This window comes from Brassica rapa, chromosome A08, assembly GCF_000309985.2.
Source record: "Brassica rapa cultivar Chiifu-401-42 chromosome A08, CAAS_Brap_v3.01, whole genome shotgun sequence".
In the NCBI taxonomy this organism is placed as follows: domain Eukaryota; kingdom Viridiplantae; phylum Streptophyta; class Magnoliopsida; order Brassicales; family Brassicaceae; genus Brassica; species Brassica rapa.
This window is the reverse complement of record NC_024802.2, coordinates 17429566-17564324: the sequence shown is the minus strand read 5'-3', so window position 1 is coordinate 17564324 and position 134759 is coordinate 17429566. Positions and strand designations below refer to the sequence as shown.

The following is a 134759-nucleotide window of genomic DNA, read 5'->3' as shown; positions in this document are numbered from 1 at the left end:
TTTCACTATATATAAGAAAAATACAATACATAACTTAATTAAAAACACCAACTTAAATTATGGTTTTTATATTTCATATTAAGTTTATAAATATAATATATGTGATTATTTATATGATGGTATGTATAAAATAATATTAATTATATGATTACTTATATTATGGTACATATAAAATATGATTAATTATATGATGACATATATATGATATATAATAGTGACATGAAAAACAAAACTTATTTGTTTTCAATTTTTTTTATTTTATCTTTTACATTCATTTTCTTACTTTTTAACTATCTCATTAATTATATTTACTATAATATTTTGCCAGGATTATTTACATATTAACTATAATAATTCGACATATTTGAATGAAACCACTCTATTTGTGATAAGAATTCAAAATGGTTAACAATTTTTTTTATTTACTTATGAATCGGTTAGACATGGACATTCGGATAACTGTTCAGCTACGAGTTATTTCTGTGGGTTATCATGCTTTTTGAGTTTTGAAACTAGACTTCATTTCGGTATTATAAATTTTCATGTGTGTTTCGAATCGGGTCCAGATGAATTCAGTCTTGATATATACAAACCTACAAATATCCAAAAACTAATGTATTTGACGCCGGTACGGATATTTGTATGAAAAGTAAGAATATTAACCGATTCAATTCAGGTATGTTGAATTCAAATTAAACTAAAAATAACCAAATAACCAAAAGTAATCATATTACTCTATTTGATTCAGGTTCGATTATGATGTATAGAAATCTAAAAGTACTTATGCAATTAATTATATTATGACACATATAAAATATATAATACTAATCATAAAAATAAAATATCGATTTATAAGAAAGTAAAAATTAACACCCGCACGGGCGTGCGGGTCAATCTCTAGTTTTAGTATTAAAGGTTATATGCAGTTTCTTTTTTTTTCCTAGTTTTGTACTCCTTCTATTTCAATTTAATTGTCGTTATAAAATAAAATTTTCGTTTCAAACTAAATGTTATTTTAAAATTTTAATGGAAAATTTATTAACAAGATTTTCTAATTTATTTTTCTATTGATTTTTTTTTATTTTAGAAATATAAAAAATTATATGTTTTATTATTTTGTGTGCATAAATCTAAAACGATAATTAAAATAAAATGTAGGTAATATTATATATTGATCACATCCGTGGTATTGTAATGCACCTTCAAAATATTGACTTGACTCCACCGTCACATGCATGTTTTCATACTTTCAATAATTAGACTAGGAAAAACATAAGATCGATTCAGAAAAGGTTTGGTCTTTCTAGATAGCTTTTAAAACGGGTTAGAAAGTAAGAAACTTCTCTTCAAACTTCTCTCCACCGTCACATGCATGTTTTCTTACTTTCTAACCCGTTTTAAAAGCTATCTAGAAAGACCAAACTTTTTTTTTAACATTTTCCACAAATTTAAAGGTAAAAGATGAACAGCAAGGTGTAGTCAAGCTTCAAACTCATGTTATCCCCAAAGCTAGAATATGCTTAAAAAAACCTTTAAACACTTGGGACAAGAAAAAAAAAAAGAAGAGGCAGATTAAGAAAATGTTTATTTTTTCTTATAAGTTGCGTCGATGAAATCAGAATTGCTTGTTACCTAAGTTAACAGAGTAGACAAAAAGATCATGCTTATTTAACATACATTCGGAACATGTTCATGATTCGCCACATAAACTTCTCTATAACCGAAAGAAGCTGAAAAAGACATTTAGTAAGAGTTTTGCCAGAGTTGATGGGTTTGATCTGAGGGCTGACCAACCTGAGCCCCCGCACCATCTCTAGGGTTTTGCTGCTGGCGCTCGAGCGACATTTCTGATTGGGACTGAGAGAAATTAGGGTAGCCATGTAACGCTATTGTTGTTGCTGAGCTTGACGATACCATCCTGCTGCTGCTTGCTGAGTCTGTTGTTGTTGTGCTTGGAGGTTGTAGTATGTGACTTAGCCGGGACACCTGACATGGTCTGAGAGCCATGACCGTGATGACACATTGCCGAGTTTTCATTCTGAATGGATAAAGCAGGAGAAAAACAATGTCATCAAGCTGTTCAGCCTGTTCTTGTCTGAAACCAAGAGAAAGTGGTAAGAAAGTGACCATAAAGAGACAATTATTACCTTGTGGCCTAAGTAATGGTGGAACAGAACTACTTCCTCCACAAGTGCCAATCCCTCTCTGAGAATTCGGTAAGAACTGCTTGAGTTCTAATAGCAAGCCCGAGGGAGGTCAATCTTGCTCCCATTATATGTTTCTGCTTAGTCTATGTTTCTTGTCAAGCACGTAACTTCTGTTTTCGGATTGCAAATGAAGCCAACTGTTAATCCTTGACAACTTTGTTCTACCCTCTTTCTGTTTAACGTTTTTCTCCAAGACACCGATCTTGGAAAGAGCTTTGGTCACAGATCCGGGGCCCGTCTTTGTCTTATCCTCAGACACGACCCAACTTTAATATCACATTCAGATATGTCCTGACTATAAACTGTTGCTGCATCATCTGCTCTATTCTGACTTATATCACAAGTCGACTTCGAAACACTCCTCTCCGAAGAGCCACAGCCGTGTGTTTCGGTCCAAGTTTGTTAGTTGGTTTAGTTGCTTCATTTTAGGATCTATCGTTTCCTGTGAGGCTATATATAGCCATCTCCTTATTTCAATGAAATCAGAGTATTATTCAGAGAATTACAGAGCATTTGACTTTACTAAGAGATGTTGATTGAATTTGAACTCTGAATACGATGACATTTACATCAAATATGATTATTGCTATTACTAATGTTAAGTTTATTCACTGCCGAGCTTAGAGTTACTATATATCCTTTCTAGAGACTTTCTTGTTGTAAAGGCTGCAGCTGACGTTTTGGAAGGATTCGGATGCTACCTTTTTCTTGAAACCAGAAACTTATATGTTGAATTATATGTCAAAGGTAAAAGATAAACGCCAAGCTTCAAAATCATGTTTAAGAACTAGTAAATAAGAAGCAGATTATGAAACGTTCAAACACTTGGGACAAGAAATAAAAGAAAGAAAAGGTTCACCAATTCTTTTTTATAAGTTTGCATCGATGAAATCAGAATTGCCTGTTACCTAAGTTAACAGAGTAGACAAAAAGATGATGATTATATAACATACATTCAGAACATATCCATGTCTCAGCCACACAAAACCACTCAATAACCGAAAGAAGAACACACTCTTTCTTCATTTAGTAAGAGTTTTGCCAGAGCTGCTGCTGGGTTTGATCTGAGGGCTGCTGACCAACCTGAGCCCCCGCACCATCTCTAGGGTTTTGCTGCTGGCGCTCGAGCGACATTTCTGTTTGGGACTGATAGAAATTAGGGTAGCCATGAGACCCATAACGCTGTTGTTGCTGCTGCTGAGCTTGACGATACCCTCCTGCCGCTGCTTGCTGAGTCTGTTGGAGTTGCTGTTGTTGTGCTTGGAGGTTGTAGTATGTGTTAGCCGGGACACCTGACATGGTCCGAGAGCCATGACCGTGATGCCACATCGCCGAGTTTTCGTTCTGAATATTTAAAGCAGGAGAAAACAAAATGTCATCAAGTGGTTCTTGTCTGAAACCAAGAGAGAGTGGCCATAAAGAGACAATTATTACCTGCTGCTGCTGCTGATGTTGAAGTGCCAACAGATGATTACTCTCTTTGTACTGAGAACTCAGAACATCTTCATACCCGGTAGGAGCAGACTGTTGTTGGTTAAGAGGGAAGTTTCCAGCGGATCCAACATTAGTGGAGTTGTTTCCAAAGCCATAAGCGGAAGCAGGCGCTGTTGCAGACTGAGGCAAATTACTGGAAGAGAGATTGGTTTTGTACTGTGGAAGCAACGCAGCTAGTTGCTGGTGATATGAGGTGTTACCAGCATATGTTTGCTGGAAAGCAGATGGCATGTATGGATAGTTCTGAGGTATTAGAGGGTAACTAATCATGTTTGCAAAGTGTGCTAGCGGCATTGTGGGTTGAGAGTAAGGATGCATTTGAGGAAGCTGTTGAGGAAGTGCTGGTCCAGTGGCGATATTAGCACCTTGTAAGTTTTGCTGCATTGGCTGTGTCCCTGGGATTCCACTGCCTCGGAGCGCCTACAAAAATGTAAGAACATATATAATCAAAACATTTTTCTGAACATAAAAAAACTACTGGCTTAGGTCATGCAAACATAACATTATTCATTTGACAATCAACAAGACATCTTGTGATTCTTATAAAAAGACAAAAGTGGTTATTTACCTCTGGCATGGAAATGCTTTGGGCACCAAGTGAAGAAGCATTATTGCTATTTCTTGACTGCATAGACTGTGCAAAATTGGAATACTGGAACTCAAGCTCCCTAGCGTTTTGTGCCAATAAACTGTTGGGATCTGAGTGTGGATACGCCTGCTGAGTCAAAAACACACAAACAAAATACCAATGTTAGCAATGCCATTGGAGAATTTCATTGGTTCATCACTTCAAATATGGATAATGCACATGTAGCTTACCATCACATTTGACAAAGAAGCAAGATTCTGCATCTGGTTCTGAGCATTTGTCTGTGACGCATCATATGCAGTATTCAGCTGCTGCTGCTGCTGCTGCTGCTTAGCATACTCTGTCTCGGACTGAGCAAATGTGTACTGGTTCTCTTGAACAGTCTCAGGGTTTTCTTGCTTCAGAACCTCTCGCCTAGATTCCAAAGAATCATCATAACTTCCAGCGGCAGGTGCGTGCCCCATACTTCCATTAACTGTACTTCCAAGGCGTTCATCTCCATAGAACTCAGTATTTCTGCAAAACAAGCATTGATCAGTTAGCAAGTAAGACATATAAGCAAAACCCATATGGAAAACGAAATCATTAGTAATAGGAATACCTAGCATCTGGATGTTCGTTCTGTGGAGCTACGTCAGGTGTCTCTTCTGCATTGTTGCTCAAAGGCCTTGATCCAAAACCTCCAAAACTTCCAAAACTCAATTGCGAGCACTCTTCTGTATGGATTAGCAAATGTTTTGGAATAACAACAGCGGGTCTATCCTCTTCATGCGAGGCTTCTTGATCATGACCATCTATGGTTAGTTCTTGAGAGTCGGCTGAACCAGATGAAACCTCATCTTCATCTGAAAAGTAATAATGACACAATACGATACACTCAAGAAAACCAAAAAAAAAATCCTCTCGTACTGATCATGACTATATGTATTTACATGATCAATAATCATAATACAATAAGATATTACCTTTGTGGTGCTCCACAGGATGGCTCTGCGTCTCATAAGTGTACTGATTATCATTAGATTCAGACGAAACTCCTGAGTCATCTTCTTGGACATTTCCAACCGAGCCAGGTTGCACATGATCGACTCCAAGATCTTCAGAAGGGCCACTTTCGTCCAACTGTATATTTTCTAACCGGTCCCTCAGATGTTGTTGAACTCCTCTCTCAGATTGGAAATCAGCTGCGCCACCGCATGCCTCTGACTCTACTGGTGCTACTGATACAGAAGATGTAATAGGAGCCAGTGGCTTCTCAATCGACGGCCATTCATCTTTCACAGGGACCAGATGATTTGCATTAACTTCATGTCCGTGATTAATCTCAGATCGTTGTGAGTTTGTCGTCTTGTTCTGTGGTATACCCCTCTTCACAATGTCAGCCATAGACATCTGGCCTTGAGCTCCAAACCATGGAGTTTGATGTCCAGAAGCGGGCTGTGATGATAGTATTCCATCGCTCGAGGCAGCAGGTGGCAATTTATTTTCCGTAACAACAGAATCACTGCAGAACATATGCAACATAGATCAGAAAGCTGAACTGTGAATTATTACTAAAGGGTATTCTACCAATAGAATCATTAACTTTCTCAGCTACAAGAGAAAGAGACCAGTCAAGGGAAAACCTGTGTGGTGTCTGATGGTGGTTTGCCACTCCAGAGGCAGAAGACCAAGAGCTTGTGTAACCCTGGGTTCCACTTTCTCTTTTGTTTGTAGATTTACCCCGGAAGTTTCCAGAATCTGAACAACAGAAGCACATAAGCATGGATCCTATAGTTATAACTATATAAAATCTTATGCGTCCAAGAGATCATGTCTATACCAGTAGAGCTGAGATGAGTAGATCCACTTCGACCACCATAGCGATCAGAACCACCTCTACCACCACGGTTGTATGTGTTATGACCACCACGCAGCCTGTAATCCGGTACATCCCTAGTCTGAACATAAGAAATAACAGACTTAAGAACAAGCAAAAACTTCCAATAAACCAAAACGATAACTTTAGCTAAAAACTAGAATTCAACTGATTCCAGCAGAAAACAACAGCTAGTAACAAAAACATTTGAAGTAAGTAAGTAGACCTCAAGGCATGAAAACATAATTAGTTAACACTGGACAAGTAAATCAAAATAGACATTCCCTAGTCTATTTGACATAAGAAGAAGAGTCTCAGGGTTGACTCACCTCTTTCTTCTTTTCCTTTTTGCTCTTTACCTCGTGAAAAGGATCTGCGTAGGACAATAAAAAAAACAAGAATCAGTATCATTAATAGACGCAAACTGCAACCTTCGAAGCTGAGAAAGTTCTCAACTTGCAATAAGACAAAGACCACTACTTTAGCTTTTTGCACAAAGGCAGAAACTTTCGTGCACAAGGATGAAAACCCTAATAGAAAACCCTAATTAATCAGTCAGTTTTTCGAAAAAAAAATCTCATTTCAGCGAACCTTGAGAGAGGAGGCGATGAACGGCTTCGTTAGGATCCATATTACACTCTTTAAGCATAGCGTAGATCTCAGCCTCGGGAGAGTTCACGATTTCCTTCAAGCTCTGTACTATTTTCCTAGACCCTGTCGGAATATCGTTATTGCCCTTTCTCGCTCCGATGACCTTGCCGCTGCTCATCTTATCCGCCGTAGTAAAGCTGCCTCTCTCTCGGATCTGGATGTATCGACGCTCTCTCTGTGTGTGTGGTCAGTCGCGAGAATACGAACAAAGAGAGAAGAAAAAAGAAAGAGGAAGAAGAAAGGAGCAGAAGATATATATCTTTGTACAAGGAAGAAAACCCTCTCTCGATTTTCGGTTTTTTGTTTTCAAAATTGTAAAATTACGGTTCTCTTGTTTGAACCGGTGTGTCTTAACCGGGCTTAAGATTACTGAAACATTAGAGCATCCACATCGGTTTTTGATGGGTTCATGGGCTCCAGTTCTTAGGCCCGAAAGGATTAAAGAAAAAGTAAAATGGGTTTATTTCGATGAACCGGGCCTTACGAGTGAATCTGTAGGAGTTGAGTTCAAACTACGCGTCGATCACTGAGTGGCTGTTCCTTTCCGCGTTGACGACGACGAAAGTAGGGTTTCCGCGTAACTCGATTCATTTCTCTCCTTTCTGAAAAAGCTAGGATTTACCTTCTCCGAGGCGATATTTCGTACAACTGCAAATTCCAGAAATTTTTTCCATCAAATTGACGATGAACTCTCTTCTCCACGAGTTTAGATCAGTATCGAGTAGAGTCACGGTCTCTTAGAGTCGATTTTGGGCTCTTAGATGAACACAACCTCTTGAATTTGTAAAAAAAATTATTGAATTGTTTATAGTTCCCAAAATTTTATACTGTCTTTGTTTGGAGGTACCAGTTTTTCAAATTTTTGTTAATAGATACGAAAATATATTCAAAATTTATATTACATAAATCGAACGAAACAAAATAAAAAAAAGAGTTACAATGCCGATTGATTTGGATTCAATGGTTTCCTACGAAATACTACTAGTGTGTGGATTAAAACTTGGGGGAAAAAGGTTAGACACATGACCTTTCTCAATAAAGAAAACTCATCTGAAAAATTGTATTGCAACAAAGGTTAGAAAGAAACAAAACGAAAAGAAACACTTGTTTACAAGAGAAGATACATATAAAGATAGAGAATTGCAACTGGGCTTACTAAGCAGATATTCCTTATGTTTCATGGGAGCACTTTAGCTTTTCGTTATTTTAACTTACAGTACAGGTTCTCTCTGTTGATATTCGACTACAACATCAGTTAAAACGACCTCTCCTACCAACTCTTGTTAGCTCAAATAAAAAGCACCATAGGTAAATGTTTAAAGGCCACAGAGTGACGCAATAGACAAAATTAATATTGATGATGTGGTTTCGGATCTTGGAGATTTTACGGATTTCGATCCAAAATCTTTTAGTAATGAAAAAATGCCATGCTTGTTTTAGAACAAAACATTATCCAAGAATGCTCTAAATATTAGAGTTGAAAGTTAGCATATAAACATTGGTTATGCTCACTTCTATTGATAACTTGTGACATAATACCATCTTCATTTGTCATTGAAATCATATGTTGAGACTTAAGACAACTAATGATATGACTTAACAAGTTCGGCAAAAATGTAACATATGTACTATAAGAAGTTCATAGGAGGTGTTCCAAAAAAAAGGTAGGTTCTAGGTTGAAACCCCCAATTTCTGAAACTAAATCATGTAATTAGTTTTGTTTTATACATCACCCAATCATGTGATCTTTCGCATTTGCTTTGAATATTTTTTCCACTTGAGCTAACAATACTTTGTTTGAATAATTTTTCACCACATATGCATCTTATATATCTCTTTTACTAAAGGAGAGTAAATAGTTAGGAAGATGTTTGAACTTTCCCACCAAAAAGGGAGCTTCTTATATTTGTCCATGTACTATAAGTTTAATCTGTAAATACCTTTTCTTCTTTATGGTGTTTTTCTCTTTGCTTGCCGATTCTAGCTTCCTCCTAGTTTCTCCTTTCTCAAGTTTTCTTATATTCTTCTCATACATGTCTTCGCGTCCCCTCTCTCTCCCATCCCAAGAAATCTTTGATTCTATGATTCTCCTTTTGTCTTCTTCATCTTTGTATAAATATTATATATCTACACCTGAGAGGGAACTTCTTCGCAACCATTCTATCTTTCTTCTACCATATCCCAAGAATACCCGACAAGTCTCTCTCTCTTTTCAAGATCTTCAACTACACAAGGACAAATAAAGAAATGGCTCACATTGTTGCTCGTCGATATTTTCAGATCATGCTTCTATGTCTTCTAATCAGTTCACGTAATCTATCTGCGTCTCATACAACATTAGAATCATGAAAGGATGAAGGAGAATTAGTGTTTTGTTTTTTTTGCTTAGAAACTGACTTGTATTTTTTTTCCCTTTTTGATGATTGGTTTGGTTTCAGCTCTAGATGTTATAGCTCAGGGAGGACAAGGTGATATACCAGTTGTTAATCCTACATCTCCCGGTGGTGATACCACCACACCAACCATTACCCAACCATCACCGCCTTCCTCAACGTTTCCAGGTCCAGTCACAAACCCAAATCCACCAACTGGTGGCTATCCACCATTAGATGGTACAACACCAACCGGTGGTGGCTATCCACCACTTGATGGTACCACACCGACCGGTGGCGGCGGCTATCCACCACTTGATGGTACTACACCGACAGGTGGTGGTGCACCTGGTGGTGGAGGTGGCGACACTGGTACAGGTGCTGGTGGTGGTGGTGGTGGTGCGCCTGGTGGAGGCGGAGGTGGTGGTGACACCGGTGGAGGTGGTGGTGGTGGTGGCGGTAGTGGCCAGTGGTGTATAGCTAAAGCAAATGCTTCGCCAACATCATTACAGGTGGCTTTGGATTACGCTTGTGGGTATGGAGGAGCTGATTGCGGCCAGATCCAGCAAGGTGCAAGCTGTTACGAGCCTAACACTATTCGTGATCATGCTTCGTTTGCTTTCAATAGTTATTACCAGAAGCATCCTGGTTCAGACAGTTGCAATTTTGGAGGGGCTGCACAACTTACCAGCACAGATCCAAGTAAGACACTTTTAACTTTCTTGATCTACAAGTCTACGTATATAAATCCATTATACCGTTGGTAGTATCTCAAAAGGGGTTTTACCCAAAAATATGAAAAGTATATATTGGTAATTTTCAACTAAGTTTCTCATGAATAAAAATAACCAGAAACATAAAATATAAAAAAGAGTAAGAATCTTTTGTTCGATAAATTTTTCTATTTTCTAGAAAATCATTTAACATTTATCAAAATCTCAGTGGTTAATTTTATTATAATATATTTTTAATGACAAATTTTATGGGTATCTCACCAATGCTTGCTCTAATGGTGCTCTAAGAATATTATACCACCATCACCATGTGTTATAGAGCTTGATAATGACTAGAGTTTTCACCTTTCTATGCTAAATATAAATTCGAGTCTGGTACTCAAAATCTGCTCTTGTACTGCTCCAGGTAAAGGAAGCTGTCGCTTCTCAGCATCATCAGGAACAGTCAGGTACGTCTCTCTTCCCGCTAAAATAACGTCTTAATTAACCTGCCAAAAGAAATAGAGAATAATACTGCTTTCTCTATGCCAAATGCAGCACAAGCCCGCCAAGTCAACCGAGTCCACCAGATTTCAACTCCCCACCTTCTACTTCTACCTTCCCACCGCCAATAACAACTCCAACTACAGGCATGCCTGGTTCAGGACCACCCTTCGGCGTGGCGGAGCCAACGGGGCTTCCGAGTTCAGCAACTCATGCGTCACATAGCTTTTTCATTTCATTATTTACAGCAGTTGGGATACTAATGCCACTACTCAGGCAATATTATCTTTAAACAGACAGAGGGTCTCAGGGTTTCAATCATTCCCTGCAAAACGAAGCCGTGATCAGCAAGAAGATTTATAATCCAAGACCTTTACTCTCATCATCTGTTCTCTTGATATAGTTCATAAATATATTTATTTAGTAGGAGTTATTACAAGATCAAAGGGCTTAGATTATTATAAACATTCTTGTAGACACGTTAAGCGTAATGTATCTCTCCACAGTTTTAGAGAATAAAAATACTTAGGAGCTGATAAAAATGACAAAAATGGGAATGATATATAAGTATATAACTAATGACCTGATCAAACATAAATGAAGATTCAAGACCTGATCATCATTATTAACCTAAAAGTCAAGGAGATCCAGATCCTTATAGTTTCCTCAACGATAATCTATAAAGAACAAAAAAAAAAAACAACATAGCTTCTCAATCCCACGAACAAGTCCAAGAGATCATCTCTAGCTGTTAGGCAGTATTAACTTCACTCGAGGATTAACCACAGCTAAAAGTTTAATTGGGCCTATTTTAAACCCATAATTTAGAAGGACAGGCCCATATGTAAAGCGGCGACGAATAATGAGTGGGAGACACAAACCCTAAGAAACTAAGCAGTCTTCTGCTTCTATATAAAGTTCAAAAACCTTCATAATCTCTCCAAATTACTGACGGCTTGAAAACTTTAATTTTATTGTGTCTATCTTCTATGTAGGAAACTTAGCTCTAGTTCTGTAGCTAGATGTCTTTTGTGGATCTTTTTAGTTTATTTTATTTGTTCGGTATTGAAGAAAGTGATGATAAGGAATTGTCGCCCCAGTCTTACTTAAAACATGGTGATTGACTACTTCTGTCTGATTCTCAAAGATTTTCATCTTTTAATGTTAGCTAGTTCTGTCTTTGATCATTGTATATGGATATGATGAAATGGCATAAATGTTTTGTGACACCCAGTCTGATCTGCTTCGGCAGAGTGAGTGATTTGCCATATTCTCTGATCTATAATCATTGATAGATTTATGTTTTGTGAAGTTCTGTTCTAGTTTAAATTTGTGTTTTCTAGTCGAGAGGAATGAGGATTATTATTACCATACGTCTGCAAATCTGAATTACAGTGTTGATTCATAGACATGCACTACCATCTGACCTCTCTTAAAAGATTTCTTGTTTTTGGTTTTCAATCCTTTTTTTTTTAATGCAATCAATGATGAATAAAATCGTCCATATTTAATGATAATCCCGTGATTATTAAACACAAGATCACCATCTTTCGGCTGAGATTGCAGTTTTAATTAAATCTTTGAATTTAGTTTTTGTGTTCTTGTTAGTAAAATGCCTAATGGTATCTGATGTCCAAACTTCAAAAAAGTAGTTGGACATTTCGTTTTTCATAGGCAGAAACTGAATGAACAGGCCTTTGCGACACTGCTAGCTTATCACATAAGCTTGTTGTTACTTTTTAACCTGTTTATATTCTATTCACCTCTGTTTTCTTGGTTTCATATTTTCTTTTTTTCCAGTGTGTAGTAATTGCATAATTGTTGTTATGTAAATGTTCTGTCCCAGACGACATAAATTTTGTTTCTAGTCTTTTCTGTTTTGTAATTCGCCAGTGATGTAAAAATTGTTCAGGTCTGTTTTGTAAACGTATACAACAAACTGAAAAGAGCCATTTTTGGAAGTTACCAGAAGTCAATGTTTAAGTTATGGACCAACAATATACAGAGACCTTAGATATACTAATATAAACGTTTGATCAAAAAAAGATATACTAATATAAATTGATCATATGCTTATTAACCAATGTGAAATCATAAAAATGTTATAATGAAAGAAACAATTTTGAAGTTTCAAGTTTACTTAAGATCAAAGTCTCACCTAATGGTTCTATCTAATCCTTTTTTGACCAACTGGAGCTAGTTAGTCCTTTTTCAAACTTTATATGCTTACTCTCTGTTCCATGGTAAATTGGAACTTAAGAATTTGATTTTACAATGAAATTTAGCAGTATTGGAAATAATTTATTTATTCAAAATTCAAAGAATTAAGGAAACTCCAAAAGAAACTGTCTAGATTAGTAAAATTTAATTAATGTATTTGTTCTATGCTAAAAGACGATTTTGACGCTTTAATAATTGTCTCTCCTCTCTACCTTATCACTTGTGCAGCTAGAGCTGGAAATTTTAATCATTGCCCGCGGGTCCCGCCCCGTTTGATCCGCCGCGGGGCGGGTGCGGGTCGAACCATTTGAAAATTTTAAATCGCGGGTGCGGGTGCGGGTCGAGAGTATTTTGAGCGGGGCGGGTGCGGATCAACCGAATTTGAGTCGCGGGTACCCGCCAACCCGCAAATTAAATAAAAAAGTTTTTTTTCAAAAAAAAAAACATTTTTCGTAAAATATATAAAAATACAATAAATATTTATATAATTTTAACTATAAATATATTATTTTAATAGTATTTTTTAAAAATAACTATTATATAAATAAAAAAGTAATTATTTTTAATTAAAATAATTATTATATAATTAGAAAATAATCATTTTTAATATAATTAATATTACCCGCGGGTTTGGCGGGTTACCCGCGGGTTTTGGCGGGGCGGGTGCGGATATGAAATTTTTTGGTTGCGGGTTATGCGGGTCGAGTTTTTGAATCGAAAAAATGATTCAACCCGCAGCGGGGCGGGTCGGGGCGGGTTGACCCGCGAACCCAGCACTATGTGCAGCTTCTATGCTTGCCTTTCCTCTGATCATTGCTCTCTCAGTGGATCCCAACCCACACTAATCCTTTCATTATAAAAGATCACAGGACTGGAGAATAAGGGTTCTTAGAACTAAATCAAAGAAAATTAAGTGTAACATGGCATAGATAAGAATTAAGATTCATGAGTTGGACCAAATAAAAAACTTATTATAAGTTTACACTTTTGTGACAATTGTCTAGTATACAATTTTCTTCAATGCAAAGAGGGAGGAGGATACAAATATTGGACTAATACAAGTGTAAACAATCAATGTGATCATAAAAGAAACAACATAATCATACAACTAAATTAACCCATACTCTTCATTGTTTCCTTGATATTAAGCTATTGCCGATGTTATTGTCTCGACCTCTGTAGGACGCCACCATGACTTCTGAACAGAGAGCAACCCTTCACCACCTTTGGAATGTGTCATTGTCACATTCCATTTCATCGATTTCACCATCTTCTCAATTTCTCCTACCGTTTCACTGTCATCTCTTACTATAAAAGTCCCTTGTGGTCTAAGAATCCTGTCCACTTCAGCCATTACCGACACCAAGTTGCACCTAAATGGTTTTTGTTTATCCATAGTAATCAGAACTTTTCAATCAAGAAAGGCAAAGAATGATGCGTTTAACGTGAGTGTATACCTCTTCTTTAGTGCAGAGAAAAGATGATCAGCATGAAGAAGGTCGTAAGTTCGAGGGTAAGTGCTGAATGATTCACACCAATCATGGTAGATTCCAAACAAACCACGCTCGTATATAATAGGCAGCGTATCAGCTGAGTCTATAGGAACTACATTCATCACCCACAGCTTCAGATCCTTTAACGCAGCAGCAAAACTGAAAGAGAGATATCATTAGAAACAAATAAATAGAGCCAATGTTGTGTTAATGAACGAATCTTTGCTTTACTTACCCTCCATAGACAGCTCTCATGTCCATCACATTTCTCACATAAGACCAATCAATTCCCATACCGTTGAGATACGACTTCGAAACAGTATTCTTCCAACGTTCATGATCAGTCGTGAAATCCTCTTGTGCAGGCTTTCCATATACACCTTCCTGAGATTCGAGCCACTGAGGAGCAGTCTCCACTCTCTCCGGCCACTTCTCAGGCCAAACTGCTCCTCGTTTTGACGAATCTTCTGTTACTTTGTGCATACACGCCTCAAGTGGAACATTCCTGCACATCAAACACACACGCATACTTTAGCAACAGAGTGTTCCAATAACTGATGTGAGAAAGGGCAATAGATAAAACAAACTAACCAAGCGGCATTTTGATCATCGGAGTCTTTGCATAGAGGTGGCTCTTCTTGAGATCTTTCGTTGTAGCATTCATTAGTCATTGGCTTTTGGTAAATGGCAGCACCAACTTCATTCAGTTCATCTGTTTTAATCGTCATCAGCTTCCAGCACATCGCCTTTGTTAGCTTCGACATAGCTACAAAATCAGAAGAAAAAAACATCTCACAAGCTAGTTAAGAACCAACTGCAAATAGTATTATTCAGTGTTCTAAAAATCGGTCTAAACGAAACTATTTTTTCAAAATGATTTTTCCTGAAATTTGTCTAATCATTAATATTAAGGCACCTGCCTAACCATTAATCCTCTATAACACGCCTAACCATTTTTTGAACACTGGTCTTATTCAATATCCAAAAACAAAAGGGAACAAAACTTCCAAACCTTTCCATATGCCAACGTCTTCTTCGGTCTTCCTGTAAACCGGAGTCGCCGACCAGACAAAGAAACCACCAGGCCTCAACGCACGGTTCAGTTCCAAAAGTAGCTTACCACCTTCAGTTCAGACAACATACACAAAAGATTATTACAAAAAAAAAACTAAATTGCAATGGGAAACTTTGTTACCTTCGATATGCCAAGGGACTCTACAACGAGCACAATGGATAAGATCAAAAACAGATCCTGGGAAAGGCAATCTCTTGGTCCCCATGACATTCGACATTGCAGGTATACCACGTTCCAAAGCAAACTGCACCTGTGCCTCATGTTCATCTTTGGGTGCAAATGATAAAGCAAGCACATCTCTGTCAAAAAGATATCCTCCGAAGCTGGCAACACCACACCCAACGTCCAATATAACACGTGTTCTGTTTCCCCAAGCAATATCAGGATATGACTGCAATTACACATATCAATAGTAACGTTAATAATCAAATGAGAAATGTTATGTAGATAATGAATAATAAGTTGTAGTACCTCTTGGAGGAAATCGATGTAGTGAAGAGCACCGTTCTTGAACTGAGTCCCACCACCAGGGAATGTTAAGTACTCACCACTCATCTTCACCCAGTTCTGATGTCCTTTCACTTGTGCAAGCTTAGTGTGAGGGATGTTGTTGTACCATATCTAAAAACAAAAAGAGTTAATAGACACATCATTGACAAAATGATATTTTACGTTTTTTTTAGAAAAAAAACCTTTTCTCTGCTCTTAGGCCACTTGATGGATCGTTTATACCCTTCGGGAAGAGGCACAAGGCAGCGTGGAGCTTCCTCGGGACAATGCCTCTCACGGTGTTCGTAATGCTTTGTGGAATGAAGCTTTCTGATAGCTAGCAGATTGTCAAGGCAAGGGATGTAGTCTGGTCCAGCTGTGACGTTGCAGAGTTTCCATTTGATGGAGGAGGAGGAGGACACTTGTGCTTTCTTCTCGTTCTGCGATTCAACCAGTTGAGTAGACCAAGATCCAGTTCTAGTGGTGGACTCCTTTGTTATCTCGGCCTGGTCACCAGCTGGGAACACATCCTCTCCATCTTTTCTATCCCCTTCACCATTTTTGTCTTCAAACTCTTTTCTTTCCTCAACCTTCTCTTGGTTTCTCTCTGTCACAACCTCAGTTTCTTCATTCTTTTCGTTTGTGAAATCACTCTTACTAGTGGTTTCCACATCTTTTGTAGTAGTCTGGCTTGAAGAGAAGTCAATAGACTCGGTTGGTGCAGACCAAGAGGACATGAACATCCAAGCTCCAACCAAAGAGAGAGAAACGATCAAAACAATGGTAATGGTTAAGCCAAAGCTCGATGATGACTTCTTCCCGTCTACACGAGAATATCTCCCCATAGCCATGTTCCTCTAAACCCCACAGCACAATCTCTCTCTACTCACATGCACCTGCAAAAATCAAACCGTTAGTTTATAGTAACTAGAAAAAAACTATCTGCAGAGGATAAGTCGAATTATTGAGCTTAGATGACTTTATGACGACTATACAAATAACATAGAGCAGAGACTACATCATTGCAGATCTAAAAGTCAAACTAAAGTCCATCCAATATATAACAAATGAAAGCAAACATCAGCTAAGAAGAAGTAAAAGGAACAAAGAAAAGATTCAGAATCTTGCATTTAAGGAAAGGTAGAAAGAGACAGGAGCTGCTGCTGTTTTTTCAAGTAAAGATTACCAGAGAGAAAGGGCTTTGCCGCCTCAGATCACTCCCAAGATTGAAACTCCAGTTTATAAGCAGAGACAAGAGGGAGTAGAGAAATATCCAGATCGGGATCTAGTAATGGTACAGTGATCTACTAGATTTGCTGACTTTTTTTGTATCCAGGAGCAAGTGGTGAAGCAAATGGTAATCATAGTACTTATGGATCTGGTCGTTTCCACCGAATTTTAATAAATTATAAAAAAAAATGAAGTTAATAATTACTCTGTTTAGTTTTCAAAGTCAGTGAGTAATCTTCTTCTCAGCTATAGCTCTTATTCGATCCATTGGGCCTATTTTTGATAGTTTACGTTTTAGCCCATATTTTCATGCGAGTTTGAGGGATTGAGAATTACTTATTCCCTTATCAAAAACTATAACTATGCTTTTTAAGGCTATTTGAATTTTTCAACTAATCATTGAGATTTTTGATTTCATCATCATCCTAGTTAGAGTGCACTGGATTAATTAGTGTTGGATTTTACATGTTCTACAATTGATGGTTTTAACTTTTCATATTTATTCAAATCGCTATTGTTCATTTGGTTCCATTAAATGTTTTTTTTTTCTGTTATAACATTTTTTTGGTAAACATATTAAGACAATTTGATTATTCATGTTGGATTTGCAGCTGCCGAAAACGTTTTTCTTCACTGAATATTGTAAAAACAATCTTGTGTAAGTATGTTAATGATATTATAAATGATTATTTACTTTGTTTTATTAAAAATAGATGTTTGATATAGTGATAAAAATATAATTATTTCAGTTGTAAAATGCATTTTATAATGTACACATTAAACATATTTGTTGTGTTGTTTTTAGATAAATTTTTCTTATGAATCACTATGTAATTATCCCAGCTACATTACTAAACATACATATGCAACCAATTTTTATTAATCATTTTATGCAACTAATTTTTATTAAATAACTAAATTTAGAGTTATTCAATATTTCGAATCATTATCCATAAAACAATTTTGGATTTTTTTTGTAATTAGGATTGTGTTTATGCTTATGCATGAATGGAAACTTGATCTATTTTTGGGCAAACAAAATTTGAAAGTTCATAATAGATTTTTTATGGGCGTGTGAAGGGAGACTTTTACATCATAAAATATGCTTTGATAAAGACTTTTGCATATAACCATTAGCAAATAAACAACAAAATCAAACGAAATAAAAATATTGTTTTTTTTTATGAAATGTGGAGACGTCATGAGAACCGTTCTCCTTGCAACGTGATGGTTATGAGTGGCGACAAGATTTTTCTTAACACACTCAAGAGACTCAATATATAAGGCTACAAGACCTTAGCTGCCTTCAGGCCAAACACTTCCAACGAGAACAAGATCAATACCCAAGTTGAATACTCTTGGGTTTTGAGACAACTTTTGTGCCTTCCATGGCAGGTTGGGAAGAAGCCCAATGACGATCAGACCAAGAAAAGGAAGAGAGAGAGAGTAGCATCCCGTGATTGAGCAATGTTTCTATGAAGTGTCAATTTTGGACAAACTTCCTGTTTTAGTTACCTTCTTGAAGAAGCACCCAAGCGAAAAAATCATCATATTTTTCACCACTTGCAACTCTATGAAAAAAATATACCATCACAATTTGATGCAGCAACATCGTTACCTTTGGCGCCAACATAACCGAAGTTACAACATTCAAATAGTTTTGGTTTTAGTTATTTCCTTTTCATTATGTTGGTGTTTCTTGTTTCTTTTCCTTATGATATTAGGTTTATACGATCCTTTTCCTAATGGTATTGTCATGACGAAGGGGTTATATAAACATATAATGAGCTTTCTTTGGAAGATACACATTTGATAATAAACTTAGAGCTTTAGCTTTTAAATTACCTTGTGCGACTCGATTAAATTCGTCTCTCACGAAGTTGGTCTCAAGAAATTATCGAAAGAAACTCTTGATCGATCCAACAACAGATCTCGAAGAACCCTAGAGTTCATAGATCGACCGTTCACCCATTCGTACACTGCGCCATAATTTCAACTAAATCTCGATAAAAAGACATCAGTTAGTATCTGATTGTTTTTACTAGTTTATAAGCAGTTCTGAAACAGTTCTTATAGGAGAACACAAAAATCAATGAAGGGAGTTTATTGTTCCAAATACATTACAAATAATTCAAAAGAAAAATAGATTACTAATAAAAATAGGTAAAAAAAAATTCCATACGAAAATTTCATCCGAAGTTTAATAATTGATCCATTTTTAGCATAGGTAAAATTCATCTAGTTCAATAGAAATGAATAAGAATAAATGTTGTTCCAAAAATTTGATCATTTCTCCTGAATAGAATCAGTTCTTGGTTTCTTGTAAGAAGTAACTCTGTCATCATATTTTCATAAACAATTAAGAAAAAAAAAACACTCAATACATGTTTGAATCTTGAGAAAGAGATTGAGTTCACTACAGTGTATAAGCTAAATAGAAAACTCAGAGAAGGCCCAATAACCTCATTTGCTAACTTTCGTATTGGCCCAATAAGCCCATTTGAATCCGAGTCCGGGTTGTTGGATCTATTTAGATGCGGAAGAAGATCCGATGTGTTTTGACTTTTTTTTGCTTGGTTTCCGACAGAAACAGATCAGAGATGGATTAGAGGAAAAAGGAAAAAAAAAAACCAAACAAAAAGGAAAGGTTGAGATCTGAAGGAAGAAAGAAGAAGAAAAAGAAGGTGGAAGCAGATAACATGTCTGCGATTGTTTGCGGTAGCAAGAGATCTCTGTTCGAGGATTTGTCCGCCGCTTCTTCCCCTCCCGTCTCCAAGAAACTCCGTTACTTTTCATCCTCTTCTCCGCCTCGTTTCCCCCCTCCTCCTCCTGCCTCCTCCTCGCTTCTCCTCGATCACCTCGCCGCGATTTTCCCCGATATGGATCATCAGGTAAGCTTAAAGTCTTAAACTTGCAAGATTCTGACTTTTTTTTTGTTTTAGCAAAAAAAAACAAAAGATTGTGACTTTTTGTTGTTTTTTTTTGTGTGTAATGAGTTTAGATTCTTGAGAGGGCAATCGAGGAATGTGGAGATGATATTGATTCTGCGATTAGATGTTTGAATCAGCTTCGTTTAGAATCAACAACCAATAAGAACTCAGAATCATCTCTAATCCAAGAAGAAGCAAAAGTTGAAGCTCCTCAGCAGCAAGGGAAGGAGGAAGAAGTCTTGAACTTGGATGGCACCGAGTGGGTTAACCTCTTTGTCAGTGAGATGATGAATGCTTCAGACATGAAAGACGCGAAAGACCGTGCTGGGAGAGCCTTAGAAGCTTTGGAGAAGTCGATCAACGCACGTGCTGGTGCCGACGCGGCGATGCAGAGCAGTCTCCAGCAGGAGAACTCGATGCTGAGGCAGCAGTTGGAAGCCATTGTTCAGGAGAACGGTTTGCTTAAAAGAGCGGTGGTGATGCAGCAGAAGCGGCAGAAAGAGAGTGATGATCAAAGCCAGGAGTTGCAGCATCTGAGGCAGATGGTTACTCAGTATCAGGAGCAGCTGAGGACTCTTGAGGTGAATAACTATGCTCTCACGCTTCATCTGAAACAAGCGCAGCAGAACAATAGTTCTATCCCGGGAAGGTTTCATCCTGACGTGTTCTAATGCGTTTGTCATGTCAGTGAGAGGAATGCTTATCTAATTTCAGTTTCCAATGTTTGTTGTATGTTGTTCTTCGTTGGTTTGTGACTATTTATAAATACATGAATTATGGAATGATTTATAGTTGGGGAATAACAGTTTGTCCGAAGCAGTTTTATTTTTGGACAAGACTTTGAGACATGCCTGTTTTGTAAAGTTACAAGTGTATTCCTTATGATACAAAAAATAAAACTTATGTACATTATATATAAATCTTAATCTACTAGTATCAGTTCAAGTTGAGTATATATATAAAAGTTGAGTTGTGTTACATGAAGGATTCATCTCCACACAAGTGACTTACCCATTCTTAGGTGTGAGCATTCTTGGATACATACAAGGATCATCTCCACACAAGTGATTTACACATCTCTAAGTGAGAGATGATCTTTGCAATGCTTGTGAAAATACGAACATAGTGGTCTAGCAATTATTTGTAGTTTAGACTCGTTTAAGACAGTCAATGAAAAAGTTTCAGATTAATAACAAAGAGTTCATGAACCTTTTACCTCATATACAAACCTCTGACAGGGCTACACCATCGATTTGCAGCTTATATGCTAATTGGCGTTTTAATTCTTCTGAGTTCTGACAGATGTAACATTAGAGGACCCTACGAAGTATAACCACTGAAAATTTTCAGGTTCATGGTATTAACTTCCCCAAGAAGAACAAAGGGCCTACAAGCTCTAAAATTTTGATTAAGATTCATACCCTCAACCACATGGTCATGTCTTTTCAGCAGATGTTTTAATCCACAAGTTGATGAGCAGTTGAGCATACATGACTGATTTACTAATTTGGGACCCTTTATGATCACATATAACAAAGACATAAGCATGTGTCATGTTTGGTTTGGTTGCTCTAAGTTTTATCTTAAACTCTTATGCCTTCTCTTTATATATATGTAATAAGCCTATGGGATTTCTCATCAGCTACAACTTGCATTCTAAGAGTTATACAACACAACTTCCAAATTGTTTTCTTTTTTTTTTATCTAAGAAAATCTTTTCCCTAAAGAGAATGGTGAACACAAAGAAGCTACTCAAGATGGCCAAGAAATGGCAACAGAGAGCAGCCCTCCACAGGAAAAGAATCTCATTTCAGAGATCAAGTATCACTACTAGCTCACCTGCTACAGAGAAGGGTTGTTTTGTGGTTTACACAGTGGATAAAACACGCTTTTCTTTTCCAATAAGTTTCCTAAGCAACTCAGTTTTCCAAGAGCTCTTGAAGATATCTGAGGAAGAGTTCGGCCTCCAAGCTGGTGGACCAATTACATTACCATTTGATTCGGTTTTCTTGGAGTATCTCATTAAACTGATCGAAAGACAAATGGATGGAGATACAGAGAAGGCTTTGTTAATATCAGTCTCCAGTGCTAGATGCTCTTTACATTGTTCTTTGCAACAACAAGAACAACAGAGTAGTACTAATCAACAGTTGCTTGTATTCTAGAGTTTAGACATTTCTATGTGTTTGTAGAGTGTATAGTGGATTAAATAGACAGATAACTTCAGAAATACAAACTATTATTTAGTTTCTCTTATAAAACTATCGCATAAAAAATCAAAATAATTTCCATTTTGAACGAAATATTATATACCTTCAAAAATCTCTTCTTGTGATAATCTCTGTAAAATGTTCAAGCTATATTACTGAAAAAAATGGTGTAGCTGCTAGAAGGAGCATTCACTGCAGTTCATGGAATATCCATACGAATCTATGTACAGTAACAAAGAGATGTGAAATGCTTGTTAGAACAAGAAAAGAGTACTCAACAAAGCATTTTTCCTGCAAGTGTAAATCTTTCCAAGATAAGATTGTGTAGCTTTTGAGAGATTCTCATGGAAAAAGGTTAAAAACCTTAAGAGTTCTAGGGGAATTAACTTTAAACTTCTCTGAGAACGTCAAAGGGCCTACAAGTTGTACATATTTCATTCACTTGAACATGTCTTTGATCTATATATTATTATATAAGATTCATACCCACATCCACATGGTCAATGTCTTTTCAGGAGAGGTTTTAATCCACAAGTTGATGAGCAGTCAGGATCACATACAACAAAGACAAGAGCATGTGCTCTGTCTAGTTCAGTTGATCCAAATTTACCTAACGCAAATAGCTTCTAACCCACATTCACAACAAGAACATAATAATACACCTCAACATATTACATGTATTTCAGATGATTAGATTTAATGTATTAAATATACAGTTTTTTTCCAAAAATACTAAGTACTAATTTTGTCTCTCTTTTAGACTGTCTCATCTAAATTAACTTCAATATCACTTGTTGTCACAATTTCATCCTAAGGTCTAGAGAACAATATTCTTATGAGTTAATTTACTGAAACTATTTTGCAAGTCTTACATAACTACTCTGATACTTTAAAGACATGTCACTGAAACAAGAGCATGCCGTTAAGTTTGTACGATCTGAAGTTCTGAACTTGATCTTTCTTATAAAAAAATGCTCTTCATCTTTACTTCATCAGCACATGTGTGTTTCTATATATCTGATCATTAAATTGTACCCAGATTTTGTTGTCTCTGATTCACGAAAAGATTTGTTATCTAATCAATTTTGGTATAATACTATTGTATAAGATTCATACCACATGGTCATGTCGTCTCAGCAGATGTTAAAATCCACAAGTTGTTGAGCAATCAGGATTGGTCAGTTTATGATCACACATAACAAAGACACCAGCATGTGGTCTGTCTGGTTTAGTTGCTCTAATATACAATAGTTTCTCCTTATATATAATCCAACAAGCTTGTAGGATCTTTCATCAACTAAAACTTGCACTCAGAGAGTTATACAAACACAACTTACAAATCTCTTTTGCTTTCCAAACTAAAATATATCCTCTTAAGATAATGATGAACCCAAAGAAGCTTATGAAGATGGCCAAGAAATGGCAACAGAGAGCAGCCTTAAGCAGGAAAAGAATCTCATTCCAAAGATCAAGTACTACTACTACTACCTCAACGGCTGTAGAGAAGGGTTGTTTTGTGGTTTACACAGCGGATAATGCACGCTTTGCTTTTCCATTAAGTTATCTGAGCAACCCTGTTTTCCAAGAGATCTTAAAGATATCTGAAGAAGAATTTGGCCTCCCATCAAGTGGACCAATCACCTTGCCCTTTGATTCGGTGTTCTTGGAGTATCTAATCAAACTGATCGAAAGAAGAATAGATGGAGATACAGAAAGGGCTTTGTTGATGTCAATATCTAGTGCTAGATGTTCATTACCATGCTCTTTACAACAACAACAAGAGCATTTGCTTGTATGCTAGAAAATTAGTGTGTAGTATTTTCTGTATTTCTAAAAGATTCATTTATATTACATTAGACTACAGATTGTTTCAGAAATACAAACAATTATTCTTTGTCTCTTTATTAGACTCTCTCATGAAATCAACTTTCATTGCAAACAAAGAACACTGAACTTGTTTTGGTTTACTCAAACTGAGGTACCCTGAAACATTCTGACATCAAATTTCCCTATGAATCTCTCAGACGCTATACAAGAATGGGAAGAGGTCTAATATAGACACAAGATGTTTGTAATGATCTAAACTTAACCTTTCTCAAGAAAATATGAAATTTTAGCGGGAATAGTTGATTAGCTGGCTAGAAAATCAAAGGACCTACATGCTCTTCGTCTTCAATTCACTAGCACATGTCTTTCTTTGTCTTCTCTATGGTCATTGATCATAACACCACATCTTTCGTGTCCTTGATCTCACCAGAATATTTGTTGTCCCCTAATAATTGCTTGACCTGTTATTTTTGTGACTCACATTTGATTTAGGTGATGGATCTACTAACCCTTATGCTAACTAACAAACATGTCCAGAAGCATTTGATTTGACTGTTTATATAGCTTTCATACCCACATGATCATGTTTCTCTCATAGGAAGTTGTATATTCCACAAGTTGATTTGCAGATAGAATTTATTACCAACCTGGGACCCTAATGATCACATAGTGTAGAAACATTGAAACAGAAGCATGTGTTGTGTCTGGTTAGGCTGCCACAAAGCCTGTCTAAAACTAATAGCTTCTCCTATATAATGAAACAAGCCTTTGGTATACTTCATCAATCACAACTTTCATTTAGAGAGCTTTGCAAACAGAACTTACAAATCTTTTATTTCTCCTTCTAACTAAAATACATTTGTCCTGAAAAACCATGATGAACACTAAGAAACTCATCAAGATGGCAAAGAAATGGCAACAAAGAGCAGCTCTCCACAGGAGAAGAATCTCATTCCACAGATCAAGTACTAGCGGCTCAAGGGCTGTAGAGAAGGGTTGTTTCGTGGTTTACACGGCAGATCAAAAGCGTTTTGCTTTTCCACTGAGGTACCTTAGCAACTCTGTTTTCCAAGAGCTCTTGAAGATCTCTGAAGAAGAGTTTGGCCTCTCTGCTGGTGGACCAATCACGTTGCCATTCGATTCTGTTTTCGTGGAGTATCTCATTAAGTTGGTGGAGCGAAGAATGGATGGAGATACAGAAAAGGCTTTGTTAGTGTCAATATCCAGTGCTAGATGCTCTTCTTTACATTGTTCTTTAGAACTACAAGAACAACAATTGCTTGTATTTTAGAGTCTCTATGCATCTCAGAGTGTAAATGCATTTATAGTTAGATTTTAATCGAAAACAAAACAGAATTTGACTACTCAACTCGCTTGCACGAGTTAATTAACATCCATTGCTCTAAAGCTTAAAGCAACTCATATGTAGAACCCTTTCTTAAGCAATAGGAAAAACACAAATCTGATTACAAGAGAGTTGTACTGACCCTGGACGCTTTATTAACTTGGTCCAAGTTTGGCAGAGTTAGATACAAGCCAACATATTTTCTCCAATCTTTAATCTTTTTAAAACCATTCAAAGCTTGTTACAATCTCATTAACTTTTCTAATTATAAACTGAAAGATTTGAATGGTTACAATCAACATAAATTACAAAGAATATTTAACAGAAAAGTAAATATATTTCAATTTACAAGATCACTGTCACTGCCAATCCTATGTTCTTTAACCAATTGTGAGCAAGTCCAAAGGAAAAGCCACTTCCTGTCCAAGAGACCACCTCATCAGAACAATCCAAAGACCCTGCACATGAACAATAAAAAGCCATAGATTGATATGACCAGGGAGTGAAGTAACAGGGGGCTTATGAAAGAAGACACAATATGGCAAAGGAAATCAGATAATTAAGAGTAATCTGCAATCTCAGTCGAAAGATGGTGATCTATTGATTTAATAATCATGGGATTATCATTGGATATGGACAAATTTTTCATCATTGATTGCAGAGAACAAAAACACAACAGATTGAAAACAGAATAAAAACAAGAAAACCGCTAGGAAGAGGACAGATGGTAAAGCATGTCGATGAATCAACACTGTAATTCAGATTTGCAGACGTATGAAATATAATCCTCATTCCTCTGATTTCAACAAAAAGAAAAGATCATTTCAAAGAGAAAAAACAAAATTTTATCATTAAATTTGGATCAGAGAACAAGGCAAGTCAATCACTCTGCATATGCAGATCAGACTGGGTGTCACAAAACATTATGCCATTTCATCATATCCATACACAACACCACAAGAAGCCACTTGGGTAAAACAAAACTCATGACACTGTAAAAGAACCATACACAAAACAAAAAAAAAACAGAGGTGAATAGGATATAAACAGGATAAAAAGTAACAGCTAGCTTATGTTGATAAGCTAGCAGTGTCGCAAAGGCCTGTTCATTAACTTTCTGCCTATGAAAAACGAAATGTCCAACTACTTTTTTTAAGTTTGGACATCAGATACCATTAGGCAATCTATTACCAACAACATAGCTAAATTAAAAGATTTAATTAAAAACTGCAATCTCAGCCGAAAGATGGTGATCTAGTGTTTAATAATCACTGAATTATCATTAAATATGGACGATTTTATTCATCATTGATTGCATTAGAGAGAAAAAAAAAAGATTGAAAACCACAAAAACAAGAAATCTTTGGAAAGAGGTCAGATGGTAGTGCATGTCTATGAATCAACACTTTGGTTCAGATTTGCAGACGTATGGTAATAATAATCCTCATTCCTCATAGTCCCCACACAAAAAAAAAACAGATCTTTACGAGATAAAACCACAATTATATCAGTGAATATATCGATCAGACAAGGAACATTAAAAGAAAACATCTTTTGAAATTTGAGAATCAGACAACAATAGTCAATCACCATATTACATCCATCGCGATGGATGCAAATAAGACTGGGGCGACAATTCTCTATCATCACTTTCTTCAAAAACCAAACGAATCAAAACACAGAAGATCCCACAAAATACATCTAGCTACAGAACTAACTAGCTAACAATAAAAGATGAAACCTTTGAGAATCAGACAGAAGTAGTCAATCACCATGTTTTAAGTAAGACTGGGGCGACAATTCCTTATCATCACTTTCGTTGAAAGCATTAGATAATCAATCAATCAATCAATCGAGACAGAGATCAATTCGGTTTGTTTTGATTTAATCGGTTTTCTAAAATTCACATGGTTATGCTATCTTTCTCTTTTTGTATCATTTTTTTTTACATCCAAGGACTTTTTTTGGTCAAATGGGACTTAACCATTTCTAAATGTTTTTTTTCATTTGCACATGTGTTTGTATCTTAATGTTTCTTATAATTATTTTGTGGAAATATGCATTACCCACAAGGTCATGTATTCTCAGTTTCTCACCATAAATTTTCTATAAAGGTTTTTAGTTCATCAGAGAGCATTTAAAGGACCTACAAGTTCTACATCTTTCATTTAGTTGCACATGTCTTTGTATCTTAATATTGTTACATATATATCTTCATACAAGATTCATGCCCACATGGTGTCTTCTCACCAGATGTTTAAACCACAAGTTGATTAACAGATATGGTTGATTACTAACTTGGATCCCCTTCAGACAAAGAAAAAACAGAAGCATGTGTTTATGTCTGGTTTGGATGCCTTATGTTAGTTTCATCTAAACTCTAGCAGTTTCTCCTTATATATAATGCAACAAGCTTATTTCATTCTTAATTAATTTATAACTTGCATTCAGAGAGTTCCACAAGAAGTTACAAATCTATTTTTTATTTCCTTTCAAAACAAAAGTATTTTTTCCTGAAAATAATGATTAACACAAAGAAGCTCATGAAGATGGCCAAGAAATGGCAACAGAGAGCAGCCCTTCACAGGAAAAGGATCTCGTTTCAAAGATCAAACGCTGCTACTAGCTCGACCGCTACAGAGAAGGGATGTTTTGTTGTTTACACAGCAGATAAAACACGCTTTGCTTTTCCATTAAGTTACCTTAGCAACTCTGTTTTTCAAGAGCTCTTGAAGATATCTGAAGAAGAGTTCGGCCTCCCGGCCGGTGGACCAATCACTTTGCCATTCGATTCGGTTTTCATGGACTATTTAATCAAACTGGTCGAAAGAAGAATGGATGGAGACACAGAAAAAGCCCTGCTAATGTCAATCTCTAGTGCTAGGTGTTCTTTACAATGTTCTTTGAAACAACAAGAACAGAGTAATAATCAACAATTGTTTGTATTTTAGAGTTTTCAAAGAGAAACATAGATTTTTGTAAAGATTCAGATTTTTTTTTTGTGCTAACTAAGATGTTATTTGGATATTTTACATTAACGTACCAACGCAAAGATTCAGTAATTTCATTGAGAAATGTTTAAGAATAAGTACCATGTCCCAACTGGATAAAAAGCAAATAATAAGGAGACATTAAACTGCCAAAGTATCTAGCTTTTCTCATCTGTAAGAACATCTTAAAAAAAAACTCTTGAAAATTGGACAATACTTTCTACAAGTACAAAGAGCAAAGCCAAGAATCTTGGGTTTTATAAAACCTGCCTTAACCTTCAAGCTATCAACTTTACAACTCTCTAATGAACCTTCTTTCATACCAACAGCCTTAACAAATAAAGAACAATGCGAGTTAGTATATAAAGTATGTCTCGTTCCCAAACATAACAACAAACTTAAGTTTCCTCATTTGTCTTTCTTCTCTCTTCACCCGGTTTTATAGTTTTACAAAAGGCGAAATGGCGGGTGAGCAAATGAAACCTGTTGCTTCTCTACTTCTGGTGCTCAACTTCTGCATGTATGTGATTGTTCTTGGGATTGGAGGATGGGCCATGAACCGAGCCATCGACCACGGGTTCGAAATTGGTAAGAACACCATCAAAATTGAGACTCATCTCCAGTTAGGATTGGGTTGTTATAACATTTCGGTTCTTTTGAAATCAAATTTGAGCAGGCCCTGATCTGAAGCTACCAGCACATTTCTCCCCAATTTATTTTCCCATGGGAAACGCAGCCACAGGATTCTTTGTGGTGTTCGCGTTGCTGGCGGGTGTTGTTGGTGCGGCTTCCACAATCTCAGGCCTTAGCCATATTCGTTCTTGGACCGCGGGAAGCTTACCGGCTGCTGCAGCAGCTGCAACTATTGCCTGGACCCTCACAGTTCTTGCCATGGGGTAAGTATAACTATAATAGCCTCTTTCATTTCAAAGCAAAAACATCATGTTTTGGGACATTGATTGTAAGACTAATCATTCTTTCATCAACAGTTTCGCCTGGAAAGAAATCGAGCTTCACGTGCGAAATGCAAGACTGGTGAGAATTCTCTATTCCCAAATCTTATTATAATATTCAATTTTGAAAACCCACAATTATTGACTTCATGTTCCTCTCCTTTCCTGTAGAGAACCATGGAGGCGTTCTTGATCATACTCTCAGTCACACAGCTTCTTTACATCGCCGCTGTTCACGGCGTGAGGAGACCTGCTTAAGGAATCATGGGGTGTTTCTACTTTTCAAGTCAATCATCCCGAAACCAGGGATTGGGTGTGTTGAGTGTTTGTTTGTGTGTGATTTATATTTTATAGGAAGCTTAAGTTAATTCATGTATTCTTTGTGTACAAAAGGATCAGATCTTGTTTTGTGTTTGTGTCACTTTGTGTTCATGGAATAAAATCAAACTTTGAGAAGATAAATGATAACTATGGTAATTGATAAGAAAAAACTAGAGCTATATGTAGTCTCACGAATCTAAAATCTTTTAATGAACAAATGAAGAATGTATTTCAAAGAAAGAAAATGAAAATTTAACCATGTTGGTCTTGTTTGTATATTGCTAAAAGCCGCACACATTATTATCTATCAAAGATGATGTACAGAGAAGAGTGTACCGACCGTGAATCCTGTTTTTTCTCTTGTTTTTGAGCTTTGACTGCCATGTGCGTCCACCTTCATCTCACTCCTGCTGGTCTGCAGCACACTGCACAGAAGACATGTTAATGAGACGGGTTTAACATGTTAACGATTCACACAAGAACAACAAGAAAGATTTAATCTGCGAAGGAGAGTAACTACAAGAATCTGATCCAAGTTGCTAATAGCTACCAAAAAGATGCAAACAAGAAAATGCAGAAACTAAACTTGAGGTTTCGTATTTTATCATATAGACGCAATCCAAGTTTCTGAAAACAAAATGATGGGAAAGACAAGGACACAATACGAAATTCAGATTTCTGCTGAGACTATAATCTAGTTATAGCTCAACCGAAGTCTCTCGGTGTTAACAATCTACTTAAGCGCCGCTAACAATCCATAGATTATAACTCCATGAACCCTCTTACTAGACCATTGAGATGGTTAGAAGACTAAGTGAAGTAGTTTCCGTTAAATATTAAAGAATCCAAGGACATCATTACGGTAAGAGTACACATCTTAGGCCACAGAATATCATCTAACCTGTGCTTATCTGTCAGATCCTGTCATCGCATCAAACAAACCGCAGCAACTCAACCACGAAGTACGGACGGCTGGTGGACCAGGCAACAAAAGACGCTGCATAGAGACAGGAGATTCAGCCAACTGAAAGGAGAAGAGTTGAAATGTACATGATGCAAAGAAAGAAAAAAGATGCTACCTTTTCCTCAGGGGATGATGGAACTTCAGATTCTCTTACACTCTCTACCATTTTGCTAGTTCCAGAAGCAGACCCTGGAAGAGTAGCCACCTTACCATTTTCACCAGCACCAGACTTGTGTTTGACCAAATTCGAGGTCTCAGCATGCTCACTCTCTTCAGAAATCACCACTTTGGAGACAGAATCGACAACGGGAGCTGTCTCCTTAACACAAGAGGAAATGGGTGATTTCTCCACTTCATCCGTTCCTCTTTCAACTGCAATAACATTTCCACTCTTCTCCACAATAGTTTTCTTGTCAAGTGCAATACCATTTCCATTGTTTGGTTCTAGTCCCTGAGTAGCCTCTGTTATCTCTTTAGCAGTGTCCTTCACCATAGCAGCAGACGGATCTTTCATCCCACCAAATTCTTCATTTCCTTGAGAGCCAGGGGAGCTCAAGTTGCCATCACTCTCCCTATCATCTTGTTGGCTTCCATGTTCCTCATTTCCTCCTGAGATGTTTATTCAAATGAACAAACAAAAGCGATTCTTGCTTAATTCTTCAGCATCAGTCCAACAAAGCATTCTTCTACCAATCTTAGCTCGAAACAACCAGTTAATACGAGATCGAACAAATCTCTATATACTAGAATCCATTTCTATCGACCTAGCAACGATGAATCCCTAAACGAGCGGGAGAGGGAGAAAAAGTACCGTGGAGATTATCGCCGTTCGTACTTGTTCCAATCGCTTGCTGCTGCTGCTGCTGCTGCTTCTTCTTCAACGCCTTCCTCTTCTTAGCACCAGGCGGCATGATGGATCGGAAACAGTGGGAGGATTTTGAATTTTGAAATCAAAATTGTTCGATGAGTTTGTTTCTCTCTCTCTCTCTCTCTGGATTCACTGTGGTGTGTGTGTGGACTGCGTTCTCCTTTTTGTCTCTACGTTGGGAAAAGCAGAATCTCCCGTTGAAGAAAGAGATAAGGAGATACACCCATTTTTATTTATTTGTTTTATTTATTCAACATTCCTTAATTAACTCTTTTATTATTCAATCATCATGACACCGTTTCCATTTTTTTTTTTTTTTTTTCACTGGAAATTTTATTAATGGAACTGAGTCCAAAGGGGCAAAGCCCAACATGAAACAAAAACAAAAGGGCAAAACATGCCCAACTACGAGAGAGATGAAGGCCCAACACAAGGCCCAAAACACGAAGGGTAAACCATCGAGGAAGCAAGCCACGGCACGTCATCTTCCACGTGTCCGATCGCCCGGCGATCAATGAACACGGATCAAGACGAGGAACCACTTCCTTCCACCGGAACCAGAGGAGGCGACGGAACTCCGCCGACGGCGAAGACGAACCACGGAAGAACCAATCTTCACAAGGGCTCGAACCGAAGAGCCAAAACTGGGAGATCTACGATTCGGAAAAGAACATCGACGTCTACAATCGATCCTTCAATCCGACTATCTTGCATGAGAAGATCCGGCATCTTTAAAGATAAATATAAGCTTGAAGATGAAAAACCAAATCAATTGGGGAGAAGAGTCGTCGGAAGAATAGAGCGAGAGGCAGTCGGACAACGAAGAACTGAATCGCAGATCGATCGGTGCCGGCGAGAACGATTCTAAGTAAGACATCGTCTCCCGGAGACAGAAGCCGGCGAAGTCGGCGCTTTGAAAGCCGTCGCTTCCCGGAAACAAAAGCCGGACGGTCATCGGAGGAACTGATCAACCGCCGGAGACGAAAACCGGTCGGAAGTACCGAAACCGGTAAACAAAAACGACAACCTCTCACTCTCAAATCAACTCTGAACCTTCTGAAAGATAAAGGATTGATAAGAAGGCCAGAGGAATAGAGAGAAATTCTCTCACTAGGAGAGGAGAGAGAGTCTCTTTTTCGTTTCCATTTTTATTCATTTCTATACACAAAAAACTAAATATTCATGGATTTTTTTTATTTTTTTATCATGAATATAACTAATCAGTCTCCGTAATTTAACAACACGAACGGCGATAATCTCCACGGTACTTTAACGTTTTTAACGTTTTTAACTGCAGTACATAAATATTTAGCTAAGAATATTTACTGCGATAATCTCCACGGTACTTTAACGTTTTTAACGTTTTTTAACTGCAGTACATAATTAAAAACGTTAAACACCGAGCATGTAGTGCTAAATAGGCCAAACTGGAATGATATTAACCGAGCAGTAAATATTAACTGCAGTACATAAATATTAACGTTTTTAATTATGTACTGCAGTTAATATTTACTACCTTAGAATCTACTCATAGGCCAAACTGGAATGATAAAAAAGTTTTGAGTAGGCAGAGCTAAATAGTGCACGGTTTATTTGAAATTCATCTTTCCGTGGGATCCAATAAGACATTTATTAGTTACAACATTTCTTTTAAACAATCTCACATATTTTATTTTTGGAACGAAACAAAAAAACAAATCCTTTATAAACTATTTTATTTTTGTTCCACATTTGTTTTTTTTTTTTGTCAACGTTCCACATTTGTTAGTGGTTTTTAGATTTGAAATGATTGTAAAAATTCTTAAATTTTGTTGTTCTTAGTTTATCGTTTCAAACATTTTACCTAAATTTTAGCGCTGTTTGTTTGATGCTTGTTTAGTTATATACAAATATGTTGCTATTCAAAAAAATTAGTTCAGATGATTTTAGAATTTTATTAAAATATGGCGATACTAAAATTTAAATAGTAAACAGTTTAACTTATAAAACAAAACTTTTATTACCTATAATATTGGTGATATTTAAGAATTTTGTTTTAAAAAATCAAAATTGAAAACATATTTTCAATTTTGTTTTTTTGTATTAGAAAACTGTGTACATGTGTACATTTTTATCGACTACAGATATTAATATGCCGGTCTACAGAAACCTTCTCACCAAGCATTTCTGTACATCTTTAACAGTTAATTACATTTGGAACTTGCTTGGTTCACTGGTACTGAGTAAAATATTTCTTGATCAAGTACGGCCTATATATCTTCAAAACTCTAGATAGCTGTTGATACTGCCGATGTTCTTCACCTGACGTCTGAAAGACTTTGCATCTCTTGAGCCAGAAAGAAAATTTAAGCATCTGACAATATCATCAATGTCTCTGACCCAAACAGAGGCGTCTCCAAGCACTCCTGAGTATAACTCAACAGATGTGGATGTTCCTTAGAGACGGAAAATAAATGAATCCACGGTTTACAGCTTGATAAAAAACTAGAAGAACCAAATTTTAGTTCTCATAAGTCGTAGCACAAGCTCTGATCTCTCTAAGTGTCTATAGAGTGAGAGTGCTTGTGCTAGCAAAGTTGCAGAGTCTGTTGGAATATTTTTGTCAGCTATATCATCTTTCAGATATTCAGGGTCTGGTTCTCGTGCTAGCAGACTGCATGTACCTCTCTAAGATATCCACAAATAATTGTGCGTTTAAAGGGTGAACATTTTGTTCTCTCAACGTTTTACTTTGTCTTCAATAATTTCTGGTGATTGATGCAATAATCTCAAAAGAGATTTATCTTATAAACTGGACTTCAGCAAATTTGGTAATAAATAAAGCAGTGCAACAAAGTCAAGGCGCTTGTGAGCTAGTTTTTGTACTTTAACCACCTCTTTTGTTTTTTGGCCAACAAGTTAACCACCTCTTTTGGAAAAAAATGTGATAGATTTTATCAGAAACAAAGGCTTTTGTTGCCGAAACAACACTTATCGGTCGCGCATTATATTGCTGTTGTATTGTATCCCAATATCCCATAGCTTTTCACTGTGGATTATTCTTGTCCATAGACTGTTTACACAAGTTGGCGAACACAACTTTCAACAGAAAAGCATTTCCATAACTGAAAGTTGCATAGGCCCAAAAGCAATAGTCTGCAATAAATGTAAGAGAATGTAAACTTGAGGCCAAACCATAAAACCTTTCAGTAGAGTTATTGAGAAAAAGACAAGCTAAATCGGGGGAAGATTTGTGGCTAGAAAGGTATGCACGTGAATGCAATGAAACATATCAATCTGTATGAGTTCAATCAGATTCTGACGCTTTTGATCATCCCACTCGAAGTTTCTGCTGTTCCCACCACACACGTGGTCCAGTTGTACTTCCACGTCATCTCACTTATATTTTCTGTCATTTCTATGGTAAACTGTTAAGACTTTGGATCCATAATTTTTATACCCTTTCATTTTTAACATGTTTAACTTAATGATTTATAATGACTGGTTTCCACTTTCAAGATTACAAATTTACATGCTCAACATAACTTCCCAAAATCCATGTAACTTATTGATCAAACCATGTTGAAGTAGTCATTTCGTTGTTGGTCGACTTAAGCATAAACAATTTTTTTGGATGAATGACAAATATGAATATATATGATCTTGGTTTGATATGCAAATTACATTGTGGTTAAATCTTCAAATACAAAGCAAACAAATATATATTGGGAGTCAAATTAAAAAAAAAATTCGGATCAATATATGATTGCATAAAACCTTCTAGGTCGTTTATACATTGAACGTTAAAGTATGACAGCCACATATAATAATATTATCGCATTTCGAATGTGAAAAACAAGTTTGACTGTTAAAAATACTAGTATTGTCTGTACATTAAACAATCCAGTTAGTAAAAAGTTAATGGATAAGAACATTGTTAGATGCATGTGCCGTCGGCTTATAATCATGTTAAAGTATATCCATGAGACGCTCATATTCCAAAGGGATGGCTGCTAAGAGTTTGACTACGCCGGATTTTAATTATAAATATCCCATATGCTTTTTAAATAGATATGATAGGTTTGACTAATTGATTTCCATTCCACTTTTTTAACTGGGTTAAAAGAACAGAAGATAGAACTAGGTAATTTATTTGACCATGTCATTTTTTGGTTAATCTTTGACCACGTTGCTCTTAACACGTGTTTTTTGAATTTTAGTTGGTCGTTTATTTTCTTTCACAAATATATTATAAATTTGTAATAGAGTTGAAAAAATAGTAATGCATTAAGTATTTACGTTTAGGAAATATGATGCATAACATATGCATATGTCTCGCGTTGATGTCACCGGCAAGAAATGTGACATCTCTCGCTCACAATCATTCAGAACCAAACAGCTGGTTCTGTTCGTCTTTTGTCCTCACTTTCATTGGTGGAAATATTCCGATTTTGCATAGATCTTCATAATACATTCGTAAATTTAATTTATTATATTTACACAACAAATCAATTTCATCAGCGTAAAATCTTTCTTTGTTTTCAATAAAAAGAATTTAGATTACTTTATTTGTGCATGTCATTTTACATATGGATCATGCTAATTTTTTTTGTATTCTTCCAGTTTTATCGATTCTTTTAAATGACTAAAATCAACTGTTGATGAACAATGGTTTCAAATATTTTTGCAACATTATAATCATAAGTAATCCGAAATTGATAAAAAAAAAAAGTAACTTCAATTATTTTCCGGTTACATTTGAGAGAAATCAAAACTAACAATTCAAATAAATAAACAGAGAAATAAATGTTCTTTTTGACATTTTCCTTTTGACATTCGTTCAAGTGACTAAACTAACAACAATATCAGACAACTGAATTTCTTCCGCTAAAAAAAAAAAATTGGAAGACGAATCTTTTAATCAATCAAAAACCGGTCCGTATTCAAGCCTCCAAAAAACCGGTTAACCTGAGAACCGAATTACGAACCCGGCTCAGATCTCGGCCTTTAAGAGTCCTTCCCTGACCTGTACAAACGGAAAACGCCATTTGACCGCTTTCGATCCTCCGTCCAACGATCAGATGCGGCGGAACCATTCTCCTTCCTCCGTCTTCCGAATATTCCTCATCCTCAGAAGAATACTTCCTTCCCGGAATATTCACCGGAAGCGACGATGATGAGAAAGCCGCTGGTGAAGAAGGCAACGGCGTCGTTTTACTCAGCCTCGATGTGTTTCTCATTTTGGTTTCGGAGTTTTCTCGGAAATTAACCGGACGGTTCTCTTTCTCGATCACGTCCTCACGGCGGCGAATCGGGAAGAAGCTGTCGGAGAAAATGATCTCAGATTCGTCGAACTCTTCCGACATTATCAGAAACTTAGGGACTTTTAGGTTGTGTAATAAGAAAAATGTTTTAGGTTTTGTAATTGTAGGAAAGGTGAAATTAGATTTAGATTAGAGAACAGTAAGAAGAGGAGACGAGAAGAAAAGGGTTTATATAGAGGAAGAAGAGAGGAAACGTAGAGAGTACTCAAGTCTTCTCTTTGTGTCTTATCTGATGATGTCATCATAATGGCATTGAGTGCGGACCCCGCTTTACTTTCTATATCTATACACTGTTTGTATATGTGTTTGACATTTCTTTATAAATTATTATTTTAAAATCATTTTATGACTTCGAAATAGAATTTTATCTTATCTGTAAGTAATGTATGTGTATAAATGTAGATCGAGAACTCTTATTGGATTGAATCCTTCTTTATTTTTCCCTGATTATTTCACTTGACAAAATCTTTTCCCTAGGATTTTAATTTAGCTCATAGTCATTGGATACTCTTTTTGTTGATAATACGATCATATTCTTTTATTTGATTCTATTTAGTAGTCTTTTGCTGGAAATAACAATATAATCTAAATTTTCATAGGGATCCCCCCGGAAGTCTTTCCAGAACCTGTTGAATAATTTTGATGGATTCTGTCATTTCGCTAAGTCGTACTAAATAACGAGTTAATGAATCTCCTTGTTTTTGCCTCTGAATTTCACATTCAAATTCATCGTAAGACTCATAACGATCAACTTTACGAAGATCCCATGGTATTCCGGATGCGCGTAACATTGGTCCGGATAAACCCATATATAGTATACATACCTTTTGTAAAAAAATCGTATATGAAAATTTAGGTAAATAATTATAACATTTCTCTTTTTAGATAGTCATTTGTTAAAAAAATGGATTAATGCAAAACCGTGAAAATTAACTAGGGGTTATTTGTGAAATAACCACAACAAAAATCAAATTTAGTTTTTTAGAGAGAAGGTAGAGAGATATAGGAAAAGAAAAGAAGAAAGAGAAGGTGATTTGGTTAGTTTGTTAATTTTGGTTTTTTGTTGAGTTATTGGGTGCAATTTCTCAATTAACTATATATAATTAAATAAACTTAATTGCTGACAAAAAGAACTTAGAAAATCATTTTTTGGCAACATAATGTGCACATTTTTATTTTTCTATACAGGTTCATTGATTTAAGAGGTCTGAATAAATTTAACTAATTTGAGATTTACCAAGGGTCCAATATAATTCACTTCTGTGATAGATTTATTAGAAATAAAGTTAATTTGCAATACGTTTCAAATAAAAAGAGGATGATTTTCCCATGATTTTAAGATCTGAAAATAATTTGGTAAAGAATTTTCATTTCCTAAAAATAGTCTACAAGACTACAACTCATGTAAGACTGAGATTTTCGCAAGTCCATAGCCCGAACGTTCGAGTCAAATTGAAACATTTCTTTTACATTTCCAATATATTTCATTAATCAATAGTCACTCATTTTCCTCGATGTTTCTTGTTGAATGAATCAAAACTTATTTAAAATTTCATGTAGTTCAAGAAATCGACGACACAAAAAATGGTTTATACTTGTACTTAAAAATTAAAACACTACTTCTATTTTTAAATAAGGCCAAATTAAAAAACCATCCTATTAACAAAATACAATAACAAGACTGATTCAATTTTTGAAATGTTGACAAAAAGAAGACTGATTTAATTTCGGTACAAATATACATGAATAGTTAAGTAGTAGGTACACAGGCCAATCATAAATAAATTAAGAAAAACTAATCAATAACAATCAGGAATAGAAAATATTAGTATAGATGGAAACTTGGAATTATACTTTTGCAGTGTTTTACTGAAAAAGGAAGCTAGGTGTCTGCGTGTTCTGACAAACCAGTCTCCGTTTCTTGTGGCCCACGTATTGTTTCATATTTTTGTATTTCGTTTTTTTTTCCAATTTAGTACTAATATTTTACACTACAAAATAATAAATTAGTTTTATAAAAAATAATAAATACCATAGCGTCAATCCTTTGAAATGTTTTTAGTTTCTTCCAAGCCTTCAGATTATATTTTTAGAATATACATAATGCACAACTGTCTACACTACATGGCCAATTAATAATTTAGAAATACTCCCAATGGCCAATACTATCTATCATTCAAGTTAACAACACCTGATTCGAAGGATTAGTAAGTTAAGAACACCTTATTACCTTATTGCCATGGAAGTACGTTCTAGAGGTCTTACCGTTTGCTTATCAAATCTTGTGAACCTTAACAGTTCATTTTTGAAACAATATTTACAATTTAGCAAACAAAAAAAATCTTAGTGATGTCTCCACAAAAGTTTAACAACGACTCCGGTCGTTCTTTTCATGTTTTGAAATAGAATCCTTGGTTTAGAAAGAATCTATCTATCTATACTATTATTTCAAAATTTATTTTGCTGATTTGTAAATTTCTCCATAATTTTAGGATGAATAATCAATTTTAATAATATCATTATATCTTAATATTTATGATTTGTCAACTTCTCCACTATTTTAGAATTAATCATTAATTTTAATAATATAATACTGATTTGACATCTTCTCTCTAATTTTACGATGAATAATTAATTTTAATAATATAATAATATCTTAATATTTATATTTTTCATGATTTTTGAGAGAATATATAATAAATAGATATTAACAAATTTAGCAATAATATCATACTAAAATTTACTCTCTTTTTTTGAAACAAAAATTTACCTTGTTTACTTTATGATATTAATGGTTTATATTATAGCCAACTTCTCCTTGTGATTTTGGTGGTTCATATCATAGCCAGTTTCTTTGGTTCTTATTAAAAATATTGAACCGATTAAAGATTATTACAAAAATAATGTTAAGCTGTTGAAATTTGAAAATACATGGAAATATACAAAATTTGTTTCAATGAAATTGGTGTTCTTAGTACTGTATAATATTTTTTATTTGTTTGTATTAATTATATGATTTGGTGTTGATCAATTATATTTTTCAAGATTATGCTTATGTTGATGAACATTCACTTGGTAACTTACGATCGAAATTATTTTAATAGAATTTTATTGTTCCGATTAGTTTTGCCACCATTGACTGTCTATACCACATAATATAGAACTAATATTTCACGTCTTAAAATAAACTCCAATAAAATAATTAAAATCACTCTTTGTGATGATTTTCGGCTCTCAAAGATCTCATCACAAAAGAAGCTTTGTAACCGGAGTCGGATTTTCAGGTGAAAGGTTTGGTGGATCTAGGTTTTCTCCTTCTCGGTCCTTTCAAAGATTTCCGTGTTGATGGCAGGTGGGTTTGTCGACATCTCTCTTCTGTCCTCCAGTTCGGTAAGTTATCTAGCGAAGTGTTATTCGTCATGGAGAGGAGTCCCGACTTTCCTCTTTCCCTTTCTTGGTGTCTTACACTGAATGGAGGCTCGTTCTTGTCTCAAGGGAGGTGGTAGTTTATTCTATCGCTTCGTGCATGGAGGACCGATGACTGGGTGGTTGTCGAGCTTTTGTGACTCCACTTCTGCAATTTCTTGCAATTTTCATGGATTGTCATCTAAGTCTCTCTCACTCTTCGGGTATGGCGGTTGCTCTCTCTTTGTTGTCGTGTCCCATCCCATTGTGTCCATCCTGCTCTGCCTCTTGTTATGGGGTCTTGAATTTCTTCAGTCCACTGGCCGTTTCATCTTTGACGAGTACTCCGATGCTTTCCCGATGAAACGCAACAGAGACCGGCGGCAGGTTCTCTGTCACTGGGGCAAGGCGCCGATTTGAAGTGTCAGTGTGTCATCTGCCTCTTCTTTTCGGCGATGGAGACTTGTTTGGACTTTGTTCATCCCTGTACCAGATTTGTCGGTGGTGTGATCCGGTAGAACATTGTTCTTCTCTCTTGCAGGTTCTGGAGCTGGATTGGATGGTGCCTCTTCGCAGCCTGTCTTTTTCTAATAAGGTGTAGGGGTGGTCTTCGGGTTGTGCAGGTCCACAACTTGTGTCATTCTTGGATACTTGTCTATCAGTTGCTTGACCTTGGCTTTTTCAGGTGCTTGGTCGCAGGTTTTACTGTCTGACCATCTCGGCTGCAGCTTAGAAAGTCGTCCACGAGCTGTTTTTAGTGAAACCTTATCATAAAGAGCGGATTATCGGGCAAGCCAATTTCTACCGGGTTCTGTCTCTCGGTTTCACTGTGGTTTCTCCTTCTGCGGCAAGTGGCCTGCTCCGACTTGGTGAGGCCGGTGGTTAGTTGTTCTGCTTGTTGTGTCGGCCCAATCTAGTCTAGGGAGAGTCTTTGTTTAGTTGTTTTTCCTTTGATCTGTTTCTTGTTTCCTTTGTACTTCTGTCAAAAATTAAAAATTGGTAATAATATCTTAACATTTTACCAAAAAAAAGATTTGTAACTAAGTTATAATTACTTATTTATGACATAAATGGATTTTATGAACGTTAAATTTTATATTCCGATTAATGTGATAAGTGATATACTTTTTGAAATTAAAAGATCATTGAAATATATATTTTGTAAAATATCAAATTTATACTTATGCTGAATATTTTATAATCTGAATATTAAATAATTGTATTCCTATCTAAATTAAACTAACTTTCATTTATACTTGGCGAATATTAAATTATTTTTTGATCTTGCAAATCACAACAGTATATTAAAACCAAAAAATAAATAATATACAAACGAACAAAATAAAAAAGGGGAAATTTCAATTCAACCACAAGTTTGATACCACTTTTCAAATTTACCATTGATGAATGACTATTTTCATAAACACCTAAATTTTTGATAAAATAACATTAAGCTAATTTTTTTTAAACATTTATAGAAGACTTATAAACCCAACCCCAACCCCTTAATACTAAATTCTAAACAATAATCACTAAAATTTAAATCCAAATGTTAGTATATTTATTTATTGGTGGTATTTTTGATAAGTGGTACTTAAATTGTGGTATTTCTAACAATTTCTCAATAAAAACACATTAATTTTTTAAAAAACATAAAGAAACAAGAAAAACTAAGATTAAAATATTAAATAATATAAAATGATAACGTGTTTCACAATTATGTTTAATTTAATTTTGAGGGTTTCTTTCGATAAACATTTTGTTGGTATATTATCATCAAAGTTATTTCAAGTATATTCATTTATTCTAAGTAACTTTACCATCATTCACTATACCACATAATATATAATGAATCAGTTACCTCTTAAGATACTAACTTTAAATCTATATCAAATTAATAATTTATATTTAAATAAAAAATTAACACTTAAATTAAAATACATTAATCCGCACAAGGTGCATGTAATCTAGTTGTATATATATATATATATATATATAGTGCAAATATACGAGTAAGCATAGTTAGATAGATACATGCAGGGGCGAAGCCAGGTTACCCACTATGGGGGCCTGTGCACCCGCAATATTAATTGATAATGTAATTTTCGTGTAAAGAAACATAAAATTTCAGCTAGAACAGATGGTAAAATGTTGGTGTGCACCCGTAACAACCAAGGTTCGATTCTACCTTTTGACATGTTTCTATTTTATTATAAAGAGTGCACCCAGTCATTATACATCCTGGATTCGCCCCTGGATACATGTAACTGAAGAAGATAAGACTATGAGGAAGTCCTTCAAAACAAAACATCTAATAAGCAATAACGACCTAATTACCAAAGCAAAAGAAAGTGGATATACTTTTGGAAGTATCCATAAGTCAAAGCAGAGCTATAGATTGATAAGAAAGAAAGTTTGTTACGGGATGAAAAGCTAAGAACACCTCCAATAATTAGAAACCATGAATATTTCTAAACAAAAAAAATTAATATTAAAATTATTTATTTATGTTTTATTTTTTTAAACTAGTTAATCATCTATTTGAATGACATGCATCTTTTTAGTATCCTATAATTTTCTAAAACCTCATAACTAAATATTTTTGTTCATTCTTTCTCTTAATTTAATTTTTTTTTGTTTTTCTTTAAATGCTAAAAACTCTTCTTAATACTACCATTGGAATGCTCTAATGACATGCATCTTTTTAGTATCTTATAATTTTCTAAAACTCATAACTAAATTTTTTTGTTCATTCTTTTTCTTAATTTAATTTTTTTTTTGTTTTTCTTTAAATGCTAAAAACTCTTCTTAATACTACCATTAGAGGTAGGGATGGGCACAATTACTCGTTACTTGGCTCGTATTCGCTACTTGATCGATACTTGACTCGTAAAGTTGAATATTCGGTTTGACCAAGTCGAGTATCAAGTAATCTATTTAAATTACTCGCAAGTACAAGACAAGTATCAAATATTCAAATCAAAGTAACTACTTGGCGTTGTTTGGCTTGTTACTCGTTTTTGTTGATGAACAAATTTACATTTTTAAATCATAGTAAAATAACTTGTTTATATTTCTATTTTCATAAGTTAATCAAACATATGTGATATATCTTGACGTTTTTTTATTTTTTAGATATAATATTTCTTGAATTGACTAAAATATAGGAAAAAATGAAATATTCTGTATGCATAATATACTTACTTAGTTTTGAATTTCGGCGAATTAGCAAAAAAAAATTACAAATAATTATTAAAAATTTACAAATTATTTACAAGTAACAAGTAATAAAACAAGTTAATCAACTTGCAAGTCCATCAATTTTTAGCAAATACTTGAAATTGTAAGTATTCGTTTTTAGCAAACCAAGTACAATTAATTTTTTTTACTACTCGTATAAACCAAATCGAGTACCAAGTACATCAAAAATACCAAGTACCCGGCTTGTGCCCATCCCTAATTGGAGGTTCTCTAAGGGCATCTCCAACCCTACTCCATTTTCAACTCCAAACATCATTATGGAGTAAAATTTTCTCCAACTCCACTCCATTTTCAACTCCAAAATGGAGTAATGGTTAGAGTTACTTCATTTATGGAGTAATCTTAGAGCATTTCCAATGTAAAACTCCATTTTTCCTTCAAAATGGAGTAAAAGTGAAAATGGAGTAAAATTACTCCAATCCTACTCCATTTTCTACTCCATTATGGAGTGATGAACAAACAAAAAATAAACTACTCCATTTATGGAGTAAATTTTATTATAGAGTGAGATATGGAGTTGGGTTGGAGCATTCCTTACTTCATATCCACTTTTACTCCATTTTAGAGAAAAAAAATGGAGTTGGGATGGAGATGCCCTTACCCATTACTCCATTTTGGAGTTGAACTTTTTTTATTTATAAAATGGTCATTTGAATCTTTAATGTTTTTATTTTTTTACTTAAATAATATTTAAAATGATATAATAACATGAAAATAGTATATTCCACAAATGATTATTTAATAATTTTAAATAAATGCATAAAATAACAGAAAACATAAATAATAAAAATAAAAATAAAAATAACATAAAATAAGTAATTTAATAATCTGGAAAATCCGTTCCGGATCTGCTTTTTGGAAAAAAAATGTGTTACATGACATTATGACTACATGTATAATTTTACATAATATGATAATTGAAGATGTGCGTGAACTCGATGCACCAATTGAACTTGGAAGAGAAGCTCCACCTCCGAATATCGAAATTGCAGAAGATGAAAATGTCTGATTTCAAAATTTTCTTGCTCGATTTAGGAATATCAAAGATAAAGAAGCTCATTTTTCATTATGAAATACATTAGTTGATCATTTGTGGGAAAAATATTCTAATGTTCATTGTTGAACCCACATATATGTTGTCTTTTTTAATGATTTCTTGTACTTTTTAATAATAAATATTTTATTCAAATAATTTATATTTTAATTATTTATCGTAAACATTAAATAGTTGGGGTTAATTGGTAAATTTTTATAAGTATAAGATTTTATTTGCAATTATCAATAAAATAAAAATGAAATCATTTAAGAAATATTTTTTTGGAGTAGAAAATGAAGTAATACATTGGAATAAAACCTTACTCCATTTTGGTGTTGCACCATTTTGCAGTAAAAAATGGGATAATACATTAGAGATGCTCTAAGGCTTACTTGTTCTTTTCCAGTGAAGCAAGAGACACACAACCATAATCAGTTACCTACCAATATCAGTTGGTCAACTTATTTCAGTTTCTTGGGTTCATGAATCATGAATATTCTTCTTTTTGGATAACCATATATATTTAAGGGGAATAGAATTATTCTGTTTAACTTTAACCGTAGTGAAAGCCTTTTCACAAAAAAAAATATTCTTGAACTCTGACAAAATATTAAGGAAAAATGAAAATTGATTAAAATTATCTTGGTCCTAGTCAAACACTGCATTTCAATGATAGTCACCATAATACTGAGATGATAGTATGTAAATTAGAAAAATGGAAGTGCATACTAAACTTATTTGTTTAAGGAGTATTTGTATTAAATTTAAATAACGAATTTTTTTTAGAGAAAAAAAGTAGATTATTTGATATGATTCAGTTTGTATGCACAATAACAAATAAAATTTGATGGATATGAAAGACATAAGAGGAAAATTTTGATATGTTACAAAAAAAATGGCTACAAAAATTATCATATATGGTTCTTCAAAAAAAAAAAAAATTATCATATATGATACGTAAATGGTTAGAGCACCCGCAATTGGAATCATTAAGAGAGAGTCCTTAGGAAAAAAATAATTAAATAATCGGTGGACCCCACCAAAATCTAAGAATTCAATCCTTAAAATTCCTAAATAAGTATTCTTTCTTAGTGAATCCTTGCACTATTTGCGGGTCCTGATAACATGTGGCGACCCGCGATTGGTTGATATTTATTTATTTTTATCTAAAAAATAAAAAAAAATAATAATATTTAAAAAATCAAAATACACTTTTTCTAAAGATTCTTTTTGAATAATACTATTGCGGGTGCTCTGCGTGCCGTACACAGTCACCATTCCAACTCTCTTTTCTATATTTTTACATTATGAATGGAATACGAATAAGACAAAATATATCCTAAAATGACAAGAGAGTTTTGGGCATAGGAAGTGTGCGACTGTTGTGTGCAATTACGGCAATCTAGGCCGCGTCAATGAAAACCTTCAAGGGCCCACTTTTCAGATCTATCTTGAAGTGTGATGAGTTTGTGAACCAAACACGTGTTATGATTACCTCATCTCGAACAGAGACGGATCTCGGAGTTGTATGCTTCGATTGACGGGACTCTCGATGACTGTAATTGTCTTCTTGTTACGTGGCATTGTTTTTGGGGGTCAAATGGCAACTTTTGTCTTCTCAAAAAATACTTTCTAGAGTAACGGTATGTCATAGATCTCCTTTTTGTGAATCCGGCGATGGTGATGGTGATGGTGATCGTGATAGTGATGGGGATGGTGATTATTGACTATTTTGAACTAAGCATATGTGTTTAAAATATATTTTGCTGATAATCTCAACGGATCTCAACCAACACTCGTTCTTTTCTTTTTTTAGATGAAGTTTAAGTTTAATGCACAAAGATTAAGAATGTGTAAATTTTAAACAATTTATTTTGATTATATAAATATATCCTTAGACAAAACTAATTCAACCAATAAAAAGGTAATATTATATAACTGGTAACAAATTTCATATAATATTAATTTGATCTAAAATAATGGAAACTTTATCTGCAATAAAAATAATATAAAACTGAAACATAGAAAGTATATAATTTTAAATTGTATAACCAGATTTTGTAACACGCGCGTAGACGTGTGGATTTGTCTCTATCGAGCTTGAAGCTAAAGAATAATAACCAGAATACGTATTATAAACGAATATTCTATAAAGTTTGTAGCCATTACATTTTCTCTTTTGTTAAATGCGAGGTTTTTATATACGCCTCACAGATGGTGAAAACGACTTCAATGTCATCTATAAAGTTCCGAGAAAGAGAGGATTCCAGATGATCAATCAGTCAGGAATCGATTTTGCCATATTTTTATTTTCCTTTGAAAGGTATACACTATGGAGACCTTTTAGGCTATCACATAAATTTATATATAGTCAGATAAGCTCATAAGCATGCATTTATATACTTTTTTTAGATGGGCTTTAATTATGTAGAGAATAAACAATAAAATAGTTGGGTTCAATAAGTCTTCAATTCACAAATTAGATAAGATGAATTGAAGTTTTCTATTAGTATGCTCACATACGTGTGCGTATTTCCAAAGGCATATATGTATGCCAATATGTACAGTATAGATAAATGTAGAGTCAATGTTGTGCTGGCCGCAAACCGCGAGACGTACGTGAAAGTAAATGGCAATGTAAACACGAAATTGTTAAATTTAATAAGTTCTTAAGTTTGTGGCCAACAAAAATTACGTAAGTTTAAGGAACTATCCAATGATTGATGTTTATTCTTATAGGGTTTTGGAATCTTATATTTAAGCAACATATGCATTAAATAATAGGAAAAAAGTTTTCAGCTACCCAAAGTTTACTATAATATGGTGAAAACGAAGTTTACTAGAATGCGTCAACAACTACACGAAGTTTATGTTAATATATGTCACATGTATGAAGTAAATAATAACACGGTGGCAACATCACAATCGGATTTAATTGATTTTAAGCTATGTTAATGGGATCAATCCGTAATTTACTAAACTTAATATTTTATTAAGTTTAATAAACTTAATTGATTTATTAATAAATTTAGTAATTTAATAAACTTTAACTTAATAAAATTAATAATTTATTAAACTTAATAAACTTAAACTTAATAATTTATTAAACTTAATAAATTATTAAGTTTAGTAAATGATTAAGTTTATTAATAAATGATTAAGTTTATTAAGTTTAATAAATTTATTAATTTAAATAAGCTTAATAAAGTTATTAAGTTTATTAAGTAAGTTTAATAAATTATTAAGTAAGTTTAATAAATTATTAAGTTTATTAACAAAATCAATTAAGTTTATTAAACATAATAAATCATTAAATTTATTAAGTTTAATAAATTACGGATTGACCCAATTAACTTAGCTTAAAATCAATTAAACTCGATTATGATGTTGCCACCATATTATTATTTACTTTGTACATGTGATATGTATTAACATAAACTTCGTGTAGTTGTTGACACATTCTCATACATTGATAGTTTCCACCATATTATAGTAAACTTCATATAGCTAGGAAATATTTTTCCTAAATAATACTCCCTCCGTCTTTTAATATAAGTTGTTTTAGGGAAATTTTTATGTTCTAAATTACATGACGTTTTTGGTTTTTTATGTAATATTTATTAACAGTTAATGTTATATGACCAATGATAATATACCTTCTATTTTATTATTGGTTGATTTGTGGTTTGGTAAATAATTAATGATGTTTTTGTTTAGAAAATGTAAAAAATTAATGACTTTCTTAATTTGTGTGCACAATTCTAAAATGACTTATATTAAAAAACGGAGGGAGTACAATAACAGATGATCTGGAAAACATATGCTAACATAAGTACTTATTGTTTGGTTCTTTTTATGATGACAATATATTTAAATCTACACTTTCTTGATTTCTTTTTTATTTATTTTTATTTTCTAAAAATGTAAAAATCACTAAAAAGAAAATGCTAAATGTTTATAAAATAGCACAGTCTAATAGTATTCAGATATCTTGGCAAAAAGAAATAAAAGGTAGTGTCTTCTATATTTCCTTGATGAGATTATGTTGCGTAATTCTCTGTTCGATGCAGTTTAAAATGATCGGCGGACGGATGATTGTTGACTGTGAAGAACATTGTTCATTTGTTTCCTGACCTTCCGGATATTAAACACACTTCATTGAGCCACTAACTTTCGGAGAATGTTGGTGCTCTGGCTGCATGCAGCCTCTCAATTAGCAAGTTAGGATGAAGTATTCCCTTAATTCTTTATGCTTGAAACACAAACAATAATCAGTGGTCATCTGAATTTAAGCCTTGATCTTGTTGGCAGCCTCTCTAGGTGAAAAATCCACATGATCAGAGTATATTTTGGGACTGTTTCTTTTAAACCAGACGTCCTCGCCCAATCCCTACTTTGCTCGGCTAAAGCTTATTTCACAAATCCAGAAGTATTAGTTATTTTCGTTGTTGTTAAAAATAATACAGACTGTTAAGTTCATGGTGTATATATATATATATATATGTATTTTTACCAAACAAAGTTAATAGTATACCATTCTTGTATTATTCTAAATTTCATCCTATCAGTAGAAAGGGAAATAAATATAAAATTTAAGTCATTATTTTTAAAGATATAATATGAGTTGTGTTAGAAAAGGAATATTATATAACTTTTGTGGTGTTTTTTTGTTAACCAGAAAGTATCTACGTCTTCGGCCCAAATAATTTCTATGAACCTGAGACTAACCGGCGCTAATACTAATTATATAGCGTAAAGCATCCTTCCTAGCAAAAATCGGACTAGGTGTCAATAAAACATACTCCAAGCACTAAACCACCAATGCGTAAGTGTAAAACTTTTTTATATTTTTTTCAACAATAAGAACACAAGAAACATATTGTTAACATGTGTGCTCGTTAATGATTTTGAGTCCAACGTTTGACGAAAGAGTGTTCTCATTGTAAGTTTCGAGCCCATGAGATTTCCCGTATAAACGGAGAAAATGTTTCATAGTCGTGAAAATCTTCTACAATTGTATTTATCAAAAAAAAAAAATAATCTACAATTGTAAATTTGTAACTGTATTCATTGTTTGACAAATAAATACATGAATTTAAAAAGAATTGGCCCATTAAAGGAAGCCTAACCTAAACTGACCCAACTGCATCGTAGAACTTAGTATGCCAGGTCGGTCAGGATGGTTCAAGCTTTACAGTTAAATCAACCAATTTCCAATATGCCAAACAAATCATAACTCGAGTTCAAGCTCAAGGATATATGAGTTGAGTGAACCAATAGTGTATGAATAGAATAATTTATTAGATTGGATACCCTTGTTAACATTTGATGTGTAACAAGTAATAACTAATAAGCAAGGTTATCACTCTAGATAGAATTATGAACTTGCCTTCAGCCATGCTTACATTACTAACTACTGCAGAGAGTTATGCACATATATGTTGGTTTTATTATTTAAGTGGGAGGCCAACACTCTCGCTAAGCAAGCCTTGTTTTTTCTTCTTCTGAATTCATAAGCAAACCCTATTGGCTGGATCCATTGTAATTTTTGTCCAGACATTAGAGATTTAATTTGAATGAAAATTTGTGTTACAAAAAAAACATAAACAAATATATGTAAAGATGGATTGTTGACAACCAAATGAAACATTGGTTTTAGATTTTTAACATTTAAAAGCAGTATTCCTAAATTGTATAGCCTCAAATTTTCTTTTAAATGTTTTTTATAAAATTCTCAAAATCTCGAAAGTAGCCATTTAGTATTAATGATCGAAAGAGAGATTTCAGCTTTGACTGCTAAAATTAGTAGCTGAAAATTAAGTTAGATAAAAGGTGTCATCGACGAGGATCATATCTGTATTAATTTCATACTTTTCAATCTCTTTGCAATCTAGTTGTGGTTGATTAGGACGTACGATTTTTCTATAAACTTCGTTGCCATATACTGAAACGTTACTAGTAGTTTCTTGCACTTGTAATATTCATATTGTCAAGTCAAGTCTATAAATGTACATGTTTTTGTTTAAAACAAAATAAATACAACAATGTCCCGACAGAGCACTACGGCCTCTAATTTTATCAGAAAATCAATTTTGAAATGATATATGATGACTGCCAACGATTTATTACAAAACCAACATTTTGGGATCAAAAATGTCATCCCAATCATTTTTTCGATATTTCTTTAAAGTGAGGGTAAAGCAAGCAAATTTGTATAGTTTGCTTCATTTCGTCTCAAAATTTGATGTTATCGATCATATACCATTAATATAACACGAGCTATTTTTTTTTTTTTGGGTCAACGAGTTATATATTACTCTCTCTGTTCATTAATATTACATATTCTACGAAAAATAATTATTTTAAAAAGATCCATTTTTTATATTTTCAAGACATATTTTATTAACTAATTGCAAATTTCAAAAAATTTAATTGTACTTACTGAATTTTTATTGGCTTAAAATTATGGAAGAAAAATAAACACAGAAAATTATGCAAATTTAATGTGTTTTATTAAAATGTGTAAAAAAACTAGAATATGTAACATTAAGAAACAGAGAGTATTTACTTATATGTAGCAGTCCTATGATGTCAATTAACCCAAATAATTTGTCAATTATTTAATGATCTCTGTCGTATAGCTGTCATACAATGGACAATTTTTTTTAAAGACAAAAGAGATAAATTGAAATAAATTCATCAAACATCACAAACTATAAAATTAGCGAATTAAAACAAATATATTTTCAGATAATCATGGAGACCGTCAACGTCTTGATAGATTTTCAAGCAAGAGCACGTTCCTCAGTAACCCAATTATTTGACTTTTTTGGTCTGGTTGCCCTACAACTAAACTCCCCCCAACTAACTTTCATTTATTGCAGTTTCAACAAACTAAACAAAAATGGCATTAAGAACCAATTAATCTTGTTGCCCAAAAAAAAAGAACCAATTAATCTTAATCAATTTGGGCGCTAGTACATCGTGACATAGATCATGAACGCCACTTGTAAGTAAACATAGTTATTCGTAGCGTTAATTAAAAGCTAATGTACTATATATGGTTTTGCTGGTTAACACAGATATTTGAGTTGTAGATTTGATTAATCAAAATTTAATCTTCGGAGCTTCTTGCGTCTCAATAATTGCTTGGTCTTGGTGATGCGGGAGTTCTAGGCCTCTTGAGAGGCTGCTGTTTGTGTTGGTCAACGCTTAGGAAGTTTACCTCGAACTGTTCTTAGTCGAGTCAATCATAAAGAGCGGATCATCGGAGAGGGAAAAATTACCGGATTCTGACTCTCGGATTAACTGTGATTCTTCCTTTTGCGGCAAGCGGTTGTGCGGATTAGTTGAAACCTCCAGTAGCAGTTTTTTCTTGTTGTGTCTGTCTCTTGTTTTGTCAAATTCGAGTTGGTGTTTAGGTTTTTATTTTTTATTTTTATTTTTTTTCTTCTGTTTCTTTGTTATCTTTGTAATTCTGTCAAAAACTGAAAATTGGTAATAATATCTTTACATTTTTACCAAAAAAAAAAAATTTAATCTGTGGCGAAAAAGTTTTCATATATGATTATATTTTGTGTATGAAATGTAGAATTAAAAACCCTTACAAGATGGTTTCGGCATATATCATGCATGCACACCTTTCAGTTTTGACTAAATTATTATTTTATTAATATTATGATTTATTGGTTAACAGAAAAAAAATAAGTACAATGTGTTTCTGTGAATCTTCATCTATTTGGTTTACTTTCATGCATGAACACTTGGCCATAAAAGCTGTTGTAGTTTTTGTTTTAACAGTATTTAGCTTGGTTCAAAACTCCGCAACGAATCACTTGCAGGAGTTTCAATTTCGTATCCCCGTGAACTAGCTATTCCATCACTGCAAACTAAAAAATGAACATTTTATATACGTGGGGGCGAAACGATCGTGATCAAGCCCCGTACATTTGCTCACATGTACATTTGCTCTTGTTATCTATCCTAAATTCTTTTTAAAAAAAATTAGTGGGGTTGCTTAACTTTTTGTGTGGATATACTTAGCTCTCAGTCAGCTTGCAGAAGAGGAAAAAAATTATTGGACTCTTTGTTGCACTATAAATACTGTAGGAATGACGTTAACGTGTAATATAGTATGATCACGTTAATAAATCTTAATACAATGCGACCGACGTTAACGTATGACGTTACTGATAACTAAAAAGAGTTTAAAATGAAGTTTGATTTTTCTGATAACTAACAAAAGTGTTCAATTCAAGTCCATATTTTGATTTTCCTTTTACCAAAAAAAAAATATTTTGATTTTCCTTTTGGATTCTATATAAATATATATATATATATATCTTTCGACTGTTGATGGGTTCACCACTCTTTACTGTTATGTCGGCTTGTTTCCGCAGTCTGCATACTCCAAGTTATTTATGTATATACATAGTTTTGATATCGTTTACCATATATAGCACCTTAGTATATGTCCATTGGCGGAGCTACGTTAGTGGAGAGGGGGGCAACTGCCCCAGATAAAACAAAATATTTATTCAAATCGTTAAGTAATTAACTAAAGTTTTACTAGATCAGCTTGTCTTACCCCCACCAAACCTTTCCTCAAGCCTCACATCTCACCATTTCCGTTTTTTTTTAATCTCATATTTATCTGTTGTAATAAATTATTGATACTTTCATATTTTGCATATACACTAATATGCATGACAAAATATTCAATGCATTTTTGTATTTTATTTAAAGAGGTTTGTTCAGTAACTTTTGTTCAATAACTCTTTTATATACTTTTCATTGGTTAACTATTTTGATGAGATAATTAGGTTTTTATTATTTCTCCATGAACCATGATTAGGTTATTTTCTTTACAAATACCATATATATTTTTTTTATTAAAAATATTTAAGTTATATGTTAAATCATATAAATAAGAAAAATATTTATTTAAAAAAAACCAGTTGCTTAACATTTTATTTAATAATAAATATTTATTTAATTATATAAATAATTGATTTAATATTAAATATTATTTGAAAAAAATTGTGCCCCCGGTAAAAAAAGTTTCTGGCTCCGCTAATATGTCACTGGTCCTATATACTGACTGAAAATTAAATATGAATATATAAGAATAGCGATTTAATATAATACCATGATTTTTACCAGCAAAAAATAAACATAATACCAATGTAAAAGGAATCGATTTTTTTTTTTTTGCTGTCTTTTTGTCATCGAATTGAAATTTGTTATTTCAAGCCTCATAAGGTTACATAGCAAACCGAAACATGATTTTCTTTTTAATCTTTACCATGTTTAAGGAAAAAATGTTTTCATATATACACAGCTTCTTTAACAAAAAAAAATTTTAAATGGCCATTAACTCATATCTACGTATATGTTGACATTTTACATTTTACCTTTTTAATTTACTGGTTGGCTTGATTTGTAACAAAGATTCGTACACTATAAGTTTTATGTTCCTTGTCAGTTTTGTACTTATTTTGATTGATAGTAAAATTTCCCCAAATATATCACATGAAACTACATATTATTTTCGTACCCTGGAAAATGTTCCAAAACATTAGATATTTTGTCTATTAATAGACAATATAAAGTAATAAACACATACTCCTCCTGTTTCACAAAGATTAAACTTTATAACGTTTTCACACATATTATGAAAACACATTAAATTACTATAATAAATGTATTATTTTTTGCAATTTTAAATTTTTAATATCTTTTAACCAATAGTAATTCAATAAAATCAATTAATTGTCTTGAAGTTTATATTTTTTCATATAAAACACAAAATATCTATCTAGGCCCGGTCAATTAATTGAAAATCTCATGAAGAGTCCTAAGCCAATATAAAAAAAAAATACAAATTAGGGGTGGGCATTTCGGTTTACTTTCGGGTTCGGTTTGGGTTCGGTTTGGTTTGGGTAATTTAGGTTTTATAAAACTCAAACCAATTAAAACCAAAGTAGCTTCGGTTTGGGTTTAATTCAGTTCGGTTCAGTTTGGTTTAGTTTAGATTTAGTTCGGTTTACATTATTATGGTCTAGTTTGGTTCGGTGTAGTTTGGGTTGGTTATAAAATATGAAGGCATCAGTTTTATACTTTTATTATAAAATAATTAACTCATAAACGATAGAGTGAGAATATAAAAACTTATGCTACATGATTTTATATATAATAGTATTATTTGAATCGTATTTATAATTTTTTTTAAAGATATGAAAGTTATGAAAAAATGAAAAACGAAACTTTAACTAAAATTTGTAATATATTAATACATATATATATATCATATATATTTTTACTATATATATATTGGATTATTGGTTTGGTTCGGTTTGGTTCGGTTTAAACCCAAACCAAACCAAACCGTTCGGGTTGAGTAAAACATGAACAAATTGGGTTACATAAAGAGCACGGTTTGGTTTGGTTCGGTTTAACTTCGGTTTGGTTGGTTCGGTTCGGTTCGGTTTGGGTTTTTTGCCCACCCCTAATACAAATAATGAAAAATTGCATGTAAAATTTTGAAATATGCTCCATGGGTCCCAAGCAATTGCTTATATGGCATATCCTATGGGTCAGTCCTGTCTATCTTTGTGAAATAAATTTTTTCTTAAAACATCTATTTTTTTAAAAAACGGATGGAGTATATTTTTTTATATATACTTCATTTTCACACACATACGTTCAAAAGTCTACGTAGCTCTGCATTGTGAGATACTGATTATTCAAGTAACTTATGCGTGCGAAAGTCCTTGGAAACTCCAGACTCGCCCTGGTTCCGCTACTTCGAAACAACTCAGCGTCTCAGACTCTCAGCCACAACGATCAAAATATATTACTGACGTACTATTTTCTGAACTATAGTTTGAACCACCGAGTTCAAAAATGCATCATATGCCCAGTTTATAATTTCATTTTATATGTCAAAAATGCATCACATGATCGGTTAATCAATTAATCTATATTTAACAAAATAACAATTATGCATGTATGTACAAAAAACTATAAAATCCTTTAACAAAAAAAAAGTATAAAAAACTATATATACATAAGGCGTACGAGCCCACCGCTCTATTCTGATTATTGCATGTCGAAAAAGATTTTTCACAAAGAGTCCGCGTGAAATTAATGCCCAACCAAACTCTACTTAATTTCCACTCTTTCATTTTTTAAAATCGAATTTTCGAAATGAATGTAGGTTTTTGTACAGCGATAGACTCCGCCACTTTATGCAATTATTAGTTCAATTTTCTTACAACCGAGTATTTGAAGTTTTTAACCGAAACCTTCATATTCTTCAATATATAATCTGCAACATTTATTTGAATTCTAGCATAAGCAATGGTACCCCACGGCCCACGTCGTATACTGGTGTAATTTTTTTCTAATTTAGAGAAAATAATCTACATGACCTCATTATTACATGGTGTAATTTTTACAAAAAAAATGGTGTAATTAATAACAAAACATGAAAAACATGGCCTCATGACTTCATGAGTGAGATAATTAACTACATACGTACTATTTCTTACAACAATCAACCTAAAACTGTAGGAACTTGATTAATATTCGTAAAAATTTACGATTAAAAAATGGATATATCCGTATTAAATTTCGTTTGTCTTTAAGCTTTCAGAATGATTTCGTTAGACAATTTGTAAGTTAACTAAAGAGATACATTTTGATTTATTTGTCACAGTAAAATGTGATAGTTGTTTCAAGAACGATGCCGTTAGTATAGCCAATATAGACAAAAGTTTTCTTGCTAAATTTTGAAAATTCTATTTATTTTCGTGAAAACCAAGTCCACGACTAATTCTTACATAAAGTAAGACTAATTTCAAAAGCACAGGTTTCAAAATTACAAGAACCATTAGACAATACTATATATACAATTTAAACTAATTACTTATAAAGTTCCTACCAACCAGACGATAGGATCGATCGTGTTTGAATATTATATCCAAAACTATCGTTATCAATTTCTCAAAACGAAGTTATTAGTGAGACGACAAGTCCATTACCACGAAAATACATTTCACACAGTTTGCTCTTTCTTTAACCCCATAAGATATCTTTAACTATAGTATTTACTTTGGACCCACCGATCTTAAAATAAAGTGTGCCCAAACTTAACAACAGCTAAGAAAAGAAAATATTATAACAGTACGTTTTCCGACTCCCTCCCTATATAGACTCAGAACTTCTTTGGGTTCTTCACATTTCACAACCACCACGACTCCTACATTTCCCATTATAAAGAAAAAACTCACTTCACGGAAACATTGTGTTATACCATACATAAAAATCAGTTCTTAAGTGTTTTTTTTTGGTTGTGGTCAATGGAGAGTTACTTGAGGAAATGTTGTTTGGTTTCTGTGTTGGTTTTATATCTAGGTTTAGGGTTTAATGTAAAAGCAGAGCCTCAAGTTCCATGCTACTTTATCTTTGGTGATTCTTTGGTTGATAATGGAAACAACAATGGTCTTTCCTCTCTTGCAAGAGCCGATTATTACCCTTACGGCATTGATTTGGGCGGGCCAACCGGTCGCTTTTCCAATGGAAAAACTACCGTGGATGAAATCGGTAAACCCTAAACTATATCTTTCTTGTTTACAAAACATGTTTCCACTGCTCCTCAGAGATGTAATCTCATTTTGGTTAACTAAACTAGAGTGAGACTTGAAATGTTATAATCATAATCTAACATGGGGTTTTGACATTTCTTGTGATATAATGAAGCTGAGCTACTTGGATTTGATAACTACATTCCTGCATATAGTGATGTGAGTGGAGAGCAGATACTTCAAGGAGTCAACTACGCATCTGCAGCTGCTGGAATTAGAGAAGAAACCGGTCAACAATTGGTAACCAGAAACAATTTTTGATAAATATATATATGTTTCCATATAAGACAAAACAAAACAATAGCTTTTCTTCGTTTTTTTTTGGGAATGAAGGGACAAAGGATACCATTTAGTGGACAAGTTCAGAATTACCAGAATACAGTGGCACAGGTGGTGGAACTCCTTGGAGATGAGAATACTGCAGCTGATTACCTTAGGAAATGTATTTACTCCGTTGGTTTGGGAAGCAATGACTATCTTAATAATTACTTCATGCCTCAGTACTATTCCACTAGCAGACAGTACACTCCCGAACAGTACGCTGATGATCTTATCAATCGTTACCGCGACCAACTCAATGTAAGTTCTCTCAAGTTAATTGATTTTAAATTTGATGAGACTATGCCGCTGTAATAACTCTGTTTTGTGTGTGTCCTAGATTCTAATCATCGGATAATCTTTTGATTTACTTAGGAGTAATTTGGAAAATTTCGCATAATAGATATGAACATGATTTGGTACGAATCAATATTAATTTCAAACTATGATGGCTTGGTTTGCATCACGAGAGTAGAGAGATAAATACTTTTGTTTCCCGCTATTTTTAAACCATGTTAGTTGCAAACTAGATCAATGAGCACATCATCAGTAAAAAAAAAATTATTAGAATAATTTAACATTAATTTATAATTTTCAAAAAAAAAAAAAATTAATTTCAAGCTTCAGCCCTTAAAAAAAAATCAAATTCTGAAAAATACTTTAGCTATAGGAACCCATTTTGGTTATAAAGTTTCGTGTGTTCAAAAAAAAAAAAAAAAAAAAAGGTTATAAAGTTTCATATTTAGTTCTGTTAGAGAGATCTATCTAGTTCATTTCTGAGTACATTCCTTGTTCCACAATATCTCTCTTTGCGTGTTTATGAAGGCACTATACAACTACGGAGCTAGAAAGTTTGCATTGGTAGGAGTGGGAGCCATAGGGTGTAGTCCTAACGCACTCGCACAAGGCAGCCCCGATGGAACAACTTGTGTGGAGCGTCTCAACTCGGCCAACCGAATCTTCAACAACAGGCTTAAGTCTATGGTCCAACAGCTCAACAACGAGCACTCTGATGCTAAGTTCAGCTACATTAATGCTTATGGCGTTTTCCAGGACATAATCGCCAACCCCTCTGCTTACGGTACACATAATTCTTCATGTATCTTAAGTCTTAACTCTATCACAAAATAAAACATTACAAAATCGATATTTTATTGAGAATTCGACCAAAAAAAACCTAAACTTTGCACGAATTGCCAAAAAAAACATGAACTTTTGGGCTGACCAAAAAAACACCAAACTTTCATTGACTTTAGAATTAATTAACAATGTTTTCGTTGAATTGCCAATTTAGCACGCCGTCAACAAATTTAACAGAAATATTTAACGTCGTTTATTGTTGGCGTTAAGTAAAACGACGTCGTTTGCAAATGAGATGAAACGACGTCGTTTTACATGATTTGAAATTAAAAATATGTAAACCCCTAGAATCGAACCCAGGTTGGTTGGTCAAATGACAAGGTATTTTACCACTGGGCTACTGGCACTTTCAATGTACTTACTAACATGTTTATTTTTATTTGATACATGTTAAATATAAAAAATTCTCTAAAAACTTAATAAGATCTTTAAAATTCCAAAAAAATTAAAAAATAAAGAAGATTTTTATAAAATTAATTTAGAAATTAAAATTAAAAATAAAACTTTCTTTTTCTTTTTAAAAAATAAAAACTCTTCCAAAATTTTCTAAAAACTTAAAAGATCTTTAAAATTCCAAAAAAAATAAAAAAAATAAAGAAGATTTTTATAAAATTAATTTAGAAATTAAAATTAAAAATAAAATTTTCTTTTTCTTTTTCTTTTTAAAAAATAAAAACTCTTCCAAAATTTTCTAAAAACTTAAAAAGATCTTTAAAATTCCAAAAAATTGAAAAAATAAAGAATTTTTTTATAAAATTAATTTTGAAATTAAAATAGAAAATAAAAATTTATTTTTTCTTTTCAAAAAATAAAAAATCTTCCAAACTTTTCAATTTTTTTTAATACATTTGCTAAAAGTTGAAATTAATTATACACACATAAAAAGTTGATAATTGTAACTTTAATTTTTTGCATTTTATTATAATTTTTAAAAAAATTGGATTTTTTTTTAAAATGAAAAATTTGGAAATTTTTTGATTTTTTAATTTCAATTTTAATTTCAAAATTAAAGATAAAGTTTTTATTTTAATAAAATTTTTTTTTTGTTAATTTCAATAAAATTTTAAAGATCTTTTTAAGTTTTTAGAAAATTTTGGAAGAGTTTTTATTTTTTAAAAAGAAAAATAAAATTTTATTTTTAATTTTAATTTCTAAATTAATTTTATAAAAATCTTCTTTATTTTTTTAATTTTTTTGGAATTTTAAAGATCTTATTAAGTTTTTAGAGAATTTTTTACATTTGATATGTACCAAATAAAAGTAAACATGTTAGTAAGTACATTGAAAGTGTGAGTAGCCCAGTGGTAAAAGACCTTGCCATTTGACCATCCAACCTGGGTTCGAATCCAGGGGTCTACTTATTTTTAATTTCAAATCCTGTAAAACGACGTCGTTTTCAAATGAGATGAAACGACGTCGTTTCACTTAACGTCAACATTTAACGTCTAGTTAACACTGTGTTAACTGAGAGTTCACGGCGTGCTAAATTGGCAAGTCAATCCTAAGTTTATTAATAAACTAAAAAAGTCAACAAAAGTAAATGATTTTTTTGGCCAGGCTCGAGTACAGGTTTTCTTTGGCAATTCGTGAAAAGTTTGTGTTTTTTTTGGTCGAATTCTCATATTTTATTTGTAATTTATACTAAAAAGGGTTTTCTTGAATCTTGATATATATATTTGGGCCTGTGGGTGAATGTTTTCAGGGTTTACGGTTACTAACGCTGCATGTTGCGGAGTTGGAAGGAACGGAGGTCAGCTAACATGTTTACCGGGACAAGGCCCGTGCCCGAACCGTAATGAGTATGTGTTTTGGGATGCGTTTCATCCAACGGATGCTGCGAACACGATCATTGCTCAGAGATCTTACAAAGCTCAATCGTCTTCTGACGTTTATCCAATTGATATCTCATCATTGGCACGGCTTTGAAAGGACAGAGAATAGATGAGCTTTCAACCAAATGTACTTATGATTTTCAAGTTCTAAATTCAGTTAATGGGAAAAGATTCTGATGTTATGTGTGTACCCAAATTGTTATACTTTATAAAAGTTACACTTTCTGGTTCACTTCCACAATGCTTTGTTTTTTCTTGGGAGTTAATAATCAATATATAAGAGAAAATGAAAATTTTTGTGATCATACCAGTAAGAGTTCCAAAGAAAATTAAAGAAAAAACAGAAAATGAAAAGGGTTAAGCATTACAGTCGAACCAAAATTATCAACCAAACGAATGGAGTTACAATGCGAACAAACATAATGATCCAAAAAGTTGTACCACACGAAACAGTATAAAATAGACAAATACTGGTGAGCTATGATTTTTGTGCCGCCATCTGCATCCACTTTTTTGTAAAAATCTATAAGAACACCTTCATGAAAACCTCTTACCAATGTATCTCGCAATATCTTATACTCCGCTTTTACATATATCACCGACCGAACCCAAAATACGAATTTAGTTCTAAACCAATCGGTGTTGAAATTAGGGCTGTAACTTTTAACCGGAACCGTTTATCCGAACCGAATCTCATCCGAAATGGATAAGTTCAGTTTTAGACTTTTAGTCGATTTATCCGATAGGTATTAGTGCTGATTATCCATGGATATCGGACCGGTTTCGATTTTTACCCAGAACCGATCGGATACCCGATTAAACCGAAGTCTGTGCTTAAAAACACACATATTTGTAACTCCCAAGGATCGAAGTGTCATGTGTAATAACACTATGCTACTTAAACTTTGTTGTACTTATCTACATATACGATTCTGATTCACATGGATCTTACCCGAAATCTACCAAGTACCTACTGGATAGAGAATTCATTTATCAAAAAAACCCAAGCCCGAATGAATCTTACCCGAACCCGATCCGAATATCCGAAATCTCAGGCCTAGTTGAGATGTCTACGCCAAACAAACCGATATAATACAAAATTACTAAATAAATCAGAATTCTTTTCGACATAGACCAAAGTTCTATAAATGAACTAAGTAATATTGTTACAAGTATTTAATTTATTTTATAATTTGTTATCAAATGTTTAAAAAAAAATCAAATCAGAACGTAAAAGCTCCATTGGTCCAGTGATTTGACTAAGGGTTTATTAATGCTTCTATACTAAAAAAATATGGGTTTGCGAATTAAAAAAAAAGACTTACAAGAGATCCGTAGCATAGCGCGAGGAGTACCGTCAAATGTGGATCCGATAAGGGACTTCAAGTGATGCAGTCAGATGTAAATCACATGAAGCAGATAAAATTGTCGGCTGTAGAATCATCGGTAATATTTCTCATAATTTGTAATATCATAATTATTCAGTGTTTAAAGAAAATCAAATCAGACCAAACCCAAACCGATAATTTTAGGTACAGTTTGGTGACAAAGTCATAATATCACATAAACCAAAAAGTGACCGAATCAAACAATCCAAATGTCTATCTCATCCATATTACATTTTCAGTTCATCTTACGTGGTCATGAAAATCTCGTAGTTATTTCTTCTCATCCTACGTTATATTATTACGTACATGCTCTAATATAAATTATATAATGAGATATTTAAAATTCAAGCTTAAATGGTTATCAATCATTACTTGATTGTGATCTTAATCTCAAAAAGTGAGTATAATTTAAACGTCTTGTTTTTGGTTGATTAATATACCTTATTTTTCTTCTTCTTATGATTATATGATTGAGACTAATGACGGCCGAAAGATTGAATGATCAAGTCTTCTAGATATATCTTAGAAAAGTTTTATGCCTTTACATTTAATCTTATACATACTTAGAATCTACAGATTGGTGTTTTGAAAATATGACTTCTGTTATGACCAAAACCTTTGTGAAGAAATCATTCAAGGGCAAATGTATCTGTCACTACTAAGTCCATAATGATTTAGTTACAAAGTGGTAATACATTTGGTTAATAGGGGAATATGGCAATCGCTTAGCGTTGGATTGAAAATGTCTTCTGATATAATGAAGAACCAGTGAATCGCCAACCCGTTTGAGTTTCAGTCGGATCCTAAACTACTCTAGTATCCAATATGAGGTTTCCAGACAGCTGTATACATGGAAATTCACCGTATATCATGCAAGATATAATATAATAAATGTGTTATTATCCTATGCTAAGAGTTTCACCTACGATCTTAAATTGAATGAGTTGGAGGAGACATGGAAGCATCACTGGGCCTGGTCAATTTATGATACAAAGTCGTTGATTTATTCACGAAGAACCCACTTTTTCATTTAATGCTCAAACCTAATTCTTCATCTGTTTTCTTTTCACCAATTTTCCTCTCCATTCTAAATAATTGAAATCTTATAATTATATATAGATATATACACACAGCAAGTGACACCAATAATACACGATCTATCACGATTTTATATCTCATTTGTTATATAAAATGATTTTAGTTGACGGATTGACCAAGTTTGGATTTTGTACGTGGAATAAACTCTACTTCGGAAGCACAAGTGACTTTGTCAAAACCTACGTACGCGTTTTTGTCTTCTCAGATTACGCTGCAAAATATCTTTACAATTTTTTTAAGAGATTTAGACGATAAAATTCTTCATCCAATTATCAAAATTAGTATTATGGTAAGTAGAGATATATATCAGAGGTAGCATATGCTTTTTACTGGTATGAGAATTGTTGAGTTTTGATATTACTAGAAAACATTCAAATTTTTTTTTTCTGTTTTTGTTTCTTCATAGTTTTATATGGACTTACTTTACTATTCAAACCAAACCAAAAACCAAACTAAAACTAATCCGATTTTTTTTTCAATATGCAAATGATTCTTATATTTTGAACTTTAAATACTCAAAAAGGAAACTCTCAAATCAAACCGAACCAAATATGAAATACCTAAACGTACAGTTTATCACTTCAACTCTTTAAAGCAATGATGATATTTTTTGAGCTAAATATAATGACGTTCTTAAGTCTGTGATTGCTGTCGATGCGGTTGTCGGCACATACAAAGTTTAAAGAGATAAGTACTAGTATTTAATTTTGATCAATGGATGAGAACAAAAACAGATTTTTTTTCATTGAAGCCACCAATGTTAAAGTGAGTACATAACATTAATAATGCTACGCATATAAATACACACAACCTCTACAGATTTTCTTCACATCACTCCACTTTCCATTTCCAATCTCTTTTGTCACTCGACAGATTTTGGTTTTGAAATGGAGAGTTATAACTTAAGGAAATGGTGTGTAGTGTTTGTGTTGTTGGGTTTAGCGTTTAGTGTAACAAAAGCACAACAAGTTCCATGTTACTTCATCTTTGGTGACTCTTTGGTTGACAATGGAAACAACAACGGTCTTGTTTCTTTTGCAAGAGCAAATTACTTCCCTTACGGCATCGATTTTGGCGGCCCCACTGGCCGTTTCTCCAACGGAAGAACCACCGTTGACGAGATCGGTACGTATCCTTTTATAACAATCTTGTTACATAATCTAATGTGACTAAAATGTTACAAGTCCTAGGCTAATATGGTTTTGACCTTTCTTTGTGACATAATGAAGCTGAGCTACTTGGATTTAATGATTACATTCCTGCGTACAATAGTGTGAGAGGTCGGCAAATACTCACAGGAGTTAATTACGCATCTGCAGCTGCCGGAATCAGAGATGAAACCGGCCGACAATTGGTAACTAAACATATATAAACCTTTTTACCCTTGAATATTATTAGAAAAATTCTAATTTTTTTAATTGCTTTCTTGTAAAATGAAGGGACAAAGGATAAGCTTTAGTGGGCAAGTTAGGAACTACCAGAACACGGTGCAGCAGGTTGTGAGTCTGCTAGGAGGCGAGACTCAAGCAGCAGATTACCTCAAGAGATGCATTTACTCTGTTGGTATGGGAAGCAATGACTACCTCAATAACTACTTCATGCCTACGTTCTACTCCTCTAGCAGACAATTCACACCAGAACAATACGCTAACGATCTCATCAGTCGCTACAGCACTCAGCTTAACGTACGTTTCATCTAAATATGGCTTGTCTACCTAACTCTATTTTTATGTCAATATTAGATAATTAATTAACATAAAATTACAAGCTTTGTGTAGGCACTATACAACTATGGGGCTAGGAAGTTTGCATTGATAGGAATCGGCGCAATCGGTTGTAGTCCTAACGCGCTCGCACGCAGTCGTGACAGTAGGACTTGCGACGAAAGAATCAACTCAGCAAACCAAATCTTCAACAGCAAGCTACGGTCTCTGGTTGATCAGCTCAACAACAACCACCCTGATGCGAAGTTCACATACATCAATGCTTATGACATTTTCCAGGATATGATCAAAAACCCATCTAGATTTGGTATATACATAGACACACATTTGTTTTATTATTATTGAAGAAACCGAACTTGATATAGGTTTTGTCGGAAATGTTTTTTTTATTTGTTTCTCTCTCCAGGGTTTAGAGTGACGAACGCAGGATGCTGTGGTATCGGAAGAAATGCTGGTCAGATCACATGTTTACCGGGACAAAGACCATGTAGAGACAGAAACGCGTACGTGTTCTGGGACGCGTTTCACCCAACTGAAGCTGCAAACATTGTTATCGCAAGGAGATCGTACAAGGCAGAGTCGCCTTCAGACGCTTACCCTATGGATATCTCAGGGCTGGCACGGCTTTGAAGAAAACTGATGAGAAAAATAAAAAAGAAACTAAAAGAAGTTCCACAAACTAATGTGTGTGTGTATCTTCTCGTGTATTGTCATTTCATATGTTATATTTTTGGCATAAATTTGAAAATCAACCATTTCTATATATATTCATACACATTGTTCATAGGAATTGCTATTATAGTCACGATATAAAGTAGAACACACTTAACATGTTGCTTCCAGTAACTTGTCACCTAAAGAAACACATGGACCAATGATTGTGCAAAACCAAACTAACCCGGAAAAAATCGAACCCAATTTCACCACTATAAATTTTTGTGATTCTTATTGATGTCTGATTTTAAATTACTACTAATTGTTAAACCATATGATTAGTTGGTATACTAACTTTTAGGAACCGTTTACATTGAATTGGTCTGGTTTATGGGGGATATTTTGGTACAGAGACATACCTCAATCTATCTCCAGGTGCACCAAAATCTCCCGTACGTTTTGGTTATGTTACTTGAGCTCAGGAGCAGCTACAAGCTCAGGGCCTCAGCCCTCAGGCAATCGTGGGTAAGCCCACAAACCTGACTTAACATCATAAGTTATAAGCATGGGAGTGCATATTGGAGAAACTCTTCGTTGATTAGGTGGACCTAGTGAATCTCAGATCCGGCCCTGATCCAACATAAATTGAAAATGCTGAGACATGAATGTTCATTTGTTTCACTGGTAACCTCTGCATGATTGTCATTCCAGCATGTCGAAACCATCACCGGATCTTCAAGAGTCACCTGATCTTCGTACCAGCTCGAAACCATCTTTGATTTTCTTTTGTAATGATTAATTGATTTAAACGATAAAATGGCATGCAAATTTCACAGAAACGTGACATGAAACGTCCTTACATCCACCATGTGTGGAAAAGTGAATCACACAAAAATTTACATCTCCGACTTGATAATAAAAGTCGTCTACATAACCAAACCGGACCAAAACTTAATAGTCAACCAATACAAAACCAAAGCACTCTAAAAGTCGAACCAAACCGAACCCAACCGAGCGGTTGCTTGCTTACGAAACCATGTACAAGAAAGATTCGCTGTGCAAAGAATGCTGTCGGAAAAACATGATCTCATCTTCTAAAACCTCTCAATAATTAAGCAACGAATACTTCACACGCAACACAATCTTACCCTTTTCAACGCCTAGCTTTGCTCCAGTCACAAGCCAATGTCCAGGCAAATCCTGTGGTCCTTTCAACATCTCAGACGAGTCCACAATCTTAGCCAGCTTCCCTGCCTGCCCCGACAAGTCTTCTCTCTTCTCCTCACCCGAACTACTCGATGTAGAGGCACCTCCCTGTTCGAGTCTCCCCGTGGAAGCAACCGGCGTGTGGTCCCAAACAGACCGTCTTATAGTGCAACCAGGGACTTTAGAGAAGAGTAGTTTCAAATGCAAAACGTTCTTTGATCCGAAGTTCCAAACACCGAGCTGAGCTCCGGTGACAATGTGAACGCCGGAAAGATCTCCTATGTGCGTCTCGGTGTGTTCTATCGGCGAGGTGCTTACGTGTGAGAAGTTCTTCCATTTGATAGGCTCGAACCAGCGGCTGTCTTGCTCTTCTGGTCCTTGCCATTTCGGTGCACCGATAGGCACGTGAGAGTCCCAATGTGGCTGCAATATCTTGGGGAGAGAGACCAAGTGTTGTAAATGGATAGAGAGACGGTTTTGTTTGCTTCCTTCTAAGCTTAGCCTGAGTCCTGTGACCGGTTTACGTCCAACCGTTACCTGAAAATACACCCATATGCAATCAATATGTTCAGTTTATCCAAAAACCGAAAGCGGATCAAATTTCATAAATACCCAAACAACTCCTATATTTCTATATCCAAAATATTTAAATGGAACCAAAACCGAATCAAGAATCTAATGGATATCCAAATTTATGAAATATGATTTTTATACATACACTTTTTTACTAAAAAGCAGCATTAAAAATAAAAAATAAAACTAATTTAGCCAATCATCAAAAAAAATTATAAAACATCATTGGTCACACGGTTTTCAATAAAATAAAATTGATATTAAAATATCAAAACATCATGTATTTTGAAACATCAAAAACATCATCTATTTTGTAACGAAGGGAGTATAACATAACCAAATATCTATAACAAAACCAAACTGGAACTAAACCTAACCAAATACTACCTGCTTCCTTGGATTTTAAATGGATCCTAGCGAATACCAGAAATAACCGAATGGAAACGAATATCTGAATGACCAAGCCTAAACCTAAACAATAAATCAAACCGAAAGAATGTTCTGCTCTGTGTTTACCTGATCAGCGCTGACGAATAGTTTGGGACCCATTAAGCTGAACTGAAGAGATTCACACACAGGTTCTTTACGTTGGAGGTTACTCTGCTCAGGAGCCCATGCTCTAGCTATTTGGAAGTCCAAGAAGTACTGTAAATCTTCGATAGGAGGCTTATCTGGTAAATAGATTTTTATGTTTGTAAGAATGCTAAAAATGTAGATTCAAATATAAAGATGTTTTCTTAAAAAAAAAAAAAATAGAAACTCACATTCCAAATAAAGCTCGATAGCACGAGTTAAATGCCTTAGACCAGGCACACCTTCCAGCAAAGAGACAATAGGAGTAAAAGTCATGTTGATAATGTCTGGAGCTGCAGGTACTGTCTTAGCCCATCTAGTGTGGCTTTGCTCAAGATCGTCTCCTCCTCTTCTCCTAAATATTACTGTAATATCCTACAGGAGAGAGCTCTTTCAGCTACAGAAAGAAACTAAACTCTGTTTACAAAAGAGTAATCTCGCCTTGTCTAACCTTGTCTTTGTATTTCAACGGTCCGGTGATAGATTGACTCTCTGCATCTTGAAACCTGTGCTTCCTCATGTCATTGACGTAGTTATCGATTTCAGATACTGGTAAAGGAGAAGACATATGCTGTCTGATGTACACCACGTCTCTTCCACCAATCGTCACAGAGGTTACAATATGAGTGCCGTAGTTTTCTATAAAACTGTATCAAAGGAGTAAACAAGTGGAGAGAATCATCAGAATCTACAACCACAAGATATAGAACTGTAGGGAACATAGTATACCTAGCTAAGGAAGCAGGATCCCATGAGGAAGGCACGGCGCGTTTGATCTCATTGCGCAAAAACAATGTAAGCTTTGCTAATTTGACTTCATAAAGCCGATTAAAGTATCCAACGACTGCAAGAGACTTTGTGGAAGCTGCATCTACTTGCCAAGAGCCAGTGTAGTTGAACATAGCGTTAAAGCATCCGAGTGGTATGTTCCCTTTGACACCTGATATCTCGTTAAAAGCTGCTGCCATCTGCCAAAACAAAAAGAAAAACAAATTAAAATACAAATCCACCAATTGTCCCAAGCTTCTAAATTTGGAAATGTCCAAAGGTTACTGTGAGCTAGTGGTTCCACAAATATCAGATCAGGCACCATGACAAAAGACAAAACATGGCTTAAATCTAAATTTAGATAAGTCCAAAGGTTAAATATCAAATCAGACAACATCCTAAAGACATAAAGGCAGCTTAATGTAAGAATATCATTTTTCAACACCAAGACTTAAGAATCCTAAGCTACAAAATCACCTCATGGAAGGTGCAAACAGGGATTCTTTGTAAGCCTTCTTCGCCTGGGGAGCACTCGATATCAACTGGGACATTAGGGAGAAGAAACCCATCGGACAATTCGAGATCTCTGTTTTGTCCCTCTTCGATGTGAACAAGTCTCGACCCAGGAGCTCCTTTGCAGTAAAGAAGCCTCACATCGGATGTGACATCGAAACCACGACCCAGAGCTTGGATCGCATTGCGAAGCGTCGTGGTCAAAGCTTCCGAGCTGGGTACGCTAAAGTTTCCTCCTTTACGATTCTCCATGACTAATAAGGCGGCGATGAAGTCGTCTAGGGTTCGTGAGTTTGATTGAGGAGGAAGAAGAAGAAGAAAGTTTCGAGCTTTTTTTGTTGTTGTTGTTGTTGTTCGATTTAGCTTCTCACCAACACCATTGCTGGTTTTGACTCCAATAATCGTAGAAACCGCGTTTTCAGATTTTTTTTATTTTATTTTATTTATTAATTTTTTTTGTTTATATATATTTTGTTGTGTGTGATATCAAGAAGATTCTTAGGTTTGACTGGTCTTGTAGTTTGCTAATTAGATCCTTTTTTCATTTCCAGACAGACAAATTCTTTGACTTTCTGTTCTTTAATTTTTTCCCCTTTTTTTCCAGGGTTTCCTTATATCATCATGTCCTTGTTCTTGAAATCGAGAGAGCATATGCTTTTCTTTTTCGGGGAATATGTTTCATTTTACTAAGTAAAAAAGTTTCGGTCAAAATGTTTAATATGTCTTTTGACAAAGTACATTGTTTATTCGTTATGTTAATTCAAGTTGTATATATTATATAATTCTTTTCAAAAGTAACATTTATCTAATATATTATAACTTTCATATGTTATATGAATTTTGACAATATTATCATTAATCTATTAAAATTGAAGTACAATTAGAAATTAATCCTAATTTTTTTTAATATTTACGGTTTATGCCGCTGGTATTATCTCTACTAGGCTTCACGTCATTTAATTAGAAGAAATAACGAGCCCACTAAAATTTGTTTACCCAATAATTATATTTGTATCTCTCATACCAATAAAACTTGGTTTCATCTTTCAACTACCGCATCCCAATCTCTGCATAATTAGGTGTTTATATGTTAGTAAACCAAGAGTGTAAAATCAAATGCCAAATTTTTTACTATCCATTTTACAACAAATAACATTAAAAATTTACTACCAAATAACTATAATAATGTAATTAACGAGAACATCACTAAACCGGTTTATATGTGTAACAAGAAGTACATACAATTTAAAATTTTATTCGGTTTAGTATAAAGTAGTTTTAAATATAATTTCAAAACTTATCTAAATAAAAACAGAAAAATCATTTGTAATATAAAAAGAATTACAGATTTTCTATCAATTAGGTATATTCAAAATTGTTAATAGATCCACTAAATATTGCTAAAATTAGTTTTCGATTTTTCATGTTCTTCACCGAGAAAGTTTGACTCTCTTTTATATAACATTTAAATTGTTTAGTCTAAGTTTGATTTAGCCATAGTTTTCTTTGGAATTGAACTATCAATGTCTAGAAAAAAATCTAGTTAGACATTATTATTTGAACCTAGATAATCCATTTGATATTCCTAAACAAGGGACTCAAACATCATGCAAGTAAGGTTCTCAGATTTTTTTCATGGAGTAAGGTTCGCATAGGTGGTTTGAAAAGAATAATTTTAAATGAGTTAAATTTGTAGTTAAAACGATTAGATTATCTACAATTTTTTTTAATGAAAAACACATACAACTACAAGTTAACTAGAAAAGTCTATTATCCTAAAGAAAATTAAATTACACCGTTTGAGTTATACCTTAGACGAAATTACAAACCCAAACCTCTTAATTTTTTTAAAAAAACTAATGGTGTGAATTTCCGAAACCCAAATTAGGGTCAGCAACGCCTATCTCATCATCGTCTCACAAACAGTGGTAACACGAAGATCATAAATAATCACCACATAGTAATAATAATCATCGTTCATTACATAAAAATAAAACAACAAAATGCCTAATATATTTACATGTGTATCCTCATGTTCATGTAACCGTTACATTCTAAACGTCTGACGTTGGAGGCAAGATCTCTAGCGGCACGCCTGCTATGGGCTCCAACACTTGAGCTTTGGGAAGCTCTCTAGACAATAAGTCCTGCATCCACAAACCACACAACAAGCCATTATCACCCATTATTGGTCTTAAATAAAACAAAACATTGATTATGTTTCCATATTTTGGTTAAGAAAGCTGCACCTTAAATGACTCTATCGTTCCTTCTTTCTTAATAATACTTGCTAAAATCCCCTTTGCATCAAGATCTCCGTTTTGCATCGGCACAATAAACCTACAGTCCAAGTAATGCAAGAGTGCTATATACATTTTCTTGAGACTACATGGATAAACCAAAGAGAGAGAGGGATGATTATTTTACTTGGCTTTTAAGATTTTGGCGAGCTGGACAGCGTCTTCTTGGCCAGAAACTAGAGTAAACTGTGGGAGAAGTTGTTTGATGACCGGTGTGATTACAATATCGGCTCTTTCATTCTTCAGAAGTTCCATGTTGCATACACAGTGCGGTTCGTAGTAGAGAGATATCTGATCTTCAGGGGAAGCAAGAAGATATCTGAGGACAACACAGAAGCATAAATCAAAAATATCAATAGAGAGTTGGAAGCTTGATGAGAGTTCTTTTTTACCCGTTTTCAGGGCGTTGCCATGGTGGACCGAGGACAGGTCCTGCAGTGGCTTTGACTCGAACCTTAGAGCCGTTTCTTGCATTTAGCTCGTAGCTCTCTCCAGGTTCCAGATAAGTGATCTAACCACAGTAAACCAATCTCTCATTTTAAGTTCGAATAGGGATGAAGAAATGAGAATACCCTAAGTCACTTACATTTCTGAAAAGAGGATCCAGCAAAGGCTTAGCATTTGGAGTTGCAATCACTTTTAAGTCTGGAGATTTCTTGGAAAGTGGCCTGAGGGTGTTTAGATGGCAATGGTCATCAAGGCTTTGAGTTATGAGCAGGCAATCAACTTCAGGGAGATCATCAAGCTGCATCAAATACAAAAGTCTCAGAAACTTACAATCACAAGGATGATGAATGAATTTCAATACAGAACAAGTGTTGTTACCTTGAAGCCGTTCAAAAATCTCTTGGCAGCATCATAGAGCCATGGGATGCCAAAGTCCAAATTACCCACGAGAATAGGATCAACCAAGATTCTCAGTCCACTCGTTTCCCATAGCCAGCTATTTCCCTAACTCACGAAACAAAGACATGTCAGCTTGAAGTTGAAGCTCTAAGAACCACACAATGTGAAGACGATCCCCACCTCCAAGTATGTCAGCTTGAATGCATCTGTCCCCCCTGAGCCACTAACTCCGGTAGCTCTGTCCTCTGACAGAACAGAAGATACCACAGAGAGAGACCGGGACACTCGCGGCGAGAGCTTGAAGCGGATGGAGAGGGAGCTGGAAGGGCTGTGAGAAGCAGGTGAGAACAAGGGAACTGTGGATACACTTCGGACTCTTGTTTTGGTGTTGATGATACTTAGAGGAAGAGCATTGGCGTGAAGTGGCATCTTTCCACCTGACACCACCATAGCCATTGCTTTTGTTTTGCCACCTGACAATATACTGACCAAAAAAGGAACCTTTCCAATGAGTAAGAAAGAAAAGAGAATCACTTTTGCAGGAAGCTCAGTTACACAACTTCAAAAATCATAGAAAGTCTTCAACTTTTTACCAAATCCTTGGGTTATTCATAAGACCAAGGCTTGAAGCATCTAACTTTCTCTAAGTAAAACCAAATGTGTCTTATCAAATACTATACGAGTTTTCCACAAATCTAAAACATATGATGATACGAGGAACTCGGAATCATCTACACATTGTAATTTTATTTATTCAGTAGCCTTGAAAACCCAGAAAAAAAAAAAGAAGAAGTTAAAAATCACGATGTTTACAAGTAACTAGAAACAGAAGAGAGGAAGAAACCTGATTTAGAGTTGAAGAGAGTGTTTGGTGAGAAAGGCAGCCTTCCTCTTGTCTCGGTGTTGAGTGAATGGTTCTCAAGTCCCCAACACACACAAAGAATCCCTGACATTCGTGGTTGGAGTGAATTTCACGACATTGCTTCAAAACGCTGCGTCTAAAGATTACTACCGGTCACTCTTGCCTTGACCGACCCGGTTTACTCGAACCAACAAAATCAAACCTCAATTTAAACTTGGATTTCACGTCAAAACCAAATGAAATTAGACATTGGAGTGGAAGGAAGCTGCAGGTTCATCTCACATGGAGCCCTCTCACTCACCATGCAAACACTGGCACCACGAAAGTCCTCTCTTTGCCTTGAGCAAGAAGTAACAGGACTCACATGGACTAATAATAAACCAGTTCGTCCGACAAACACATAACAGTTTCTTCTTTACTGTTTCTCAATATATTATTATTTATTATTGAGACATTCGATAAGGTATGCAAGGTTTTAGATTACTTGGAGAATGATGGTTATGCTGTGGATTTGAGTAGACATATTTTCCTTGTAATCTCTAATAAACATATTTCAAACAAATCACCATCGAATTAGATAAAACATTTATATTTTGGTTCTATTCAAACTGATCTAGTAGTGAGGAATAAAAGCTTTTGATATTACAGTGATGAGGAATGATACTCTACTGTGGAGTTTAGGGTCATGGATTCAGGGTATAACGGGTAGAGATCACAACCAGAAACAGATGATTTCGTTGTTGTTCTTGTTTGATCGGTCACACCAGACGTGCTCGAGCTTCCATGTGTATCATCAATATCTCTCAGCTTTAACAAGCTCCAGTCGTCTCCGTATATACCAGGATCTGACGAAACCTGTGTTAGCTCGATCACTCCCTCCAGCATTTTCATGGCCTCTGACATTGTTGGCCTCAACGCTGGAGATGAGTTTGTGCAAACAAGAGCAACATTGATCATCCTCACCGCTTCTTTTCTATTGAAATGACCTTCAAGAACTGGATCTACAACCTCCAGTATGTTCCCTTTCTGATGCAGTGACAGCGCCTGAGTTTGATCAAAAAAAAAACAAAAAGATGTTTCAATAAAGAAAACTTGTAGACATCAAAGGGACAAAAGAGAAAGGTTACCCAATCAAGAAGTGAGAGGTGATCAGCAGTTCCCTTGTGTTTAGTATTACTCTTCCCACTAACAATCTCCATTGCCACAACTCCGAAGCTATACACGTCTGCTTTCTCCGTTAGTTGACCCCATAGTACATATTCAGGAGCCATATATCCCCTAAATTACAAAAAAAAAAAAAAAAACCAAGAATGAGATAATTTTTTTTTTGTGATGTTTGTCTTATGTTCTGTACTTACATGGTTCCTGCAACTTTGGTGCTAATGTGAGTGTGTTCTTCTTCATGGAGTCTAGCCAATCCAAAGTCAGATATCTTTGCATTTAAGTCAGCATCTAGAAGCACATTAGGAGTTTTGATGTCACGGTGAACCATTCTGATCATCGATCCTTCATGGAGGAACTCTAGCCCTCTTGCGATTCCAACACAAATTTTCTGTCTTGTTTTCCAGTCCAGTTTCATGGAGCTCTTTCCTGGCAAACCAAAGAGAAATGATGTCACTTAACATGTGATAACATGTAAAAACGTAAAGAAAAGCTGAATAACTTTTATTTACCAGACAGAACAAGAGCAAGGGAGTTGTTTTTCATGTACTCATACACAAGCATCAAGTGATTCTTCTCTACACAGCATCCATAAAGTTTGACAAGGTTTGGATGATTGAGACCAGAGATCATGCCTATTTCATTCACAAACTCACGGTTTCCTTGGCATGACTTGGAAGAAAGCTGCTTCACTGCTATGATAGTTCCATCTGGCAGCTCTCCCTGCATTAAGTTTCAGCCATATCAAAAAAACAAGAAACAGAATAAAATTACTTGAGAAGAGTTTGGGAATTGTTTTAGTATACTTTGAATACAGAACCGAAACCTCCTTCTCCAAGTTTGTTGGCTTTATCAAAATTGTTTGTTGCATCTTGCAGTTGCCTCCAAGTAAAGCAAACAGTTTGCAAACCCTCTGCTCTCAGATCTATTGGGATCAGGTACCAAGTAGAAAATCATTAGTAATGCTAACAAGAAGACAAACATAGATTCCTACTCTTTGAATCTCTGATACCTCGTTTTATTGTGTTACTGTCTTTAAGGCATCTTCTCCGAGCATATATTCCCACAGCTAAGAGAGTAATTGTTACCAAGACACCTGTTGCCCCCAAGATTAGGGGAAAACTAATGTGATGTTTTATTTTCTCCGCTGTAAATGAGACACTAGAAAGTGTAAATATATATATATATATATAGAAACCAATCTACAGAAAGACATGTTTAACAAAGTAGTTTTTCTTTGTGTAAGAACAACCTCCACATTGTGGCTCCAGACCTGAAATTTTATAATAAGAATATTGTCATTTAGGAGGTAGGAACCAGTGTGAAGAAGATGAAGGAGATAATTTGTAGTTATGGACACTTCAGAGTGAAGAGAACTCAATGTGAAGGAGTAAAGTTGCTGCAGCAGAGAATAGAGATAGTCATACAATATGGAGTTTTAAGAGCAGATAATAAGGGTTCTTACTGTGACACAAGGAGATAGCAGAAATAAGAGGACCATAGTTTCCTCTGTTGGGTATGAGGGCTGTCCCTTTCCCGGCCCAATACAACCGAATCTCTAACAAATGGTCTGTCACATTAGCTTTCAGCTCTTTCACAACAGGCTTCAGAGTCCCGTTAGCCTCCTCTTTGATGTTAAAATCCCTCAAAAACAATTTTCCCTAACATCGGAGAGAAATAACAAGAGGAAATGGACTTCAATCTTCCAAGCTTGGTTAAAGAACTTCTTTAATCAAATATAGTGACACTTTACCTGAACATAAACGTCAAATATGCGTCTCCCTATACGACTGTATACTTCTTTCTCTGAAAACTGGATCTCCATAAAATGGAGTTTCACATTGTAGGCTCCATTTTCCAAGCAAAATGCATAGTAAACCAGAGATAGAGCAGATCGACGCGCGGTTTTGTAGAGATAGGGAGAATCTTTAGATAGTCTTAAACTAGTTGAAATGATGAACGTGTCATCAACATATGCATCATCGGTGAAGTCACCTGTGTTGCTGATTCCCCAGTTTTGCTGGTGATGATTTGTTGCGGCATTGGTTTTACTGTTATCAGCTTGATAAGTGATTTTACCGAAAGAGTTTGTAATCTTTAAATCTTCTCCACCACAGTTTATATGTACTGATCTCTGATCTACAATCAACAATGAGTAGAAAGAGTGGGATTTAACAAAAAACCATTATGTCAGTATTGAATGCATGTACTTACAGGTCTTGCAGTTGACTGGACCAGCGCGAAGAAGGCCAGTTCTGTATGAACAAACGATAAAAACATTTAGGTATCTCATATAGCAACAAACATTCAAACCATTCAAAAATATAATCCATTCTTGTTCTTACAAATTATTCTTCAAAATTGAGCTCCGGTATGTGTTAATGTTACTGATTCAACAGAAACTTCAACATTATCAGGTTATAAAATATAAGATTTAAAGATGTTCCATTTCATGTTCATACCTCTTTTCTTGACAACTAGATGACCAAGAGAAATTGTTATAAGAGAGATCTCTGAAGAGAACCGAGAAGAGTATTAGTTGGCATGCATGGCAACTTTTTTCAAGCCATACAAGCAGGTCAAACGTACATATTTGGTTTGTTGTTGATTAAAAAAGCAGACTCAACGTTTCCGGAAAGCATGTTGCCAGTCAGGTAGCTAAAAGAAAATTAATGATTCTCAATCTTGGGTTAACATACTCAAATCTTGGATTGTAACTACTTACGTATACTTAAGTTTTGGTGCTTTTTGTATGTCCTGAATTTCACCAGTCAGCTTGTTAAACGATAAATCTCTGCGTTAAACAACTTGTAAATCAATATTCTTTGGTATATAGTTAAATAAAGTTCAATATACGTTTTAGCTGTGACATACTTGTAAATAAACAAAATTGTATACTCAAGGCATTTTAAACGCAGAAATGACAAAGAACTTACAGTCTAGTTAGGTTTGGCAAATTCCAGATGTAAGAAGGAATTGGACCAGACAAACCCACATTCCTCAAAATCCTGGAACACAGAACAGAGACACCATTAGTTTGAAAATTTCTAATAAACAATGAAGACTGAAGAAACCATAAGTTTCGGTGGAAAAATAAATTACAGGGTTTCAATGACTTTGCTGGATAGAATTGGAAATGAGTTTATCCCAGTGGTATCACTTATTCTCCTGCGCATATGAATATATATATAATCCTTAAAACATGAGTGCAGTTTGTTCTTTTGCTAATCTATGAAAGAGAAGTCAGTTACAGATCAATGAGATTTTCTAGGCATGCCACTGCATCAGGAAAAGGTCCTTTCAGTCCACTCGCGTGTAGAAATCTGCTGACCATTATTGATACATGTTAGGGCATCTCCAACCCTACTCCATTTTCAACTCCAAACATCATTATGGAGTAAAATCTTCTCCAACCCTACTCCATTTTGGAGTTGAAAATGGAGTAATGGCTAGGGTTACTCCATTTATGGAGTAATCTTACCCATTATTCCATTTTGGAGTTGAACTTTTTTTATTTATAAAATGGTCCTTTGAATCTTTTATTGTCAAAGGACCTGTTCGTTTTTGGAAAAAAAATGTGTTACATGACATATGACTACATGTATAATTTTACATAAGATGATAATTGAAGATGAGCGTGAACTTGATGCACCAATTGAACTTGGAAGAGAAGCTCCACCTCCAGATATCGAAATTGCAGAAGATGAAAATGTCCGATTTCAAAATTTTCTTGCTCGATTTAGGAATATCAAAGATAAAGAAGCTCATTTTTCATTACGAAATGCATTAGTTGATCATTTGTGGGAAAAATATTCTAATGCTCATTGTTGAACCTATATATATGTTGTCTTTTTTAATGATTTCTTGTACTATTTAATAATAAATATTTAATTCAAATAATTTATATTTTAATTATTATCGTAAACATAAAATAATTGGGATTAATTGGTAAATTTTTATAAGTATAAGATTTTATTTGCAATTATTAATAAAATAAAAATGAAATTATTTAAGAAATATTATTTTTGGAGTAGAAAATGGAGTAATACATTGGAGTAAAACCTTACTCCATTTTAGTGTTGCACCATTTTGGAGTAAAAAATGGGGTAATACATTGGAGATGCTCTTAGACCGCACATAAGCAGAAACACAAGGAGAAATTAAAAATTAGCAATGAAGGGACAAAGCTTACGTACAGCTTTCTAAGCCGAGACCACTTGCCAATATACGCTGGAATGGTTCCACTAAACTTGTTGTCACTTATCCAACTGCAAAAATAAAAACAAACAACTTTTTTTGTAACATAGAAAAAAACCTACAAACAACTAAATATGATTTTCTGGACTATTCTTTCCACATGCTTAACTAAAGAGCAAGCGTTTGGAAAGTGTCAAGATCAATTTCACAACCAAACTACATATACTACGAAGTATATATAATAAGTGTTCTGCAAGAAAGCTTTAAATTATGTTTCAGTTCAATCTAGGTGGTCATAAAACAATTTCAAAAAATAGGCAAAAATCGTTTAAAATTTTTCATTTCATTGGAAGACAACAACTTACAGTTGTTCAAGGTTTACTAGTCGAGCGAGAGTGATAGGCAAGCTTCCTGTAAATTGATTAGATGCAAGATCCCTGCACAACCAAGTTTCAGATAAGATCTACCACTGTACATTTTTGGCATTAAACCAAACATTTAGATGCAAAATATCAAAACTGATTTGAATATCTGCATGCAAAGCCAAAGATTGTCTTACAATTTTACAAGCTTGGTCAAGTTACCAAGCTCATCAGGAATTGTACCAGAGAACTGGTTGCCTTCAATCCCTCTGAAAATTTCATCACCACAATATCAGTTGAATCAATGTTAAATTTCATGGGATTCCAACTGACCATAAATGAAATGGTCCAAATCCTTTATATAGTATTTATGTCTCGCTAAAGATTTCGATGTAGGAGCTTATATTCACGCACTCTTTAGACACTAAAACTTATGGTCCATTAATCTCTACATAATCCAAAACTCTCCTCGAGATAATAGCCCTTCAAGCCGTTAATCTCGCAGACTAACATTATCGAGTCCGAGAGCACAAACCACTTTTTTGGCTGAATTATAAGAGTGTGTGTATCGTGTCTAAACTTTTTTTAATAGTTAGGCATACTGGCTCTGATACCATGTTAAAGTCGGGTTGGTCCGAGTTTAACATGGTATCAGAACCACCTGATGTTGGGGCATTCCGTGGATGTTTTTCACATAATTGTCTCCGCTTGAGCCTGAGGAGAATGTTAATGAACGAATGAATTCCTAAATTGGTAATTGGAAAAATAATTCACTATATATAAATGGTTAGAGCCGATCCACTTAAATTTGGAAATTGTAAGCTTGAAATTAGTAATCAAAAGCCACAGATGTGGGAAACATTCAGAGACGTACAAGAATTTCAGATTCTTGAAGTTTTGCCACCAAGTTGGTAAATTCCCAGACAAACGATTCCCGCAGAGCCAGCTGCGAGAATATTCAAAGTTATTCGTAAAAATCATGAAGATGAAGCATCAGAGTGAGACAAAGAGAGGGAGCTAACATGAAAGTGAGATATGGCATTGAAACCCACTCGGGTGGAATCGTGCCAGTAAGGTAGTTGGCGGATAAGTCGCTACAAGTAAGAGAAAAAAAACTCGTAAGAAACTTTTGTTAGGTTTCTCTTTGTAGAGATACTCTGGCTAGTGGCTGCAGGTTTTGTTGATCAATCAAGTTTTAAACTTTACTTTAAGACTACCCTGCAAATCCTTTTTTGTCTTGGTTTTAAGTAGTGAGTTCTTGTAGTAAAAATAGAAAAATATTTAGCAAAATCCATAGAAACTAGTGGGACTTAGATTTTGATAGAGTTAGGTTGATTTTGAGAGATTATGTTAAATTTGCATATAGATGTTATTTTTTTATAAAATTTTGTTAAATTTGTAGAAAGTGTTGTATATTTTAGAAGATGCATTAAAATTTATGTCATAACAAGTTTTATAATCAGAATTTAAGAATTCTAACAATCAACAAAAATCTAATTCCCACTAAACCCCTGAGTCTGACACATGAACATACTTTCTCTTTAACCTATCGCACATTAGATGATCTTTTTCACCCTCTACTTCTACTTGTAACGTAAAAGGTTTGTTAAATTTATCAAACCTTTGGACTTACATTGACCGGAGATGTCGAAGCTTGGCTAGCTCAGGTGGAACTTTCCCCACAAGAGTTAAATTCACGAGACTTCTGCATTTGTCGAAATTAAAGCAAACTAAAGAAGTAAATAAGAGAGTGAAAAAAAAGAAAAAGAAATTAACACTCACAATTCTGTAATATGACATGTCATGTTGTTGTTGAAGCTACAATCACAAGCAATGGTGTTGTTCAGCACCGGATTCCAATCAACTTGTTTGATGATCATTAGACTTTGTGAAACGCATGGGTCTTTGTAACTTAGGTTCACTCTCTTTATACCAAGTGTAGTAGCTATCTCCCCAAGCGCATGCACTGCACAAGTTTTCAAGTTCATATAAGAAAAAGAATATTGATCTTGAATTTTAATATTTACAAGAATCAAGATTTTGATTTAATACGTTCATCTGGATGGAGAGCTGGAGAAGTGGATGTCGTTAGAGTCGCAAAGAAGCTTGTAATGATGATGAAGAAGAAGAAGACGATCCACATCATCGATATAGATTATGTAGACTTGGTTGGTTAGTCACAATCTTTACCAACAAGAAGAAGAGACAAAATAATTGTGAAATGGAATTTTTTTAATTGAACTTTGTAAAAATGAAATATTTCGTATTATTACGTTTAAGGTCTTGGTCGTCCCCTAGTCTGCTAGTATAGAGCAGCGTTACAGACTTACAGTTGTAGCCAAAGATAATAAAGGAGTATTGTACGAGCTGCATTTATTGAGCAAGCTCCAATTATTGTTCAATCTGCAATAGTGAACAGTTACAGCCTACAGCTTCATGCATGTTTCATTATCAACTTTGGAAAATAGATTTCAGCAGTTTTTATACGCAGGGAGATAAGGGAGATATCGAGACTTGATATGAACTGACCAGGATTAATCACTAGGAACTTTCATGGAAAGATACATAGATATATAATAGCCAACGTGAGATTTCAGATAACCAAAATAAAAAAAAAAAGGTTTCAGACAACTTTTAATTAATGATATGGACTTTGAAGTTAATTTAAGTATATGATCCTCACAATTAATTTCAGCAGCTTTTATACGCATGAGATAGAAAGATATAGTGACCAGATATGATCTGACCAAGATTAAACACTAGGAACTTTCATGGTAAGCATAAATTATATATATTCCAACGTAAGGTTTCAAACAACTTTTAATGATATGGAGTTTGAAGTTAATTCAAGAGAAAAGGCAATGTTCACAGCCTTTGATACTCCAATGACTAAGAAGAAAACTCTGCTGTGGAGTTTGAGGTGGCTGATTCTTGATTAAATGGGGACAGACCATAGCCAGACATGGATGTTGACTCTTGCATCTCCATCAGCTTTGAAAAGTTCAAATCATGTCCATACACGGCAGGACCTGACATAATCCGTGGTATTTCCATCTCCCCCTCCAGCATTTTCACAGCCTCTGACATCAGTGGACGTAAAGAAGGAGTTGCATTTGTGCAAACAAGAGCAACTCTGGTCATCCTCTCCGCTTCTAGGCTGTTGAACTCACCTTCGAGCTTCGGATCTACTATCTCCATTATGTCCCCTTTCTGTTGCAGTGTCATGGCCTGAGATGGATGTTAAACTTATTGTCAAAGGAGTCATAGATTAAACTATAGAACCGAGGACAAAAAAAGGCAAAAGAGAGAGCAGAAAGCTGCACAGTTACCCATTTAATAAGTGGTGCATTGTCATCGCTTCCTTTTTGTGTTGTATTACTTTTCCCACTAACAATCTCCATTGCCACAACCCCAAAGCTGTAAACATCTGCTTTCTCGGTCAAGTGACCCATTAAAGCATACTCTGGAGCCATATATCCGCTACATCATAAGAGAAATGAAGACATATTCAGAGCTTGGAAACAGACTGTTATACTACCTCCGTTCCATAAAGATGGGTTTTCATGTTTTCAGACATACTAAGAAAAGACATTAAATTTCTTTACCATGGTGTGTTTAAACAATACTACTTACATGGTTCCTGCAACTTTGGTGCTAATGTGAGTGTGTTCTTCTTCGTGGAGTCTAGCTAAACCAAAGTCAGATATCTTTGCATTAAGGTTGGCGTCTAGAAGCACATTGGGAGTTTTTATGTCACGGTGAATCATTCTCATCGCAGCTCCTTCATGGAGAAATTCAAGCCCTCTTGCGATTCCCACACAGATTTTCTTTCTTGCTGCCCAGTCCAGTTTCAAGGAGCTCCTTCCTGGAAATGGAAGAGACCATGATTTCTTCACATGATATGTCCACTTGGAATAGACTCAAAACGTAAAGAAAAGCTGAATGACTTTGATTTACCAGACAAAGCAAGAGCAAGGGAGTTGTTTTCCATGTACTCATACACGAGCAGCAGTTGATCCTTTTCGACACAGCATCCATAAAGCTTGACAAGGTTTGGATGATTGAGACCAGAGATCATGCCTATCTCATTCACAAACTCACGGTTTCCTTGGCATGACTTGGAAGAAAGCTTCTTCACTGCTATGATAGTTCCATCTGACAGCTCTCCCTGCATTAAGTTTCAGCCATATCAAAGACCAAATAAACAGCCTTATTTCGAGAAGAACGTGGCATCTGTCTGAGTATACTTTGAATACGGATCCAAAACCTCCTTCTCCAAGTTTGTTGGCTTCATCAAAATTGTTTGTTGCAGCTTGCAGTTGCCTCCATGTAAAGCAAACAGTTTGCAGACCCTGTGCTCTCAGGTCTATATAATGTGATCAGTTGCCAAGTAGAAAATCATAAGTAATAATGCTATGAGAAAATATGAGTAATGGATTCATAAACTTTGTGAGCTTTGATACCTCTTTCTCTCTTTTTCTTGTCCTGTCTGCATTTTCTGTGAGCATAGAATCCCAAAGCCAAGAAAATAATTGCTACCAAGGGACCTGTTACCCCAAAAATTAGTGGATAATTGATGTGACGTTTGGTTTTCTCCACTGCAAATGAGACCCTAAAAGTGTTAATGCATACACCAATCTTGAGAAAGAAGTTTGTAACAAAGTATTTATTTATTTATCTTATGGGACCTCCACAATGTTGCTCCAGGCCTGAAATTTTGAAACACGAATATTATTTATAGGTAACAAGAATAGTCTTAAGTTTTCTCAAGCAGAGGAGAAATGTTACTTACTGTGGCACAAGGAGATTGCAGAGATAAGAGGACCATAGTTTCCTCTTTTGGGTATGAGCGTTGTCCCTTTACCCGCCCAATACAACCAAATCTCTAACTTATGATCAGTCACATTAACAGCTTTCAGTTCTTTCACAATAGACTTCAGAGTGCCATTAGCCTCCTGTCTGATGTTAAAATCCCTCAAGAACAATTTCCCCTATCAGAGGAGAAAAGGGACAAAAGGAAATGAAATTCAATCTTCTAAGCAACTTAGTTAGGTAATAAAACGCAATTATTCAGTAAACAATAACGCTATACCTGAACATAGACATCAAATATGCGTCTACCTAGACGACTATATAGTTCTTGATCTGAAAACTGAATCTCCATAAAATGGAGTTTCAAATTATATTCTCCATTTTCCAAGCAAAACGCATAATAAACTAGAGAGAGAGCAGATCGACGTGCAGTCTTATAAAGATCAGGAGAATCTCCAGGTAGTGTCAAACTAGTTGAAACGATGTACGTATCATCATCAATATTATCATCCATAAAGTCACCAGTGTTACTAATTCCCCAGTTTTTGAAGTGCTGATTTGTAGCGGCTTTGACCTGATCAATGTTATCAGCTTGATAAGTGATTTTACCAATAGAGTTTGTAACAGTCACAGTTTCCCCACCACAGTTTATATGTAGTGATCGCCTATCTACAATCAAAAACGATTATCACTATCAATAAAAAATGGAATTAACAAAAGTGAGTGGGTCAAATTCTCAGTATGAGCTTACAGTGCTTGCAAGTGATTGGACCAGCGCATGGAAGAAGACCAGTTCTGTATGGAAAAATGATCATAGTATTTAGGCATCTGATCAGAAGAAAACTTGCAAAAGATTTGTACTAAGTTTTAGGCATTCTTGTTGCAGATGATAACGCAGAAGAGTGAACTTACAAAGTGTTCTTTAAGGATGAGCTCCGGTATGTATTAATGTTACTGATCCAATACAAATTGAGAACATCAACTTCAATATGAGCATTTTATCAACAAATATGTACGTATGTACCTCCTTTCTTGGCAGCTAGACGGCAATGAGAAATTGTTATAAGAGAGGTCACTGTAGAAAAACCAACAAGAAGATTAGTTTACATGTTTTTTTTTTTTTTTTTTTGCTAAAAAGATTAGTTTACATGTTGAAAGATTTCTCAAGCCATGTAAACAAGGGAAGGCTCAAACGTACATATTTGATCTGCTGTTGAGGTAAACACCAGATTTAATTTCCCCGGAAAGCATATTGCCAGTCAAGTAACTGTAACAACACATCAAAACTATAAATCATCCGTGTGTGATTATGTGTTATATATCTTAACATTATATGCGTCTTACGTAAATTTTGGTACTGGGTTTATTCCAAGAACTTCACCGGTCAACTTGTTAAACGATAAATCACTGCAGAAAACAACATAAGGTGTGAACATCTTTGAGTAAATTCTGCATAAGTCTTTTCAGATTTCAACACAAACTTACAGAGATCTCAAGTTTGGTTTACTCCAAATGTAAGAAGGAATTTTACCAGACATACTCACATTCCTCAAAACCCTGAAACAGAGACGGAGTTTTTAGTTTGATATCCTCAAATACAATATGCTTCATTGAAAACACACATACAGGTCTTTGATGACTTGGCTAGATATATTAGGAAAAGAGTTTATCCCGGTCATATCACTAATAAACCTGAAAATGAATATTAGAAGTCAGTATATTCATTTCAGTGGTCCTTTAGCTGATCAATTAGTTCGAGGTAGTTAATTACAGATAAGTTAGATTTTCTAGGCGGGCCACTGCGTCAGGAAAAGGTCCTTTCAGTCCACTTGCTTGTAGATCTCTGAAGATCATATTTGCCAAAAAAAGATGATATTAAAACATAAACTGTAAGAGAGATTAGTTACATTTAGTGATTATGAAAAAGCTTACAGTCTTTGAAGCTGAGACCAGTTGCTAATATATTCTGGGATGATGCCAGTGAAGTTATTGTCACTTATCCTACTGCATAGTGTAAACAAACAGATAGTTCACTTCCTTGCAGGCCAAGGACAAAATCTCAAAGTTTTTAAAAACTGTAGTTGCTAAGTGCAGCAATAACTTACAATGTCTCAAGGTTTACCAGTCTAGCAAGAGAGCTAGGAAGGCTTCCTGTAAATTGATTGGACACAAGGTCCCTGCAAAACCCAGTTTTAGAGAAGAGATTATAGCTAAATACTTAACTATTTCAGTTAAACAAAAGATCTTTTTTGTGGTTTCGGACAATAATAGTTAAGATGCAAAGGAATCTTACAATCTTTTTAAGTTGGTCAAGTTACCAAGCTCATCAGGAATCGGACCAGAGAACTGGTTGGCTTCAACCCCTCTGACAAATCCATCACATTAATTTAATACTAGACTAACGATTAGAAGTTACACTCCTAGAGGGTACAGGTATGAGACGTACAGGAATGTCAGACTCTTGAAGTTTTGTAAACCCGGTGGCAATGGCCCAGACAAACGATTCGCGCAGAGCGAGCTGCAAGAAAGCGCAAAAATTACCTACCAGATCATGAAGGTTACAAGGAAGAGAGAGAGAGAGAGAGAGAGAGAGAGAGAGAGAGAGAGAGAGAGAGAGAGAGAGAGAGAGAGAGAGAGAGAGAGAGAGAGAGAGAGAGAGAGAGAGAGAGCTGACATGGAAGTGAGGTTCGGCAATGAAGCCCACTCCATTGGGATTGAGCCAGAAAGGTAGTTTCGGCAAAAGACTCTACCAAAAAGAGCAGAAACACACTATAAAATGTTCACATGGGAGATTCCAGACTAAAAGAAGTTCGAATCTCTGTTTATTCTGTTTTGAATTAATCCCAAAGTCGAATTGTGTTTTAAATTTTTTAACAACTTAATCCTCATATTTTTGGTTGACAATTATGGATACTAGGTAAGAGGTTGTACTTTTGTAATGTGGTATCATATAAACGATAACTTCGAAAAGTTAATACATTTTAAATTTGATTTATCTCCATGTTAGACAGATCAACCATCACTTTTGTTACAGAAAAATATCACGAATGACTATTTGTTTGTTTAATGAAAAGGCTACGCATTCACTTGAGAGTTTTTCATAATTTATTATTCTTTTAACTTTTTTTCTCGATTTTCAAATCGGACCGAACATTAATTCGGTGTGATTACTGGTTGGCTGGTCGGACCTGTTCAACCGGTCTAATTAAGTTTTAAATTATAATATATATAGTATAATCATATATCTTATATATATAAATGTTTTGACATCCCAAAATAAATAACTTGAATACATAGCGAAATAGATGAAAACATGGCAAACTGAAAAAAACATTTTTTTAACAATGATATATTAAAATATTAACTAGTAAAAATAAATTGTAAAATATAGTTTTATATACGATGCTTATCAGAATTTGCTGAACAAAAAGTAATATATTAATATTTCGTGGCCTTGGAGTAGTCATACTAACTTTTTCTTACAAGTGCAATATCAAATCCTTGTGGCAATAAAAAAAGTCAGATGATTAGAATGGTATATGAGAGGCATTTAGGATTTTTTGGTCTTTTTCTTTTTAAAAATAAAGGAAATTGACGGCTACTAGTAATGGTTAATTAACTTGATATAAAACGCTAATTTTTTTAACAACTATAAAACCCTAAATAAAATTGAAACCTAATCAAAATTTTCCTTATTTTGCGAAACATATTACTGACTAGGATCACCAGTTTTATCAGTTTTGAGAGGGGGTTTTCCAGATTTTAGTATATCTGGGTTTTGGATCAAACCGAACTGGCTTACTAAAGGAGTCACAGCCGGACTGGTTTGACCGGCCGGTCGGTTTTCAAAACCTTGGTTTTCAAAACCTTGGTTTTCCTCTACATAAATACTGTAGATTACGAACCATGGTTTTTAAAACCAACAACTAATCTACGATTCGGTAAATAAATTCCAGACTCACATATTCTGGAGATACTTAAGTTTGGCCAACTCAGGCGGGAGTTTCCCTGAAAGACTTATGGACTTGAGTTTTCTGTGATTTCTCCAAAAAAAAAAAATTCATCAGAAAATAAAGATTTGATAATTGAAGATAAAAGATTCACACTCACAGTTCTATAATATGACATGTCATGTTGTTGTTGAAACTACAATCACAAAGAATGATGTTTTCCATATCCGAATTCGGACTCGAAACAACATCGAGTTTAAGAGTTTTCAAAAGGCAAGGATCTCCATCACTTAGGTTGAGTCTCTTGATTCCAAGTGTAGTAGCTATCTCCCCAAGCGCTTTCACTGCATAAATATTATCGAGTTTATGTATGGAGAAATAATGGATACTGACCTTTGATATTATAAGAATCAATATTTTGATTAAATACATTCATCTGGATGGAGAGCTGGTGAAGCGGATGTTGTTAGAGTGGAGAAGAAACTTGTGATGATGGTGAAGAACAGAACGAAAGCCGAGAAGACAACCCCCATTATTGAATTCAAAATTTGTGGACTTTTTTAACTAAATAAGTGTAACAATGAAAGGATATATCTACTTATAGGTCTTCTTGGTCGTCGCTAGTAGAAAGTCGCGACACATATAAGACCAAAGTTAATTAATATTTGAATTATTGTACAAGTTGCAGCGACGAACAGGTATAGGTTCATGAATGACCCATTTCTTTTATCCCTTTACGTGTTTATAGTTCCAAAAGTATCATTTAAAAAATATTCTGAAGGTCCTTTTTTAGGAGTATGAAACTAAAAACCTTTTTTTTTAATAAAAGAAAGAAAGTAAAAGATTTTCAATTTTGTGTAGGGTATCTTCTAAAAATATGTAAATGATTTTAGGAAAGTTATAGGAAAGAGAGTTTGATTCAACAAGCACTGTATAAGTATATAATTCGAGTTTGACAAACATTTATAAAGATGTATTTTTGGATCTATATAAATTAATCTAATAATAAGATTTCACACAACTTTAATGATATGACTATGTAGCCTATACAATAACTTCGTGAGCATTTTTGACATCACATCGACGAGGAAGGTAACTCCACTGTGGATTTTAGGATCACAGATTCGGGGTACGATGGGTAGAGATCACTACCAGAAACAGAGGACTTCATTGTAGATTCTGTTTGATGATCGGTAACACCAGATGTGCTTGAGCTTCCGTGTGTATCGACGTCCCTCATCTTCGAGATGCTCCAGTTATGTCCATATAAACCATGATCTGACATAACTTGCGTTACTTCAATCTCTCCTTCGAGCATTTGTACAGCCTCAGACATTGTAGGTCTTAAAGATGGAGATGAATGTGTGCAAACGAGAGCAACTTTGATCATCCTAACTGCCTCTTTGCTGTTGAAGTCACCTTCAAGAACTGGATCTACAATATCCATTATGTCCCCTGTCTGTTGCAGCATCAATGCCTGAGACTCAGATGTAAAAGTGGTCTAAGCAGACGTATAACACAATCATAGTAGCATGCACATATTTAACAATATGAATGGTTGTATCAATTGAAAAATAATTTCCACAGTTACCCAATTGATAAGGGAGACGTGATCAGCACTTCCCTTGTGTTTAGTGTTACTCTTGCCGCTAACAATCTCTATGGCCACAACTCCGAAGCTATACACGTCTGCTTTCTCTGTTAGTTGACCCCATAATGCATACTCTGGAGCCATGTATCCGCTGCATTGTAACAAAACCCAAGAATAAGATATATTTCTTTGGAACGGTGAAGTTTTATGATATACTCTTACATGGTTCCTGCAATCTTGGTGCTAATGTGAGTGTGTTCTTCTTCGTGGAGCCTAGCCAATCCAAAGTCAGATATCTTTGCGTTTAGGTCAGCATCTAGAAGCACATTTGTTGTTTTAATGTCACGATGAACCATCCTGACTATAGATCCTTCGTGGAGGAATGCAAGCCCTCTTGCGATTCCTACACAGATTTTTTGTCTCATTGCCCATTCTAACTTTGTTGCGCTCTTTCCTGGAAATGGGACATGTGATAACATATATGGAAGAGATATGCACACTTGAATTAGGCTCAAGACGTAAAGGAACGCTGAATTTAATTTATTAATAAAAATAAAAATAAATTAATTTATAGGTAATTTTTTCAAATAGACATTTTTAAGTTTTTGTCACAAAAATAACATTTTTTATTTTGAAAATTTTATATTTTTTTTATTTTTTTAAATTTGAAATCATATCCCCAAAACTCCACTTTTCAACTCTAAATTCTAACCTTAAACCCTAAACTTTAGACCTTAAACCCTAAACTCTAATGTCTAGATTAATTAACCCTAGGAGTACAAGTGTATATTTTTTTTTTTTGATAAAACATTTCAGTAACCTCCGAGATGATTGCAGGCCCCACTGTCGTCCAGTTTGTCCTGAAGAAACCGGCCAAGAACCCGTCTGGGCCCGGAGCCCTTCATGCGAACATCAACCACACACATCTGCGCCTCATACCAAAGATCTTGGCTCCAAAAACGGTTGCAGATTACAGACCGATAGCTCTGTGCAACGTTTATTACAAGATTATCTCCAAAGTAATCACACGAAGACTCCAGCCGATGCTCGATTCCATCATTGCCGAAAACCAATCAGCATTTGTAGTGGGAAGAGTGATAACAGACAACATCATGATAACCCATGAGACTTTACACTTCCTGAAGAGATCCAGAGCTACAAAACGCTGTTTTATGGCGGTAAAAACAGACATGAGCAAGGCGTACGATAGACTCGAGTGGAATTTTATTGAAGCAGTAATGCATAGACTTGGGTTCCATGACAGTTTATGTGGCTGGATTATGCGACTTATCTCCTCAGTGACGTACTCAATCCTGTTCAATGGAGAAGCACAAGGACTGATATGCCCGTCTCGAGGAATCCGAAAATGAGACCCGCTCTCTCCATATATCTTTATACTTTGCAGCGAGGTATTATCCGGTCTGTGTACTAAGGCCCAAAGTATCGGATCCCTAGCAGGAGTGCAGGTGGCGAGAGCTAGCCCAAAAATCAATCATCTCCTTTTCGCAGACGATACAATGTTCTTCACTAAAACGACGCCAACAAGTGTAAACGCCTTGAAGGAGGTACTTACAAAGTACGAAGCTGCATCAGGCCAGATGATTAACACTGCGAAGTCGTCAATTACATTCTCCAACAAGACTCCGATCGATATCCGAGAGAGAGTAAAGGCGAGTTTAGGTATCTCTAAGGAAGGCAGAGTGGGAAAGTACTTAGGACTACCTGAACATTTCGGGAGAAGAAAAAAGAATCTATTTACATCGATTGTTGATCGCATCCATCAAAAAGCCGCAAGCATGAGCACCCGACAACTCTCTGCGGGGGGGGGGGAGTTAAATATGTTAAAAATGGTTCTTTCGGCTATGCCATCACATTCCATGATGTGTTTCAAGCTGCCAAAGAGTCTTACAAAGAGGATTCAATCTGCATACACGAGATTTCGGTGGGATACGAGTCTAGAGAAGAAGAAGATGTGTTGGGTATCATGGGAGAGATTGACTCAATCAAAAGCTGATGGAGGACTCGGATTCCGCGACATTGAAGCCTTCAATGATGCTCTCTTAGCCAAGCAAGGCTGGTGTTTACTGAAAAAAACTGATTGCTTACTCACGAAAGTACTGATGGGTAAATATTGCGCCACTGAACCATTTCTATCTGTGTCTGCTTCGAATTCATGCTCCCATGGGTGGAGAAGAATACTGTGCGGTAGAGACCTATTGTTACAAAACACTGGGAAAGCGATAGGGAATGGAGAAGACACCATGATGTGGGATGAACCGTGGCTGTCGACAGGGAACCACGTACGTAGACCGATAGGCCCACCAGATGCTGGCTCCAAAACCCTCAACGTTGCAGCGCTACTGAACCATATAACAAGAGACTAGGATCGGGATAAAGTTGAATTACTATTACCCTCTTATTCTGAAGAGATTTTCTTGCTTAAGCCAAGCAAGACGAGGAGCAGAGATGCTCACTCTTGGTTAGGCACAAGAAATGGAGACTACTCAACGAAAACCGGTTATTATACAGCAATGGCAAAAAGAACACTAGCAGAGGGTACTCCTCAACAAGCAAACTTTGACTGGATGGCAGATATTTGGTTGATCCCCACTCCACCGAAGTTGCGAGTGTTCGTATGGAAAATAGTCCAAAAGGCCTAACCCTTGGGAGAGAATTTGGAATCGAGAGGGATTATCGCGACAAACCTCAACTGTATCCATTGTGGAGCTAGAGAACAGCGGACCATCTATTCCTTACTTGCCTGTTTGCGATTCAAATCTTGAACCAGTCTCCGATCCAACATGTGTCAAGCATAATAGCGAGTACAGAGTTCCCAAAAGCACTTAAGGCTTCAAGGAAAGCTCTTAACCTACCACCATCAGGTATGGTGTTGGGATCCTTATTCCCATGGATTTTCTGGAGCATATGGATTGCAAGGAACTACAAGACTTTTGAGAAGAGAAACTTTGATGCAAAAGAAACCCTGTCTAAGGCAATAGTGGATGCACGAGAATGGCAAGCTGCACAACTGGAACACGTAACTCCTAAACATATCGGACAACAACCAAGCTTGCCCCCACCCCCCCCCCCCAATGCTACAAGGACACCACGAAGTCAATACCGTTCATACAGATGCAGCCTGGAAGGCAACAGAAAAGAAAGCGGGGTTGGCTTGGATTTTCTCGGACCATACCGTGAAAGTCTTGACCAAAGGAGCTGCAATAGAATACTTTGTTTCCTCCCCACTGGTGGCAGAGGGTATGGCGATAAGGGAAGCGCTACTACAAGCACATGCTTTCAGGTACAGCAAACTTCTCATCAAATCCGACGCTCAGACAATCATCCGAGCTATCAATGGGAGAGACTCTATCAAGGAGCTTTTTTGTATCCTCCAGGATATCCACAACCTGTCTTGTTATCTCTCTGTTTCTTGTTTTTGTTTCATTCCTCGTTTAGACAATATCACTGCTGACACTCTTGCTAAGAGAGCTCTAGCTACAACTATGGTCATGTAAAACTTTGGTTTTTTTCTATTAATGAATTGTTGCTCAAAAAAAAAGATAAAACATTTAAGTCTATTTTAAAATCTATATTTGTGACAAAAAAAATTTAGGTGTATCCTAGAGAATTTCTATTAATTTATTTACCGGATAAAGCAAGAGCAAGTGAGTTGTTTTCCATGTACTCATACACGAGCAGCAATTGTTCCTTCTCGACACAGCATCCATAAAGCTTGACAAGGTTTGGATGATTCAAACCTGAGATCATTCCTATTTCATTCACAAATTCTCGATTTCCTTGGCATGACTTGGAAGAAAGCTGCTTCACTGCTATGATTGTTCCATCTGACAGCTCTCCCTGCATTAAGTTTCTCATATCAGAAACCACAAAAAAAACATCCATACTTGAGAAGAACTTGGCATCTGTTTTATTATACTTTGAATACGGATCCGAAACCTCCTTCTCCAAGTTTGTTGGCTTGATCAAAATCGTTTGTTGCAGCTTGAAGTTGCCTCCATGTAAAACAAAGAGTTTGCAAACCCTGTGCTCTCAGATCTTCAAGATCATATGTTCAGTAGAAAATCATTATAGTAATGCTAAAATGAATTAGTTATATGCCACAAATGGATTCATACCACGTTCTCTTGTGTTGTTGTCTGCTCTGCATCTTCTCCGACCATATATTCCCAAAGCCAAGAGAATAATTGTTACCAAGGCACCCGTTCCCCCCACAATAAGGGGATATCTAATGTGATGTTTGATTTTCTCCGCTACAAATGTGTAAATATAATTCATCATATTAAAAACAGTATACAGAAAGACATTGTTAACAAGGTAGTTTTTATTTGTCTAAGAACCTCCACATCGTGGCTCCTGGCCTGAAAGTTTGAAAGATGAATATTATCGTTAGGTGAAAGCATAATGTTCTCCAGTTATGTAGAGGTGTCAAATGGGCGGGCCGTCCAATGGTTGCCCATGTCCATATACAAACGGGCTTAATATGGACAAACCCATTTTTCCCATTAGTTTTCATTGGACAAAATGTGGAAGACCATTAAGAAAATGGTCTTTATTGGTTTTGGGCTTTATGGACGTGGACTGTCCAATGGTCACAAAACCTAAGGCTTATAAAATTTAAGTTTTTCCGCTAAACTCGTAAAATCGATTTTTTCGCTTAAATTTTAATATCAAATTTTCCCGTCATAACCAGAAAATCGAGTTTTTCTTCAAAACGCAAAATCGAATTTTCCCGCCAAAACCGGAAAATCGAGTTTTTCTGCCAAAACCGCAAAATCGATTTTTCTCGCCAAAACCAAAATTGTTGTACTTATGAACTTATGTATTATTGTACTTATGAATTTATGGATGAATTTTAATTTTATGAACTTGTATATGTAATTGTATGCTTATAAATTAAAATTTTCTTATATGGTCATTATAGACCCCATGGCAAAACCGAAAAATCGAGTTTCTCTGCCAAAATCAGAAAATCGAGTTTTCCGCCAAAACCGCAAAAATGAGTTTTTTCCGCCAAAACTGAAAAATCGAATTTTTCCGCCAAAACTGAAAAATCGAATTTTTCCGTCAAAACTGCAAAATCGAGTTTTTCCGTCAAAACTGCAAAATCGAGTTTTTCCGCCAAAACTGCAAAATCAATTTTTCCCAGCAAAACCGTAATTGTTGTATTTATGAACTTATGTATTGTTGTACTTTTGAATTTATGGATGAATTTTAATTTTATGAACTTTTATATATAATTGTATGCTTATAAATTAAAATTTAAAATTTTCTTATATGGTCATTACGGACCCCATGGCAGCCCATAAAAATATGGGTGTTAGTGGGTATGGTCTTTAATGGACATGGTTCTTAATGGACATGGTCACTTTGCTGTCCACAAACAATGAATGGACAAATGGATATGGGCTAATGGACATGGGCTCGCCCAGTTTACAGCTCTACAGTTATGGCAGTTTGAGAGTGAAACAACTTGTTGTTAAAAAAGCCTTGAAAGATATACGAGAGTAAGGTTGTTGAAGCCCTACAAGAAAACAAGGCAGTTCCCAACAGATGTCCCCACAAATTTTCGACAGATATTTTTTTTCTCGGCAAAATAGACCCGATGGATGACTTCGTCGGGAAAGCCCGATGGAATTTTCAGTTGGGATTTGCATGTTTTCTTGTAGTGAAGCAAAGACTTGAGATAATCAAATACAATGGAGTAAATAAGAAGTGTTACTTACTGTGACACAAGGAGATTGCAGAGATAAGAGGACCATAGTTTCCTCTTTTGGGTATCATTGTTGTCCCTTTCCCAGCCCAATACAACCGGACCTCTAACATATGATCGGTCACATCAACAGCTTTCAGTTCTTTGATAACAGGCTTCAGATTCCCTTTAGCCTCCTCTTTGATGTTAAAATCCCTCAAGAACAGTTTACCCTAACAAGAGGAAAAGGAAATGAATGTCAATCTTCCATACTATGATTACTGAAGACAAATATTTAGTAAAAACCGATCCTTAACCTGAACATAGACATCAAATATGCGTCTGCCCAGACTACCATGTGGTTCTGAAAACTGAATCTCCATAAAATGGAGGCTCACATTGTAGTCTCCATTTTCCAAGCAAAATGCATAATAAACAAGAGAGAGAGCAGATCGACGTGCGGTCTTATAAAGACCATGAGAATCTCCAAGTGGTGTCATACTAGTTGAAATGGTGTATGCGTCATCATTAATATCATCATCCATAAAGTCACCAGTATTACTGATTCCCCAATTTTTGATGTGCTGATTTGTTGCGGCTTTGGTAACGTTATTATCAGCTTCATATGTGATTTTATATGAAGAGTTTGTAGTAACTATGCTGTCTCCACCACAATTTATATGTAGAAACCGCCGATCTACAAATACAGTCCATAACGACTACCAACGTCAACAGAAAGAGAGAATTAACAGGAAAGAGAAGTATCAGCTTCATATGTGATTTAGAGAAAAGTTAAGACAGGATCATATACTGTGTACTCACAGCTTGTGCAGTTGATAGGACCAGCACACGGAAGAAGCCCAGTTCTGTATGAAAAGACTACCAAATTGTTAGGCAACTCACAATATGTTCCAAACGATTTTATTAATAATGGTACTACGATATTTTAATAATTTTTGTAAATTAATAACTTTATAAATTAATAAAATAACATAGTTGTCACATTATTAGTCCAACGGTCGTTTAGCTGCAGGGAAAAGATATTAATTTATAGAGTTATTTACTTTTACTTAACTTATGTTTTTTTAGATTTTTTCATTTTTAATAATTTATTCTCTTATAAATTTATCTATTCAAACCATATTTTAATATTTTCTCACTGAATTGCTTTTATGATTTTCTAGCTTTATATCATTTTTACAGTTATTAATTTTTTATTGTGATAATTATAAAATTACATTAAATTTCAAATAAACATTATTTCTATTATTCTCGTGTTAAATTATTGGCTCATCTTTGAATAAAAACAACCTAAATATTTAAAAATATAAAGATAATTAAGTTGTAATTAAAAAGTTAAATAGTATATAATCATTTGATAGTTAAATTATGAGGCCACATTATTTCAATGTGCTTCAGGCCACAAAGTTAGTAGGGACTGGCGGCTTATAAAAAAATCAAAGCCTATTACTATTGCTGTTTTTTAAAGCATGAGATTCCTATGTTTTAGATTTGATAGTTGCAAGATAAACAGCAGGTTACTGTTTCAACATAGAGGTTACTGTTAGGGTTGGGCATTGATACTTGTTACTCGGTCAATATTTGCTACTTGACTCGTACTCGGCTTGAAAAAGCAAGTACTTGACGTTTTTAAATCAAATAGCAAATCCGCAAATCTTACTACTTGCAAGTACAAGTCAAGTATCAAGTATTACGATTTTTTTCTAATACTCGATCCATTAGTTGTTCTATTACTTTTTATTGGTTCTAAAAGTATATATATGACCTATTAAAATTCTTGTTTTACTTCTGACATTGTAATAAAAATTAAAAATATTATTCTTCAGGTATTTTATATTATAAGTACTTATTTTGAATGGGTTATATACACTCACTAAAGCAAATTACTTGAATTGACTGAATAAAGTAACAAGTATATGAAAAAATAAGAGTATTTATTCCATGTTTAATTGTACTTATTAGTTTTGGTACATTTAGTTTTAAAATTTTAAACCTAAATAAACAAGTATCAAGAATTACCAAATAATTTGCAAGTATTAAAAATATATGCAAGTACTTGATTACTAAGTACTTGATCGGACCAAGTACAAGCCAAAAATTCTAATACTCGCACAAGGCAAGTCAAGTAGCGAATAGAGAAAAAGACCAAGTACCCGGCTTGCGCCCATGCCTAGTTACCGTACTTACAAGTTGTTCTTCAAATATGAACTCCGGTATGTATTAATGTTACTGATTCAACAAAAAGTGAAAATAAAAAAACTTCAACATGATCAGCAGGTTATAAACATAGAGCTAAGTAAATAAATCTATAAATTAATATTGCTGTTACTTATTTCATGTTCGTACATCTTTTCCTGGCAGCCAGACAACCATGAGAAATTGTTGTACGAGAGATCACTGTGAGAGATTGCCAAAATAAAAAAAATCACCAAAAAGATTAGTTAACATGACGAAAAATAGCACAAGTGATAGAGAACGGAAAATGTTACACGTGCATTTTTTTTGGGGGGTAAAATATCAAGATGGTTAAACGTACATATTAGATTTGCTATTGAGAAAACCATCAAATTCAATGTCTCCAGAGAGCCTATTTCCAGTCAAATAGCTGAAAGAACATGTCAAAGAAGATACTGTGATAATTTCTCTTTATTATTCTCAATCTCATATTGTAGTACTTACGTATAGTATGGTGCCCTTACTCCATTTACATCACCAGTCAACTTGTTAAATGATAAATCACTGCAACAAACGTGTACTAAATAAATAGTTACTTCTGGACGGATGTCTGTATTTTCATATACAAATTTATGGAATCAGCAATAATTCCTAAGTATAGCATATCTTTTATCTTTTATAACACAACTTCGTTAAAACCTCAAACATTCGGACTACAAGGAAAATTCATCAAAGCGCTACAAGCATAAGAACATAAAGATACATAAATGATGGTAGTAGAGTGAGACTCAAATATGTAATTTACGACTACTTTCTAAAGAGAATAGACTACTCCTAACACGACTTGAACTTGTGTACTCTTAAATCTCTTCTAAATGATCTAATAATTGTAACCACAACACCAACTCGTCATTAGTGATGTTGTCATACTTGCATGTTACTCTCAAAAAAAGCTACATTTTCTTTTCTCTAAGATATTTATTGATGTTACCCATGAGTCCAAGATAATCTATATGTGTGTGCAGCTAGAACTGATGTATCCAGTAACTTTACGCATATAAAAGTACAATGTCATGAATCCAGTAAAAATATCTAAGATTTCACAAAATACAAACTTACAGATTTCTCAAGTAAAGCTTACTCCAGATGTAAGAAGGAATTGGACCAGACATACTCACATTCCTCAATATCCTGAAACAGGGACGGAGACTTTAGTTTCAAATCCTCAAATAAAATCAAGCTTCACTGGAAAACACATACAGGTTTTTGATGACTTTGCTAGATATATTAGGAAAGGAGTTTATCCCGGTCATATCACTAATCATCCTGAAAATGAGTATTAGAGGTCAGTATATTCATTTCAATGGTCCTTTAGCTGATCAATTAGTTTGAGGTAGTTAACTACAGGTAAGTAATATTTTCTAGGCGCGCCACTGCATCAGGAAAAGGTCCTTTCAGTCCACTTGCTTGTAGATCTCTGAAGATCATATTCGACCAAACTTAGATGATATTAAAACACAAACTGTAAGAGAAATTACATTTAGTGATAATGAAAAGCTTACAGCCTTGTAAGCCGAGACCAGTTGCCAATATATTCTGGGATGATGCCAGTAAAGTTATTGTCACTTATCCTACTGCATAGTGTAAACAAACAGCTAATTCACTTTCTTGCAGATCACGGAAAATTCACAAAGCAAAAGATCTAACCAAGAGGTTACAAATTGTAACTTACAATGAAATCTAGGTCCAAATATAAGAACATTAATTTCCAAAGTTTCAATTTACCTTCTAAGTGTAGCGACAACTTACAATTTCTCAAGGTTTACCAGTCTAGCTAGACTGCTAGGAAGTCTTCCTGTAAATTGATTGGACGCAAGTTCCCTGCAAAATCCAGTTTTCAGAATAGATTACAGCTAAATACTAAAATATTTCAATACAATACTTGAATAGATTCTTTTGGTTTTGGACGATGGTAACTCTTACAATACTGTTAGGTTGGACAAGTTACCAAGCTCATCAGGAATAGGACCAGAGAACTGGTTGGCTTCAACCCCTCTGAAAAATTCATTACAATAAAGTAATATTAGACTAATGATCAGAAGCCATACCGCTAGAGGGCTACAGGTATGAGACGTACAGGAATGTCAGACTCTTGAAGTATTGTAAACCAGTAGGTAAAGGCCCAGACAAATTATTCGCGGAGAGGGAACTGCCTGAAAGTCATAGTTAACTCGCGAATCATGAAGAGAAAGTTTTCAAAGCTGGAAAAGGAACAAAAAGAGAGAGAGAGCTGACATGTTTGTGAGGTATGGCATTGAAGCCCACTCCATCGGGATTGAACCCGAAAGGTAATTACGGCACAAGTTTCTACAAAGAACAAAAACCAACTATATAAATATTACTCCTCCATTTCCAAATAATATTTCCTCTGCTTCTTAGAAATGTGATTTTAACATTTTTTGTTGTTATTTTAAAATGTCAATGTAAATTATATTTATTTTCAGTTTTAACATTAATTGTAAACTGCTCTAATATTATTGATATATTTATTTATCGCAAATATTATCAAATAGGTGTAATTTATGAAACATAAATGCATTTTAATCATTTTTAATATGTGTTGAAATTTTAAATTGACATTCTTTATAAAACAGAATGAGTATATATTTAGGAAATTATGACTTTTCAAACATATTAAGAAGCATATTAAATTTTAATTATAAATATATTAATTTTTTTTTTTTTTGGTTTTTAATATATTAATTTTGTTATTAACTATTTTTATTAAATTTTAGCCAATCAAAATTTATTAGACACAATAGATTTCTTCAAACATAAAATTTATCACTATTACCTAATAAAATGAATTAAAATGTACAAAATGTATCTTTTTGAAATATTTTTTCCTAAAATCCCATATATATTAAAAGAGAAACATTATACATTTTATATATGACATGTGTCATTACTAGAACGCTTCTTAAAGTCTCTAGAAAAATATGTTGGTCCACTAAACATATATTATATACTTCTCATTAAACTAATCATAAATTAGTTAACAATCTATAATTAATGTTTTCATTATTTCCTTAAATAAAAGCTATGAAATTACCAAAAGTGAATCGAATATATATTTGTCAATTAGTGATTTTAATAATAAAGATTTAAAAACAATTTACATATCATTAATGATTTTTTTAAATGTTATATTATTAAAATAAATTAAACAAAAATATTAGCCATATAATATAAATTTAGATTTTCGTATATGTTATATTTTGAATTTTAGAAAACGACTATAAATTACGAAAAATGTTAAAAGTTTCACACTAAAAATTTTGTGATCAACGGTTTTAAATTTCTGAAATTGAGAATTTAATAATTTAATTTTAAAATTTGCATTGAATTTTCAAGAAAGATTATAAATTATTAAAAATATTAAAAATCCCACACTAAAAGTTTTGTTATTAATGGTTTAAAAATTTGTTAAAAATACAAATGATCATAAAATCATATGATTAGGAAGTTTTATTTAATATAAGTCATATTAAATATACTATATAAACGTTAATATTATTTAAATTTAATTACATACAAAATAGGGAAATAATTGTTTAGATGTATTTACCACAAAATGATTGTAAATAAACAAAAGTGATTTATTTAATTTATGTATATGTGTCAATTTAATTATACGTGTAACAGTTAATAGTTTTTCAATTATTCAATATATATCTATTAATTTATTTTATAATTTGTAAAAAAAAATGTTAAGCAAATAATATACGTAAAATAATGTGTATTTAAAATATTCATCATGCGCAAGGCATGAGTCTTAAAATAGTATGTATTATTTTGAAAAAGTTGGAGTAGTATATATATTAGGTTGTTCTTAATCTATAAATAATAATTTTCAAAATTTAATATTATTTTATTTGTAAGTGAAATCAACTTTACCATTTGATTTATTTTTATTATACGGTTTTAATTTTTATCTATACTATTAAAGCAGGATCCTATTGTCCTTTTTACATTAACCTACCATTTTCTTTACTAACATTGCATGTTTCATTAAGGACAATCAAGTAATATTAATAACACACCTATATTGGGTTATTTTTTCGGATCCAGTCCACATCAGATCTCTCTTGGGACATTTGGGCCGATTAAGAAATTAGATCCAATTCTCACATTTTTTTTTCTTTGGGCCATTGAGTCCAAGTTCAAATAATTGTTTTTCAACTATTATTAATTATTATGTTTTTTCTTTTCTTAATATAATTTAAGCATTCATAAAAAAATTAAATTTTTTTATTGAAAAGTATAAATCTTTATTAAAAGTATATAATTTTTTTATTAAAATATTAACCACATAATAAAATTAATTTATCAGAGTTATACTAACTTAATTATTAAAGAAATAAAGTTTATTTTTTAAACATAAATAGTCATTTAAAATGAAATACGATAGAAAAAAAAAAGTTTAAGTCTTTTATAAAATAAAATACAACTATATGAAAATATGATATTTATTAAATATTTGTCAATTGAAAAAAAAAAATCTGCGCTTTCAAAGCGCAGATCAAAATCTAGTTGATTATTAAAAATGGAAACTATAAAGTGTTTAAGCTTCCAGTTACAATTTCATAGATCTAACATTTTGTTCACAAAAAAAAAAATCAATCATTTTGATTTATGCTGTTACAAAAATATTCTATAAATGGCTCGTTTTAGAAGTAAAACTTGTTTTGGTGCTATGTTTGCTAAAATTTCTAACTTACATTGACTGGAGATATCGAAGCTTGACTAACTGAGGCGGAAGTTTCCCAGGAAGATCCATGGTCTTGAGAGATCTGTATTTTTCTCAAATGCAACAGAAACATATATAAAAGAAAAGATGTGAAAAAATCGATCAAACGATTAGAGAGAAGAATAACACTAACAAGTCGGTAATATGACATATCATGTTATCACATTGACAATTAATGGTGTTGTCCACACCATCAGTCTGATTGAAATCAAACTTTAGACTGCTCCTAGAGCAAGGATCTTCTGATGTGAGGTCCAATCCCTTGATACCAAGTGTTGTGGCTATCTCCTTAAGCGCCTTTACTGCATTAATATAATAACAAAAGTAAAATTAAACATTGATCATATGAATTTATACTGATTTTAACTGTGATTTTATAAGAATTGTCTAGAAAATGGTCATTATTTCTTCTCATACACTCATCTGGATGAAGAAGTGGTCGTGAGGCCGATGTCGTTAGAGTTGCGAGGAAGCTTGTGATGATGGCAAAGAATATAAGAAAACTCGAGAAAGGTATCGACATATCGATATAAATTATATATAGTGATGCTCTGTATGTGTATTTGTTTGGTGAATCACAATGTTATCATCAGCAAGTGATTCAGTAGTTATATGATACTACATTACTTGTAGGTTTGTTAACAACAAAAATAAACATTTCTTGTAGGGTTTTTTCTTGGGTCGTCGGTGCCTACAGAATAAAGATATGTACTGAGTCTACCATACTTAATAAATGTTGATGCTGAAGGTATAGTGGAGAACAGAGACGTTCGCGATTTGATGTTTCATGTCTCCTTGTGTATTTCAATGATTAATTTAGAAGCATTTTGTTCTTATTAAAAGAAGTTCAATAATTAAATTTCCGAAAGAAAAAAAGAAGTTCAATTATTTAATGTCAAATGCTCCGTATTTTACCAACATGCGAAGTTGGTCTTTAAAATAACCAGTTTGGATTCTAAATGTCTACGGTGGATAAACATGTCCACGAGCCCGAACCCTAAGTCGATCACCTCGGTCCTCGGAAATTTAACAAATGAAGAATGATAAAAATGGAGTATAAAAAAGGAACTTTGGTCCCAATTCCAAAATAAAGCTTCAATCACTGAATTAACATAATTTGGCGATAACTGTACCACTTATTTCTGGTTTATCAATATCTTGAACTAATTGAAAGGTTCGAAACTATTGATTAATTCAAGATTTAATAAACAAAATAGAACGACTTGTTTTAAGATTTATTAAGATATTAAATTAACTGAAAGTTTCTATTGATTGATAAATGTACAATGTACATCTGCCCTCCCCCCCCCCCCCCCCCCCCCCAAAAAAAAGTCCAAACGACCAAAAATATATAATTTCATTTTTTCACTCCTGATATTGGGGTAGGGCTAAGTATTTTATCCGTTAATTTTGATTCAACTTGTTATTCGTTCGATTTTATTCCAAGAATCTGAATATCCATAACTCTTCGAAGCAAATCAAATATTTTTTTTTTTTTGACATCAATAAAAGAAAACAGACTCATATAGACTCTGTTAACCAAGAGGGTAGCTCTGCATCCATGTGAACGACGAACGACGGTTGAATTCTTGCACTACGTGCTAGTTTGTCCGCCTGTGTGTTCTGCGTTCTTGGTACATAGATGATCTCCAAGCTCTGAAATCCAGTACTAAGGGTCTTTATATCTGTCAAGTAGTTTGCAAACGCTGGCCATTCTTCTGGTTTCGAAACCATCTTCACCAATTGAGAACAATCTGTTGCAAATGTGACCCGAAACTGCCGCAAATTCCGCATACATTCCATTGTCCAGATTAGTGATTCAAACTCTGCATGGAGAGGTGAAAGACTAGCTCTGGTGTTTCTTGCACCCATCAAACCATCAAATCCTGGTAAGGTGCTATACCATCCTTGTTCCGAGAAAATATCGTTTGCCTTCCATGAGCCATCGGAGAAGCACCATCTGCCCGGTCTCACCGGTATGGGAACCATATCTCTCTGGTGTGCATCATGTGACTCAGGAATCACCTGTGCATCAGCCCAAAGAACAGATTCTGTCTCGGCCTTCCCAAGAGTATCACGAGAATCAATATCCAGATCACTAAATACCTTACTATTCCTTGCTTTCCATATGTACCAAAGTATCCACGCAAATTGATGATCATCCATCTTTGGAGTAACGCGCCAAAATAGATGATCTATGTTTGCGTAGAGTGATTCCGTTGGAAAGATTGCAGGATTAGTTGGAATCTTAGAAAGCGCACATGTCTGAATTGCCGGTGGACATTCAAAAAAGACATGGTTTATAGATTCCTCTGGAGCCCCACATCGAGCACAACAGATATCTCCTTGCATCCCTCTTGCCTGTAAATTTTTCCTAACCGAAAGACATCCAGATAATATTTGCCACAGAAAATGTCGTAGTTTCGGTGGGCAACGAAATTTCCAGCAGAAGGACTTAAGTGAATCTACCGTGGGTCCGTAGGTTTCTGCCTGAGATTGCTGATCTGGGTATACCCGCTCCACCTGATAACCTGATTTAACCGTATACCGTCCATTTTTCGAAAAGTGCCATCCATCTCTATCTGCCATCTGAGACCTACTCAGTGGTATACTTGTAATGATTTTCACGTCTTCAGGGTCCACCAAGGTGTGAAGAGCATGTAAATTCCATGAGCGTGAGTCTGGATCTATGAGCGAGTCAACTGTAAGGTCCGGATAAAGAGAAGATTGGTTTTGATTTGCTGGTCTCGGACAAATCAAATATTAAAAATCAATATCAATTAAAATGATAATATTAAAAACTTTAAACTCGGATTTTATACAAATAGAGATATATTTACAATTAAATATAAAATTTTAACTGTATAATTTATAAAATTATTATTTAACATTTAATTTTATTTATAAAGTTACTTTTAAGAGTATTTAATTAAGAAAGGAATATAAAATATTTGTAAAATTATAATTTCCTATAATTTAATGTTTTATAAAAAGTTATAAATAATTTTAAAAATATATGGAACATATAGTTTCACTAATCTATATTTTTTATTTTATGTTATGTAAATGATATATTTTTTAAAAAACAATCTCATATATTTTTCTAGATTTTTTTTATTGAACAAAATGGATGAGATATCCGTAAATATCGCAAACTTTTGTAAATTTTCTGGATTTTCAGAAAACTGGATATCCGTATTTTTCCGAAGTAAATCAAATAGAAAAATTAGATCTCTGTTAATTACGAAACAAATCAAAAATCATGGAAGCCCATTAGTCTAGTGGTTTGATTAAGGGTTCATTAATGATTCTATACGAAGAGTTCCATGTTTTATTTTTTGGAGAAAACAATTTATTAGACAATTATGTAGGCTACGGAAGAAAGACTTACAAGTGATTTTCAATATGTTGCAAGTAAATCCAGTTAGGCGTAGATCTTCATGGAGTAGCTCGGATTATGCAGTTAGACGTTGATCCTCATAATGTTGTTAATATTGTCGGTTGTCGAATCGTCTATGTAATATTTCTCATAATTGTTATATCCTAATAAATCAATGTTAAAAATAATACAGAAAATTATGGTAGTATTCGATATGTGCCTACCCCTATATTGGTGGAATCGAAGTACATATCCAACCAAACAATCAGAACCAAAATAATTGATGCATTACTTTTGCAAATTAATAAATTGATGGGTATGTAGAAAGAGTCAAAGCAAATAATAAACAGAAGATTACATCAGCACGTATTACAGATATACACACCACTCGTTCATTCATATATAGGCCCTAGTCATTTACCTATCAAGAACAGAGCCATGCCCCTACTATAAGAAAGCTTTTAAAGCTATGTTCCTTGGAGGTAGACTTAAAGCAACGCAATGGAATAGTCAAGAAGTAGACTTGATAGAACAACCTTTTTGAATTAGTTTTATAACTAGTTAACTATGCATTTTATTTTATTCAAATTAATACCTTTCCAAATAACACACGAACTATATGAGCTCTAATAACAACTCCAATAAATTGTTATTTCTACCTCTATAATAGAATTTGAAGATAAAATTGTTTCAGCCCACCTTTATTTATTTTTCTATAATAGAGATGATTTTTTTATTTTTTTTATAAAAAAAATAATAGTATTCCTCTATTTTTTACTATATATTTGATATTGATATATTTTTTAAAAAATACTTTGAAACATATTTCACCTCTGTTTTAGAAGAGAAAATAGCAAAGTACATTAGAAATAGTTTAACTCACACTTCCTCTCTTGAGCTCAACCTAGCCCACAACGATAACCCTAGTGTGGAGATCATCAAATGGTTTAAGCTACTGTCTAATGTAAACTATGGAGAATGGAGTCCCTGAATTGGTACAGATCATAATAAGCACAAACAGATGATGATGTAATCGACTATTCGACATGACATAATCAGAAGACAAATACGATGGTTTGAAGGGCAAGTTTTCACAGTACACTCCAAGATCTGATATGATCATCTGTTCTATTTCATTTTCTTCACCAAGCATCTTCACAACTCCTACATGTTTGGGGAGAATGTGGGAGACTTGTCAGAGCATAGGAGACATACCTTGATCATTGGCTCTGCCGCTATCACATCGAACATTCCTTCCAGCTCGCACCAAAATCCCCTTCTGCAACACAAACGATCTACAATGCCACCACGTCGAAGCTGTAAACATATGTCTTTCTCTTAGGCGACCCTTCGATCCCCTCATTTAATATTCATGAGCCATATAGCCTCTGTAACAAAAATAAGATTGGTAATTCTTCATTTCATTGTTTTTGGAAAACATATCAGTAATTCAGTATAACCTGTGTCTATCACCTTGACACAAAAAGTTTCCACTAGAGTTTTCAATAGTTACATTAGGTGTGCTATACAGTAAACTTTCTTTTTTAGATTTTACATATATATTAAGTAAATTTTAGAAATTCGACTTACATATTGCTTTACTAAATTATTTAGTGTATATGAAATATACCTCATAAAATTCAGATATTGTTTTAGATATAATGTTTCTAAATATTATAGAAAATTTATTGAAGTGTTAATAAGAAAATAAAAATGAACTTCATTGTGAATATAAAATAAACAATACAAAATTTTGTTTGTACTTATATAAACTATATATATAAATTGTTAATTTCTGATTTTAATAAGACCATATATTTACATAGGTTTTTCTAAAAATTATTATTTCATTATCTTAAATATTTGTGTTATATTTTGAACCGCCCCAACTTGGTTAAATGATCCAAGATTTTAGTTATCTTTTCATTCGTTGCATGCTATCCGAGTCAATTCCATGGAGACAACCTGATGTCATTTCAGACAAATGTTCAACCAATGTGGTAAGCAAGTTAGTAAGATTCAGTAAGCAATAGAGACTTTCCCTAACATATAATTCAGTTTTAACAAACATTTCATAAAGATAAGTGTGTGTTTTGAATTTAAATAAATTAAGATGATGTAAAGTTTTAGTTTTCTCTTAAATCTCAGCTTAGTCAAACTGCATTTCATAAGACACTTCACATTTTCCACAATTATCTATATATACAAGCATACATACTATTGAAGAAAAGCAGGATCGGTCGAGTCTCTTTTGATAGGCCGGATCGATCGAATATCTTTTGATAAGCCGGATCAATTTTGGTTCAGATGGACATAATGTGTTCAGATTCGGATATCATGTTAAGTTCGATGAGCTTCTAACCTAAAATAAATGGATTGACACATTTATATCATATATTAATTAATATCTCGTCCAGTTATCGATGTGGCAGACTCTGTCTGTGACAATTTTTTTCCGCAAGATAACTAATCAAGCTTTAATTATTGATGTAGGATTTAAAAGCTTTAAAGTATGACTAGGAAAGATCACCAACTTTATTTTCTTTCGAGTTTTGGTTTTCCGCACTGAATCAAGACCAGATGCTAATATACTAATCGTCTACTAAACCCTTTTAAAAGTACTCCTGAATCAAATTAAGTCTGCACCAAGCAGGCTAGACAATCTGCATCAATCAGTATCAGTGTCTATCTTTTCATTTAAGTTGAACAAAAAAAAAGAGAATAATTTTCTTAACGTAGAATTCAGAGGCTTCAGAAGTATGATTTTCCACAAAGATAAGTAATCAAACTTTAGTTCTTGATGTAGGATTTAAAGGCTTTAAAAGTATGACTAGGAAAGATCACTGACTTTATCATCTTTTGAGTTTTTGGTTTTCCACAACACTGAGTCCCTAACTAATCAACCTTTAATATAGATACAAAAAAAATCACAGTAAATGGACTAATTTTGTAATAAACTTCCAAACCATTTTACATAATTAAAACTCCGATAATTTACAAAATATAGAGAGAGTACAGCAAATTGGAAACCTCACTCATCTTGCTTTCTTTCTTGTCCAGCCACATGAGTATCGGAAGAAGAAGAAGGATAACTATTAAGAGAAAACTGAGTCTTACTGCTGTTCTCCTCCATGCCTTTCCTTACATCTTTGAACGCCTTAAACCTTATATCCCCTGACTTCCTGCTTGTTCCCGGGGTTGGTTCCGGCACTGGATAGTGACCTTCCAGCATACCAACCACCTCGGACATTATAGGACGATCTGACGCAGAAGCGCTTGTGCACACGAGAGCCACTTTAATTAACGTTTCTGCTTCTTTCTTGTCCACTTCAGGTCTCAATCTCTCATCCACAACTTGCATCAAGTCCCCTGACTCTTCACACTCCATAGCCTACAGATATACATCAAAAGGGTTTATGAAAAAAACAGCTTGAATAAGCAACTGAAAACTTGGGATCAGATTATAATTACCCATTCCAAAAGGCAGACTTCATCTCCTGCCGCCATGAAACTACTATTGTTTATGCCAGCGACTATCTCCAGAACCAAGACACCGTAGCTGTAGACATCTGCTTTGAAAGATAAGTAACCCCAAAGTGCGTATTCTGGTGCCATGTATCCTCTGCAGAGAGGTTCACATGGTTAGCAAACAAACCATAACTGTAAAGGAACAAACGAGAGCAGACTCAGGGGCTTACATAGTCCCAGCGACTTTGGTGCTGACGTGTGTATTCTCCTCTTCATCAAGCCTAGCCAATCCGAAATCAGATATCTTTGGAGTTAGATCCTTGTCCAGTAAAATATTAGTGGCCTTGATGTCTCTGTGTACAAACTTCAACGGTGATTCCTCATGGAGGAACGCTAGACCTTTTGCAATCCCACAGCAAATCTTAAACCTTGTAGGCCAGTCCAGTGGAATCTGTTTATGCTTTGGACCTAAAACATTGCAAACACAAACACCATTTTCTTTAAAGCATCAAAAAAGCTTTTGGAAAGGAAAAAAACAAAAGAAAAACAACTCACTGAATAATGCTTGAGCTAAACTGTTGTTTTCCATGTATTCATACACCAGCAACAGCTGAGACCGTTCAACGCAGAAGCCATGAAGCTTGACGAGGTTAGGATGTTGTAGACAAGAAATTGCGCCAATCTCGTTTAGAAACTCTCGGTTCCCTTGTCTTGATTTAGATGAGAGCTGCTTCACTGCTACAACTCTTCCATCTGATAACACACCCTGCAAAAAAAAAAAAAAGAAGAGATTCTATTATCAGCATGCACTGCACTATATTAACAAGAATCAATCTCATCATAGTGATCTTTTACCTTAAACACAGGACCAAAACCACCTTCTCCAATCTTGTTAGCTGGATTGAAGTCATCTGTAGCAAATTTGATTTGCCTTAACGTAAACGTTCCAGATGGCAACTCTTCTTCATTGGGATCTGTGGAAAAAAACTTCATAAGAAACAGTACTCTGGTCTATATTATCAAGTCCATATCAAAAGCAAAAGAGAATGATAAGAAGGCAACGATCAATCACCTTTTCGTCGCTGCCAACATTTTGGAAGGCAGCCAAAAAACCAAAGGACACCCAGTATAAAGATAATAAGACATATGGATCCAAGTCCAATTGCAATTTTTGCTCCCAGACTCATTCCACTTCCGGGGGATGCACACGGCTTAGAATCTGCACATTTGAAAGTATTACTATTAAAAGAAACTATTGTAGTGATCATTACTGGTTTCTGATATATGAAGAAAGCTACCTGAAACTATGGAAATAGCCGATATGAGAGGACCATACACCCCTCTAGTGGGAATCCTGGTGGTTCCTTTACCAGCCCAACTCAACCGGATAGCTAAAAAGTGGTTAGTCACATTGACAGTAAATGATTTGGTTATAGGTTTTTGAGCTCCCTTTGCTTCCTCCATGATATTGAAGTCCTTTACCACTAGTTTCTCCTGCAGAAAATAAGGCGTTAGAAAACGAAAAAAAAAAGAACATTAAATTTAATTTTCACCAGATGGGAGCAAAAGCTAACCTGAATGTAAATGTCGAACACACGCCTCCCAAGCCGGTTATAAGTTTCATCATTGGTGAATCTCATCTCAGCAAAGTCTAAGTTCACAGTGTATTTTCCATTTTCCAAGCAGGCGTGGAAGTAAGTGAGAGATACTGGAGCTATTCGTGCGGTTTTGTACAGATCAGACAGGTTAGATGTTGGGACAAACACAGTGAATCTTGTGTTTTGGAAATTGTTGTCGTCCATGTAGTCCCCTGTGCTGCTGAATCCCCAATAAGCATTATGCTTCAGATAATACTTAGCAGCACCACCTTCAGCTTCTCCGTCTCCTTGATATAAGATTTTGGTTTTGTTTTGCGTCAATGTTAGATCGCTTCCACCACAGTTTACATGGAGGCAGCTCGAATCTACAATGATAATAAGACAGTAGGTAACAATGTCTATAGTGTGTACTTTAAGGTGAGAGGCTATTGTGAAAAGATCTATCATCACTAGTCCTTTAAGTAGGTGAGTGTACTTACATCGAGGACATTTGAAATCGTCAATGCAAGGAAGAACTTTGCTCCTACGAAAACATCAATTGGTAATGGCTTTTTAACATTTTGAGACAAACACGGAATCAAGATGCTAAAGATGATCAAAGGAAAGGACCTTACGGTTCTTTTGTCGAAGTGCTCTGGAACAAGTTTAGATTCAGATTCCTAAAACAAGAATCTCAGTTAAAAATATGGAAACCAAAAACGTCAAAGAAGAAAACAATGACAGTAAACTCACATGTTTGGACGACAAGAACGACTCTCAGAACTCTGCCACTTGAGGTTATTATACGAAACATCTCTGCAGCAGCAAGAGAACTGGCATCAGAATGGAGATGTTATGCGATACAAAACTTTGGATTCACAGAAATATACATACACAGTGATACCATCCCTTAGTAATTCAGCTGGAACATCTCCCTCGAGCCTATTCCCAGCCAAGATTCTGCAATTATAAGTAAGCTAAATGATTCTAACTCAAAGTAAGATAGAATATGAAGCTAGACAATTTTTAACTTACAAAAACCGTAGTTTTTCTGCATGCGCAAACGATGGAATGGTCCCAGGCAACTTGTTAAAACTCAAATCCCTACACACAAACCGTTAATAAGAATTGTCACTGTTTAATGTACAAACCTACTCTTCATTTGATTTTAAGTAACTGAGACTTGATAGAACATGCTTACAGAGTCTCCAGATTCTTAAAATTCGAAAGATAGTCAGGTATTTGTCCAGCAAGGTTACAGTTCTTCAATACCCTATAATATAAAAACAAGAATTAGATGAAAAATAAGAGATGGATGGAACAGCTTCAAGAAAGGAATCTAACGTACAGCTTTGAAATTTCTGTCGAGTTCCGTAAGTAAGGGAATGGTTGGACTGGTCCACCTATATCACTTATCCTCCTGATAACAATTAGGTTGTAGTAACAGCCTCATTAGCATTACTATGGATGAAAATAAACTAAGTTTATGGAGAACAAACTCACAGATTTTTGAGATTGTTCAGAACTGAGATGACAGATGGGATTGGACCAGTGAGACCAGATGCAACTATTTCTCTACAAGGAATAAAAGAGAATGACATCAATGAGTGTTAAGATAAATAAAAGAAAGAAAAGAGTTTAAGAAGAAAAGATGTTACAGTCTCTCGAGTTCTTTCCAGTTTTGTATGTAAGTAGGTATCGTTCCATTGAGTTGGAGATCGTTAATCCTGCTGCATTGTACAAAAACCAAACAGGAGATGAACAAAAGAGACTGGCATAATAAGTAGTTAAGTTCGAAGAAAAAACAGAACAGAAGATTTACAAATCTGTCATATTCTGTAGTTTTGATAATGAAGCTGGTAAATTTCCGGTCAAATTGTTGGAGGAAAGCATCCTGTAAAAGATGAAACCACAAGAAAGATCTCATCAAATTCAGAAAAAAAAAAACACAATGAACACATAACAAAATACAAAAACGGATAGGGAATTAGAAATTCATACAGTGTTCCCAAGTTGACTAAGTTCCCAAGCTCCTGAGGAATGGTTCCAGAAAACGCATTTGACTCGAGATTCCTATACAAGAACCAGAAAAAAATAATATATAACAGCACTTCTATAGAGAAAACTAAACCAATTTCAGACGAGAAAGTGCACTTAAGTATCCAAATAATTCTTCAGCTACAAACTTACAAGAAAGTTAGTGAAGTCAAGTTTCCCAACTCTTTCGGAATCTCCCCTGACAGCCGATTTACAAGAAGAGAGCTGCACAGAGATTATGTTACTGTTACAAGAACATTTAGACACTAAAGCTAAACCATTAAGAGGGAAAGAATGTTCTTACATAAGTGTTAAATTTGTAGTAAACCATTCAAGTGGTATAGTCCCATTGAGGTAGTTGTAGGCAAAGTCTCTAAAACATAGCAAAAAAAAAAAACAGTGGTCAAAAGTAGCAGCGTTTATGAGCTCGGAGTGAAGTTTTACTATTTAGTACAAAGCAAGGTTGAGATAATTTAATGTGAGCACTTACATCTCCCTGAGTTTAGGAAGCTTGCCTATTTGAGGAGGAAGAGTTCCTGGAAGACTATGATCCTTCAATGCACTAAAGAACAAATCAAAGAGAAATTTAGATAATCATAATATGCCTTGGAGTTCTTACAAGTGGAAAGATAATCAAGGACATAGACACAAATAAAGAAGGAAAGTTAATGAAGAGTGTCTTGAGTATACTTACATTTTCACAACATGACAATCAGTTTCGTTGGTGGGACTGCATTCACATTCAATTACTTGCTCAGCTAACGGAGGAGGAGTCTCTGTAAGCCCCACTTTTTCGACTGTACAACTTTCAGCATCAAATTTCCAGTACTTGGAGCCCAGTGTGGTAGCGATTTGCTGCAGAGCATCGACTAAGGGACAAGAACACAGAAGCAAAAACAGCACAAGACACCATCAAAGGTAAATACTTGAGCAAAACACACACAGATTTTAATAACTCTTTAGCATTAACAATCAGTCCAACAAATCATGAAAAGTAACATCAATAATACAATTTATCCACACCAAAGCTATATATATATATATATGAATATTATCCACTCAAGAGTTCTAATATTGAGATATGACAAGCTCTTTCTCAAGGAAACTCAAACAAAAAAAACAATTTAATAAACGGAAATTGACCTAATCACCCAATCAACACCTGCAGATTTTGGATTAAACAACTTGAATTAAAAGAAAAACCCTACAAACCCCTAACGTGTCCAAACAAATTTTGATAACCAAATTAAGAAAAAAAAATCATATTTTGAAGCAATAAAAACCCAGAAACTTTTTCATACATGGAAACTTTACCAACTGAAAGAAAATATAGAAAGATAGGAACTTTAAAGTTTAAACACTTACCTTCGTCTTGGGGTAATTTGATAGCATTTATACTAAAAGATTTGAAGCAAATGATGGCAAAAATAGAGAATACGAATATATTAATATCCTTCTTCTTCTTCTTCTTATCGGCAAACATTTGAGACAGAAGTGATGAAACACAAAGTCTTTGAGGAAAAGGCAGACGAGAGATCAGAGTCTCATCCACAATGTCACGATTGTGTGGAAGATCTGAGATTTATGGGTTGGTTTGTGGCAAAGAGTGGTGATGATTATTAGTGGTTTTGTCGAATTAAGACAAATCTACATACGAACAGTGTTTTCAAACCTTTCTTTTCCTTACAATAATTAAGTCAAACTGTTTACCAATAAAAAAACTAATATATAATTAAGTCAAATTTGAAAATTACAGAGATGAAATACAACGAAAAAAAGATGGTAAAACCCCACAAAGAGAAAAAGCACTGACACCCTTACAAAAGTTGAACAGAATCATTCACTAAAATAGTAGTATTTTATTTAGAGATATAAATCCTTTTCTCTGTGTGAATGGTGTGCGTTATTGAAGAGGTGATCTGTTTTTTTGCGCAAAAGATAAATAGATTCCAAAATAGTAAAAACACAATTATTTCATTTTTCTTTTTTTAGGTAGACCAATTATTCACTATGGGAAAGTTGTGAAAACTAGAGTTGGTTTAAAGCAAAGTAGATTCTTTTTAAAATTAGAAGAAGACAAATGGTGTTAAAAAAAATATTTAAAATGATATAGACATGTGACAGAACTATGGGTAAAGGATAAGTGATTAGGTACTTGTCCAGTTGTCTTCTAATATCCACTCTTTGTTTTGTTTATGCTTTGGACCATTTTAAGTAATTTTTTCATTAATAACAACAACACAGTTGGGTTATCAAGTTGGATACAAAAACCTCCCCCAAAGGGTTAGTAAGTAAACATTAGCGAGAGCTTACAATTAAAGTAAGGAAAAGAGGGTAATTTTGAAGGATAAAACAAATCAAACCAAGATGTGAGCCGATAACTTTATGACCAAGTACAAATCTTGAGCCTTTGAGAGGGGAAGAAGCCTGCACTAGGTTAATTACATGTTTGATTGAAAAGTCGGTCTCTCGGCAAGTTGTGAGAAGTCCTGAGTTACACTCCTTCCAAGTAGTATTAGAGAAAGTCTAGGCAAACTAGTTTGGTAATGAGCTTTAGATTATGTCTTCAAAGGCTGCTACAGAAGAAAATAAAGATTTTTAAAATCAATATTTTAAATAACTAGGTAAACTGAATTGAAATTTTAAACTAAACCAAAAAAAAATCAAAGTAATCGATGTTTTTTCAAAAAAACTGAAGTAATCGATGTTAACCAAAATTACTTAAACTACTTAAATTTAAACAAAAACCTGAAATTTTTAAATAAAAAAAAAACCTGAAACTTCAATTCAGACAAAATTAACCAAATTTTAACCCAAACTGAATTGAATTTACTACTTAACAAACCGAGAAGTTGAAATGAACCGAACCCCCAAGCGCCAAGCAAGTAGAAACTGTAAAGTTCCAAACTTCCTGATGTTTGGTTAAAATTAAAAATGTAGCTCCGGTTAACAAATAATCCGGTTTGATAGTCCGGTCAGATTATCGGTCACAGCAATTTTGTCAACTATTATGCTCGTCATCACCGATGCCTTGAACTTCGTCAATCTCTTCTTCAATGGACTCCTCCTCCTCCTCCTCCTCATCAAATCCTACAATCACCCACGACGACGAACTCGATCGATTCCTCGACGCGCCCGATGAATTCTACTACGATTGCATGCCCCCGACCCGTCGCCATTCCCACCGTCAATACTCGTCTCCCTCGGCTAATCCCTCCGCCGCGAATCTCCGTCGGAGAAACTCGGCACCTCACCGGAACTCGATTCGCTCCGATGTAGAAACGGAACCGTCCTCCTCCTCTTCCAATGGATTCAAAGTCCATGACGCAATCGAATCAACCAAGGACCTAATTGACGTAACCCCAGAGAAAGATAACGACTTTGTTGTAACTGAGTCGGGTCAGGCCCGGGTTGACCCGTTTCAGGAAAGCAGAGAGAAAACAGACGAATCCATGGATGTAACAGATTCGGATCGGGTTCGGGAAGGGGTTAGCTTGACCGAAGAATCAACAGTGACCACCGTGAGCGATGATCGGGAACACGACAATGCAGGATCATCACCACCGGAGCTCCGAGAACCCAATCAAACAGAATGGTCTCTCCTTGGCTATTTGGTTGGGCTAGTGTTGAAAGCAATCGAATTTCAATTCAATTTGTTCATCAGCCTTGTAAAGTATCCACCTTTGTTGCTCCACTGGTGCTTCCTCTTCTTTTTCGATCCCTTCAGCACCATTAGGCTCGGTAGACGCTTTATAACGACAGTGATAACTAACAAGCTGAGTTGGTTCGAAGATACCAAACGAATGTTGAACGTTGCGTGCAAGTGTGGATGGGGTTTGTTTTACGCTGTGTACGTAGGCGCTGTGTTGTTTGGCTTGTTGCTTTTGTCGCTTATGCTTGGTGGGTTTATGATCAACCGTGTTGCCGATAAACCGTTTGTACTCAAGGAGGTTTTGAACTTCGATTACACTAAGAACAGTCCAGAAGCATTTGTGTCCATAACCTCGTGTGATGGAAGTTGCAAGGAGAGTAATGAAATGTTGAAGATCAGAGGGGTTCGAGCTATCCCTCGTGACCACAAGCTAGAGATCACTCTTTCTATGACGGTACCTGAGTCTGAGTATAATAAAAACCTCGGCATGTTTCAGGTATTGAAGTAAGTTATGTCTAACACATTATGTTGATTCATGTTTTGATATTGGATCCGTGTGTGTTGTTAAAAGGTTCGGGTTGATTTCTTATCTGCGGATGGTCAAACGCTTAACAGCATAAGGCGTCCGTGCATGTTGAGATTCAGAAGCGAGCCTATCCGTCTAGTTCAGACATTCTTGAAAATGGTTCCGTTAGTTACAGGATACGTCGCCGAGATACAAACCTTGAGCTTGAAGCTGAAAGGCTTTGCGGAAAAGGACATCCCCACTGCTTGCTTAAAGGTAATGATCGAACAACGGGCTGAGTTTCGACCTGGTGCAGGTATTCCGGAGCTGTACGACGCATCCCTGTCGCTTGAATCAGATCTTCCTTTCTTCAAAAAGGTTATATGGAAATGGCGGAAGACTTTGTACGTGTGGATCAGCATGAGTTTGTTCGTTATGGAGTTGCTTTTTGCGTTGGTTTGTTGCAGACCTCTGGTGATACCAAGAACACGAAGTAGAGACAGACCGACTTCAAATCCCCCTGGAAGTAGATGATGTTGCTGTAAATCATGTTTTGTTACACTCTGAAACGGTACTTTCACCTTCTTGTTAACTTTAGCTTCTAAAAGTTCTTTAATTAAGTTGTAAATCTTATATGTGGTTTGGATTTAAGATATGTTCTTTGAAAAAGAGTTTGATAATATAACAAATGTGTTGATAATGATTTATTTGTGTCAAAGAGTAGGAGAGAACATGTTCATTTCATTATATGAAGATATAGTAAAGTAGTTGTTTCACTTTAACTGTAATCCCATGAAAATCTCTGAGCCTCTGTTATTTAAAACACTTTCCTTAAACGTTCTGTCTTCACATTTACATGTTGCTGTCCATTGAGAGAACACAGAGAGAAACAATCAGAACTCAAATATGTCCAACTTTCCAAAACTGTTATTTTTGCTAAAAATAGCTCAGAGCCTCTCTAATCACAACCTTAACAAACTAAAACAATACCAAATCAAGTGTCTTTCAGTTCCAAAGCCAATGGCATGGATTCATGGAAGAACCCTTAGAGGGTTATATAAATATCACCATTTCTCTATGTTTCCATCTGAGCCAGCTGCTGGAATTAAAAAAAAAGAACTCTGTATTCTCCTCACTGTTTTAAACTCTGAGTTCTTGATAATGGCGTGCCATGGATTTCTAGGGACACCGACCCTGAGATCATCACATGGACGTCATAATCATGGAAGGAGAAACCGGCACCAACATCATCAGTCCACATGTTCGGCTGCAGCTGTTGCAGCAGCTGGCTCCATCTTCACGTCCCTCAACAAGTCTATCTTCACATTCCACAGCCGCCTCTTGCGTTGTGTCTCCAGGCTTTTCCGTCTCACTAGCGCAACTCCTAGCCGTAAACAAGGCTACAAAAGGCTCCAGAAACACAAGCACCATCATCATCAGCAGCCTTCATTGAGAAAACATAATGACAAGAAAAGAACCATCGTTCTTGATCTCGATGAAACATTGGTCCACTCATCAATGGAGCCACCCATCCGAGTTAACGTAGATTTCATGGTGAGGCTAAAGATCCAAGGAATGGTTATACCCATGTTTGTAGTAAAACGACCAGGAGTCACCGAGTTTCTTGACAGGATTGGTAAGAACTACCGGGTGGCGGTTTTCACAGCCGGTCTGCCTGAATATGCTTCGCAAGTTTTGGATAAACTAGACAAGAACCGTGTGATCACACAGAGGCTATACAGAGATTCATGCACAGACATGAACGGGAGATACGCCAAAGACTTGTCTCTGGTTGCTAAGACAGACCTGGGGAGTGTTTTGCTAGTTGATGATAACCCTTTCTCCTACTCGTTGCAGCCTGATAATGGAGTTCATATTAAGCCTTTTGTGGATGACATGGAAGATCAAGAACTGATGAAACTTGCAGAGTTCTTTGATGGATGTTGTCAGTATGAAGATTTAAGGGATGCAGCATCAGAACTTCTATATAACAAAGTGACTTGATGATCCACATTTATATATTTTCTTTTTTTATGCAGACTCTGTTTTCAATTTTGTTTTTGGGTTTTTTTTCTTTCTTTTTGTTGTTGATTTTCTTTGGCTATCGGTATTTTTGCGTTGACAAAGGATGATTTCTTCCTTTTTCAACGTTGTTACCTATATAATGTGTTACTGGAAAATGTATTATATAACCAAGAAAAATCGGTAATGAAAAAAAGAAGTTTTGGACTAGTACATTATTTGTTAATACACTTTAAATCTTGTATCATGATATGGTCTTTTTTACATGGATTCTAAATTCGTGAGTCTGTTGGCAGTAGTATTTTCAATCAAGTTTGCATTTTTTTGTTTTTGTTCTTTGTTCTTACAGTCCAGAAAAATATCTTAATCTTCAATAATAAATTATCTAATGTTTATCTGTTTGGTAAACCACGTTAAAATCTCTTCTCGTCGACACCCTTATAGTCTCTGCTTTGTCTTTTTCATATCAGTTTTTTTTTATTTTTTTAAGGCGCCTTGCCTCTCCTTTCTTGGTTAGAACTTCTGGGTGTTTCATGCACCTTTCTTGTTCCAAAACGTTAAAACCAGTGTTATAAAAAAAAAAGCGCGTCAGATATTGAGTACTAGAGAATGGAATAATACATAGTCTATAAGAAAGTAGTCTTGTTAGTGCCTTAACTGGTAAAGAGAAACATCCATTGGATGCTTTTAAGTTCTTACTGGAAATGCTCTTGGATAACACTCCATACAAAATAAGAAACAATGAACAAAAATTCACTTTATGTGCTTGAGATAATTCACAGATCAATCACCCTTTAAGCTATGAGTTGTCCATGCTTGACCTATCAAACTCCATTTAACCATATGTCTCATGAAAATCTTGTATTTTTTCTTGTGGACTTGACACGAAAAGAGAATAGTTTCACTAAATGAATGTATGAAACACCTAAACAATTATACTTGATAAAATATCAATAACTGATACATATTGGATAAACCCTATCTAGTTTTTTTTTTTTGTTTGGGTTGTTATTGTACAATATTATATTAAAACTTGAAACAACTTTAAGTTAAAAACAAGTTCTAACAAATTGGTTAACTAGTTCACCACGCATGCAAAACCATGCCAGTGAAGTAGCAAACAACTGCAGCAGCAATACAATTCAAGTGTAAAGCCATTGCAACCTTCAACTGTATGTACATTGTTGTCCATGAGTACATGAAACAGCAAAACCATGTTCTAATTGTCTTAACTGAAATTTACTAAAACTAGGCATCTGCTCTACTTCACCTCTAAAACTCCCATAAACAAACAAAACTAAAACCAAATGTAGATATGATCATATAAGAGTTAGCAGAAGATACATTTCAGAAACATCTTACCACTACCAAGCTTTCCATCTGAATAGCTGCAAACTTGTTTTGTCTTCATTGGGAGAAATCAAATGGCATATGAGAGAATAATTGAAAACAAACACCAAAAGAATCTATTCATGTCCATCTTTACATTCCATTGTCGCCTTCTGCGTTGTGTTTCCAGGTGCTTTACAGCCACCACCATCATCTACCCAACAACCACAAGACATGACGACTACACAAAACTCGAGAACCAACCTCAGACAGAACATACCAACACGAAAAGAACAATCATCCTCGATCTTGACGAAACCTTGGTTCACTCCACGACCCAAATGCCTGGAGTCAGATACGATTTCATGGTGCTGGTGAAAATGGAAAGCGAGATTATGCCAATCTTTGTGGTGAAACGACCAGGGTTGACTGAGTTCTTGGAGAGACTTGGCGAAAGCTTCGAAGTGGTGGTTTTCACAGCTGGTCTGGAAGACTATGCTTCACAGGTTTTGGACAAGATAGACAGGAAGGGTGTGATCACGCAGAGGCTGTATCGAGACTCGTGCAGGGAAGTGAATGGAAGATATGTGAAGGATTTAGCTATGGTGGTGGGGGAAGATCTTGGAAGTGTTTTGATAGTTGATGATAATCCGTCTTCTTACGCGTTACAGCCAGAGAATGGAGTGCCTATAAAGGCTTTTGTGGATGACCTCAGAGATCAAGAACTCATGAAGCTTGTGGAGTTTCTAGAAATAAGTTATGCGTATGAGGATATGAGGGATGCTGTTCAGGATTTTCTGGCTAACTAGTTGACATAATGTGTATATATATCTTACATTTCCGAATATGTTTTTTTTTCATTTCTGAAGTGTTGTTTTTAGAAAAATAATTATAGGTAAATAGGTTCTTTTTGCATTGAAAAGGGATGTTTCCTTCTTCAATGTTGCACCTTGTACAAAGCAGTTGTTTATGAAATAAAAAAAAAAGGATTAGGTTTAGTAAAAAAGCTTCTCAACTGCCTTATGAAATTATCTCAAAATGATATCCAGAACAACTTCACAGAAAGAGTGACTCGGTTACAGTTCCTTGAGTTTCAAGCTTTTCTTCAGCCTTAACAAAGTTTTGACTAGATCTTGGCTCACTGTGGCCTTTGGCTCTGCTCCTAAATTCTAAAACCAGCAGTGACGCAAAGAACAACTCCAAAATGCAATTAGAACAAACAAGTCAACCTATATAACACTATGTTCACATTTACATCCTAAAACATTATGTTTACATCTAAATGAAAACACCAACAATACTTTAATTTTACAAACAATCAATCTCTTGTTCTTCTACTCGTAAAAAGATGAGAGAGAGAGGGAGAGTAAATAGTTGATACATCCAGCTCCTTCCACAATCGACAAGAACACAAACACTTTCAGCTTATATCGCTAACCATGTTCTAAGTTCAGGAAGCATACAATGCGATCGCATATTCATCAAATCTTAATAGCATAATTGATGAGCTAGAAAATTAAAACAAAACAGGAAAGAAACATCTTCCAAATAAGATACAGTAACATACTCAAATCAATTACAACAACACCATAGACGTTACAAATATGAGACAACAAGCTCATTCAATACAAGTCAAAATTGAGAAAGAAACCTATAACTCACAGCGGAAGACTTGACTAGGAAGTTGCAAGGCTTCGGCTTTACTAAAGCACAAGTCGTCGAGAGCTTCACTTCGACACCATCTGCATCTAGGGAACCCCGAACACTGAGATCTGGTTCGCATCTCGCAGCACTTGGGCTTTCTACTAGTCTTGTTCAGCTTCGGATTCGTCTTGATCTCCAACAGCTCCCGATCCAAAACACTAACTTCAGATTCAGAAGACAAAGAAAGCGATGGACATAGTAAAACGAGGAGAAAGATAATGAGTAGCAGAGTGAGAGACGAGAAGCTTGAGCTAGATTCCGACATTGACACAAAAGAAAAGCAGCTCCTGTTTTTTCTTCGATATTCTTTTTTGGAAAGTTTTCTTCTTTCTGTTCTCAAAATAACTCTCGAGGAAAGGGGGAGCTTGTCAAGATCCTGATCTCATCGACTCGGCATACAAATCGCACACGTGAGAGACACTATTCACGCGTGTGGGCGCAAGTTAGCGGATTCCATAGACAAAGTCGCAAAGTCAGTAGCTTTGTGAAGGAAGCATTTTTTTAGTTTGTAAAACTTTTAGTAGAGTACTCTCAAATCAAATCAGTGAAAAACTTATCGAGATCTGTTCCACTGCATTGGGTGTTTCATTTGGTTTGCTCACGTTTGCGTAAAATTGATACATTTGAAGACATTCGTTCACTTTTGTAGTAAAACATTATCCTAACTACTAACACAAAATTACTATGGATTAATTAAATAAAAATATAGAATTATCATGTGGATTAAGCTTTGAAAGTTATTACTTGGTCGGAAATTTAAGTCTTCCTGTCCGAAAAAGGAATAAAAAAGACAGAGACATGTGAACGAGACAGATGTGTTGAATTCCTACGTGCCTTAAGTTAAAACCAAAAGAATCCAGATTTCAATTACTATGCCAACAACTTGTCACCACAATTATTAATTACTTTTCCATGCAAAATTTTGAGAAAATTTAATAATGACATTGGATGCGAAATAAATACCTTTTCCATTTTTTAAATAATTACATAAGTAAATATGATACAAACTCAGATCTGTGTTTGTATCTACTCCTCCACCAGATTTGACTTCAAGGTCGGTCTCCTAGCTCAAAAAGCTTATCTTACAGTGTCACTAACTCCAGATAATCTAAGGCCGAAAAATATTGGCTTTAAGACACCATTAAAGCCCAAGAATCAGTTTCTCTCTCACAAGAGAAGCTATCGAGGGAGCTTACAAACAATGGCTGGATTCACTATGAGCTTGAATCTACTTCTACTAGTAGCCATGGTAGCTACCAACATCCTCTCTCTCTACCACCTCTCCTCCACCACCAACTTCTTCCAGTCCGCCGTCAAATCCTCCCCCTCCTCCGTCCCCACAGTCCCCGACCACCTCCTCCGCCAGCTCCACACGATCCGCGCCGCCATCAACCACCTCACAAACCACAATCCAGACAAATCAACTTCCACCGTCTCCTCCACCGTCTCCTCCTCCGCGCCGCCGAAAGATCTCCTCCTCTACTCCAAGCTCTCCCCCATAGCTTCCGCCTGCCACAACTACCCTGACCTCCTCCACGAGTACATGAACTACACTCCTTTCTCTCTCTGCCCCTCCGACGCCGATCTCGCCGAGAAGCTCATCCTCCGCGGCTGCCACCCTCTCCCTCGCCGCCGTTGCTTCTCCCGCACGCCGAGGGCTACAGATTCAAAGCCTGATTCTCACGTCATCTGGTCTCGCTACTCATCCTGCAAGACGTTCGATTGCTTGGCGGCGAAGCTTCCCGGCGCAGGCTTCGACCTCTCCGCCGAGAAGTCCAAGTCTCAGTTCTCCGCCTACAAGTCCGAGCTCGATCTCCCGATCACGCAGCTCCTCCAGATCGCTAAATCTGCTAACTCCGTCCTCCGCCTCGGGATCGACGTCGGCGGAGGGACGGGATCCTTCGCGGCGGCGATGAAGGCGCGGAACGTCACCGTCGTAACCACGACGATGAACTTCAACGCGCCGTATAGCGAGGCGGTGGCGCTGAGGGGGCTCGTGCCGCTGCACGTGCCTCTCCAGCAGAGGCTTCCGGTTTTTGACGGCGTGGTGGATTTGGTTCGGTGTGGGAGGGCTGTGAACCGGTGGATTCCGGTTACGGTTATGGAGTTTTTCTTGTTTGATTTGGACCGGGTTTTGAGAGGGGGTGGTTATCTTTGGTTGGATCGGTTCTTTAGCAAGAAGGTGGATCTTGAGAATGTGTATGGGCCGATGATTGGGAAGTTGGGGTACAAGAAGGTGAAATGGGCGGTGGCGAATAAGGTGGATTCGAAGCATGGTGAAGTTTTCTTGACGGCTCTGCTTCAGAAACCTGTTGCAAGATGATGAACAATCTTTTGTGAGGTACATTAGATGTTTTGTACTATGTTCAAGTAATGAAGTGGCAATAAGTATGTTGATGTGTGCTTTTGTTGCTTAGAACAGTGCATCTTATGTTGGGACTTTGTCTTTAGTTTACTTTTCCAAACAAGGGAAACTGCTCTTAGCCATTTACTCTGCTTTTAAGAAATTTATCTTGTTTTTTTTAGTTCAGTTGTAGGAAACTCGAACGTTGTGTCTTTGTATCTGCCTAACTGGTTTCACGTCTGATCCAAAGTTGTGGGTTGTTATGCAGGGCACTTTCGTCGAGTGTCAGAACGTGTATGTTTGTAGCAAACAGCTTACTGTTGTTGAATATTTGGGAGACAAGATTCTTGGAACAATTATAGATATGAAGCTTTTTCCAGCTGTAAGCACAGAAGCAACAATGTGTTAATTTCTGCAAAACAAGTAGTCATTTTAATGCCAAGTTTTTGAATCTATTGTTGTTAAGAGGGACTGATCAAGTTATATATAAATTATGAATTCTTTCTGTCAGCTTATATATGCATTCATATTATTCGTAAGATGGTGTTCTGTGTCCACGGCAGACTGCAGTTGCAGATATTAGAATGATTTTAAGAATTCTGAGGATAGAGTTCAATCTCCTGAAAGCTGTTTAATAAATTTTCATGACGTTTTGAAGTGCTAAGAACATATATACCTCTTCTTGGCCATACTCTCTAGCCAAGCCAACAAGACCCTGGCCTAAGCCTAAACATGAACCTTAATCCTGTAGTGACTTGCTTTTACCTTTCAAGTAATATGTACTGTGTACAAATCCAAACAAAATCATTCATGCCCCAGTCATTGAATTATATTGCACCCCGTCCTACAAAGGCTACAATATGGGGTAAATGAAACTACTTACAAAAGTTAACCATCAAATATAGGAATTTAAATCTATGTACAGAAAATCGATACCAAATATATAAGAGTTTTAAGTCTATGAGGATTAAAATATAGACTTAAAACTTTCTTCTTTCTTAGAAGATCTTCCACTTCTAGCTAGTTGATCTGAGCAGCAAATGAAGTCATTCTCGGTCAAACCACCTGTTGCAGGAGAATCAGATATCAACTTATTCGCCACTTTAAAGTATACCAAAGTATGATCAGCGATCAGAAAGATATTGAAAGACGTTTTCAGGCACTTAATCAGATTTCATATCTTCATATCAACAACCACAGACCAAGATTCTCACCTATGGCATGTGTCCATACATCGATCTTCTCATTATTCCAGCCTACCAGAAGCAAATCTGGGTGATGACCTGTAATAGTAAACATATATTGTCCTCACGCTATCTTATTTTTCTTTTTTCAAAAGGGTCACAGAGAATGTGTGATGAGTTGCTGATTACATATATTACCTTCCCATTCAGCGATTTTAGCTACGCGATTGAAGAAGCCTAGTCCTTTTGTAAAACTTTTCACTAACCATGACGGATGCAGCTTTAATGTACCATTGTCATTAGCCAATAGCCATATCCCATCCAGCAACCTGTGTGAAAGGAATAATTCAGGAGTAAGCATACAACAAGCTTTACCTGCCATTAGTAAGAAGTTGCAAAATATTATAATATACCTTTTGAAGTAGTTCTTGAGCACTCTGTTCAGTCATGACTCATGGGACACACTTTTTGGTTGTTTTTTTGTAAGTGCAGCAAGATGGAAATGATAGCAACAATCTCCAGGACTTTAAACCATCAAGAGACACAACATAACCAGAAAAAGTTATAGTTTCGTGCGAGAAAGCAGAAAACTACTTTAGCTGAATCTGATGATGTAACTTTTATCTTTCCATCAAGGTAACACATAGAACAATGGAAAAAAAAACAAAAAACACACACAATGGAAAAAGTGACAGTCGTTGGAAACATGTTTTTTTCTTGTCTCGTCATCATCTTTACCTTAATTCACCCCAGACTTATCTAACAAATGGAGATGAGAAGAAGATAAAAAGACTTTTCTAGTAAAGCAGAGGTTTATGATATCATTTTTTGGTTCAACTGGATGTTCACATATCACATACATCAAAAAGTACCAACAAAATGTTAAAAAGGCTTAGCCATTTAGAAACATAAGAAAATCTGATCAAATATCGAATGTACTGTAATTACTAATTAGCAGTGTTCTAAAATATGGTTTAGGCGTGGTTTTTAGGCGATATACGGTAACCAACCATATTGTTTTTATGTTATACAATGTTTTATGCGGATTTATATAATTCAGACGAATAATAGTGTTTAGACGAACATTATGCGGTCTACGCAGACGCCTAGGCGGATTTTAAGTATTAATATTCAAAAAAATAAACTATTAGTATTATTATTATATTTTATTAATGTTATTATTTATATTACTTTCACTTATTTTATGTATTTATATGATTGTAGATATTAGTATAATTGTTGCAAAATCATTTTAAATTTATCATCTTTCTATATTTTAAATGGCTTTAATTTTTATAATTTAAAACTATTTATATATGTTAAACTATATACTTATACATAAAAGTAGATTTAAAATATATTTATATTCAGTTTTTTCAAAAATAATATATATGTATTATTCTTATACTTATATTTCGTGTAAAAATATATATCCATATTTGTTTAGAAATCCGCCTATACGGTTAGGCGCTATACAAGCATCTACGGCGTAATGAACGCACAACGCTGCTAGTTAGTAATAAGTTAATAACATATACTAATGTATAATCGTAAGTTAACGGTTAATGTTGTAATAAGTTAAAACCTACGGGGCCAATGTGTGAAAACGTGTTTCTGAAAAGCTAGTATTGAATTTGGTTTTTAAAGCATTCTTTTTTGTTCCCTGGTAAGTTTTAAACTTTAAAGCAAATTCTTGAAGATTCCTCGTCATTGTTTAACTCCAAGTGTTGGATTTGGCATCTGAGAGTAGAGACAAGTGCTTGTATGGTGAGATTTTCTTCCGTTTTTCTCCAACTTTCTCACTCGAATTGTTTTAGGGTTGTGAGCACTTTTCTCTTCCAGATTATTCCCCCAAAATTTAAGAGTTTGCACTGAGTTGATTTTCTGATTCATTGACACCATATACGGTTTTGTAATTCATGCTGTATTGGAGACGATTGTGTTTCTTGCATGTAGTTTCTAGTTTTGGTGGTGTTGTTGCAATTAGTTTGGATGATAAAGGAGTGTGTATGTTCGTTCACTCGTTTTGTTTCCTCAAGAACTGTTTTTCAGCTTTAAGATACTTGTATCATACTATGAGCTTTGGTTCTCTTAGATTTGTCATGTGTTAAAGAGACCAAGTGCATGTTTAAATCCCTCTAGTAAAACATTGATCCTAAGAAACTTCTCAAGTTTTTGTCTTTTTTTAGAACTGTGGTAATGACCTGTGATTTGAGCTTTTATGATTCAGCTCTAGTTTCCTGTTTTTCTTGTGGTCTGTGCTTAAAACCAAATCTCCAAAGTTTGCATCTTTCTTTTGTATTGGCATCTCTTTCAGTTTGATCTCACAGTTTATAATTATATGTAGTTTTTGGGAAAGAACGTTGGTTGCTGGTGTGAACGATTTTCACTCCCTTGTTTATGATACAGGCAGTAGAGATAGCAGGTGTCCTTTTCAACTGAATAACAATGGGAGAAAATGGGGACAAACACTCAGGCTCACAAGAGAGTAACTCCAAGAAGCCTGAGAGTAAAAATCATTCAGGCGTCCCCAAGAGTGATCTTTGGACCGATGGGCTAATCTGCGCCTTTGAGTTCATCCGAGGAGCCAAAAAGCATGTTCACTTGAAGCAAGAAGATGGACACACCAGAGTTACTGAGTTTAACCACAACCCTTTTGTTGATTCATCTGCAGCCGATGTTCCAAGGTCAAGGTCGGCATCTTCCTTGAATTTCATAGATGACCACCTGCTTCCAACAGCACAAGCCGAGAGATACGAGGGAAGCCGCTGGGTGCCTATCGGTTGGGCTAGAATATCCGAGCTAGTTCAAACGGTGCAAGTGAACGCAGAGTGGCCTAGTTTGGAGCTGATTGATGACGAAGAGGATGTCCCAGTTACAGACTTAGCGGCTCCCTATTGGGAAAGGCCGGGTGGTCCCACGTGGTGGTGTCATATGGCTGCTGGACACTCTTCCGTCGAGGCGTGGCTCAGAAACGCTACGTGGTTGCATCCTGCTATTAGTCTTGCGTTGAGGGATGAGAGTAAGCTGATAAGTGAACGGATGAGACACCTTCTCTACGAGGTTCCGGTGAGGGTTGCTGGAGGTTTGTTGTTTGAGCTTTTGGGGCAATCGGTTGGTGATCCTGTGATCAGTGAGGATGATGTTCCCGTTGTTTTTCGGTCTTGGCAAGCTAAGAACTTCTTGGTGACTGTGATGCACGTTAAAGGGAATGTATCAAGCACTAATGTGCTTGGCGTCACTGAAGTAGAGGTTCGTTCACAAAGCTGTTCTAAATTATTCTACTTCACTGACTTGCACTAACTTTTCCTTCTGATTTTTTTTTATGATAGGAGCTGCTGTATGCAGGAGGTTATAATGTGCCAAGAACGGTTCATGAAGTGATAGCACACTTGGCTTGCCGTCTCTCTCGATGGGATGATAGGTGACAACATCTTTTTTTGGTTTAGCGTTACTGGGACCAAGATGATTTGAGTATCTTATCTAATAGGATCTTTTTGTTGTCCTTGATTGATGATACTATAGGCTGTTCCGTAAGTCCATATTTGGTGCAGCAGATGAAATTGAACTGAAGTTTATGAACAGGTTCTTACATACACATACTTGTTTGTTTGGTATAGTTCACGATATTCATGTTTTAACTAATAGAGATGATTTTTTCTTGTTATTAGGAGAAACCATGAGGATGTAAATCTCTTCAGTATCATTCTCAACCAAGAGATTAGAAAATTATCAAGACAGGTAATACTTCTCTCTCATTGCAGCTAAAGCCTCAGTTTAACCGAACTATGGTTTTAGGAACATGAGAGTCTTTGTTTTCTCATGACAGGTCATCAGAGTGAAGTGGTCACTACACGCAAGAGAGGAGATTATCTTTGAGCTAGTCCAGCACCTGAGGGGAAACGTAGCTCGCCAATTGTTGGAAGGTCTGAGGAAAAACACAAGGGAGATGCTGGAGGAACAAGAAGCAGTCCGTGGACGTCTGTTTACAATTCAAGATGTCATGCAAAGCAGTGTCCGCGCTTGGTTACAGGTTTGTCCTTACCAAACCATCTCATAGTTTTAAGCTAAAACCAACCAACAAACAATTTGTAAATTTCAGGACAAGAGTCTGAGAGTGAGCCATAACTTAGCCGTCTTTGGAGGATGCGGTCTTGTACTCACAATAATCGTGGGATTGTTTGGGATCAACGTGGATGGCATCCCCGGCGCACAGAACACTCCTTATGCATTTGGTCTGTTCACTCTGCTAATGGTCATCATCGGAGCTGTTCTCATTGCGGTTGGCTTGGTGTACCTGGGGCTCAAAAAGCCCATCACGGAAGAACAGGTAGAAGTGAGGAAGCTGGAGCTACAAGACGTGGTGAAGATATTTCAACACGAAGCAGAGACACACGCGCAAGTCAGGAGAAACAACCTCTCTCCCACTGCTGGAGATATATTTGATGCTAACTATATTCTCATCCAGTAAACAAATCGTTTCTCTTTGTTTTAATACGTATCAACTGTCTTGTTTCATTCATAAAAAGACAGAGAAACAAGTCTAAAATCATTGAGAGAACATCTACATGCCAACATCTTTTTACCCAAAGATTACTACTACATGTGTGTTTTAATTAAGGGGGGTAAATGTAAAAAATAAAAGTTTCCGGTTGAATTTGCAAGAACTATAAAACATAAGGGGGGAGAATATATAAAAAACGATGAAGCGCGTCATAGAAAAGCTACGTTTGGGTTTTTAAAGCATTTGATTCCCTTCGGAGCTGATCTGTGTTGGATTTGAGGCGAAGGAGAAGAAGACTGCTCCAATGGTGAGAATCTTATATCTCGAATCTGCTAGGCTCCTTTTCAATTTTATTTCGTTTTATCTTTAGACAAGTCTGAGTTTTTATTAGAGTTTTTGGGGAAATTTATCTTCGAGGGATATGCACAAGTTAGAAATCTCATTCGTAGAACGTGAACGTGAATGATTTGTTCTGTGCTTGATTGAAAGTTGGTTCCTTTGAATGAGATTGAATCTTTTGTCTCGGAGAAAGATTGAAACTTTGTGATTGTTCTTGAGGATTTGAACCAATAATGTGCTATATAGATTAGTTTTGAGCAATCATGTTAGCCCAAGTTCGAAAGTTAAAAACTTTGTCAGTTTATGTTTATAAATCTCGCCTTTCTTTTGTTACCTTGTGTGTGTAGGCTGATCCTGAACTAGAAGCTATTCGACAGAGGAGAATGCAAGAGCTCATGGCTCAACATGGCACTGTAAGTCCTTTTTAATTAACCTTCACTTATATGCCTTTGTGGTGGCTTATTGTGAACCAAACCAAAAGCAGGGGAAGCAGGGGAGTCAGCAGAATCCAGATCAAGAGAGAGCACAGGAAGATGCTAAAAGGTCTGTTGTCTTTTTATTTGAAAACAAATTGGGTTTTGAGCTAACACCTGTTCTCTGGCTGGAACATATATGTTTAGGGAAGCTGATGAACGTAGACAAATGATGCTTAGTCAAATCTTGTCTTCCCAAGCCCGTGAGAGAAGTAAGTCCCCATCTAAAATAATGCTTTTGCTTTCCTTGTGACTGTATATCTATATGTTTACATATCTCTTATACTTCTCGTTATTCTTCTTGTTTTGTTTCTGTAGTTGCTCGAATTGCCCTGGTGAAACCTGAGAAAGCTAGAGGTGTAGAGGATGTTATTTTGAGGGCTGCTCAAATGGGACAGATTGTTGAGAAGGTAACAATCCATTCACTTCTTAATTCTTATCACAAGGTTTCTACTCGGTTATTGAAATACTCTATTGGTTATTCTTTTTCACAGGTTTCTGAGGAGCGACTTATAACGCTGCTGGAACAAATAAACAGCCAGACAACCAAACAGACTAAAGTCACGGTATGTACACACAAGCTACTATAAGCACAAGGCTCTTGCTCTTATCTTAACCGTCAATACCATTGAGTGTTAAGTTTATCTCGGATGCGTTTACAGATCCAGAGGCGTCGTGGGGTGGATGACGATTAGGAAGAAGGAGACTATGCTATGCTTTTGTATATCTATGGAGATCTCACTGTTGAGTTGGTGAGTTCACTAAGATGTACTTTAAGTGTTACTGTGAAATATGTTTATTATGAGGGAATCTTGATGATCTTCCAAGTGATTGGGATGAGATCATAAAAGTAATCTGAAACTGAAACTCTGCATTTTATCTTTTTGGCATTTCCTCTGTGAACCATCTCTATCTTCCTCTCCTGTCCTCGCATTGCCTTTGTATGATTTGAAGTATTATTCAGAAAGAGAAATGATTATGTTCTAATATCTACTACTCATATGCTCATGGTTTGCTCAAGTTATTTACTTCTGTTCTGACTTATTTTATTTGAATTCTTCTTGATAATTAATCTATTCTCTAATTATAAAATTTGAACGATTCAAATAAATATCTGAACTTCTCTCGGCGGTGAAGAATATTTGTAGGAACTCATCTGGATACATGAATCAAAGATCAAACAAGATACTAAAAAGTAATCTTTGTCAAATAAGTGACGCCTTTAACTGCATCATTAGTTTATGAATTTAAAGTATGGTTTCTGATTAATATATGGAAAAAGTAATGTGCATTGAGAATGTGTTAAGCTCACTCAAAGTTTTAAGACGTTTGTTGACTATGGTATACAAACTTGAGTTACGAGGTGAATTTAATTATTCCGGTTTTCAACTACGAAATGAGACTAGTTTTCGCTCGGATATCATCTTTAATCTACAACCAAGTTCCAGTTTGAGAGACATGTTGATACTGAGTCCATGACCATGATCGGGGCTTTAAAACCATTATCTGAACTCCAATGTATATGATGACACTGATACATTAACATGAGAAAGCTGCTAATGAATAAAAGATATAACATTCATTGTTTTCTTCTTCTTTTGATGAATATTATGCTCAACAAACGTATTGAGAATGTGTTAATTTCTTTTGCTAGTATTAGTCCCAGTATAATGTTTTTGATGTTAAGTATGATTACATTGCTGCATAAGTTGAGATAGTTCTCGGAATCTTATCTTCCTTTTACTTTATAAATATGTTAAAAACTCAATTACCATTCTTACATTTTTTTTTTTGTTTTATCTACGTTTTATTCATCTATCTCTCTAGCCAAGTGTTCTTATTTTAAAAGGATTGAGAGATCATCAAATCTTACACATGTCATTTCATTATTGGATGCTTGAAACGTTACAAGCTATCTTAAACCACAAATCAGAGTAGGATCCACTATGACCACGTAAGCAAACAAAAAAAATCTAAGCACCAAAAGATATGTCAAGAGCCAATAGAAACACCAGAGATTGATATTCTAAGATAAGACATTATAGTATAAATAACAAAAGGCTCATCTAACCCAAACCACCCATCTCTTGCTCACAAACAACAACCAATAAACGTTTTATTTTGCTCAGCACTCAACCGCAATGGCCGCCTCAACAATGGCTCTCTCCTCCCCTGCCTTCGCCGGAAAGGCCGTCAAGCTTTCCCCAGCAGCATCAGAAGTCCTTGGAAGCGGCCGTGTGACAATGAGGAAGACCGTAGCCAAGCCAAAGGGCCCATCAGGCAGCCCATGGTACGGGTCCGAAAGAGTCAAGTACTTGGGCCCATTCTCCGGCGAGCCACCGAGCTACCTTACCGGAGAGTTCCCAGGAGACTACGGATGGGACACCGCAGGTCTCTCAGCCGATCCCGAGACGTTCGCAAGGAACCGTGAGCTAGAAGTTATCCACTGCAGGTGGGCCATGCTCGGAGCCCTAGGCTGCGTCTTCCCTGAGTTGTTGGCCAGGAACGGAGTCAAGTTCGGAGAGGCGGTTTGGTTCAAGGCTGGTTCACAGATCTTCAGCGAAGGAGGGCTTGACTACTTGGGAAACCCTAGCTTGGTTCACGCTCAGAGCATCTTGGCTATTTGGGCTACTCAAGTGATCTTGATGGGAGCCGTTGAAGGCTACAGAGTCGCAGGAGATGGGCCGTTGGGAGAGGCCGAGGACTTGCTTTACCCAGGTGGCAGCTTCGACCCGTTGGGTTTGGCTACTGACCCAGAGGCCTTTGCGGAGTTGAAGGTGAAGGAGATCAAGAACGGAAGATTGGCTATGTTCTCTATGTTTGGATTCTTTGTTCAAGCTATTGTCACTGGTAAGGGACCTTTGGAGAATCTTGCTGACCATTTGGCTGATCCAGTTAACAACAATGCATGGGCCTTTGCTACCAACTTCGTTCCCGGAAAGTGAGCGATGTTTTTATCTGTAATTTGCTTCAGTATTTGCTTCTTGTGAGTGTAAGAGGAGAAAGAGATGTTGTTTAGATGTAAAATTTGCAAGTATTTGTATGATTTAACATTAATCCAATAACTCTTTGTCTTATCAACTGTGTCGTAGAACTAAATGGAAATGGATTTATGTTTTTTTGTTATCATTCAATTGCAAAAGTTATTTCTACAAAACTGAACAATTTGATTGAACTATGTCACCACATGACTTGAGCAAATGAAATTAATCAAATGTTGCTTAATTAATATTCATTGACGCCAATACTGCAGCTAAGTACCTGAACACATATGACATTTGCCACAGTTTCTATCCTTTTGCTTGTCTTGCAAGAATCGCAAGTCATCTTCTTTGGAGTCCTACCTTCCAATCTCTTGAATCAGCTTCTTCTGTTGAACGTTCACGTCCGAGGAAGTGACAAAGCTTCCACACAACAAACAAACACCTTCAATGTGGTGATCTAAAGAGGTGTGGAGCCTGTCATGTAATAGATAGGAAGCTTTATGAGTCCCTTTCCATTTCACCAAACCGAATCCCACCACGTCGTCTCTTTCCCTTGATTGGCTGACGAGTTAGCTGATCCAACAGTCCTGTGGATTTAACCTGCAAGGGAGGATATATATATATATGACTTAGACAAAAGCTTGAAGATAAAAAACGTAGAATATGTTTGAGACCATGTGACGCAGTCTTTGGTAGTAAACACGCCCACATAACTATCTCACACTTGAGCTCCACTCCTAAATAGCCACTGTATAATCTCTCTGTCCCATAGTAATTGAATCATTTTTTCTTCAACATGCAACCAAGATCATCAACAAGCAAACTGGATTTGCTCTCCTCTTCTCGGTTTGGTTTTTTTCTTTTACCGCGTCAGGAAACGGCGTTGCATCTACAAACTTTCAGTACAAGCTACCTCTCCCTTTACAATCCGATCGAGTGGAAAAGAAAAGGAGTCACTTGGACTCCCACAAGAACGCTGGTAATGAATATATTAAGCATTGGACATGTGGTTAGTCAAAATTTTGATATATTATCTACAATGACTCTTACCAATTACCATATATGTATATGTATATGATCCAAAGTTTCAAATATTCATAATTCCGAATCATGTTGTTATCCAGAAGATAACATGCATGATTCTAATGTATATTCATAGCTAGCGAAATTGATCAATACAACCAGCACATCCATAATACTGATATGCAATAAAACTAGTTCGTCGTTCTCGACAACGTCTCTGACTAAGTCACTATCGCCCGTTAGTATAAGATCTAGATTCAAATACTAATTTACATTAACTCGCATATATATATATATATGTTATCATGCATCAAGTTAAGGTATAAATGGTGACACATTATAGAAACTATAGTAGAATAAAGATGAAAAAATTATTGATAATATGAAATATAGAGGAAACGTTTTGTTTTGTTCCACCCACTCATACTGAATATAGAAAATGAATCAATTTATAAACAAAGATTATTAACCAAAACTTTCTTTCATGCGGAACCAATGGAACTTTATTTCTTATGCTTCTACTGATATATGGTTTCTAACTTTCTATAGAAGAATGTATAATATCTTATTTCATTTATCTAGTTATACAACCATTTTGCATCCATAGTCCAAAACGATCCTATATATGATCATTCTTAGCTAGTAAATGTGGAATCCATTTATATCTAGTTATACAACCAAAACTTTCTTTCATGC

General features: G+C 35.2%; 24 protein-coding genes, 1 long non-coding RNA gene and 9 other non-coding genes across 51 annotated transcripts; 20 read left to right on the top strand and 14 right to left on the bottom strand.

Moving 5' to 3' along the window:
- Positions 1 to 2981: 2981 nt before the first annotated feature.
- On the bottom strand, positions 2982 to 7060 carry LOC103835277 (RNA polymerase II degradation factor 1). 2 transcript variants are annotated; one of them, XM_009111420.3, is made up of 10 exons: positions 6740 to 7060; positions 6478 to 6521; positions 6113 to 6230; positions 5916 to 6030; positions 5256 to 5794; positions 4892 to 5135; positions 4521 to 4806; positions 4270 to 4419; positions 3642 to 4121; positions 2982 to 3551 (listed from the first exon to the last, which is right to left on the bottom strand). In XM_009111420.3, exons 1-10 carry the CDS (start codon positions 6915 to 6917, stop codon positions 3234 to 3236), a joined length of 2472 nt encoding a protein of 823 aa, XP_009109668.1. In that variant the 5' UTR covers positions 6918 to 7060; the 3' UTR covers positions 2982 to 3233. The 2 variants fall into 2 exon arrangements, with proteins under 2 accessions (XP_009109668.1, XP_009109669.1); XM_009111421.3 differs by having other exon boundaries at positions 4270 to 4416.
- A 1833-nt stretch (positions 7061 to 8893) lies between these two features.
- On the top strand, positions 8894 to 12189 carry LOC103835276 (PLASMODESMATA CALLOSE-BINDING PROTEIN 2). 2 transcript variants are annotated; one of them, XM_033277965.1, is made up of 5 exons: positions 8894 to 9110; positions 9238 to 9555; positions 9592 to 9873; positions 10312 to 10354; positions 10443 to 12189. In XM_033277965.1, the coding sequence occupies exons 1-5, from the start codon at positions 9047 to 9049 to the stop codon at positions 10678 to 10680; spliced, it is 945 nt and encodes a 314-aa protein (XP_033133856.1). In that variant the 5' UTR covers positions 8894 to 9046; the 3' UTR covers positions 10681 to 12189. The 2 variants fall into 2 exon arrangements, with proteins under 2 accessions (XP_033133856.1, XP_009109667.2); XM_009111419.3 differs by having other exon boundaries at positions 9238 to 9873; positions 10443 to 10986.
- On the top strand, positions 11459 to 11529 carry LOC117127602. Its single transcript, XR_004450622.1, has one exon. It is a non-coding gene; the product is annotated as a small nucleolar RNA U31b (small nucleolar RNA).
- LOC117127603 lies at positions 11584 to 11669 on the top strand. The gene has a single exon (XR_004450623.1). It is a non-coding gene; the product is annotated as a small nucleolar RNA snoR4a (small nucleolar RNA).
- On the top strand, positions 11734 to 11820 carry LOC117127562. Its single transcript, XR_004450582.1, has one exon. It is a non-coding gene; the product is annotated as a small nucleolar RNA Z195/SNORD33/SNORD32 family (small nucleolar RNA).
- LOC117127564 lies at positions 11865 to 11953 on the top strand. Its single transcript, XR_004450584.1, has one exon. It is a non-coding gene; the product is annotated as a small nucleolar RNA Z196/R39/R59 family (small nucleolar RNA).
- A 1347-nt stretch (positions 12190 to 13536) lies between the features above and the next one.
- On the bottom strand, positions 13537 to 17112 carry LOC103835275 (probable methyltransferase PMT24). Of its 2 annotated transcripts, none has more exons than XM_033277963.1 (9): positions 16852 to 17112; positions 15869 to 16561; positions 15648 to 15797; positions 15297 to 15567; positions 15114 to 15224; positions 14693 to 14867; positions 14337 to 14606; positions 14066 to 14260; positions 13537 to 13981 (listed from the first exon to the last, which is right to left on the bottom strand). In XM_033277963.1, exons 2-9 carry the CDS (start codon positions 16514 to 16516, stop codon positions 13753 to 13755), a joined length of 2049 nt encoding a protein of 682 aa, XP_033133854.1. In that variant the 5' UTR covers positions 16517 to 16561; positions 16852 to 17112; the 3' UTR covers positions 13537 to 13752. The 2 variants fall into 2 exon arrangements, with proteins under 2 accessions (XP_033133854.1, XP_009109666.1); XM_009111418.3 differs by having other exon boundaries at positions 16794 to 17039.
- Positions 17113 to 19451: 2339 nt separating this feature from the next.
- LOC103835274 (plectin) lies at positions 19452 to 20734 on the top strand. Its single transcript, XM_009111416.3, has 2 exons — positions 19452 to 19786; positions 19897 to 20734. The coding sequence occupies exons 1-2, from the start codon at positions 19595 to 19597 to the stop codon at positions 20494 to 20496; spliced, it is 792 nt and encodes a 263-aa protein (XP_009109664.1). The 5' UTR covers positions 19452 to 19594; the 3' UTR covers positions 20497 to 20734.
- Positions 20735 to 21363: 629 nt separating this feature from the next.
- Positions 21364 to 22081, top strand: LOC103835272 (auxin-responsive protein SAUR64). The gene has a single exon (XM_009111415.3). It carries the CDS (start codon positions 21379 to 21381, stop codon positions 21988 to 21990), a length of 612 nt encoding a protein of 203 aa, XP_009109663.3. The 5' UTR covers positions 21364 to 21378; the 3' UTR covers positions 21991 to 22081.
- Positions 22082 to 23334: 1253 nt separating this feature from the next.
- On the top strand, positions 23335 to 23939 carry LOC103835271 (auxin-responsive protein SAUR67). The gene has a single exon (XM_009111414.3). It carries the CDS (start codon positions 23417 to 23419, stop codon positions 23834 to 23836), a length of 420 nt encoding a protein of 139 aa, XP_009109662.1. The 5' UTR covers positions 23335 to 23416; the 3' UTR covers positions 23837 to 23939.
- Positions 23940 to 24655: 716 nt separating this feature from the next.
- LOC103835270 (auxin-responsive protein SAUR64) lies at positions 24656 to 25231 on the top strand. Its single transcript, XM_009111413.3, has one exon. It carries the CDS (start codon positions 24737 to 24739, stop codon positions 25151 to 25153), a length of 417 nt encoding a protein of 138 aa, XP_009109661.1. The 5' UTR covers positions 24656 to 24736; the 3' UTR covers positions 25154 to 25231.
- A 547-nt stretch (positions 25232 to 25778) lies between these two features.
- On the bottom strand, positions 25779 to 25867 carry LOC117127565. Its single transcript, XR_004450585.1, has one exon. It is a non-coding gene; the product is annotated as a small nucleolar RNA Z196/R39/R59 family (small nucleolar RNA).
- A 199-nt stretch (positions 25868 to 26066) lies between these two features.
- On the bottom strand, positions 26067 to 26151 carry LOC117127604. The gene has a single exon (XR_004450624.1). It is a non-coding gene; the product is annotated as a small nucleolar RNA snoR4a (small nucleolar RNA).
- A 284-nt stretch (positions 26152 to 26435) lies between these two features.
- On the bottom strand, positions 26436 to 26524 carry LOC117127563. The gene has a single exon (XR_004450583.1). It is a non-coding gene; the product is annotated as a small nucleolar RNA Z196/R39/R59 family (small nucleolar RNA).
- A 248-nt stretch (positions 26525 to 26772) lies between these two features.
- On the bottom strand, positions 26773 to 26861 carry LOC117127600. Its single transcript, XR_004450620.1, has one exon. It is a non-coding gene; the product is annotated as a small nucleolar RNA U31b (small nucleolar RNA).
- A 93-nt stretch (positions 26862 to 26954) lies between these two features.
- Positions 26955 to 27025, bottom strand: LOC117127601. The gene has a single exon (XR_004450621.1). It is a non-coding gene; the product is annotated as a small nucleolar RNA U31b (small nucleolar RNA).
- LOC103835269 (auxin-responsive protein SAUR64-like) lies at positions 26982 to 28234 on the top strand. The gene has a single exon (XM_009111412.3). It carries the CDS (start codon positions 27730 to 27732, stop codon positions 28156 to 28158), a length of 429 nt encoding a protein of 142 aa, XP_009109660.1. The 5' UTR covers positions 26982 to 27729; the 3' UTR covers positions 28159 to 28234.
- Positions 28235 to 28418: 184 nt separating this feature from the next.
- Positions 28419 to 29606, top strand: LOC103835268 (membrane protein PM19L). The gene is made up of 4 exons (XM_009111411.3): positions 28419 to 28785; positions 28874 to 29093; positions 29187 to 29232; positions 29322 to 29606. Exons 1-4 carry the CDS (start codon positions 28659 to 28661, stop codon positions 29406 to 29408), a joined length of 480 nt encoding a protein of 159 aa, XP_009109659.1. The 5' UTR covers positions 28419 to 28658; the 3' UTR covers positions 29409 to 29606.
- Positions 29607 to 29627: 21 nt separating this feature from the next.
- On the bottom strand, positions 29628 to 31593 carry LOC103835267. Of its 2 annotated transcripts, none has more exons than XM_033277966.1 (4): positions 31247 to 31593; positions 30551 to 31044; positions 30373 to 30468; positions 29628 to 29886 (listed from the first exon to the last, which is right to left on the bottom strand). In XM_033277966.1, the coding sequence occupies exons 1-3, from the start codon at positions 31344 to 31346 to the stop codon at positions 30379 to 30381; spliced, it is 684 nt and encodes a 227-aa protein (XP_033133857.1). In that variant the 5' UTR covers positions 31347 to 31593; the 3' UTR covers positions 29628 to 29886; positions 30373 to 30378. The 2 variants fall into 2 exon arrangements, with proteins under 2 accessions (XP_033133857.1, XP_009109658.1); XM_009111410.3 differs by having other exon boundaries at positions 29653 to 29896; positions 31247 to 31586.
- A 4358-nt stretch (positions 31594 to 35951) lies between these two features.
- Positions 35952 to 40524, bottom strand: LOC103835577. Its single transcript, XM_033277968.1, has one exon. It carries the CDS (start codon positions 36646 to 36648, stop codon positions 36226 to 36228), a length of 423 nt encoding a protein of 140 aa, XP_033133859.1. The 5' UTR covers positions 36649 to 40524; the 3' UTR covers positions 35952 to 36225.
- Positions 40525 to 42043: 1519 nt separating this feature from the next.
- On the top strand, positions 42044 to 48919 carry LOC117127471. The gene is made up of 2 exons (XR_004450529.1): positions 42044 to 43477; positions 44685 to 48919. It is a non-coding gene; the product is annotated as an uncharacterized LOC117127471 (long non-coding RNA).
- A 7573-nt stretch (positions 48920 to 56492) lies between these two features.
- LOC103835266 (GDSL esterase/lipase At1g29660) lies at positions 56493 to 60550 on the top strand. Its single transcript, XM_009111409.3, has 5 exons — positions 56493 to 56914; positions 57071 to 57195; positions 57289 to 57534; positions 58099 to 58354; positions 60116 to 60550. Exons 1-5 carry the CDS (start codon positions 56671 to 56673, stop codon positions 60337 to 60339), a joined length of 1095 nt encoding a protein of 364 aa, XP_009109657.1. The 5' UTR covers positions 56493 to 56670; the 3' UTR covers positions 60340 to 60550.
- A 2989-nt stretch (positions 60551 to 63539) lies between these two features.
- Positions 63540 to 65239, top strand: LOC103835265 (GDSL esterase/lipase At1g29670). Its single transcript, XM_033276974.1, has 5 exons — positions 63540 to 63856; positions 63961 to 64085; positions 64171 to 64416; positions 64510 to 64762; positions 64862 to 65239. Exons 1-5 carry the CDS (start codon positions 63619 to 63621, stop codon positions 65083 to 65085), a joined length of 1086 nt encoding a protein of 361 aa, XP_033132865.1. The 5' UTR covers positions 63540 to 63618; the 3' UTR covers positions 65086 to 65239.
- A 673-nt stretch (positions 65240 to 65912) lies between these two features.
- LOC103835264 (MACPF domain-containing protein CAD1) lies at positions 65913 to 69570 on the bottom strand. Its single transcript, XM_009111406.3, has 6 exons — positions 68707 to 69570; positions 68191 to 68429; positions 67913 to 68108; positions 67653 to 67836; positions 67405 to 67559; positions 65913 to 66852 (listed from the first exon to the last, which is right to left on the bottom strand). The coding sequence occupies exons 1-6, from the start codon at positions 68992 to 68994 to the stop codon at positions 66214 to 66216; spliced, it is 1701 nt and encodes a 566-aa protein (XP_009109654.1). The 5' UTR covers positions 68995 to 69570; the 3' UTR covers positions 65913 to 66213.
- A 1101-nt stretch (positions 69571 to 70671) lies between these two features.
- LOC103835261 (probable LRR receptor-like serine/threonine-protein kinase At1g29720) lies at positions 70672 to 87915 on the bottom strand. 5 transcript variants are annotated; one of them, XM_033276963.1, is made up of 29 exons: positions 87663 to 87907; positions 87393 to 87576; positions 87245 to 87316; positions 85957 to 86028; positions 85729 to 85800; positions 85576 to 85647; positions 85388 to 85459; positions 85215 to 85286; positions 85054 to 85125; positions 84909 to 84974; positions 84768 to 84839; positions 84627 to 84689; positions 84481 to 84549; positions 84307 to 84357; positions 84195 to 84236; positions 84034 to 84077; positions 83563 to 83951; positions 83263 to 83461; positions 83159 to 83179; positions 82934 to 83068; positions 72733 to 72779; positions 72482 to 72531; positions 72069 to 72372; positions 71868 to 71993; positions 71629 to 71787; positions 71435 to 71553; positions 71170 to 71361; positions 70992 to 71082; positions 70672 to 70889 (listed from the first exon to the last, which is right to left on the bottom strand). In XM_033276963.1, the coding sequence occupies exons 1-29, from the start codon at positions 87763 to 87765 to the stop codon at positions 70797 to 70799; spliced, it is 3123 nt and encodes a 1040-aa protein (XP_033132854.1). In that variant the 5' UTR covers positions 87766 to 87907; the 3' UTR covers positions 70672 to 70796. The 5 variants fall into 5 exon arrangements, with proteins under 5 accessions (XP_033132854.1, XP_033132855.1, XP_033132856.1 ...); XM_033276964.1 differs by lacking the exons at positions 85576 to 85647; positions 85729 to 85800; positions 85957 to 86028; XM_009111402.3 differs by lacking the exons at positions 70672 to 70889; positions 70992 to 71082; positions 71170 to 71361; ... (4 more) ...; positions 72482 to 72531; positions 72733 to 72779 and adding exons at positions 81231 to 81698; positions 81800 to 81950; positions 82104 to 82335; positions 82428 to 82638; positions 82718 to 82836 and having other exon boundaries at positions 87663 to 87915.
- LOC103835260 (probable LRR receptor-like serine/threonine-protein kinase At1g29720) lies at positions 73393 to 80695 on the bottom strand. 5 transcript variants are annotated; one of them, XM_033276968.1, is made up of 25 exons: positions 80523 to 80695; positions 80253 to 80436; positions 80104 to 80175; positions 79493 to 79564; positions 79345 to 79416; positions 78668 to 78739; positions 78474 to 78545; positions 78108 to 78179; positions 77163 to 77237; positions 77014 to 77079; positions 76848 to 76919; positions 76637 to 76705; positions 76501 to 76569; positions 76374 to 76424; positions 76257 to 76298; positions 76126 to 76166; positions 75665 to 76050; positions 75377 to 75572; positions 75164 to 75184; positions 74924 to 75058; positions 74718 to 74836; positions 74424 to 74634; positions 74109 to 74340; positions 73878 to 74028; positions 73393 to 73794 (listed from the first exon to the last, which is right to left on the bottom strand). In XM_033276968.1, the coding sequence occupies exons 1-25, from the start codon at positions 80614 to 80616 to the stop codon at positions 73393 to 73395; spliced, it is 3048 nt and encodes a 1015-aa protein (XP_033132859.1). In that variant the 5' UTR covers positions 80617 to 80695. The 5 variants fall into 5 exon arrangements, with proteins under 5 accessions (XP_033132859.1, XP_009109646.1, XP_018509130.1 ...); XM_009111398.3 differs by having other exon boundaries at positions 77163 to 77234; positions 80523 to 80694; XM_018653614.2 differs by lacking the exon at positions 77163 to 77237 and having other exon boundaries at positions 80523 to 80694.
- Positions 87916 to 88145: 230 nt separating the features above from the next.
- Positions 88146 to 107520, bottom strand: LOC103835262 (probable LRR receptor-like serine/threonine-protein kinase At1g29720). Of its 2 annotated transcripts, none has more exons than XM_033276966.1 (25): positions 106134 to 107520; positions 101673 to 101841; positions 101511 to 101582; positions 99025 to 99096; positions 98867 to 98938; positions 98713 to 98784; positions 98539 to 98610; positions 98292 to 98363; positions 98135 to 98206; positions 97990 to 98055; positions 97849 to 97920; positions 97234 to 97293; positions 97091 to 97159; positions 96901 to 96951; positions 96742 to 96783; positions 95356 to 95399; positions 94851 to 95230; positions 94568 to 94766; positions 93182 to 93202; positions 92960 to 93094; positions 92761 to 92879; positions 92471 to 92681; positions 89046 to 89277; positions 88824 to 88974; positions 88146 to 88709 (listed from the first exon to the last, which is right to left on the bottom strand). In XM_033276966.1, the coding sequence occupies exons 1-25, from the start codon at positions 106279 to 106281 to the stop codon at positions 88308 to 88310; spliced, it is 3075 nt and encodes a 1024-aa protein (XP_033132857.1). In that variant the 5' UTR covers positions 106282 to 107520; the 3' UTR covers positions 88146 to 88307. The 2 variants fall into 2 exon arrangements, with proteins under 2 accessions (XP_033132857.1, XP_033132858.1); XM_033276967.1 differs by lacking the exon at positions 106134 to 107520 and adding an exon at positions 101957 to 102843.
- Positions 107521 to 107743: 223 nt separating this feature from the next.
- Positions 107744 to 113804, bottom strand: LOC103835259 (probable LRR receptor-like serine/threonine-protein kinase RFK1). Its single transcript, XM_009111396.3, has 24 exons — positions 113366 to 113804; positions 112695 to 112869; positions 112491 to 112562; positions 112305 to 112373; positions 112154 to 112225; positions 111965 to 112036; positions 111786 to 111857; positions 111622 to 111693; positions 111467 to 111538; positions 111312 to 111383; positions 111165 to 111236; positions 110999 to 111067; positions 110858 to 110923; positions 110717 to 110779; positions 110599 to 110643; positions 110464 to 110507; positions 109961 to 110349; positions 109685 to 109880; positions 109459 to 109605; positions 109242 to 109360; positions 108942 to 109152; positions 108617 to 108854; positions 108390 to 108540; positions 107744 to 108309 (listed from the first exon to the last, which is right to left on the bottom strand). Exons 1-24 carry the CDS (start codon positions 113481 to 113483, stop codon positions 107950 to 107952), a joined length of 3036 nt encoding a protein of 1011 aa, XP_009109644.1. The 5' UTR covers positions 113484 to 113804; the 3' UTR covers positions 107744 to 107949.
- Positions 113805 to 115024: 1220 nt separating this feature from the next.
- On the top strand, positions 115025 to 131056 carry LOC103835253 (seipin-2). Of its 2 annotated transcripts, none has more exons than XM_009111387.3 (10): positions 115025 to 116148; positions 116224 to 116324; positions 123611 to 123620; positions 129504 to 129551; positions 129931 to 129996; positions 130065 to 130126; positions 130204 to 130268; positions 130375 to 130466; positions 130551 to 130622; positions 130719 to 131056. In XM_009111387.3, exons 1-10 carry the CDS (start codon positions 115057 to 115059, stop codon positions 130749 to 130751), a joined length of 1641 nt encoding a protein of 546 aa, XP_009109635.2. In that variant the 5' UTR covers positions 115025 to 115056; the 3' UTR covers positions 130752 to 131056. The 2 variants fall into 2 exon arrangements, with proteins under 2 accessions (XP_009109635.2, XP_009109636.2); XM_009111388.3 differs by having other exon boundaries at positions 115027 to 116148; positions 130068 to 130126; positions 130719 to 131043.
- LOC103835257 (carboxy-terminal domain RNA polymerase II polypeptide A small phosphatase 1) lies at positions 117319 to 118762 on the top strand. Its single transcript, XM_009111394.2, has one exon. The coding sequence runs from the start codon at positions 117319 to 117321 to the stop codon at positions 118159 to 118161; it is 843 nt and encodes a 280-aa protein (XP_009109642.1). The 3' UTR covers positions 118162 to 118762.
- LOC103835256 (CTD small phosphatase-like protein) lies at positions 119314 to 120441 on the top strand. The gene has a single exon (XM_009111393.3). It carries the CDS (start codon positions 119604 to 119606, stop codon positions 120315 to 120317), a length of 714 nt encoding a protein of 237 aa, XP_009109641.2. The 5' UTR covers positions 119314 to 119603; the 3' UTR covers positions 120318 to 120441.
- Positions 122155 to 124162, top strand: LOC103835255. Of its 3 annotated transcripts, none has more exons than XM_033276973.1 (2): positions 122155 to 123553; positions 123744 to 124162. In XM_033276973.1, exon 1 carries the CDS (start codon positions 122210 to 122212, stop codon positions 123533 to 123535), a length of 1326 nt encoding a protein of 441 aa, XP_033132864.1. In that variant the 5' UTR covers positions 122155 to 122209; the 3' UTR covers positions 123536 to 123553; positions 123744 to 124162. The 3 variants fall into 3 exon arrangements, with proteins under 3 accessions (XP_033132864.1, XP_009109640.2, XP_009109638.2); XM_009111392.3 differs by having other exon boundaries at positions 122157 to 123553; positions 123814 to 124162; XM_009111390.3 differs by having other exon boundaries at positions 122176 to 123553; positions 123825 to 124162.
- Positions 126335 to 129336, top strand: LOC103835254. 2 transcript variants are annotated; one of them, XM_033276972.1, is made up of 7 exons: positions 126335 to 126507; positions 127150 to 127695; positions 128073 to 128164; positions 128266 to 128325; positions 128412 to 128481; positions 128570 to 128773; positions 128843 to 129336. In XM_033276972.1, exons 2-7 carry the CDS (start codon positions 127189 to 127191, stop codon positions 129209 to 129211), a joined length of 1302 nt encoding a protein of 433 aa, XP_033132863.1. In that variant the 5' UTR covers positions 126335 to 126507; positions 127150 to 127188; the 3' UTR covers positions 129212 to 129336. The 2 variants fall into 2 exon arrangements, with proteins under 2 accessions (XP_033132863.1, XP_009109637.1); XM_009111389.3 differs by having other exon boundaries at positions 127150 to 127992.
- Positions 131057 to 132116: 1060 nt separating the features above from the next.
- Positions 132117 to 133182, top strand: LOC103835251 (chlorophyll a-b binding protein 1, chloroplastic). The gene has a single exon (XM_009111386.3). It carries the CDS (start codon positions 132198 to 132200, stop codon positions 132999 to 133001), a length of 804 nt encoding a protein of 267 aa, XP_009109634.2. The 5' UTR covers positions 132117 to 132197; the 3' UTR covers positions 133002 to 133182.
- Positions 133183 to 134759: the final 1577 nt, after the last annotated feature.

Excerpts from the sequence above, each read along its gene's own strand:
- LOC103835277 (XM_009111420.3), bottom strand. The coding sequence starts at position 6,917 with ATGAGCAGCGGCAAGGTCATCGGAGCGAGAAAGGGCAATAACGATATT. Across the intron at positions 6,522-6,739 it reads TCATCGCCTCCTCTCTCAAG|ATCCTTTTCACGAGGTAAAG; the intron begins GTTCGCTGAAAT and ends TGTCCTACGCAG. Across the intron at positions 4,807-4,891 it reads AACGAACATCCAGATGCTAG|AAATACTGAGTTCTATGGAG; the intron begins GTATTCCTATTA and ends CTTGTTTTGCAG.
- LOC103835276 (XM_009111419.3), top strand. The coding sequence starts at position 9,047 with ATGGCTCACATTGTTGCTCGTCGATATTTTCAGATCATGCTTCTATGT. Across the intron at positions 9,111-9,237 it reads ATGTCTTCTAATCAGTTCAC|CTCTAGATGTTATAGCTCAG; the intron begins GTAATCTATCTG and ends GTTTGGTTTCAG. Across the intron at positions 9,874-10,311 it reads ACTTACCAGCACAGATCCAA|GTAAAGGAAGCTGTCGCTTC; the intron begins GTAAGACACTTT and ends GTACTGCTCCAG.
- LOC103835275 (XM_033277963.1), bottom strand. The coding sequence starts at position 16,516 with ATGGCTATGGGGAGATATTCTCGTGTAGACGGGAAGAAGTCATCATCG. Across the intron at positions 15,798-15,868 it reads GGCCTAAGAGCAGAGAAAAG|ATATGGTACAACAACATCCC; the intron begins GTTTTTTTTCTA and ends TTTTGTTTTTAG. Across the intron at positions 15,225-15,296 it reads AGTCCCTTGGCATATCGAAG|GTGGTAAGCTACTTTTGGAA; the intron begins GTAACAAAGTTT and ends TCTGAACTGAAG.
- LOC103835274 (XM_009111416.3), top strand. The coding sequence starts at position 19,595 with ATGTCTGCGATTGTTTGCGGTAGCAAGAGATCTCTGTTCGAGGATTTG. Across the intron at positions 19,787-19,896 it reads TCCCCGATATGGATCATCAG|ATTCTTGAGAGGGCAATCGA; the intron begins GTAAGCTTAAAG and ends TAATGAGTTTAG.
- LOC103835272 (XM_009111415.3), top strand. The coding sequence starts at position 21,379 with ATGTTTGGTTTGGTTGCTCTAAGTTTTATCTTAAACTCTTATGCCTTC.
- LOC103835271 (XM_009111414.3), top strand. The coding sequence starts at position 23,417 with ATGATGAACCCAAAGAAGCTTATGAAGATGGCCAAGAAATGGCAACAG.
- LOC103835270 (XM_009111413.3), top strand. The coding sequence starts at position 24,737 with ATGATGAACACTAAGAAACTCATCAAGATGGCAAAGAAATGGCAACAA.
- LOC103835269 (XM_009111412.3), top strand. The coding sequence starts at position 27,730 with ATGATTAACACAAAGAAGCTCATGAAGATGGCCAAGAAATGGCAACAG.
- LOC103835268 (XM_009111411.3), top strand. The coding sequence starts at position 28,659 with ATGGCGGGTGAGCAAATGAAACCTGTTGCTTCTCTACTTCTGGTGCTC. Across the intron at positions 28,786-28,873 it reads CGACCACGGGTTCGAAATTG|GCCCTGATCTGAAGCTACCA; the intron begins GTAAGAACACCA and ends AAATTTGAGCAG. Across the intron at positions 29,094-29,186 it reads CTCACAGTTCTTGCCATGGG|TTTCGCCTGGAAAGAAATCG; the intron begins GTAAGTATAACT and ends TTTCATCAACAG.
- LOC103835267 (XM_033277966.1), bottom strand. The coding sequence starts at position 31,346 with ATGCCGCCTGGTGCTAAGAAGAGGAAGGCGTTGAAGAAGAAGCAGCAG. Across the intron at positions 31,045-31,246 it reads GAACGGCGATAATCTCCACG|GAGGAAATGAGGAACATGGA; the intron begins GTACTTTTTCTC and ends TAAACATCTCAG. Across the intron at positions 30,469-30,550 it reads CATCATCCCCTGAGGAAAAG|CGTCTTTTGTTGCCTGGTCC; the intron begins GTAGCATCTTTT and ends GTCTCTATGCAG.
- LOC103835577 (XM_033277968.1), bottom strand. The coding sequence starts at position 36,648 with ATGTCGGAAGAGTTCGACGAATCTGAGATCATTTTCTCCGACAGCTTC.
- LOC103835266 (XM_009111409.3), top strand. The coding sequence starts at position 56,671 with ATGGAGAGTTACTTGAGGAAATGTTGTTTGGTTTCTGTGTTGGTTTTA. Across the intron at positions 56,915-57,070 it reads AACTACCGTGGATGAAATCG|CTGAGCTACTTGGATTTGAT; the intron begins GTAAACCCTAAA and ends GATATAATGAAG. Across the intron at positions 57,196-57,288 it reads AAGAAACCGGTCAACAATTG|GGACAAAGGATACCATTTAG; the intron begins GTAACCAGAAAC and ends TTGGGAATGAAG.
- LOC103835265 (XM_033276974.1), top strand. The coding sequence starts at position 63,619 with ATGGAGAGTTATAACTTAAGGAAATGGTGTGTAGTGTTTGTGTTGTTG. Across the intron at positions 64,417-64,509 it reads GCTACAGCACTCAGCTTAAC|GCACTATACAACTATGGGGC; the intron begins GTACGTTTCATC and ends AGCTTTGTGTAG. Across the intron at positions 64,763-64,861 it reads CAAAAACCCATCTAGATTTG|GGTTTAGAGTGACGAACGCA; the intron begins GTATATACATAG and ends TTCTCTCTCCAG.
- LOC103835264 (XM_009111406.3), bottom strand. The coding sequence starts at position 68,994 with ATGGAGAATCGTAAAGGAGGAAACTTTAGCGTACCCAGCTCGGAAGCT. Across the intron at positions 67,560-67,652 it reads TATCGAGCTTTATTTGGAAT|ATAAGCCTCCTATCGAAGAT; the intron begins GTGAGTTTCTAT and ends TCTATTTACCAG. Across the intron at positions 66,853-67,404 it reads TATTCGTCAGCGCTGATCAG|GTAACGGTTGGACGTAAACC; the intron begins GTAAACACAGAG and ends GTGTATTTTCAG.
- LOC103835260 (XM_033276968.1), bottom strand. The coding sequence starts at position 80,616 with ATGATGTGGATCGTCTTCTTCTTCTTCATCATCATTACAAGCTTCTTT. Across the intron at positions 78,546-78,667 it reads TTGACCAAGCTTGTAAAATT|GGATCTTGCATCTAATCAAT; the intron begins GTAAGACAATCT and ends TTGGTTGTGCAG. Across the intron at positions 76,570-76,636 it reads GCACCAAAACTTAAGTATAC|CTACCTGACTGGCAACATGC; the intron begins GTAAGTAGTTAC and ends ATTTTCTTTTAG.
- LOC103835261 (XM_033276963.1), bottom strand. The coding sequence starts at position 87,765 with ATGGGGGTTGTCTTCTCGGCTTTCGTTCTGTTCTTCACCATCATCACA. Across the intron at positions 84,237-84,306 it reads TCTAGCTGCCAAGAAAGGAG|TAACATTAATACATACCGGA; the intron begins GTACATACGTAC and ends GTATTGGATCAG. Across the intron at positions 83,462-83,562 it reads TATTTGATGTCTATGTTCAG|GGGAAATTGTTCTTGAGGGA; the intron begins GTATAGCGTTAT and ends CTCCTCTGATAG.
- LOC103835262 (XM_033276966.1), bottom strand. The coding sequence starts at position 106,281 with ATGAGGGGATCGAAGGGTCGCCTAAGAGAAAGACATATGTTTACAGCT. Across the intron at positions 97,921-97,989 it reads AGCAAAGTCATCAAAAACCT|GATATTGAGGAATGTGAGTA; the intron begins GTATGTGTTTTC and ends TCCCTGTTTCAG. Across the intron at positions 95,231-95,355 it reads TCCTATCAACTGCACAAGCT|ATCGGCGGTTTCTACATATA; the intron begins GTGAGTACACAG and ends CTGTATTTGTAG.
- LOC103835259 (XM_009111396.3), bottom strand. The coding sequence starts at position 113,483 with ATGTTTGCCGATAAGAAGAAGAAGAAGAAGGATATTAATATATTCGTA. Across the intron at positions 111,694-111,785 it reads CTACAGAATATGACAGATTT|CAGGATTAACGATCTCCAAC; the intron begins GTAAATCTTCTG and ends TGTACAATGCAG. Across the intron at positions 111,237-111,311 it reads TCGACAGAAATTTCAAAGCT|GGTATTGAAGAACTGTAACC; the intron begins GTACGTTAGATT and ends TTTATATTATAG.
- LOC103835253 (XM_009111387.3), top strand. The coding sequence starts at position 115,057 with ATGGACTCCTCCTCCTCCTCCTCCTCATCAAATCCTACAATCACCCAC. Across the intron at positions 116,149-116,223 it reads AAAACCTCGGCATGTTTCAG|GTTCGGGTTGATTTCTTATC; the intron begins GTATTGAAGTAA and ends TGTTGTTAAAAG. Across the intron at positions 130,623-130,718 it reads CCAAACAGACTAAAGTCACG|ATCCAGAGGCGTCGTGGGGT; the intron begins GTATGTACACAC and ends ATGCGTTTACAG.
- LOC103835257 (XM_009111394.2), top strand. The coding sequence starts at position 117,319 with ATGGCGTGCCATGGATTTCTAGGGACACCGACCCTGAGATCATCACAT.
- LOC103835256 (XM_009111393.3), top strand. The coding sequence starts at position 119,604 with ATGGCATATGAGAGAATAATTGAAAACAAACACCAAAAGAATCTATTC.
- LOC103835255 (XM_033276973.1), top strand. The coding sequence starts at position 122,210 with ATGATACAAACTCAGATCTGTGTTTGTATCTACTCCTCCACCAGATTT.
- LOC103835254 (XM_009111389.3), top strand. The coding sequence starts at position 127,189 with ATGGGAGAAAATGGGGACAAACACTCAGGCTCACAAGAGAGTAACTCC. Across the intron at positions 128,165-128,265 it reads CTCTCTCGATGGGATGATAG|GCTGTTCCGTAAGTCCATAT; the intron begins GTGACAACATCT and ends ATGATACTATAG. Across the intron at positions 128,482-128,569 it reads TTAGAAAATTATCAAGACAG|GTCATCAGAGTGAAGTGGTC; the intron begins GTAATACTTCTC and ends TTCTCATGACAG.
- LOC103835251 (XM_009111386.3), top strand. The coding sequence starts at position 132,198 with ATGGCCGCCTCAACAATGGCTCTCTCCTCCCCTGCCTTCGCCGGAAAG.